Source organism: Castanea sativa, chromosome 11 (assembly GCF_040712315.1).
Source record: "Castanea sativa cultivar Marrone di Chiusa Pesio chromosome 11, ASM4071231v1".
NCBI lineage: Eukaryota > Viridiplantae > Streptophyta > Magnoliopsida > Fagales > Fagaceae > Castanea > Castanea sativa.
Window position 1 is genome coordinate 50818242 of NC_134023.1, and position 144179 is coordinate 50962420.

Sequence of the window (144179 nt, forward strand, 5' to 3'; positions counted from 1 at the left end):
CTGGACTCCTAAAAATTCTTCTCAATACTTGGAGGTGCGTTAAATTTTGGGTTGCACTGGTATCTTATTACTATTAGCTCATCAATATCTAGTTTAGTTAATAATTTATTTGAAATACCTAAACGAGGTTTTGAATTGTAGAATTTGATGATTGCAAGTCAGATATCATGTTGAGGAACACAATGATCAATGGGTACGCACAGAATAAGAAGATACCATTTTCATACTATGCCTGAGTGGAATGACATTTCAACCAAAGATCATGTCTTGCACAGATGAATAAAGCATTCTCACCTTTGCTGCAGATGCGCAGGTATCTCATTTATTCCAAAGCAATTATGGTATGAAATGAAATGCCATAATTTCATCAAAATGTGCACCAACCTTATATTAGAATATAAGAAATGATCTGGACCATTCCAGAATTTATGTTGATGTTTGCTCTTAATATTCTGTCGAATAAATATCATATGATGAATTGCTCTCCAAGTTAATGGTTATAAGGCCTTGGTGATACAAATTTGATAATTTGATGACTGCTGCTTGTTTATCTCATTTGTCACCTGGTTTTCTTTGGCTATCAACCAGACTTTTCTCTATTTTGTGAACTATGGAACTTTTAATTACAACATTTGGTTGATTTTAGATGAGACTTGCTCAGATTCTGGAAGTATAGTTCAAACTACATTAATCCGCAAACATCCGGACCAAGCTCATGAGTTGGCTGTTGAGCCTTTGAGACCTCATATCTTTCATATTTGTGGTGAAAATGGATTGGTGCAGAATGTGAGTTATGGTTCCCTATTGTTAATTTAATCATTGATTACTTAGTCCCATTTGGAGGCTTTAGAGAATAAATTCTCTGCTCCATTGAGAGGGAGGTTGGTTCCATAATTCACAAATATTCTTCTCAGTTTTCACATGCCTAGAATATGAAGTTGATTCCTGTTCAGGTCATTACTAGTGTCATTTATATTAATAACCTTCTTTACTTGATGCATTCAAGAGGAACAGATTAAACCCTCCTATTATACAACCAGAACCATAATTTTTTTTTTTTACAGCTTCATTCAGTAAGCATTTGTCAGTAGGACTGTAGGAGGGACATTGCTACAGTTATTGAATATAAAAATTTAAAATTTTTTAGAAATTTTAAAATTTTAAAAAATAAATATAAAAATAAAAAGCCTATTAATAAGGATGCACCCCCCAAAGCAATGTATGAAACAGCAAAAGCAACACTTAAGAACCTGAATTTGTATCTTGCCAAATATGCAGAATTTTTCCAAACAAACACTAATTATAAGATAGCTATGAGTTTTGGACAGAAGTGGGAAACTTTGGCCTCATATATCTACTTGTTTGATCTGGATTTAAGTTAGTTTTAGTGTTGCAAGAGGATTCGACTGATCCTGTTTCGGTGAAAACAACCTTCCATAGTGCCAAATTACTATGTCAAGCAATTCATTATTACCATTCACTTCTACAAGGTGCACAGAAAGCGCCACACTGTCGTCGTTATCTGATCCACATGATGCTTCTGGTTTCCAGAAAGCTGCCTGTGGAAAAAAAAAACACCAAGTTGGGTATCCATGCCAGTTGCTCCCAGGAGTTTTGCAGGCACATTATGAAAGCCCCAGGTCTAGACTGCCAGAGTTCAAAATGGTGAACATTTCAGTTCAAAAGGCATCACCTTTCACCGGTTTGCAACACCCCTTGAGCTCAGAATAGCTCCACGCTTATTGGCAGTTGCTTCTCTACTTCTCTGTATAGCACATCAATGGTCAAACTCAGAGCTCAACTCTTATGTGGCAGCTGCTTCTCTACTTGTCTGTATGGCACATCAATAACCACATTGAGATATTTCTATGGTCTCATAAAAGCAGCATTTGAGCCAACTGGTGTAAATAGAATATTAAACACTGATGATAATATACCCGAAAAATGATTGTTCCAATACAAGTTGCGTTTGAACCTGAAGCAGTCCAAAGGGAATGTTAAACATAAATGCAATATGCCTGAAACACTGCAAATAATTTAGTTATTCCAAATGGAATGCTAAGAATTGATCTTTTCAGTTCTACTATTTCCGATTCCTAGTCTCTTAACAGCCACTATTTCTGATTTCTTCATCTTCAGTGTATGTTTCACTCAGGCAACAGATTACCAGCCATAATACTAAAGGTACTCTAAATATAGAAATTTCAACTAATGTCAATCTCCAAACACGCAGAAATTCTGAACATTCAACTAATTTCAGCGTTTAACTATACACTAGCTAAGAATTGCAATGACAACCACGACTATAATTGATTGAGGATGCACCAGATCTAAAAAAGCAAATAGATAGCAAAATGAATGCCAAAGACAAGTACCTGGCAGCAAGCTCAGACAACAAATAAATAAATCTTCATCATTGTGTATGGCAAATTGCTACTGTAGTAAGGTAGATTCCAGTTGAAACTACAAATGAAACACCTTAAGGCACCAATACATTTCCAGTTACTGCTCTTTTGTTTAAATTATCAATGAAAATATTATTTCCATTTGCCACTGCTGATTGTAACTAAGGGACGCTGATAGAAGCAAATATATTGGGTAGGATGAGTGGTGTAAGTTACTGGTTTTACAACTGGCTGATCAAATGGCTAATATGACCTCAAGAGCATATAACCAATAATACTGTAACTCCTCAAATTCTACCCTAAAGCTAAAACAAGATGATTAATCATGTATGTGAGACTAAGAGCAAAGCCAGTAACTTCGATCAATCCATTATAATAAAATAGAGATTACAACACTCAACTTATACCCAAAACCTGAGTTCACAATAAATTGGAAAAATACAATAATATCTCTAAGAACAAATACATTCTCACCACAAAACTCTGAATACTTCAACTCGCTGTGGTTGTAGCACCAAAATAATCATCCTAGAGAATACCCCAATTTATCTTCCTTACGAGTCTTTTGACAAAAAGAAAAATCACCACTTCTTTCTTCCCTAGTTCCCTCAGTACCGCACAAAAAGAATGAACACCACTTCTTTCTTTGACATGTAAACTAGATGAGTTTTGGATGGAATTCTTCAAGTTTTAATAAGATTCTGGTATGTAAAACATTTCTCAAACTTAACCGTTGCCATTCTCTTTTTTTTTTTTTTTTTTTTGGTTGTTGAGGGAAAGCCATTCTTTATTTACATCATGAATATACGTCAAGCTTAAATTTTGTAGCGCCCGCACAATTAAAGTTTTCAAATATAATTTTCTAAAACAGAAAATACAGTGCAAACGTTTTCACTCCACCAAAAAGAATGAATTTAACAAATAAACAAGAGCATGCTATATAATGTTTAACTTGGAGAAACCAACATTGACCTATCCAATCTAGATTAGCCTGGGGATCATTTTGTCTGGCAACCAAAATTGACATTTTCCATTATCTAGATTTGCACGGAACATTTTTTTTTCTTTTTCTTTTAATATGTTAGAACTTTCAAAGGACAAGACATTAGCATTTGAAAAAGGGTGCGGCTTGTCCAGTTGCATTTGAATCCGCAAGTTGGATTGCGGACACGCGTCCATTCTTAGACACGCGTCCATAATCTAACATATCCAGTAACAACTACTACTAGACATAAGTCATTGCCTTTGAAAAATTGAATAGTCTTTCTTTTTCCCGTATAATTTGCATTTACTCTTCTACAAGTAGATAAAGGTAAAAGTTTCCTCTTTAACATATCTTCTTACCAAAAAATAATGACGTACAAGAATGGAAGAATAGTGGCAAAGAATTCTAAAACGTATTTTTATTTTATATGAATGAAGAATTAATTCTAAAAAAGTGTTATGAATAAGAAAGACACTGCAGGCTTCTTATTTTTCTTCTAATTATGATTTTTTGAAGGACGGATAATGGTGACAAACAAAGAGCATGCACAATAGAAAGCAGAAATATTTATGCAATAGTGCACCTACACCCAGCTCTAGGATTTTTTTTCTTTCTTTTTTTTTTTCTATGGGGTCAATAAGAAGATGAATCTCGAGTAGTAGATAAATTTTGTGGTCTACGTGATTTTATTACAAATTTGTCCATAGTATAAAAAGATAATAAAAGATGAACTATAAGTTCTTTTGGTATATTGTTTCTTCATATAATTAACATACTAATTATGATTGCTAAGATTAAATATTAGAAATAATCTGTTGTTTCTAAATACAATATCACTGCACACACTTAACTTAATGGTCACCTCATAAATACAAGTTCTTGTGAAGGGCAAAAGTCGGACTTCAAGTCTTTAGGAGAGAGCTTCATATACATATATACTTAAATTAAGCTAAAATGAGATTTCTATCTCAGATAAAAATAAAAAATACAATAAACATATTAATTATTGTTATTAAGTGAACTTTAATTATTATTGCTTAAAATATTTTTATCAATTATTTTATATCATTAATCTGTAAATTCTTTTATTTAACAACTAGCCGTGAACCCGCGCATTGCGCATGATAATTATTTTTATGGTGGTTTTATTAAATTTTTTATTTACAATTTAAACTAATTTAATAAAGAGTAATTTATTTCGTAATCATATTTTTATTTATTATAGGAACAATCATAAATCATAAATATAAATTTCATTGTACCAAAATGAAAACAATACAATTTTTCTCAGAAATTCAAAAGGCAAGTTAATAAAAATATTCATTTTTAATAAAATTTATTTATAACATTTTGTGAGTCATTAAAAAGAATATAAAATTTGGATATTTTTCTTTTAGTTTTAAACAACTTTCTCAAACCTTTTTTTTTTTTTTTGCCTAAAATCCATTATACCAGAAAATGTAATGAAAAAATTGATAACATTTAACAATGATTAATTGGACCAATTAGGAAAACAATTTGTTATTGATAATCTATTAAGGTTTTTTTTTTTGCAGAAATTGTAATTTCGTCCACCCAAAACATATTATCAAATAAACAATTATTAGCAACATCTAAGAATTAAATGTCTATATATGCATTGTTATAAAATAATAATAATAGTAGCTAAAATAAAATTGCAAAAGCTAAAATTTGTCATCTATCTGATTATTTTTGTTTGACTAACTGTTGCTTTTCTCTAAATAAATGGCATTATAGAGTACTTCTAATACAACTATTAAAAGTAGTTTACCCACCACAAAGGATTAAAAAATAAACAAAAATTAGTAAAGTCTCATAATTTAACATCTAAATTGAGCACTATAAAAAATCATGCTATGTAATAGAATAAATACCAAATTATCCAAATCACGCTATGTAATAGAATAATATTATATTTTTATGTGCTATATTTAATTCTTTATAACGCAATAGGATAATATTTAACAATCAAAAAGAACAAAAAAAAAAAAAACAACAACAACAATTTTAAAAACAAAACTAAATCGCATAAACCAAAGTAGAGTTTTAAAGAATATAAAAAGCTATCAACCTAAAGCAGAGATGCAAGAAAGATAAAAAAAATTTTAAAAAAATTAAAAAAAAACCACCAAAAATTGAGAGAGAGAGAGAGAGAGAGACAACATTTTATTGTGAGGGAAAATTATGCATAGAATAGAAGAGATAGTGACAAATTTATAGTAAGAGAGTGTGAATAAGAATAGACAAAAATAGAGGAAAATGAAGGGAAAGATGAAGAATGATATTAATGTAGAAGGTAGTGAGGAGATGAAAAAGTAAGAGAGGGAGAAAGATTAGAAAAGTAGTGGGGAGATGAAAAGGTAAAGGAGGGAGAAAGATTGGAGAAGTGTAAATATTAAAAAATATATATGTTAAAAAAAATATAGGAAAATTGGAAAGAAACATTATTATGATGTGGACGCTGATGTGGCTTAATTGAAACGTAACAACAATAAATGCTACACTTCAGCTTTTAAATATATATATATATATATATAATATATATAGATTTAACTCAACTTTGATAACTAATGGTCTTTGTTATTCTATTTGAGAAAATTTTTGTTGTGTTAACATTTTTTTTTTCTTCTCTCAAATCTCAATCACTCCCTTCTCAAACCCCCTTGTCTATTTTTTTTTTATTTTTTTATTTAGAATCACCCATTGTCTAATTGTTTAATTGTCTTTTAGTATTAACATTTACTAACTACAGATTAACTGATTGGCCCATTCGCTAATCCCCACTTAACAAGTAAAAAATAAAATTCACATTAAATTCAACCACACCACTCGCAGATTAGATCAAAAGTATAAATTAATCGTCATTTTATATAACAATTCAACTCAACTTTGACAATTATTGGTCTTTGTAATTCTATTAAGAAAATTTTTGTTGTGTTAATTATTATTTGTCTTCACTCAATTATCACTCCCCTATCCCACGCCCATTGTCTTTTTTTTTTTTTTAATCATCCCTTGTCTAATTGTTTAATTGTCTTTTAGAGTTAACATTTGCTAACTACTAATTGACTAATTGGCCTATGCCTTAATCCTCACTTAACATTTAACAAATTAAAAACACATTCAAATTCAGCCACTCCACTCATGGATTTGATCAAAAATATAAATGAATTGTAACTTTATTTAACAATTCAAATCAACTGTGGCAACTATTGGCCTTTATAATTCGTTTTATTTTTTTTAAATTGTTGGGTTAACATTTGTATTTTGTTTTCACTCAATCATTTCCCCGTCCCACGTCCTTTGTTTTATTTTTTTTAGAATCATCCCTTCTCTAATTGTTTAATTGTCTTTTACTGTTAACATTTACTAACTACTAATTGACTGACTGGCTCATGCCTTGATCCCCACTTAACAAATAACAAATTAAAAACACATTCAAATTCAGCCACTCCACTCGTAGATTTGATAAAAAAATTTAATTAATTGTAACTTTATTTGCAAGAATATATTGTTAAGGGGATTGTATTCAAGTTTATTTCAATTGGACTTGGACTTAAAAAAGATTTAGATTTAGTGACTCAAGATGTTCAAAATTTTATTTTAAGGGGTCAAAACAAACATATATATATATATATATTAATTACTAGCTCAGGGGTTCATTTAAATCCTAAACCAAAGTTAACACCACCCCTATATATGTACACCACAAATAGTTATGCAATAGTTTGTACCTTAAGTTTTGTAATTAAATTTAAACACAAGATTGTATTTACCAAAAAAATACAAACAATATTATCTTTTTTTAAATTTAGGTTCAATTTTTTACTTTTTAATTATAGGATTTAGTTTGTTACACCTACAACTATAGGATCTCAAATATAATTTTCCAAAAAAGAAAATACAACCTAAAGATGTTTCCACTCTTACCTTACGTTTCTTAATTTAATTCAAATACATGATTGTATTGATCAATAAAATACAAATAATGTGCTTTTTGAGGATGATTAATTTTAATGTAGTCATATGTTTAAATTTAATTAAAAAAACTAATTTTCAATTAAAAATGAAAAAAAAAAATTCATCAGTTGCACCATCTAATCAATGTACCTAAGTTTTTCTTCTTTTTAATATTTTATTAGATATTAGTGATAAAGAATTCTAAACCGTGTTTTGCAAGAAACAAGCTTCTTGTTTTTCTTTTAACTATTATTTATTGGTGGGCGGATAATGGTGACAAACAAAGAGCATGCACAATACAAAGCAGAAACATTTATGCAATAATCCATGTACTCCACAAATAGCCTATACCCCTCAAAAACCAATTTGAATTGTTGCAATAAAAACTTTTGAGACCGAGCAAGGTTTCACAGAAGAAACCAACAACTTCTGCTTTGTATTAGATATTAGTGATAAAGTATTCTAATCAATGTGCCTAAGTGTTTCTTCTTTTTAATATCTTATTAGATATTAGTGATAAAGAATTCTAAACCGTGTTTTGCAAGAAACAAGCTTCTTTGAGACCGAGCAAGGTTTCACAGAAGAAACCAACAACTTCTGCTTTGACTGCTTGGTTATCTTTGCATAATTCCCTGATTCTTTCATTCCCTTTCTACCAAAGAAAACATTGGCTATGGCAGAGGCCATTCTTTCTGCCTTCATTCAAGCAGTGCTTGAGAGATTGTCTACAGAGCTGTTGAACTATGCACATCCAAAGGAAGTTAAAAAGGAGCTGGAGAAGTGGAAAAATACGTTGCCAGAAATTAAGGCAGCGCTAGAAGATGCAGAGGAGAAGCAGCAAACTGAGAGGGCGGTGAAAAGGTGGCTGGATGATCTCAGAGACTTCGCTTATGATTTGGAAGACATGCTGGATGAGTTTGCCACAGAAGGAAAGCTACACAAGTTGAAGGGTAAAGCTAAGGCCAGCACAAGTAAGGTACAGAAGTTCGTCTCCCCTTATATTACTTCTTTGAGTCCAAGTGCTCTTATGAGCAATAGTAGGATGGGGTCAAAGATAAAGGAAATCAGTGCTAGATTTGAAGATATAATGACAAAAAAAAGTAAGCTAGATTTGAGAGAAAATGTTGATAGGAAGTCGTATGGAACAAGAGGGAGATTGCCCCCAACTTCCTTAGTGAATGAAGCTCATGTTTATGGAAGGGAAGATGATAAAGAGGGTGTACTTCAATTTTTGTTTAGTGAAAATTATAGTGCTGATGAAGTGTCTGTGATTCCCATTGTTGGTATGGGAGGTATAGGAAAGACAACTCTTGCCCAGCTTGTATACAATGATGCTAAAGTGAATAGCTATTTTGATATGAAAGCATGGGCTTGTGTTTCTGAAGAGTTTGATGGTGTTAAGGTTACAAAAACAATTCTAAAATCTTTCTCCTCTGATAACTGTGATGACAATGATTTAAATTTGTTGCAAGTGAAACTAAAGGAAAAATTGTATGCAAAGAAGTTTCTAGTCATTTTGGATGATGTTTGGAATGAAAACTACAATGATTGGACCATTCTCCGTGCTCCTTTTGAAGTAGGGGCTCCTGGAAGTAGGATTGTAATCACAACTCGCAATGAAGGCGTTTCATCAATGATGGGCACCATTCCAGCTTATGCTTTGAAAGAGTTGTCAGATGATGCTTGTTTGTCTATATTTACCCGAAATGCATTGGGGACCAAAGACTTCAATGCACATCCAGACCTTAAAGATATTGGTGAGGAAATTGTTAAGAAGTGTAAAGGCTTGCCTTTGGCAGCAAAGTCCCTTGGAGGCCTCTTACGCACTAAACTAGACCGTTCTGAGTGGGAAGATGTGCTAAATAGCAAGATATGGGAAATTCCAGAAGAGAGAAGTGGAATTGTTCCAGCTCTTATGTTGAGTTACTACCATCTCCCTTCACATTTAAAGAGGTGCTTTGCATATTGCTCAATACTCCCGAAGGACTACGAATTTGAGGAACAGCAGTTGGTACTATTATGGTTGGCAGAAGGTTTAATACAACTAAAAGATGGGAGAAAATCACCAGAAGATTTGGGTAGTGAGTATTTTCGCAATCTCTTGTCAAGGTCATTTTTTCAACAATCAAGCAAGGATAAATCATGGTTTCTAATGCATGATCTCATCAATGATTTGGCTCAATGGGTTGCAGGAGACATATGCTTTAGAATGGGAGATAAATTGGAGGTTAATAACATAGGGAAATTTTCTAAACAGGTCCGGCATTTATCTTACCTTGGTGGCCGATATGATGGCACTAAAAGGTTTGAGGCTTTTTCTGAAGTCACATGTATACGTACCTTCCTACCTCTTATGTTGCCAAATCCAGGGCACTGTTACTTGACAAGTAATGTTCCTTTCAATTTTTTTCCAAAATTAAGGGTGCTCTCTTTGAGTGGATACTGCATAACTGAGCTACCTGATTCCATTGTTGATCTGAAGCATCTACGGTACATTGATCTTTCTCACACTAGAATCAGAAGCTTGCCTGAATCAATAGCCTTTCTCTGCAACTTACAAACATTGATATTAGAGAACTGTGTTTATCTAAAGAAATTGCCTTCGAAGTTCGAGAATCTTGTCAAACTGCGCCACCTCAATATTCTAAAAGCAGATTCATTGGAAGGAATGCCTCCACAACTAGGTAAATTAACTTGTCTCCGGACATTGTCTAATCTAGTTGTGGGAAAAGGCCATTGCTCCGAGCTAAAGGAGCTTGGCCTTTTGACACATATTCGAGGGACACTTTGCATTTCAAGATTGGAGAATGTCACTGTACCCAGGGATGCAAGGGATGCTAATTTAATTGGTAAGCCCGGTCTTAATGAGTTGCTGTTGGAATGGAGTAGCAAAATTGATGAGTCACAAGACAGAACAAATGAATTAGACGTACTTAACATGCTACAGCCTCCCAAAGCTTTGAAAAAGCTCACTATCAGGTGCTATGGTGGTACAAGATTTCCAACTTGGTTAAGAGGTCCTTCATTTCCTAATATGGTGCTCCTGAGGATTGAAAATTGTAAAAAGTGCACATCCCTCCCACCAGTCGGACAACTACCATCACTCAAAGCCCTTTTTATCAAAGGAGTGGCCAGAGTGAAAAATGTTGGTCCTGAGTTTTATGGGGAAGGTTGTTCGCAACCTTTTAGATCCTTGGAAACTTTGTGTTTTGAGAATATGCAGGAATGGGAGAGCTGGACTCCTTATGGAGAATTCCCATGCCTGCGCCAGCTTTCTATTACAAGTTGTCCCAAGCTATTGGGGAAGTTACCAAACCAGCTTCCTTCACTGGAAAATTTTATGATAAATGGATGTGGACAGTTGAAGGTTTCAGTTTCAAGCTTTCCAACAGTATGCAATCTAGAAATTGAGAAATCCAAAGGGGTAGTACAGGGAGGTAAGCTTGAGTTGAGTTCACTATACTTCACATTTCTTTCAACAATGTCAGAATTCACATGTCAAACAGAAGGGCCTATACAAGGACTAGAAAAGGTAGAAGACTTGACTATTGATAATTGCGAGGAGCTGGTGTCTTTGTGGTCAAATGATGTGGGATTACAACATCTTCGTTCTCTTCGTGTTCTGAAGATTTCTACTTGTCCCAAACTAATGTCTTTGGTGGCAGAAGAAGTAGAAGAGCAGCTGCAATTGGGTTTGCCATCCACACTTGGAGAAATTGAGATCATAAATTGCAATGCCCTGGTATCTCTACCCAAGGCAATGATGTACAACATCACCTGTCTTGAGCGTATTTCTATTGATAGATGTGATTCGTTGACATCCTTTGCGATAGGCCAGCTACCTCCAACTCTAAAGAGGCTAAAGATTGATCGTTGCAAGAATATGATGATTTTACTGGACGAGGAGGATATCAACTATTTCTGCAGCAACAAGTCTCTTCTTGAGTACTTGGAAGCTATTGAATGTCCATCACTCAAGTCCTTAACATCAAGTGGAGAGTTGCCTGCAACACTTAAACAGCTCCACATTAGCTCTTGTCAAAACCTTGAGTCAATAGCAAAGAGGTTACATGACAACTCATCTCTTGAACGCATAAGTGTCTCAGATTGTGACAACTTTAAATCTTTACCCATGGGCATACACACCCTCTGTTTTCTAGATGAGATTCATATTTGGAATTGCCCAAGTCTTGTAACTTTATCCGATGGAGGGTTGCTCCCCACCAGCCTAAGAGTGCTTTGGATTTTCGGTTGTAAAGATATGCAGGCGCTGCCCAAGTGCATTCACAACCTCACCTCTCTTCAAGAATTAAATATATGGGAGTGTCCAGGCATTGTAAAATTTCCGAAACAAGGTTTTCCCACCAACATAACATCACTTTTTATCTGTGATCTCAACTTCTCTCCAATCTTATTTAAGTGGGGTTTGGACAGGTTCACCTCTCTTAGACAACTTAACATTAAAGGTGGATGTCCAAATCTAGTTTCCTTTCCAGAGATGATGCTTCCAGCCTCCCTAACCAGCCTCACCATTCAAATCTTTCCAAATCTGAAGTCCCTGTCTTCCAAAGGCTTGCAAATCCTAACCTCTCTTGAATATCTGTCAATCTATCAGTGCGAACGTCTCAAGTCCTTTCCAAAGGATGGCCTGCCTCCCTCACTCCTTGAACTTCATATCCAAAGATGTCCTCTGCTGAAAGAACGCTGTAAGAAATTTGTAGGACAAGAGTGGTCCAAGATAGCCCTCATCCCTTGTGTTCAGCTTGATGGCAGGTTCATCTATGAACCAGAAAATGAGAATTGAATTCTGTTGGACTCCATAAGATAAGAAAGAATAGTAGAAGCAGACACTACACTCTTTTCCAGGTACTTTTATGCAAATATATAATAACAGTTCATAATAAGCATATCATCTGCCTTCCTGAAATTCTATGATAACAATTCTATATTGCATTTACAGGCAGAAAGCTAGCAGAACTCAGTAAGATCCAGAAAATGTAGAATATGGTAGAATCCAGGGTCAGCTGCATTCTCTTTATCTGGTATGTTTTATTGTTGTTTTTATGTAGAGTAGATTGGATTTATTTTTTATGCTGTCGTGAAGACACTCTAGAATTTTTCAATTTCAATGGATTTATTTTGGTATTTAGTTAATTTTTGTTTGATAATTATATGCCGTTGCACTAATAAAGCTTGGCCTTGCCCCAGCCAAACAAAACCACTACAGCCATGGTGTTACCCTTAAGAGTTTTTGGAGATTCTCCTGGAGTGGACTCCACCATCACTCAATCTCATTGTATTGTAGTCATATGTACCTATGTACTTTTGTTTTACCAATATGTACCCATGTACTTGTAGGGCAAACAAAATAATTATAATTTTACTAATAGTGCAGGAACTACAACACTAGGTTAGCTACTATAAATACCTTGCATTGTATCTATTGTAACAAATCAATCAATCAATCAATATATATATAAAAGCAGAGACCTCACGTGAGAGAATATGAGGTTCTGTCATATGGCGCTCTCTTTGACAACGAATTTGTTCACATAAATTCTTTACTCAAATGCCATATAAGAGATAAAGACTAATTCAAATTCAAATAATAATTCCCATGAAAAATATATATATTCAAAAGGCAAGAAAATTATTTTCTTAGATTCATTGTATCAAGGCATTTCTCAAGTGTCACATTATAGATAAGGACTAATTAAAATTTAAAAGATAAAGACTCTTTATTTTCTTGAGTTCATTGTTTCAATACTTTCCTCTCTCTCACAAAGCACAAAACTTTTCGTGTTTTCACTCACCCATTTTCACCTCTTGCACTTCTACTACTTTATATACTCCTACCTATAGTATTTCATCTTCATGCCATAGGTTAGGTGCTTTTTTATTTTGTTTTAGACCTCACAATTTCTTGGTTTCTTTGTCATTTTTTTTACTACTATTTAGTGAGGTATTGGTATGAGCCCCAACCATAAAAGTAAAAAATGATGATTATTATGGAGTTTTCTTTGTTGTGAATCTAGATTATCTCAACTTTAGTTGCAACCCTAAATCTAGTTGTAGCTATTCAGGAATAGTGTGAAACGGTGTACAAATTATAATCATATTGTTAGTTCTCTCCATCAAAGCTACAATTAGGTAGTTCTTCCCATAATTTTTATGTTCTTTCTCATGTATCTTCCACGTATAATACTTATCCACCTATATTTTTTTTATTACGTTTGTTAGTGTTGTAAATTATAATTGTTGTGGTTTGTTAAGATTAATTTCAAATGATTTAATTTGTTGTTATGGTTTTGATTTACAATTGTAAGTTAATTAGCATGCTCTACTTCTCTATATAAAGACAAAGCTCATGTGTAAAATTAATAATACAAGATTAGTTCTCCCATTTTTATCTTATACTTTTCTTGAATTTTAGAATTCTCTTTGTTTTTTGTTTTTTTAAAAGAATATAAAAGCCATATTAGAGGTGATTAAATATTTATAAATGGAAGTGTATTTAGCCAATTTTTCTTTATTTGATTACGTTCTCTATATGTTGCTATGCAAATAATTTTGTTTCATTTAGATTACGAACAAAGTGTTTGAGATTGGGGTCTTGGGATTTGGTGGTGAGAATGAAGTGGTTCAAGAAGTGTTCAGTTTTAGAAATAAAGTTTACCTTGTATCTAGATGTTAATTTATTATTTTAAATATTAAATTTATAATATGGTGTAAACTCCTAGAAATTTCTAATAACTATGTAATTACAAAATATATATATATATTAGTAAAGAAAATCCACTCAAGAGTCGGAAACTACTTTTAGGATAAGGAAAAATTAAAATTATAAAATATGAATTAAATAAATTAAGTTTCAAAGCATTCAACAATATTATGGGAAACATCATTAACACTATATAACAAAATGATTACTATATATGGGCCTTAAAAAAATAAAAATTATTTTCAAATGAAATTACCAAGTATCCGCGCATCGTGCGAAAAATTATCTAGTAAAATTTAATAGTAAGATCTGAAAAACAACATCTGCATCAAAAGGAATTAATCATTGATTATGGAATCAAATTATACTGCGAAGCAACAACAGAATAAGAAATAAATAATTTTTTTAGTATATTCTTACAAAATTAACATCAACACTACTGTTTTTAAGCATTGTATATGCATGTATGATGATGATGGGAGGAATCTCCAACTTACTACATCTCAAACAACCCCCCCCCCCACACACAAAAAAAAAAAAAAAGAGAGAGAGACATTTTTTTTTTTTTTTGATAATCAAAAGAGAGAGACATATCCAACATAAAAGTAAAATAAACCAAGAATTCTGTAAATCTTGTTTTTAATAGCTTTTCAGTCTATTGCATGAGTTTGCGAATAGTATAATGTAAAATGAAAGACTGAAATTTTTTGTTAACTTCATCTAAGGTTAACACACAAGTTTTTGAAAGAGCTAATTTTTTCAAGTCATCAATCTTTCTAAAATGTTTTTTTATTTGAAATCTAGTGTTAGAAATAGTGTTAAACTATGTTATTTTAATTGAAACTCGCTTATGTTTTTATAAAACAGCTCAACACTAAAAAAAATCATGATTAAGATAGGTTTCATCTACTTTAAACAAATTCTGATTAAAATGAGGTATGAATTTTTCTATAAAATTTCTATTTTTAAAGTTGTATTCATTAATACTTATTAATTTTTAAAGATTAATACCTATTAATCTTTATTTATTAATACTTCTTGTTGAAGTTTCATGTATTGCATCCAGTTATTATATAATTACACAACACAAGTAAGAATGCATTTTTTTTTTTTTAAGTTTTTAGTCACAACTCTCTTTAGTGACACGTGATCTCCTAGTATTTTGTAACCACATCTTCATCTTAATCAACTTTTAGCATTGGTGCACAACATTTTGTATTTATGGTAATGATATATTGTACTTAAAACAAAATCTGGCCCACAATACTTAGTATTTTTTTCTCATTTATGGTGACAATATCATCATTGAAATATAAATTGTGCAAACTTAATAATTTATGTATTATTTAAAATTTATTTTTGAGTATTCTATTTATTTTTTTGAGGAAAAAAGTATTATAATATTTTTTTTGTGCATGCAAAAAATATGGGTCAACTAGTAAACCAATCAACCCAACACACTCGTAACGTATTTAGAATTACCTGTATCCTAATTAACTTGACCCATTTGCCACGTCTATAAGATAATTTTCTCATCTTTTGGCCGATTAGGGAACTCTAGCTATACCCTTTGAAGGTTCCTAGCTAAGATTCATGTTTGTCTACATCTCATCCATTTCAAGGATTATCTCCACTTTGTGGAAGCATATAGGTTTGTGAAAGAATCACTTCCAATTAAATTCTCCAATTTCCTCCCATTTTTAGTTGGATATGCAATATGTGACATTTATTTGATTTTTAAAAGCTACCTACATATCTTACATGTAAATAAAAATATGATGAAATTGAAAGATCTAATAGGAGGAGATCTTATCCCGATAGTTTAAAACCTTAGCCTTTTTTTCAATAAATGAGATTATTAAAAAAAAAATCATCACCTGAATACTATTTTCAACGTGAGTGAATTGATGGATTGACATTAAACATGCAACAGGTGGGAATTAACTTGGGCTCCAACTTGTGCATACCATCAATTTCGCATGCACTTGCTATATAAATTTTAATGCTAGCAAGCATGCATGCAAATCTCTCTCTCTCCTATATATTAAGCAACCAGATTGAAATAGAGAGCAAAAACAGGCACAAAGAAAACATACCAGAGTAACACAGAAGCCAGGTGAAGAAAAGGAAGAAATGGCGATCGATATTTTAGGTCTTTTTAAGGGTAAAAAGAAAGTGGAGCCCCCTACAGCAGAAGAATTAGAAAAACATGTATGTTGACAGGAGGGTGTTAGAATTTAAATTTTAATGATGTTCTTTTCTTTTCTCAATTTAATGAAGGAGAGAAGATCTTTTAGTATCACATGTATACATTTGGTTTATTTGTTAATATATGGGTCATCATGTTGGCTTCAACTTTAGTGCCCTTGTTGTTTCAGGGGATCAGAGTGGTGATACAGTACAACAAGCATTGTGGTAAATGTGCAAAAGATGTCCTGAAACACTGTAAAAGTTTTCATGGTATACTTCTAAATCTTTTATCCAAATCAACCTTTTTTCTTAATATTATTCATTCTGATCATTTATTTTTGTTGGACATAACTGAAAGATTCATCATCAAATTTCTGTATGTACTTTTTTTTTTTTATAACTGAAAACTAATTCTTGTCTGATAGAACTTACTTTTTGCAGTTAGGACCTTATGAACAATCAATTCCATTATCAGTTATAATTTATTTGAATTGTTATATTTGTTAGGAGTTTCTGAAGCAAATCATGATGCTACATGCCCGCAGGTAACTGTGATTGGTGTGTTTGATCCAAAGAAGCTCGAAAAAAGCTTCTGGACAGAGTGTAATAAAAGGGTAAAAATTGTTGAGGAAGAAAGGATAGGAGGAAAAACAAGCAAGGAAGATGGAGGAGGAGCAAGCAGTGGAGGAGGACAAAAGAGCATCGAAGCAGTGAAGGAAAACAAGCTAGCAATGGAGGAGAAGAAGGAGCAAACAACAGAGGAGAAGAAGCAAACAAAGAAAGGCAAACAAGTAATGGAGGAGGGACAAGCTAGCTATGGAGGACAACAAGGGAATTAACAATGGAGGAGGATAAGGGCGCAGTGGAAGACTAGGATTACACCCCCTTTGCACTTTAAAATAGAAGTTTTATGTATATATAATCCCCTTTCGAAAGTTTCTTTCCGAGTTATTATAAGCTTATAGCATTTGATAATTGAAATAAAAATACTTAGTAGCAAAATTGCTTCTGATTTAGTCAAATCTAAAATTCTCAAACTTTAACAAAACTGCTATGCTATACTATGAAAGAATCCCAGCATGCAAGAACCAAAAAGAGGCAGTCAAGTAATTCCAAGTACATATATAGAGCTTCACATATTTTTGCGTATAAATGTTAATTCATGAGAAACTGAATATCAATCTAAAATTGTTTTTTTTTTTTATTGGTAAAAAATATATACTAAAGAATATGTTCATACAACTCATGATGTTATTCATCCAAAAAACAAATACATAGATAACACCCATCTTATAAGTTTACCTTCTGCTGGAAAAGACCAGAGAAGAAAAATTCATTCACTGCAACAATGTCGTGAAAAATTTCACTGAAGCAACATATTGACGTTGGGTTCGGCCAACATTGGAATGAAGTGAGATAGAGAATGATATTCTTGGGCTTATAAAGGAATGGGTTTTTTGGCCCAATTTTGTGGTGGAGTGCTCAAAATAGCCTCTCTCTCTCTCTCTGTATCTCTAAACATACGCACGCGCGCGAAATTGTATACCTATATTTAATGATACCAAAATAGAGAAAATATAGGACAACAATCTTTTATACCACAATATTATTACAATTCTGAAGTGGTAAATTTTGATATGTAGAGAAAAAGTTATAGGTTCACGTGAAAATGATAGACAATCTATTACTAGCACATAAAATATAGGATAAAATGCAAAACTAACCTTCTAATTTTCTTCAGATTTCATTTCAGTTTTCTAATTTTACTTTTTTTTTTTTTTCATTTCAGTCCTCTAACTTTCAAGTTTATTCAATTAAGACTTTTCCATCAACTTTTGTTATATGTTGTGATTAATTTTTCAATTTTATAAATTTTTCTTCAAATTTTTTAAATTAAAAAAATTCAATTAATGATTGAAAAATATTTTCTAGATTTTTTTAAAAAAATTAACAAAAGTTAACGAAAATGCCTTAATTGAATAAATCTCAAATTTAAAGGATTGAAATAAATGAAAGTAAAGTTAGAAGACTAAAATGAAATCTGGAAAAAGTTAAAAAGTTAGTTTTACGTTTTAGTGTAGAATATATATAGCTCCGACAAATTGTGTGGTATAGATTGTGATATTTTATAGAAATATTTCTTTCCAATCAAAACAAACGTATTCACTTCTTTAATCTCTTCACATGCTACCTACCTCACTCAAGCTCATTAATTTCTCGTTACCTTCCAAAAGTCTTCAGCAGATGACTTTGAACTGCATAGTAGAAAAGTCGCATGCAACCAGACCACATGTTGGGGTAAGCCTAAGAAAAAATCAGAAAAACAAGAAACAATGTAGACTTTTTGAACTTTCCTAGAACAAATTAAGTAAAACTCTTCACTTCAAACTCATTTTCTGTGTCTCTTTGGTTACTTTTCTATATTTCCTTACAAGCAAAACCATGTCACTTATTGGAGAGGCTGCTCTATCCGGTTTCTTTCAGGTCCTGTTCAGCAAGTTAACCTCCCCGGAATTGTTGGAGTTCTTGAACCAAGATCAAGTGCAAGCTGACCTCAAGAAGTGGAAGACAATGTTACTGAAAATCCGTGCAGTTCTAGATGATGCAGAAGAGAAGCAGATGACAAGCCGAGCCGTGAAGATTTTGTTGGATGAACTCAGGGACTTAGCTTTTGATGAACATCTTGTACAAGTTTGCAACCGAAGCTTTGCAACATAAGTTGAATGCAGAACACAGCACAAGTAAGGAACCCATGCTCATCCCTGCATGTGTTATTTCAATCCAACTTCTGTTATGTTCAATAATAACATGCGGTCCAAGATTAAAGAGATTAATACAAGATTGCAAGAAAGTGTGACACAAAAGAATTATCTGGAATTGAGATACTATGATGGAGGAAGAACTAAAACAGCAAGACTACCCACAACTTCTCTTGTAAATGAAGGTCACGTTTATGGCAGAGATGAAGATAAAAAGGCTATAGTCAACTTGTTGCTGGGTGCTGGATCAGGTGACACTCAGCTCTCTGTGATTCCCATACTTGCTATGGGGGGAATGGGTAAGACAACTCTTGCTCAACTAGTTTACAACGACCATGATGTGAATCGTCATTTTGATATGAAAGCATGGATTTATGTTTCTGATGATTTTGACATTGTAAGGGTGACAAAAGCAATTATACTATGAATGCGTTTGGATAGCACAACACGTCCACGTCCAGGCCGTTTTTTTTTTTTTCCACGCGCATATGTCACTGTTCATTGGCCATGAACAGTAATTTTAGGCCAATGAACAGTACTTTTTGGGATGAACAGTAATTTTTACACATTAAAAAATTATTTTTGTACAGTGTTTTCAGTTTTCAGTTTTCAGTTTTCAGTTTTCAGCAATAAGTTCTATCCAAACGGACTCTATCTGTCACTTCTGAGCCCTATGATGTTAATGATTTAGATTTACTTCAAGTCAAACTGAAGAACATACTATTTGGCAAGAAGTTTTTATTCATTTTGGACAATGTTTGGAATGAAAATTACAATAATTGGACTGTCTTACAACGTCCATTTGAATTTAGGGCTTTAGGAAGTATGGTTGTTGTCACAACTCGAAATGATGGTGTTTCATCATTAATGGGCACTACTCCAAGTTACAAGTTGAAGGAGTTGTCACCAAATGCTTGTTTGCATATATTTACCCAACACGCATTGGGGGCAACAGATTTTAGTGAACATTTGGAACTTCAAGAAATTGGCCAAAAAATTATAGAGATGTGTAAGGGATTGCCTTTGGTAGCAAAAGAACTCGGAGGCCATTTACGCACTAAGCACAACCATGATCAATGGAAAAATGTGCTATATAGCAACATCCGAGATATACCAGAGGAGAAAAGTGCTCTTATTCCAACTCTTAGATTGAGTTATCAATATCCCCCTTCACAATTAAAGAGGTGTTTTGCCTATTGCTCAATATTCCCGAAGGCCTATGAATTCGAAGAGAAAGAACTAGTCTTGTTATGGATGGCAGAAGGTTTACTTCAAGAAACAAAAGGAAACAAGCAAATGGAAGATCTTGGTAGTGAGTATTTTCTTGATCTACTTGGAAGATCATTTTTCCAACAATCAAGCAATCATGCATCACGTTTTGTCATGCATGACCTAGTCAATGATCTAGCTCAATGGGCTGTAGGAGACATATGTTATAGGTTGGATGACAAATTGAATGCTAATAATCAATCCAAGATTCCCACAAAGGTACACTATTTCTCTTATATTCCTTGCTTTTGTGATGGCATCAAAAGATTTGAAGACTTCCACAAAGGCATGTCATTACGGACCTTCCTACCGCCACCAGAAAGGAAAGTTTGCTACTTAACAAATCATGTTTCTTATCATATGTTGCCACAATTGAAATGTTTAAGGGTATTATCTTTAAGTGGATATCAAATTGTTGAGCTCTCTACTTCTATTGGTGATTTGAAACATTTAAGATACCTCAATCTTTCTGGTACTTTGATTACAAGTTTACCAGAATCAATAAGTTCTTTATACAATTTGCAAACGTTGATATTGAGACGTTGTTTCAAACTTACAAGGTTACCGAAGAAAATTGGGAATCTAGTCAATCTTCAACATCTTGATACTACAGATGCTTATTTAATCAAAGAGATGCTAGTGGGACTAAAAAATTTAAAAAGCCTACAAACACTACCTGAATATGTCGTGGGAAAAGATACCGGATCTAAGGTAGGAGACTTGATGAACTTGAAGTTTCTTCGCAAAACACTTTGCATTTCAGGCTTAGAGAATGTGCTTAATGTTGAGGATGCTAGAAAGGATGATTTAAATGGTAAGAACTTAGATGTTTTGGTTATGAAATGGGGGTCCGTGCTTAATGATTTACTAGATGCAAGAGTTGCAATAGATGCTCTTGACATGTTACAACCTCCAATAACAGTAAAAGAACTTTCCATTAACAGGTATGTTGGTGCAAGATTTCCTACTTGGTTAGGAGATCCTTTATTTTCTAAATTGGTGCTCCTTAAGTTGAGTAGTTGTGAAAAATGCACATCCTTGCCTGCGATTGGACAATTACCCTCTCTAAAGGATCTTGTCATTATAGGAATGACTGGGGTGAGAAGTGTTGGTTCTGAGTTTTATGGGGATGGTTTCTTTAATCCTTTTAGATCTTTAGTTAGACTTCGCTTTGAGGATATGCAAGAATGGCAAGACTGGAGTCCTTGTGGTGTTAAGTATGAAGAATTCCATTACTTGCATGAACTTTCTATCATTAAATGCCCTAAATTGCAAGGAAAATTGCCCCACCATCTCCCATCATTGGAAAAAATTTCTATTCATAAATGTGAGCAGTTGGTTGTTTCGATTCCAAACCTTCCAATGCTTCATGAGGTAGAAATTGTCGGATGCAAAGAGGTGATAAGTAAAAGTCCCATTGAGCTAAGCTGACTGAAGTCCATGGTTCTTTCTATTTCAGATTTGACAAGTTTGACAGAGGAATTCATGCAAGGATCAACAAAGGTAGAATATGTGGCGATAGATGATTGCAAGGCACTACAACAAAATGTATTTTTAGCGAGGAAAAAATTCATCACTAAAAGTCCAGTTTTTCGTCACTAAGAACCTTTAGCGACGAAATCGGACTTTTAGTGACAAAACTCATTTCGTCGCTGAAACCTCGTCGCTAGAAGTCCTAGCGATGAAAATTTTCATCACTAAAAGTCCGATTTGTTTTAAAAAGAAAAAACTTTTAGCGACGAAAATATTTGATCGCTAAATGTTTTCCTCGCTAAAAGCACTATTCAGTGACAAAAATATTTCGTCACTAAAAACACTTCAGTTTATTAAATCATATTTAGTGACGAACAATTTCATCAGTAAAACTATTTTCGGGTACATATAGCGACGAAAAAATTCGTCACTAAAACTATTTTTAAGAAAACCTAAGCACATATAGTGACGAAAATTTTCGTCACTAAAACCATTTCTTACAAAATTTTTCTACATTTAGCGACGAAATATTTCGTCACTAAAACAATTTTTTGTTGCAATATTTGTGACGAAAAAATTTGTCACTAAAACTTATTTTCTGTTTTTATTTTTTTTCATAGCTTTGATATTAACCTATAACCTGTCATTACATTATTAAAACCTCAAATTCGAATAACACATTTATAAAAATAGATCTATACATTCCACAAGTAAAAAAATAAAAGAAGCATCCAATTCAAACAACTTCCATACAATAAAAGTTTGCAATACATACAATAACTCAAGATGTTTTATAACAATACAAAAAGTGTAGCATAATATAATTAGAACTAATGAAAGATGTCCTCATATGTCTTCAAGTAATGCCAAAAGTAAATCTCCTAAAAGCCACCAATAAGAAATCTGCACAAATATAAAAACAATACTACATTAAAATCATAAAGTAAAAATATTAATTATATTATAAGAAACATTTCTAACAATGCATTAAGAGTAGCCACACCAATGAATTAAAATCACAACTCCTAATTTATAAGTTGTAGAAAGCAAATATAGATTTTCAAATGTAATATAAATTACTAACCAATAAGTGTTTTAACTTGAAGATGAACCACCCCCATAGGTAAGAGCATCATCATAACCCTTGCTCCTCAAAAAGTTAAGAATATTCTGTTGGACCTCTTCTTGCTTAGCTCGTGCCTCTTGCTCCTTAGCTCGTGCCTCTTGCTCCCTAGCTCGCTCCCTAACTCGCTCCTCTTGGTCCCTAGCTCTTGCCTCTTTGAGCTCAATCATCTCATTTTCTAACCGTTGGATATACTCCACCGAGGAACTAGATGAAGCGGTGGTTACTAGAGAAGAAGAAGGTCTCATGCCAAGTCCTTTTACAATACCGGACTTCTTCTTAAAAACCAAATTTGAAATCTCCTCTTGTGTAAGGGGAATTGCATTAGAATCTTGACAATGATCCTCTTGCACTTTGAGAATAGTTTCCTATCATTTGAAAGAGAGAAAGAAACAAACAATTACAACATTAATACTACATATGTTATAGCTTTACAAACATGATAGAAATGGAATGATAGGGATGGAATGCTACACATACATATGTCACTTCATCCTTATGGTGTATCCACATATTTGTATTTGGATTGAAATGAACATCTTTGAAGATTTTTGCCAATTCAGGAACTTGACCGCCATTATTATTTGTTTGATTAATTAACATTCGAGGGTTAGATAGATATAGTTAATTAATCACAACATGTAATATATTGAGGTTTAAGAAAATGAAAAAACATTCACCTCCTCATCAACCCTAACAGCAAGTGCCTTTGTCCCACATCTATGTTTGCCTAAAGTTTTCTTCCTATTTTCAGAGTTCTTTCTTGATTTTTCCTAATACAGAACATTCAAGATACTTATTAAATCATGAATAAAACAGTATACATTTACTTCATCTAAGTATTAAGTTAATCATTTGACAACATAATATAGTAAACATTGGATAATAAAAATATACGCATAAATAATTTACCAGCCAATCCTTATTAGTCCATTTCCCATCAATGAGTCCAGTCCACTGCTCAAGTGTGGCATTCTTTGGCGGGTGGCTTCTTGCATATTCAGCACCATGAGATTCTACAAGCTTTTTATAAGTTTGATGCAACTTGTTGAAGTTGCAACTCAATAATCTTCCACATTTTGTATTTAATACTTTTGTTACCAAGTTGGAATCTCCGTGTAGCTCAAACTGATCCTGTAAAATGAAGTGTATATGCATTATAAAAATATTATTATATAAATTTAATATGCTTAATGAAAACAAAAACAAGTTAGATGTTATCAATGTAAATTTACCGCTATATTTTGAAGCACCACATCTCTAGTAGTAACATCAACACTTTTCCAATTTTTCACATTGTAATTAGACAAATTACTTCGCACTTGTACGCGAATTTGATTGACAAGCTTGCACGTATTCTTCCCAATAGGAGCATCGTACTCTGCAGCTATACGTACTGGCAGCTTACCACTTTTTTCAACAAGTGCCCGTACTGCTATACCTCGTATTGTTCCACTGGTATTTCTGCTATACCTCGTGTTGTTCCACGGGTATTTCTGCTAGCCGATCCTATTTAAACATTATCAATGTTAAATTAAGTGAAGTATAATCTCAATAGTAAATTAAGTGAAGTATAATCTCTATGTAATTACCAGTCGTGCTAGTTAATGCATCGGTAGCCTGTGCCTCTGCACTAGAAGAACTTTGGGCAAGAGGATTTGCCTCAGGAGGTGTTTCCGTAGATTGAACCGTAGATTGGACCACCAGAATAGATGCCTCACCTCGCGAGCGTGTAAGCCGTCCTGGTGCCATCTGTAACTAACAAACATACATTTAATGAAACAACAAAGTCATTACAAATAATGGAACAAAATTATTATCATCTATTGTACCCTGTGGAACATCTATTGTACCTTATGGATTATAGAATTAGATGACTCATCATCATTGTTATCGTCACCAATAGGTGGTACATAATCATCATCTACCATAACACTAGTTCTACTTCTTTTCCCTTTTGCACAATTGGACTGAGCAGAATCCTTTAGAGAAGTTGAGATGTGCTTCAATCCCAAAGCATCAATTCTCTCTTGGTTTTGCCTCATTCTATCTTGCCATCTCATACCTTGGTATATTATGAGCGTATTTGGCCTCTTTGGGCATTTTTTGAAACTATGTATTGACATGAAAGATAAGTACAATTGCTACTAACTTAACATCATAGTCTACACTATTATCCATATCAAGCAATTCACAAGTGCAAAATTTGAATACAATTGCTACTAACTCAACACAACAAATGACCACATCAATATCCATATCAAGTTCAAGATAAGTACAGACCACATCAATATTCATATCAAGTTCAAGATAAGTACAAAACATCTCAATAACAATTACTACTAACTTTACATATCATAGTCCATACTATTATCCATATCAAGCAATTCACAAGTGCTAAGTTTGAACATAATTGCTAAAACCTCAACACAAAAAATGGCCACATCAATATCCATATCAAGTTCAAGATAAGTACAAAACTTTAAAACAATTGCTACTTAGACAAGCATAAAATTGTAAGACAAACACACAACATTTAAGACAATTATTATGAACTCTACATATCATAATCCATATCAAGATCAACATCAAGTATGTCATGCACTTCATTTTGATTAGCATCTCCTGAAGTTCCACCTTCAAGAGCAACCTCAGTTTCAACATCACCCATACTCAATAATATTGTCCTCAACATTGATAGAGACAACATCAACAATCGTTTCTTGTTGAAATGCGTCACTATCTTTTGTATTATCATTGGATTCTCCACCCCCGACTTTTGGAACATCAAACACTCCCCTATGTTGGATGGATTGCACAATTTTCCAAAGTTCACCCAATTTGGTATCTTGAAGGTAGAAAACTTGTCTCGCTTGACTAGGAAGTATAAAAAGGTCATTTTCATACCACTAACTTGTAACATCAATGCTTATGCAGTGTGCATCAGTTCTTATCATTCTCTTTCGACCATTGGTACCGGTATTGTACCATTCACACTAGAACAAAACAACTTTATGGCGAAACACATACTCCAATTCCCAAATTTTGTACACATGACCATAGAAGTCGTGCATTTCTCCTTCATGGTCCCCTTCGGTACATACACCACTGTTTTGGGTTACACGACGATTGTCTAGGTCCCTTGTATGAAACTTTACATCATTGACCATACAAACTGTGTACTCCTTCACATGCGGCTTAGGACCATTTTCTAATGAACATAACTATTTAGTTGCTTCTGGTGACTCGCTAACTTTCAATCTATTCATCTATAATGATATACAACAAGTGATATTAATTAATAATAAGCAATGATGAAACTATTTAAATGTTTCATTTCTATTTGTGTGATTAAGTTTCAAATGTCTTACATGTTCTCTGAACCACTTGGGAAACTCTTGTCGTTGGATTTGAGTTATGGCTTCACTAGTAGGATTATGCAATGTGCTTTTGTGTTCACTATTAAAAATAAGGTGATTTATTTTCAGCTAAGCATTGCAGATAATATTCAAAACTTAATCAAACAATACATGCATATGAAATCACATACTTTAAATAAGGCTCTAACTCAGGACTATTGTACAACAAGTACCAATGAGCAGTATCAAGCAATGCATGAGACAAGTTGCCATCATTCCGCCTACCACCTGTAGGTCGGGCAGTTTGTGAAAAAACTACCAATCCTTCACTAGATTCACCAAAATCTTCATTTCTTTCTCTTCGATTATGCACAGTTTCGATCCCATCAATATACAAAGACCAATTATTAATACATTTTTTGAGAATGTAAGCCTCTGCAATCGAACCTTCTGGTCGAGCTCAGTTAGAAACGTATCTTTTCAATTTTTCAAGGTACCTACGAGAAAAAAATACACACATTATGTGATTTTATACCACATGGGAAAAATGTAATTGATAGATGTATCAAATGATCTAATTACCTTTCAATTAGGTACATCCACCGATATTGTACTGGGCCTCCTAGAATTGCTTCTCGAGGCAAGTGAACAGCAAGGTGGACCATAACATCAAAGAATGTTGGAGAAAAGAACCTCTCAAGTTTGCATAGTATAAGAATTATACGTTCTTCTAGTTTCTCCAATTCACTTCGCTTTAGGGTCCTTGAGCATAAGTCTTGGAAGAAGCTGCCTAACTCAAACAATACAAGACTAATGTCTTTATGTTCGAATCCTCGCAACCCAATTGGAAGAATTTGTTGTAGTAGCACATGACAATTGTGGCTTTTCAAACCAGATAATCTACCATTTTTTGCATTCACTGACCTTGATATGTTGATTGCATAACCATCCGGATACTTGACTGATTTCAAAAAGTCATAGAAACCATCCCTTTCATTTGGGCTTAATGAAAAGAAAGCCCGAGGCTTGTCATAGGATCCATCAGGATGTTGTTTCAAATGCAACGTGTACCTAAAGCTCATATTTTTCAAGTCTATTCGTGCCTTGTCGGTGTCCTTGTTTTTCCCCTCAATGCCCAACAAAGTACCATAAGTACTCTTACTAATGTTCTTCTCCACATGCATGACATCAATGTTGTGCTTAAGCTTCTTATCTTTCCAATATGGAAACTTGTACAAAATACTTACCTTTGACCAATTTGGCTCCCCAATGAGTTGTCTCTTCTTGTTACTTGGATGTTTTCCTAAAATTATATTTGGCATGCTATCTATCTGTTCTTGTATCTTTCCCACTTGTAACTCTAAAGATCTCTTCCATTTCTCAGATAAACCATTATGCAACCGACTATGTCTCCAATGATGTTCCATAGGCAAATAAGCTCGATGGTTAATGAATCCAATTTTACTTTCCAAAGCTTCTGAATATGGTTCATCGTTACAAGTGTAACAAGAATGATAACCCTTTGTCCTCCACCTAGACACATTACCAAATCCAAGATAGTCATGTATTGTCCACAACAAAGTTGCACGCATCTGAAAATGCTCTTTTCTATAAGCATCATAAGTTTCTACACCTTCTTCCCATAACTCCTTCAACTCATCAACCAATGGTTTCAAGTAAATATCAATCTCATTTCCCGGTTGATGAGGACCAGGAATAAGCAATGACAACATAAAATATGGCTCCTTCATAACCAACCAAGGTGATAGGTTATAGGGGATAAGTATGATAGGCCACATACTATAGTTGTTGTTCATATTCCCAAAAGGGTTAAATCCATCTGTAGCCAACCCCAACCTTACATTGCGAGGTTTGAGGGCAAAATCAGGATGTTGCAAATCAAACTCCTTCCACTCCTCACTATCAGCCGGATGCCTCATTATCCCATCGTCTACGTGTTTGTCTATATACCATCTCATGTCCTTAGCTCTTTGGCCTGACATGTACAACTTCCTCAGTCTCGGGGTCAACGGGAAGTAACGCAATACCTTATGAGGAATCTTCTTACCTTAGGCACGTGTATCCTTGTACCTAGGTGCCTCACACACCGAACATTTATCAAGGTTTTCATTTTCCTTCCAAAATAGTGCACAATCATTTTTGCATGCATCTATATGCTCGTATGACATGCCCAAGTCACGTAATATCTTCTTTGCTTCATAAGTTGACCTTGGAACCAAGTTACCTTTCGGTAAAACTTTTGTCAACAATTCTAGCATCATATCAAGTCCCTTATTACTCAAGTTGGTCATTACCTTTACATTCAACATCTCAATAACAAACTTCAAGATACTATAATCAGTGCAACCCTGATACAACTCACGCTTTGCATCTTCCTCAAGTTTGTCAAAATTACACACTTCCTTATCTTCGGTTGCATTTCTTAGTTCCCCTCTAATTCGGTCACCTACCAAGGCATCGATACCATCCATATGATCACCATCCGACATTTCATTATCATGAATGTTCTCGTTTAATACATGTGGTTCTCCATGATTATACCAATTAATGTAAGATTGCATAATCCCACGATGAAGTAAATGTATACGCACAGTTTGAAGAGATTGTCGATAGCAATTCACACAGTGAATACACGGGCACGGAATATTACCACTACAGTCCACAACCGCTCTTGCAAAATTAAGAAATGCATTGACCCCTTCAATATATGGACGACTTAATCTGCCATCCGGTGTCTTACCAATTGTCATCCAACTTTTATCCATGTTCGACTACAATTGCAAAGTGAATGCTACTTTAGTAAAATAAGGACAACCCATTCATAATGTATTCTAACATCTAACTCTATAAGCTACTTAGATAAAATTCTATCTCATTCATGAATGCATAAATCTATATTAATAATTAAACACTCCCAATATTAGTTTAAACCACCTTATAACACCATGCAAGCCACCCGCTTGCTCCAACACAACAACCTACCACAAAACCAATCACAAACATCACAAGTATAGAGTGTTTACAAGTATTGAAATCAATTAAAGTATTATTCATCACATCTAATCAACAAATTTCATTCACATTTGCAAGAAACTAAAAACACTCCCAATGTGAATTTAAACCACCTTATCACACCATGCAAGCCACCCACTTGCTCCAACACAACAACCCACCACAAATCCAATTTTCAACATCACAAGTATAGAGTGTTTACAAGTATTGAAATCTAATAAAGTAATATTCATCACATCTAATTAACAATACTCATTCACATTTGCAAGAATTGAAAAAACACTCCCAATATAAATTTAAACCACCTTATAACACCATGCAAGCCACCCACTTGCTCCAACACAAAAACCCACCACAAGTCCAATTTCCAACATCACAAGTATAGAGTTTACAAGTATTGAAATCAATTAAAGTATTTTTCATCACATCTAATCAACAAATTCCATTCACATTTGCAAGAAACTAAAAACACTCCCAATGTGAATTTAAACCACCTTGTCACACCATGCAAGCCACTCGCTTGCTCCAACACAAAAACCCATCACAAATTCAATTTCCAACATCACAAGTATAGAGTTTACAAGTATTGAAATCTAATAAAATAATATTCATCACATCTAATTAACAATACTCATTCACATTTGCAAGAATTGAAAAAACACTCCTAATATGAATTTAAACCACCTTATAACACCATGCAAGCCACCCGTTTGTTCCAACACAAAAACCCACCACAAATCCAATTTCCAACATCACAAGTATAGAGTTTACAAGTATTGAAATCTAATAAATTTCTCTTTCATCACATCTAATTAACAATGCTCATTCACATTTGCATGAATTGAAAAAACACTCCCAAGAATTCCATTTCGTCACTATATATTAGCTTTAGCGACGATTCTAAGTTCGTCACAAATTTTCGTCGCTAAATCATGTGTTTTTTTTCAGCGACGAACACTTTTCCTCGCTAATTGTCTTCTTCAGCGACAAAAATGGTTTCGTCACTAAAAGCATGACAGCATCACCTTTAGCAACAAAATTTTTTCGTCGCAAAAACTAGAACTTTTAGTGATGAAATATATTCGTCGCTGTAACTCCACTTAATTTCGCGCCTACACTTTCAATTGGCACCCCTAATTCAGCAACCTCTATAGCGACGAAATCTGTGTTTCGTCGCTATTCATCGCCTTTAGTGACGAATTTAGTTTCGTCGCTATTGCTCCACACAAATCTTGTGTTTTTCTTTTCAGCAACGAAAATAGTTCGTCGCTAATTGTCACCTTTAGTGACGAAAAATGTTTCGTCACTAAAAGCATAATTACCAGCACCTTTAGCGACGAAATTGTTTCTTCACAAAAGACTAGAACTTTTAGCGACGAACAAAGTCGTCGCTGTAGATCCGTTTTGGTTTCGCGCCGGACCTTTTGATCTACGCCACTTATTCAGCATCCCTATAGCGACGAAATCAATATTTCGGCGCTAAAGGTCACCCATTTTTTTTATAAATAGCGGCGAAATATAAATTTCGTCGCTATATGGTACTTTTTTGCGACAAAAAAATTTTTCTCACTAAAATTCGTCACTGTAGTTACATTTTGTTGTAGTGAGGAGCTAACATCTTTATGGCAAGATAGGCTCATTTCCCTTGTAACGCTAGATATCAGATCACGCCCAAGACTTGTGAACATTAGTCTACCATATACGTTAAGGACAATGAAAATAAAAAATTGCAATGCTCTGAAATCCTTGCCGATGTCCAATAGTATGTGTATTGAAATCACATATATTGATAACTGCCATTCTCTCACCTACATTTCAAGAGGCCAGCTACCTCCAACTTTGAGAAGGCTAGACATTAAAAATTGTGAGAATTTGCAAGTTGTGCTAAATGAGGAGGAAGCCTCTTCCTCTTCCTCTTCTTCTTCTTTAGCGAGGAATGAGGGAAATCTTTATGGCAATTATAGTAGTAATGAGTCACTTCTTGAACACTTGGAGATTAGGGAATGTTCATCTCTAAAATGCTTGTCATCAAAAAACCAGTTTCCTGCTGCCTTGAAAAACCTTTTTGTATACAAATGTCCAGAGCTGGAGTCAGTAACCAAAGAGTTACAAAATAATGCCTCTCTTGAACACTTCCAAATTTGTCATTGTGAAAACCTTAAGTCCTTACCTGAGGGCCTACACAGACTCTGCCACCTCTATATGATCAAGATATGGGATTGTTCTAGTCTTGTTTCCTTCCTGGATGGAGGTCTCCTCCCAACCAGCCTGAGAAAGCTTTCGATTGAAAACTGTGAGAAACTTGAGGCCTTGCCTAACTGCTTGCCCAAGCTCACCTATCTTCAAGAACTAGTTATATGCTGGTGTCCAAGCATTATATCCTTCACAGAAATGGGTTACCCCACAAATCTTACACCACTTTGGTTGTCAGGGGTTAATATTTGTAAGCAATTATTTGAGTGGGGGATCCACAGACTCACATCTCTTAGAGATCTCAACATCATGGGTGGGTTTTCGAATTTGCAGTCATTTCCTGAGGCTGAGGAAGATGGGAAGACAATGATGATGATGATGCTGCCTATCTCTCTCACTAGCCTGAGTATTATAAATTTTCCAAATTTAGTACTGCTATCCAAGGGCTTTCAACACCTCTCTACTCTTGAAATGTTGTATATCAAAGATTGTCCTAAACTTGAATACCTCCCAGAGAACGGTCTGCCTCCTTCACTTCTGAAACTTTATATTTATAGGTGTCCTCTACTGGAACAACACTGCAAGAAAGGCAAAGGTCGAGAGTGGTTCAAAATTGCCAACATCCCTCGTGTTGAGATTGATTGGAGGTCTGTCTATGAGGTGGAGGAGGAGCAAGAATAATTGGTATTTCTCTCTCTCTGAATGTATATGTATACATATGATTTTTTTAAAATTTAATAGTACAACATGATTTTAAGAATTCCAACCCTCACCCAAGTTAATTATTCTTGCAGTATCGCCTGAACACCTAAAATTTCTTCTCAATACTTGGAGGTACGTTAAATTTTGGGTTGCACTGGTATCTTATTATTATTAGCTCATCAATATCTAGTTTAGTTAATAATTTATTTGAAATACCTAAACGAGGTATTGTATTGTAGAATTTGATGATTGCAAGTTAGATATCATGTTGAGGAACACAGTGATCAATGGGTACACACAGAATATCAAGATGACATTTTCATACTATGCTTGAGTGGAATGACATTGCAACCAAAGATCTTGTCTTGCACAGATGAATAAAGCATTCTCAACTTTGCTGCAGATGAGCAGGTATCTCATTTATTCCAAAGCAATTTTGGTATGAAATGAAATGCCATAATTTCATCAAAATGTGCACCAACCTTATCTTAGAACATAAGAAATGATCTGGACCATTCCAGAATTTATGTTAATCTTGGATGAAAGGGAGACCCATGGGGAGGGGGACCCAAGAGAGGAAGCACCTAAGGGCAAAGACCCAAGTGAGAAAAAAAAAACCTATAGCAAGAGTGCAGTAAGAAACTAAGAGTAAAAAAAGAACGGAGAGAAAGAAAGAAAGTGGTAAAAAGAAGAGAGAAAACACGGCAGGAATATAGGTATGCATCAATAGACCATCTTTTCCCTCACTCTTAGCAAACCACTCTTTAAAGTCTCCAAAATGCACAACTTTGATGTTAGAAGCCTATGACAAGGTTGTTCAAGTTGGGGTTTGAGTTCTTTCTTAGTTACTTATTCTATGGGAAGATTCATTATTTGATTTTTTATCGCAAATATATTTTATTTCACTCATTAGAACTTATATCTGATGTATTTAGTTATTCTGCTGTAGCACACTTTTCATCACGTCTGCTGCATCAGTTATCCTGCTGTGGTATCTTTACTTGTTATACTAGTTATTCTGCTATAGCACCTTTTTATTGTATTTACCGTGTTAAGCTAAATCTTTTCTGCCGAAGATTTCTTCTTTATTTGTTATTACGTATTTTACTTTTGACTCATTATCTTGCCATAAGTATATATATACATATAACTTGTTTCTCATGTTCCGCAGAATATATTTTATAGAGGTATATGTGAATACGTATAGGTATATTTATGAATATGTGTATGTATATATTTGAGAATATACTAACCCATGTAAGCTAACATTTGCTTGATTGGTATTTTCTTTGGGTTTTAAATTTGTTTATGTGCAGGAAGTAAAAAAGTATTTCTGCAATAAAAAATGAAGAGTAGTCATTCACATTTCAGAAGGCTTTACTACATGGCAGACGGCTTTAATGCACAGTAGACAGCTTTATTGCATAGCAGAAGGCTTTACAGCAGACGGCCTCAATGCACAACAGACAGTTTTATTGCACAACAGATGGCTTTAATGCACAGCAGACAGCTTTATTGCATAGTTGAAGGCTTTACAGCAGATGGCTTTACAGCAGACGGCTTTAATGCACAACAGAAAGCTTTACTTCATAGCAGACGGCTTTAATGCACAACAGAAAGCTTTACTGCATAGCAGATGGTTTTATTGCAACGCAGACAGTTTTACTGCACAGCAGAAAAGTTAGACCTGCGGCAGAAATTGGAGAAAAGTTCCTTCTACGGCAGAAATAAGGAATAAGCCCACTTTGCAGTGTCTTCTCTTGGACTTGGACTCAACGTTTGTGCACAAAATTGCAGCAGCAGAATGGTACTTTGGAGCCCATTCCACAGAGTGCCAAGCCCAACTTCCTTCTTAGAAAAAGCCTAGACCAAGAATTATCCAATAACATCAAAACGCATGTCTAAGGTACAAGAAACGTAAAAAGAACCCTCGACATTTTTTGGCGACTCCACTAGGGAGTTGGGATCAAGATGGGGAGAATGAGATATTTCTCCTCCGCAAACATGTTTCCAAGTCCATACCAAAGCAAGACGCAAATGTTCTTAAACCGTCTAAGCTATATCCTCAGGAAAGTATCCAAAACATCACAGCAGTACCATAGTAGAATTCTATGGTGGAGTATCACGACAACATTATAGCAAAACGATGTTGCGGAGTTCTATGGCAGAATATTGTAGCAACGTTACGGCAGGATAGTACTGTAGCAGAATATTGCAGCAACGTTATGGCAGGATAAAATTGTAGCAGAATTCTATGGCAGAATATTACAACAACATTACAGCAAGACAGCACTGTAGCAGAAATCTGTAGTAGAACACAGCAACGTTAAAACAGAGCAGTATCGTGAGCAAAATACTTTGGTAGAATATTGCAGCAGAGTGTTCAATGGCATTGCCTCAAAACGTGGTAGCAAAATATCACTACAACACCATAGAGTTCTACAACAGAAATATCCTAAGAACTCTACAATAGAAGGCCTTCACAATATTTGTTCCTATCCTTTAAATGCCACTTGTTCTCCTTGTCATGCACGTGAGACATATGGCAAGCCACTTATTCAAACATGCAAAACCAAAACTTCCACCACTTTTTGCTCTCATTGCTTTTAAGGAAACACTAGAAGCTTTCTAAACTCTCTCCATCTCCACCTTCAAGTCCAGCATTGAGAAGAGAAAAATCTCTTCATTTCCTCACAAGGTTTTAATCATTTTTTTTTTCATGCTAGTGATTCTAGCTCTACTTCCCCTCAAAAAACCAAAAGCTAAAACAAAAAATGAAGCTATAGCAGATAAAGGAAAATTTTCATCATTACTATAATGTTGAGAATAACTATTTCCTCCATGAAGTATCCTTCAGCAGACTTTTCTAGAAGTGCAAAATGTCCCTCCACATAAATTTTGTAGCAGAAGGTACAGATCCTTCGGTAGACTATTCACAGCAGAATCTGCTAAATTCCAGAAGTGCAAAATGTCCCTTCGTAGAAATTTTGTAGCAAAAAGTACAGATCCTTCGGTAGACTGTTCACAGCAGAATCAGCTGAATTTCAAAAGTGCAGAATGTTCGTCTGCATAATATTTTATAGCAGAAAATTTCAGAAGCCAAAGTGTAGATATCTCAACAAACTGTCCACAGCAAAATGTTTTGCCGCAAAATATTCAGCAGTAGAATTTTTTATTGAATTCTAGTAGGTGTTTTCGCAGAATATCCTACCACAAAATTATTGAATTCTTGAACATTCTAAGTGCAATCACAAATCCAGCATGATTTTCTTCTACAACAAAAGTGATAATTGTCCTATAAAGAATTCATGGGAACACCAGCAGTGTGAAGATGTGTAAAAGGGTAGTGGACGATTCTGCTACAGCAAGAAATTTGAGTCCAGATCTTATTCAACAAATTTAAGACTTGTTCTCAAAGCAAGAGAGGTGCATACAAAGCCTTTCATGTTCACTTTTTCTGAATCAACATTTTGCTACTACATCAGCAAATATATAAGTATCAATGAAGGGAGGAGGGAGAAGTAAACGATTCAACGATATCGAAACATCCGCTTTCAACCAAAGAATACATTGAAGGCATGTGACAAGGTGGTGAAGTGCCCAAATTAAATCTAGACCTTGGAATGAAGCCAACCACTTAGTTATTGCATACTCTCCATAAAGAAGCCCAAATCTACAAGCTGCTTGCAAACTGCTCTTTGTCCATTATCGGGTCTAGCAAACCGATTCAACAACCTTGAAGAGTTGAGAAGTTTTCTTTGAAGCACCTCAGAGGATTTATGCCTAGAGTGGCATTAATGATCATGATCTTTATGGTATTTCTAAGAAAGAATGTATCAAATCACTTGTACTACAAACTATGCAACTCCATCAGCACTCTTCAAGTCATGAAGCTCATTGATGCCCATGTCCCATCCTAGAAGAACTTTGCAACAGTGACAAACTCAAAGCTCCTTCTTTTAGCTTATTTACAAGAGGGAAATAGTAGAAACAATTGCTTACACACGTTCTTCCGTGAATAGAGTTACTTATCTTATTGCTGCAGAAAATTATTATGTGGTTTTTATTAAAGACGTTCTGTTGTAAGGGCATTTTGCCACAGTAATAAAGAAGCATGTTGTCCCACGAAGATGTTGGTATGTCATGGGAAAATTCTACATTTAGAAGCCTCTGCTCTTGGCTATTACTAGCCAACCATGAAGCAAGAGACGTAGCAAGCTCCATCTATATATGCCCATACTCAAAGCAAGCGAAGAAGAAATCCAAGGAATATGGGTCTTAGTAGCAAAAGCCAACAAAAGGGTCGTGGTTATGAATTCTTGGCTAGAGGCCAACAAAGGAACCATGGTTGTGAGTTCTTGGCAAAAGCCCATAATAGGGGCTACACTCAATCAAACCAGCAAAGGAACCATGGTTGTGAGTTTTTGGAAAAAGTATGCAAAGGAGCTATAGCCGCAGTCATATGTAACAAAAAATACATGGGAAGCAATTGTGCTTGCTGTGGAACGAAGCCAAAGCATGCTTGGGAAGTAAATCTTTCTCAAATTCTCTAGCAATGAAGAATTTTTACAATATGACAACTTGTATATCCATGGCATCTAATTTTTGTTTTTACCAAAGAATGCCTGAACCACATGATGGAGCATCAACACCAAGAGAAGGTGATATCAAGCTCATCCAGTTGTCTTACATGCTAGGGGCTAAAGCTCATTCTGCAACAAATATGGGAAGCCTTCTACTGAAAGCTAAAGTCTTGTTCTTCTATATCGGGGGCTCTCTCATTCTGCAACAGAATTTAGGAAGCCTTCTATAGAAGGTTAAGGACTCATCCAGTTGTCTCACATGTTGGGGGCTAAGGCCCATTTTGCAGCAAATTCGGAAAGGCTTCCGCAAAGCGCTTAGAGTATCAATATGCAGCAGTAACATTACCCACTATGAAATAAGAATTGATTGTGGCATCTCAACAAGTATACATTCATCTGCCACTTGATCTATAGCAACTTCAAACTTCATGATATGACATAATGCAACACCAATTCAATTTGTTGCAAGCTACCATGGTCAAGTAACATTCTAGTCTATGATAAAGCAACAACATCATCTATCTTCTGCAGAAGCATCAACTAGCAATTGGAGAGTAAAGTTCTCACACAATGCAAAGCGTATGCAGCAGTGAATCCGTGAGAAGAAATTTTACCACCCTTGTTGCAACAATTGTCAAAGAATCAAAGAAAGGATGCAAAAAGATGAGGCCTACAAGCACTCCAACAGAAACATATGTAAAGGTGAACCAACAAGCACTACAGTAGAAAATAAATGCTCTTCATGAGACTTTAAGGCTTCAAGAGTGCCCCGTAGAAAAGTTGAGTGACAAAGGAACTCACAGCAGGAACAAAATGTCGAAATCAATGATGAAGTCCAAGCATCTCTCTAGCAACACATTTAGTGGCAGGCCATCTTCTGCAAGAATTGGAAAGACACTGCCAAGCTTAGCAAAATGAGAAAGAAGAATTGGGAGAAATAAGATCTGCCGCAGAATACAACAAAGTTAAGAGATCTAGTTCACAACAGCATCTATGCCTTTTCATCAAAAACGCAGTGATATACTCACCAACAGCAGCTGTGATAGAATGACAAGAAGAATATGTTAAAGAAGAAAAAAAAAAAAAAAAGCAAACATGAAGGAATCAATAGTTTCTATGGCAGAATGACAAAGAAAATATTTAGAAAGTGAAGATATCTCATGAAAGTATCCACATTTCCTCTTGGATATATAGTTGTAGTGGCACCACTTGTAGGCGCCTTAAAATGAGTGGCAGACTCAGTCACTTCTTGGGAAAGATTAATTGCGGTAGAATTAGAATTTATGGTAGAATCAGAAACAGCCCGCAATGCAAACAACAAAGGTACAAGAGTATTGATGATCTTGGGGGCTAAAAGATCCTCTATTATTGCAACAATACATTTGCCCATGTTAGTAGTAGCTCCGAATGAGGAGGCCCTCCATAAATACATCATCACTAAAAGAAAATTTCCTTTCTACAAGGCCCAACATCCTTCTTCGCAGAAACTTCATCCTGACAAAGAATACATTATCAACAAATGGAAGAGTACTCTACTATGATAAGGGCTTGGAATGTTAGCTCTACGCTTTGTTTTAAGCAAAAGAAATGAAAATACGTGAATGCAAAGAGAAGAAGAAGGCACATGAAAAGGGAGCGAAGCCACCCTTTGATCGACACACTTAGAGGAAGCTTTTCTCTTGTGAAAGAACTCTACTTGAAGAAAGTGATGTGGCAGAGCTATTTTGATGAAACTCTTTTCAGTTGTCAGCTTAGATGTGAAGGTAGTAAAAGACAACACTTTTTCTATTTTTAGAGAATGAATGAAGCCAAAAGTGAAGCAACCTTTGGTAGCTAAAAGAAAAGAAAAATGAAGACCGTAAGAAGGATCCTCGCTCCACAAAGCGCTATTCGCAAAGTTGGCAAGAGAAAGATGAGTCAAAGAATCCAAAAAGCCAATTTTGAGCATTCTACAGAGATGTAGAACATCATAATGAAGAAAAACCCACCAAGGAAGAATTCCACGACATCTATGTCTTCCGACCATTCTTAGAAAGCAACTACACTTATGAAAGAATGACGAGATGATACTAAGGAATATGTGGGGAAAGTAAGTTAGCTGAAGCAATCAAGCCTAATTTTTCTGCCATAGAATCTGCTACAACCTTCACTTCCTACAGCATAGATGCTGCTCTAGCAGAAGCAGAGTAAGGGGTGCATTAACATAGGGAAATAAGTGCATATATTACATATTCTACGGAATCATAAAAATGAGTATTTATCCCTACAAAAGCAAAGAAATGAGTACCATTGTAGAAGTCCAAGATCACAAGGAATTTCCAAGAAGCAAACCAAGAAACAAGCAAAGGAATGATGAAGAAGAGAAGGATGCACACATCATCATCATCGACAATCCCTTAAAATGAAGGTAGTGTTGATGCCCACTTCGGCAAGGAGGCCCAATAGCAAGAAAAAGCCCAATAATATGGAAAGAAAAGAGTTAGTAAATTGAGAAGAAAACCATTAAGCCCGAATGGCAGAAATAATGGATCACAGGCCTAGAAAATAGCAAATGGGCCTCAAAGAAAGCAAGCGAGCCTAAAGGAGCCTAGAGAAAGAAGTAGAAAATGCATGGGCCATTATAAGAAATAGAAAGCAAGCAAGAATGGGCCAAAGAGACCTGAAGTAATGAATTAAGTGAGTATGGGGTTGATGGAAAGCCCATGAACCCCAAAAGTAAAGGATGTGGTAATTTGGGTCGGGGAAGCCCAAAAGACTTAGCAAAGGTCCATGGGAGTAAAGAATTGGAATAGGCCAAGGATGCCCAAAAGAATAGAATGGGACAAAGGAGCCCGAATGGGACGAAGGAGCCCGAATGGGACGAAGGAGCCCAAAAGCGATGAAACGAGCCGAGGATGCCCAAAAGAATAAAATCAGACAAAGGAGTCCGAAAGCGATGAAATGGGTTAGGGAAGCCCAAAACAACATGAGTACAAGCCCAATGATAGTACTGGGCTACTAGAGTGTAGCAGAAGGAAAGCATGCAACAGGCCCAAAAGAGGCCCAACAGGCACAAGTCAAATAATAACATGCAGGCAATCAGCAGAAACAATTGAGTTAAAAAGAGGCAAAGTTTTCAGCAAACTTGTTTTGGGGTGATAGCAACAAAACCACTACCCTCGTGAACAAAAAATTTTTGGCTACTCTTGGAGGATTATAAATTTGTAGAAATAAAGAGAACAATTTGCCTAAGGAGAGTAAATATTGAAGCAACAAGCCCGCAAAGAAAGGAAGAGAAGCATTCGCATGTGAGTTGTGAAACAACCCACAAAAGAAAACTTCATAAGTTTTCGCATATGAATTGCAGGAGCAATTCATATGCTCAGGGGGTTGAATGTTGATGCCCATTTTTTGAATCCGTACTTAAAAAACCCATATAGAGGAAAGCCCAATGAAAAGCAAGGCCCAAAGACCTACCAAGAAGACCGAAGAGCAAGAAAGGTCCAAAAAAAGAAATGCAAAGGAAAGCGTTCTACAGCAGAATACAGATCTACCGCAGAATATAGTTCTTCAGCAAAATGGTTTCGGTAGATGAGGATAAATTGGGCCCAAGACCATTTTAATCCAATCAACATTATTTAGCCCACAAAGGCCCAAATCCTTTTGTATAAAAAAGATAGGCATGAAAGCTGATATGAAGAAGCACAATGAAAAGAAACAAGGAACAGCAAGAAGTGTCAGCAGCAGGAAACATGTGAAGGAAAGAAAAGTCAAACCAAAGGAAATGAAAAATGCAGTAGGAAATGCATGAAGAAATAAAAACAAAAAAAAAACACGCAACAGAACAAAACAAAACTAATCTGCTACTGCAAAAACTACGTGGGAACGAAAGGAGACAAAAACATAACACAATGGAACAAGCATAGAAGGGCCAGAGCCCCACCAACCTGTACCCGGCCAATACAAAGGAAGTGGGCCCAAGGTCAAGGGGATGCAGAGGGTGTGGTTTGGTGATGGGGGGAAAAAGGGGTCTATATTTGGTCCTACCATAACTTTTTTTGGAAATATGCCTTGCTGGGATGGTATCTTACCCAAAAGAAGTAATAGATGGTTGGGACCATCTGACGCATGCCATAGAGCTAGGTAGAGGTATACAGCAAGAACAAATAAAAGGAAATTTTGTTATGAAATGAGTAGTGGTACAGCAAACAAACTGAGCAATAACAGTGGTCGGGGCGACCAATGGGTTAGTGGGTAATCCTAAAGAGATGCCCACAACAAACCAAAAATAGTTGGTGAAGCCCTAGGGGTAAAAGGGAGAAATTCCATTGAATTAGCTCACTATAAAAGAAAGAGGTAGCCATGGATGAAAGGGAGACCAAGGGGAGGGGGACCCAAGAGAGGAAGCACCTAAGGGAAAAGAGCCAAGTGAGAAACACAACCTACGACAAGAGAGCAATAAGAAACTAAGAGTAAAAAAAGAATGGAGAGAAAGAAAGAAAGTGGTAAAAAGAAGAGAGAAAACACGACAGGAATAGGGGCATGCATCAATAGACCATCTTTTCCCTCCCTCTTAGCAAACCACTCTTTGAAGTCTCCAAAATGAACAACTTTGATGTTAGAAGCCTATGACAAGGTTGTTCAAGTTGGGGTTTGAGTTCTTTCTTAGTTTACTTATTCTATGGGAAGATTCATTATTTGATTTTTTATCGCAAATATATTTTATTTCACTCATTAAAACTTATATCTGTTGTATTTAGTTATTCTGCTGTAGCACGTTTTTTATCACGTCTGCCACATCAGTTGTCTTGCTGTGGTATCTTTACTTGTTGTACTAGTTATTCTGCTGTAGCACCTTTTTATTGTATTTACCATGTTAAGCTAAATCTTTTCTGCTGAAGCTTTCTTCTTTACTTGTTATTACATGTTTTACTGTTGACTCATTATGCTGCCATAAGTATATATATACATATAACTTGTTTCTCATGTTTCGCAAAATATATTTTATAGAGGTATATGTAAATACGTATAGGTATATTTATGTATATGTGTATGTATATATTTGAGAATATATTAACCCATGTAAGCTAACATTTTCTTGATTGGTATTTTCTTTGGGTTTTAAATTTGTTTATGTGCAGGAAGTAAAAAAGTATTTCTGCAATAAAAAATGAAGAGTAGTCATTCACATTTCAGAAGGCTTTACTACACGGCAGATAACTTTAATGCACAGCAGACAACTTTATTGCATAGAAAAAGATTTTACAACAGACGGCTTCAATGCACAGCAGAATGCTTTACAGAAGATCGCTTTAATGCACAGCAGACAGCTTTATTGCATATCAAAAGGCCTTACAGCAGACGGCTTTAATGCACAACAGAATGCTTTACTGCATAGCAGACGGTTTTACTGCACCGCAGACAGTTTTACTGCTCAGTAGAAAAGTTAGACCTGCGGCAAAAACTGGAGAAAAGTTCCTTCTATGACAAAAACAAGGAATAAGCCCACTTTGCAGCGTCTTCCTTTGGACTTGGACTCAACATTTTTGCACAAACTGGCAGTAGCAGAATGGTACTTTGGAGCCCATTCCGCGAAGCGCCAAGCCCAACTTCCTTCTTAGAAAAAGCCTAGACCAAGCGTTGTCCAATAACATCAAAACGCATGTCTAAGGTACAAGAAACGTAAAAAGAACCCTCGACAACCTGTGTTCACAATAAATTGGAAAAATACAATAATATCTGTAGGAATAAATACAATCTCACCACAAAACCCAATAGCAAGATCTTCCACTCTTAATATTTCAACTCTCTGTGGTTGTAGCACCCAAATAATCATCCTACAAAAAGCTCAATTTATCTTTCTTGTGTTTTTTAGGCAAAAGACATTTTTCTATTTTTCCTCTGTGCCACACAAAGCACTATTCTTTTTCTTTCAGTCAGCTTCAAAATTGTGTTTCACTCTTTAGTCTCTCTCTGAATCTCTCTCTATCATGAAACCACATGCGCTAAGATTTTTTTATAAAAGCTTCTGCCGCCTACACTATTCCTAATTACATTAAGAATAGTATTCTTGTACTTGCATACTACCTCACCTATTTCATCTTAAAATAGAATTCCACGTGGGCTGGACTCTATTAGGTGCCATGCACCCCAACAAATATGTGGAAGGGTCACTTAAGAGAGTATGGAAATGTTCAAAGAAAAACTAATGTAGCAGTTAAAAAGAGTAACCTTATTCAAGATGAGGAAAAAAAATAGAGGAAAACAAATTTAAAAAGTAATAAAAGGTGACATGTTAATTAATTAGAGTAACAAATAATATGACTTTAAATAAAGTAAAATGGAAGAGAAGAATATACATATATATATATATATATATATATATATATATATATATATATATATATATATATATATATATAAATATATAGCCAACTCTAACTAATTGGTCGAAGATTCAAACTGACCTCAAAAGAACTAAGCCTTTGATTTGTATAATTGTATTGTTGTATATATAGAGTATATATATAAATATATAAGAAATAACTGGAATCGATGCTACATGATCAAAGTAGGGATATATACCAAATTGGTTCACATGGCAATTGAAGAAGAATAATAAGGTGGAATAGGTACACGAAAACCTATATCTAATGGGATATATCTAGACCTTAAGTTTGGTAGGTCTGGCCATATTTCTCTCCAGTAGCAAAGCTGATTTACGAATTCCAGTCCGTGAGAGAACTATAGTTAGGCCCAAATCTTCCTAACTAATAAGTACCAAACACCTCTCTCAAGAAAAATCTCCAAGCCTTGGGCCAAAATCTTTTCTTTTTCTATTTTTGCGATGGCAAATGGTAATTAGACTTGTAATTGTGTTGTCTGTAAATTGTCTTCAAAGTGGACCATGACCGTTCTTTGTATCTTATCCCAGCCCAGGGACAGAGCTATTCATAACTAGATAGAGCAATTCATTGGCATTGGGTGCAATGCCCCCCCAAATTTTATAATTAAAAAAAAGTACTAATTTTAGTAATTTAGTTCAATAAAATTACGTTTGGCCCCCTCTTTAACAATATCATTAATCATTTTAAAGGCCATTAAAAAAAACAAAACAAAACAAATTAAGCTTAATCAATCCATTTTACCCAAAACAAACAATCTAACCCTTTAAAAAATTTTAAACAAAATAATTTTGCCCTTACCCAGTAGCAAATGCACACATAAAAGACACACAAAACTATTAAGCAACCTACTCGAGAGAAGAGAAAGTGAGAAACTATGAAGGGAGTATTTTTAGCTATGAATGTCATCTGTTGATGCCCATTTTTTTGAATCCGTACCCAAAAGCCCATATGGAGGAAAGCCCAATGAAAAGTAAGGCCCAAAGGCCCACCAAGAATACCAAAGAACAAGAGAGGTCCAAAGAAAGAAATGCAAGGTAAAGCGATCTGTAGCAAAATACAGCTTTACCGCAGAATACAGTTCTTTGGTAGAATGGCTTCAGCAGATAAAGACAAATTGGGCTCAAGACCCTTTTGATCCAGTAAACATTATCTGGCCCACAAAGGCCCAAATCTTTTTGTATAAAGGGATAGGAGTGAAAAACTAATATGAAGAAGCACGATGAAAAGAAACAAGGAGTAGCAGGAAATGTCAGTAGCAGGAATCACGTGAAGGAAAGAAAATCCAAACCAAAGGAAATGACAAACGCAGCAGGAAACGCATGAAGAAATAAGACAACAAACACACAGCAGAATGAAATAGAACTAATCTGCTACGGGAGAAACGGCGTGGGAATGAAAGAAAACAAAAACAAAAGATAGTGGAGCAAGCACAGAGGGTCGGAGCACCACCAACCTGTACCCAGCCAATACAAGGGAGGTAGGCCCACGACCAAAGAGATTCAGAGGGTGTGGTTTGGTGGTGGAGGGAAAAGGGGGTCTATATTTGGTTTCCTGCCATGACTTCTTTTGGGAATATACCTTGCTAGGATGGTATCTTATCCAAAAGAAGTAATAAATGGTTGGGACCATCTGATGCATGCCATAGAGCTAGGTAGTGAGGTAGCTCAATCCTTATCCATTTGAACCTAGAGATAGAGGTATACAGCAAGAACAAACAAAAGGAAATTTTTTCGTGAAATGAGTAATGGTGCAACAAACATGTACTAAGCAATGACAGTGGTCGGGGCAACCAATGGGTTGGTGGGTAGTCTTAAAGGGATGCCCACAACAAACGAAAAATAATTGGTGAAGTCCTAGGGGTAAAAGGGAGAAATCTCATTGAATTAGCTCACTATAAAAGGAGGAGGTAGCCATAGATGAGAGGGGAGAGACCGAATGGAGGAGCACTTAAGGGGGGAACCCATGGTAAGAGAGCAATGAGCACCTAAGGGAGGCACCCAGGGAGAGGGGGATCCAAAAGGGAAAAAAACAACCCATGGCAAGATAGTAGTTAGAAACTAAGAGTAAAAAAAAGAATGGAGAGAAAGAAAGAAAGTGGTAAAAAGAAGAGAGAAAACACGGTAAGAATAGGAGCATGCATCAATAGACCATTTTTTCCCTCCCTCTTAGCATACCCACTCTTTGAAGTCTCCAAAAGTAATAGCTAGTAGCTATTTAGACCTATTCTCCAAAATGCACAACTTTAATGGCAGAAGCCTATGACAAGGTTGTTCAAGTTGGGGTTCGGGTTCCTTCTTGATTTACTTATTCTATGGGAAGATTCAATACTTGATTTCTATTGTAAATATATTTAATTTCTCTCAATATAACTTATATTTGTTGTATTTAGTTATTCTGCTGTAGCATGTTTTTTTATCATGTTTGCTGCATTAGTTGTCCTGCTGTGGTATTTTTACTTGTTGTACTAGTTATTCTGCTATTGCACCTTTTTTATTATATTTACCGTGTTAGCTACTATACTAGCTAAACCTTTTCTGCTGAAGTTTTCTTCTTTATTTGTTATTACGAGTTTTACTTTTGACACAAACTAATCATTATCCTGCCATAAGTATATATACATATATCTTGTTTCTCATGTTCTGCAAAATGTATTTTATATATGGATATGTGAATACATATAAGTATATTTACGAATATGTATATGTATATATTTGAGAATATGCTAACCCATGTAAGCAAACATTTGCTTGATTGGTATTTTCTTTGGGTTTTAGATTTGTTTATGTGTAGGAAGTAGAAAAGTATTTCTGCAGTAAAAAATGAAGAGTAGTCATTCACATTGCAAAAGACTTTACTGCACAGCAGAAGGCTTTAATGCACAACAAACAACTTTACTACACAGCAGACGGTTTTACTGCATAACAAAAAGTTTTGTTGCATAGCAGAAAAGTTAGATCTGTGGCAAAAACTAGAGAAAATTTCCTTCTGCGGAAAAAATTGAGGATAAACCCACTTTGCTGCGTCTTCCCTTGAACTTTGGACTCAAAATTTGCACACAAACTGGCAGCGGCAGAATGGTACTTTGGAGCCCATTCTGCGAAGCGCTTGGCCAAACTTCCTTCTTAGAAAAAGCCTAGACTAAGCGTTATCTAATAACATCAAGATGTGTGTCTAAGGTACAAGAAACGTAAAAAGAACCCTCAACATCATCAAAACTGACATTCACAAAAAAAAAATATATATATATATATATATGGAAGATGAGTACGGATTCAATCATGGATGATTTTAAAGATCTATAAAAATTCCAAGTTTCCCTTTCAGTATTAAGAAACAACGATTTTGTATCTTTCTCTTTGTTGATGGTTTGTTGATACTAAATGAATGCTTATTTGGAGTTTTATAAAGGATTTTTTTTTTACTTCTAGTTCCTAACTCCAAGTTTTGGCTTTATCCATATCTTGTCCCCATCATCCTTGAAGAGATGGTATTGAAATATATATTTACAAATGGAAGGACTTGTAATGGTGTCGTCTTTAATGGAAAATGGCAATTAAACTCATCACATAGAGCATGGTTTTTTGTTTGTGTTTGGCTAGGTGAGAAACAATGAGAAAATGCGGTCAGCAAGAACCCATTTTTTAGTGATATATGTCTTTTTTCCCCCCAAAAAAATATGAATTGGTCCATGTCAAATTATTTGATGCTAAAATTATACCATTACAGCACTCTTTTAGACACATAGGATAAAAGTTAACAGAGGTTGATAGAAGGACAAAAACTGAAACAATTACAAAACTTTTCGGACAAAAAAACAAATTTGGTACAAATTTTAGAGATTGAAACAATATTTTAAGCCAATCTAAAAACTAGCCTATGTCAATTTTTAAGACACTTCACAGCACATTGTCATGAAATGACACAAAAGGACTACGATAAACACACACACACAAACCAAAATAAAATAAAAATAAAAATTATAAGGCTAGAATGAATAAATCAAGAGTTGCATGATTTAACTGAATTTTAAACAAAGTTAGAACATGTAATTTGTAATTTAATATGAGCCATAGAAATAGTTTTTCTTATTAAAATTATTAAAATGAACTTATGTCGTACATGCGCATAACACAGGACATTGACATTGGATAGTTATTCTTAATTAAAAGAAGAATGAATAATAGGCATTACCCAAACAAGAAACAGTGATATTATTATAAGCATTCAGTGGTAAAGCAAAACAACAAAAGACTGAACAAACTCTTCATGAAAGCTGAAACAATGTTTCTGTTAGTGTATAGCTTATACTAGTTTAGCCCATTGGGCTTAGCCCAGTATATTGTACTTGTAGTTCACTCATATTACTTGTACTGCACACATACCTAGCCTAAATAAGGCTCTCTATTGTACATTGTTATACACAAAATATACAGACTATTCAGTCTTTCTCTCTCACTTTATATTGTTAACATAGTATCAAAGCCATTTTTCTGACTTTCTGGTTCCTGTGGACATCTCCAGCGTTCTTCTACTGCCCTCGCCTTCATCTAGTAGTCACTGTCAAAAACAAGTCACCGTCGTCACGCCCACAGCCCCTAGAACACTTGGATTTTGTCAGTTTTGTTGATCAAACTGCCAAAGTCAAGGCATAGATTGACATATCTTCCAATCCTGGGCAAAACCCAGCAAAGCGTCGCCAGAAACCACCTCCCACGCACCCACACGTGTCAGCTGAAGTTTCTGCCTCACGAGCACTTGTTACATGCGCCGTCACGCGCCGTCAGCCACTCTCACGCGCCCCACACACCAGGACAGTGCCGTCACATGCCTCCACGTACCCCACGCGCCTGCTCCGTTTCACGAACTGCCACGTCAGCCCTAGGGTGATGTCACACTACAACGTCAGCATACGAGCCGTTGACTTTGACCAGATCGTTGACCGTTGACTTCGACCAAAGTAAAAAAATTTCAACAGGACCTGTCTTGCCCAATTTTTCGCGTAGATTCCGATTTTGAGCTCTATTTTTGCATTTAAGGTCTCTAAATCCCATTTTTTGGTCATTTTTCTCATTATGGCTCAACAAAATGATCGAGATATCATACATCCTATCACCATTATGTTGGATGGTCCTACTAGCTATCATGCATGGTCTCAGAATATGACTATCTTCCTCAAGGGTCATAAACTATGGAGATATGTGACTAGTTCAATTCCTAAGCTAGTACCAAACCCTAAGTCCAAAGCCATAGCTGCTGAAGATGCCTCCAAGACTGCTGTTACAACGAATGATTATGAAGAATGCCTAGAGGAATGGGAGAGTATTCAAAGTAAGATCTTGTCTTGGTTTATCAATACCACTATTCCCTCCTTTCATAATCTTCTTCCTCGTCTTGAGACTGCTGAGGCTGCTTGGAAATTTTTGGCCGATCGCTATAATTGTACTAATGATTCAAGCTTGGAGTTCCACATTGAATCAAAGCTTTATCAAATGTGCCAAGAGACAGGTCAGTCTATTTCTTATTATTATTCTCAAACTTCTACTATGTGGGAACAACTTTCACTGCAGATCCTCCACTAGTGTGTTCTAAGGACATTGAGCTCTTTGTCAAATATCGAGATCACCGTAAATTTATGCACTTCATGATGGGTTTACGTGAGAATTTTGAGTCTACTAGGGCTTCTCTGCTTAGCCAGTCTCCTACTCCTTCTCTTGATGCTGCAGTCAAGGAGCTCATTTCTGAGGAGAACCGTCGGCCTACTCATCACATGTCATCATCTGATCATGTATTGGCTACACCATCTCCACAGCCTCCCATTGCTGCATTCACTACTCCTCCACGAATAAACTCTGGGTGTCCCACCTCTCAATCTTCCCAAGGTACTCGCTACGAGTTTTGTCGTGCTAAAGGCCATGACATCGCAATTTGTCGCAAACTATAGAAATTTGTGCAAGAGCAGAATAAAGCTTCTCTTCACTGGGTAGCTGCTGTATGTCCTTTAGATCCATCAGTTGCTACAGGTCCATCTTTAGCTTCCTCACTACGGCTGATATTAAGGCAGTTGTTCAACAGGTTTTATCCCTCACTTCCACTGCTCTTTCTGTCACCTCAAGTAAACAACCTTGGTTTTTTGATACTACATGTTGTAACCATATGACTCTTGATGAATTCTGATTTTCTGATAAGGCACCCTTAGCACATCCAATCACCATTTACACTGTTGATGGAACTCCTATGCCTGTTAGTCATAAAGGAACAATCTCTTCTCCTTGCTTATCCCTTAGTGACACTTTTCATATCCCAAAGTTATCCCTCAATTTACTTTTTGTTGGTCAACTTTGTGAATTAGGCGTAGATCTTCTATTTACTAATCATGGTGTGGATGTGCAGGATCCCCGGACGGGTCAAGTGCTTGGGACAGGCCATAAGGTTGATCGCATGTTTGAGGTTCATGACTTGAAGATTCCTTCACAAGTTGTTTCTGCAGTTGCTACCACTACCACCCCTTCACCTAATCTATGGCATCGTCTTGGTCATCCATCCTTATCTCGTCTTCAGTTGTTAGCTTCTCAAGGTCATTTAAGTTCAGTTCAGTTTCAAAAATTTGATTGCACTTCTTGTCATTTTAGCAAACAAACAAAATTGTCCTTTAATAATAGTGACTACTTTTCTTCTGCACCTTTTGATCTTATGCATTCTGATATTTAGGGTCCTGCACCTATTGTCACGTCCCTGTCAGTTTTTTTTTTTTAAAAAAAAAAAAGGGGAGAAGTCAGATTTTAAGCCCCTCCCACGTGCCCCCCACCTAACCCCACTTCCCATCATTCTCCACCACTCATTTTTCTCTTATTTCTTCTCTCTTTTGGCCGGCTCTCACCTTTCTTTCTCTCTTTCATTTTTCTTTCTTTTCTCTTCACTTAAACACACCCATTTCTCAACTCACCCGCCGGCCTCTTCTCCAAAACACACCATCTCACCATCATTTTTCCAGCAAGATCACTGGAAAAATTCTTAGGAACCCATAAGCATCTTCATCATTTTATTTGAGGTAAAAATTTCTAATCTTTTGGTGGGTTTTACACTTTTGCTTGAGGATAATTTTTATCTAAGCTTTGATAGTGATACCCATGTGATTTATGAGTAATGGAAGTGATATTTATGTGTTTATGTATGGGTTTTGTATTGGTGGAATTTTTGATGAGTGGGTATATATATTTTGTGCTAAAATGGCTATTCAAGGTTTATGTATGGTGGAAAAATTTAGGGGTTTTAAGATATAATGTATGATGGTTGGTAAATTTAATTTTGCCATTGTCATTGGGTTTATTTGGAGTTAGTGAAATTCTAAATTTCTTGTCTTGGAGGATATGTTGATTTTTGCTTTTATGGGTCTCTTAATGATGTAGTGTAAATCTTATGAAAACTAGTCATAATGTTGGAGATATTATGAAATGGGTTAACTTTATAAATTGGAGTTGATACCTTGTGAATAAATTTATTGAGAAACTTTGGGAATGGTATATATTATTATTGATGAGGTTAAATAGTAGACTTGTCTAATTATGTGTTTATTTGGCAATTCCTAAATTTTGGTTAGATACAATTTCAAGTTTTAGACTTATTGTGATAGGTTTACTTGATATTGTTTAGGTTCTAGCTAATCTCCTTGGAGCTTGGAGAGTTAAGCTTTTGTGGTTGCGAGGTAAGTAGCTTCTTAATGGGATATTTTTGGAAAATTACCATATTTCACAAACGATGTTTTTGGGTCAAACACCTTTTGAAAAATTATATATGGATATATGTTTTCTTAAAATTGTCGTGTTGTGACCCTATTACATTATATATAAAAATGCATCATATTTGGTATTGCATTTGAGAAAATACATGAATTGTTGATATGGAAAAATGAGCATCTTTTATTTAATCTTTGTTAAGGAAATTTTGGATTCTATGGTATAATAGAAAATTTAAAGATGCTTATCTTGTCTTAGTACTTAAGAAATTGATAGAAAATCTTTTTGGCAAGAATGAAGTTGAAAAACCTTACAAACTTTGTGGAAGTAGATTTTTAAGTTTTTTTTTTTCTGAAACTACTTGGATATAAACTATGTGTTTCAAAGTAATGTAACTTGTGAGCATCATGTAGTTTTAACACCATGCCATGTGTGATTTCCCGATGATCACCCGATTTGGTTTTCGTAGTCTTTGTGACAACGGAATCAAATCCAGGTCAGTGCCTTTTCACTTTGGATGACGCGTTCTTCCCTAATGCCCATGGGGGGAAGAGGTTCCTTGATTGTGTGTGGATGAGGCTACTGTCCATGGGGCCAAGAGACCACATGCAAGAGAGGGCCTATTTGACGCACTCTCTCTACTGCCCATGGGGGGAGAGAAAAACCTTGAGGGTATGGGTGAGGCTGCTGTCCATGGGGCCAAAAGTCTACATACCAGAGAGGACAATATCATGCCAGTTGTGAATGGGTGGATCCCCTGACCGGTCTATGTGATAGTGTGATATATTATTGTGATAATTTATCTTATGTTAGATATTATAGTTTTGGAATTAATATTGTTAGTGCTCACAGATTATAGTATATTATTTCAAGGTAGTTACTTAGAGAAATTTGGTATTTCATTATTTAATCATTCTTGTCATATTATTATTATTGAAGATGAAACTTGCATTTCCCCCACCCCCATTAATTATGCTGCTTACTGGGCCCTGTCTCATCCCATTACTTTTATAAACTTTTTAGAGTAGGCAACAATATTTTGAGACAGCTTTTGGTGGCTAATAGTAGTTAGACTAACTACTGATGAAGGCTGAACTTTTGTAATGGAGTTATTTGATGATGTACATTTTAGAATAGGCTTGACTCATTCTTTTGTATATTATAGTGGTTGTGACTATATTTCCCACTAATGGGACAAGCTGTTGATATGTAATTATTATTCAGACCTCTATTCTTTTGTGGCCAATGGTCTTTGTAATTAATGCTTAGAGCTCTAACCTAGTTTGAGAGTATATTCAGTGGAATTATTAAGATAATTCTTGATGTTCATACTTGATAGGATTTATGTGGATTGAATTGTCAAAAAGTAAAAATTTACAGGTACTTGAGATGTCTTTCTCACGCTTTGAACCCTTTGGGGTTTGAGGCGTGACAGTTGTGGTATCAAAGCATAGGTTATGATTCTGTAGACTTTTGAAAATAGGAATTGATTTTGATCTAAGTCAGAGCATTAGGGGTTGATGAATTCTTTATTTTATACCTTTGTTTCAGCTTCCACCTGCTAGTCCTTTTCTTCTCTATCTTTTCTGTGTTAACCTTCTATGTTGCCTTGTGATTTACTTGCTTGTTTCTTGGGTATAGGTATAAGTACTTTGGTACACTATGCCTCCTAAAAAGAAAGCACGTAAAGTAAGGCATGTGGATGAGGTTACAGCTCCTAAGCATGGCCATAGGCAATGCCAAGAGCGTGAGAGACCTGTCACTCCTGATGGTGGTGAGATTGATGAGGAGGCAGTGGCAAATAGGATTTATGCTAGGATTGCTAGAGCAGTCCAGGGTGGTGAACGGAGGAGGGATGGTTGCCTTTTTCCGGATTTCAATAAGCAAAACCCTCCAACTTATGATGGGGGACCTGATCCTATAGCAGCAGAGAACTGGCTGCTAAAGATGGAAAAATTACTGAGAGCTCTTAGATGCATTGATGTTGAGAAGGTGGAGTATGCCACTTATACTCTTCAGGGTCCTGCTGAGAGATGGTGGAGAGGCGCTAAGTGTTTGTTGAGCACTCCCATTACTTGGGAGAACTTTAAGGAAGTTTTTGATGGGACATACTTCCCAGATGTAGTGAGGGATCGTAAGGCAAGAGAATATTCTGATTTGGTTCAGAGGGCTATAACAATGGAGGAGTATGCCGCTAAGTTTGTTGAGCTCTCTCGCTTTGCTCCTTACTTAATTCCAAATGAATCTAAGAAAGTGAAAAAGTTTCGGGAAGGCCTTGATGGTAGGATTCGCCCTCTCATTATAGCCTCTGGAGTGGATACTTATACTGAGGCTGTGAAACGGGCAATGAGTCTTAAAGGAGATTATAAGCACAACCCCAATGCCAAGGAGAGTGAAAAGAAGCAAGTGCCCTTTCCTTCTCAACATGGTAAGGGTCAAGGGCATAAGAAAGGATTCTTTAAAAACTCGGGTAATAAAGGACAATCTTCTAGGCATAGCAAGAGTGCCTTTCCTCAGTCTGGTGATAAGAAGTCTTGCTCTCGTTGTGGTAAACTTCATGATGGACAAAATTGTGATGGGGTCAAGATTTGTTTTGTTTGTATGCAACCCGGACACTTTGCTAGGGATTGCCCAAGTTCTAAGGGCTCGGGTTCCTCTTCCTCATCTCAAGTTACAAAGGGTAATGACAATGGGAAGAAGGTGCAAGGTAGAGTGTATGCCTTGACTACTTAGGATGCTCAGGCCACGGATACGGTGGTGGCAGGTATACTTCCTTTGTTCTCTACACATGCTAAAGTTCTTTTTGATCCTGTTTCTACGCATTCTTTGGTTCTTGTGCATTTCCTAAGAATCATGATAAGAGCCCCGAACTACTTGACTTTGAGTTATCGGTTTCTACCCCTGTTGGTGATACTTTAATGACTAATCTTGTGCTTAAGTCTTGTATTATTTGTATTGAGGGTAGAGAGATTTTGGCTGATTTGGTGTTGTTGGATATGCATGATTTTGATGTTATTTTGGGCATGGATTGGTTGGCTTCTTACCATGCTAGTGTGCATTGTTTTGAGAAAGAAGTGGTGTTTAGGCCTCCAAGTGAATCAGAATTTTTATTTAAGGCTTCGTGTTTGCCTTTTATGCCTCGTGTGATATCATGCATACAAGCAAATCGCTTGCTTAGAAAGGGATGTCAAGGATTCCTTGCTAGTGTAGTGGATTCACAAAGTAGGGAATTGGAGATAGGAGACATTCCCATTGTGAGGGAATTTTCGGATGTTTTTCCTGATGATTTACCTGGGTTGCCCCCGGATTGTGAGATTGAGTTCTCTATTGATCTTCTTCTAGGTACTGCACCTATTTCTAAGGCACCTTATAGAATGGCACCCACAGAGTTGAAAGAGCTTAAGGAGCAATTGGTAGAATTGTTGGACAAGGGGTTTATTCGCCCTAGTGCCTCACCTTGGGGAGCTCCAGTTTTATTTGTCAAGAAAAAGGATGGGTCTATGAGGTTATGTATTGATTATCATGAGCTTAATAGAGTCACCATTAAGAATAAATATCCTTTGCCTCGTATTGATGACCTATTTGATCAGTTGCAAGGAGCACAAGTCTTTTCTAAGATTGATCTTCGTTCTGGTTACCACCAGTTGAAGATTAAGGGTGAGGATATACCAAAGACGGCCTTTCGGACTAGATATGGTCATTATGAGTTTTTGGTGATGCCGTTTGGATTAACTAATGCCCCTGCTGCTTTTATGGATTTGATGAATAGGGTATTTCATGAGTATTTGGATCAATTTGTCATTGTGTTCATTGATGATATTTTGATTTATTCTGAGAGTCAAGAAGAGCATGAAGAACATTTGAGGATTGTTTTACAGATTCTAAGAGAAAGGAAGTTGTATGCTAAGCTGAAGAAGTGTGAATTTTGGTTGAATCAAGTGGTGTCCTTGGGTCATGTGATATCTAAGGATGGAATTACAGTGGATCCTAATAAGATAGAAGCTATGGTTAATTGGGATAGGCCTACAAATGTGAGTGAGGTTAGAAGTTTCTTGGGCCTTGCTGGTTACTATAGAAGATTTGTAGAGGGGTTTTCCCGCATTGCAGCTCCTTTGACACAACTAACTCGGAAGAATGTTAAATTCGAGTGGAAGGAAGATTGTGAGAAAAGCTTCCAAGAGCTAAAGCGGAGGTTGGTCACAGCTCTAGTGTTAATTATCCCTTCAGGTACAGGGGGTTTTGTCATTTATAGTGATGCTTCTCATAAGGGACTTGGTTATGTGTTGATGCAAAATGGGAAGGTTGTGGCTTATGCCTCCCGTCAGTTGAAAAATTATGAGAAAAATTACCCCACTCATGACTTGGAGTTGGCTGCAGTTGTTTTTGCTTTGAAAATTTGGAGACATTATTTGTATGGGGAAAGATGCGAGATTTTCACTGATCATAAAAGTTTGAAGTATTTCTTTACCCAAAAGGAGTTAAGTATGAGGCAACGAAGATGGTTGGAACTGGTTAAGGATTATGATTGTTCTATTAACTATTATCCTAGTAAGGCTAATGTTGTAGCTGATGCTCTTAGTAGAAAGCCTTCAAGTTTTTCAGTTGCTTTGCTAACCTCTCGAAAGGAAATTATTCAGGATCTTGAAATGATGAAGATTGAGGTTGTTATGGGCCATTCTGAGGCCTACCTAGCTAGTTTGAGTGTTCAACCAACTTTGGTGGAAAGAATTAAATTGTCATAGGTCGATGACCCACATCTAAAGAAAATTTTGGATGAGGTGCGTAGTGGAAAGAAATTTGAATTTTCTATCTCTAAGGATGGTGTTTTGAGATTTGGGAGTAGACTTTGTGTGCCAAATGATTCATTGATTAAAAAGGAGATTCTATAGGAGGCTCACTATTCCCCATATACAATACATCCGGGTAGTACAAAGATGTACCATGATCTTCGTGAAAACTTTTGGTGGAATAATATGAAAAGGGAGATTGCTCACTTCATAGAGCAATGTTTGACTTGTCAGCAGGTTAAGGTGTTGCACCAACAACCCTTGGGTTTGTTGCAACCACTTCCTATTCCCCAATGGAAGTGGGAGAAAATTACTCTGGATTTTGTTTCTGGATTGCCGAGATCTCCTAAGGGGCATGATGCTATTTGGGTGATTGTTGATAGAATGACAAAATCAGCTCATTTTCTCCCTATTCGGATGAACTACTCCCTTGATCAATTAGCTCAGCTCTATGTTGATGAGATTGTGAGACTTCATGGAGTACCTACTTCTATTGTTTCAGATAGAGGCCCAAGGTTTACTTCTCGTTTTTGGGGTGGTGTGCAAAAGGCCTTGGGTACTAGATTGGATTTTAGCACGGCTTTCCACCCTCAGACAGATGGACAATCTGAACAGACTATTCAAACTCTAAAAGATATGTTGAGAGCATGTGCTTTGGATTTTAAGGGGAATTGGGCTAGTCACTTACCTTTGGTGGAGTTTGCTTACAATAATAGTTATCATTCAAGTATTAAAGCAGCACCTTATGAGGCTTTGTATGGGAGAAAGTGTAGATCCCCAATTTGTTGGGATGAGGTGGGAGAACGAAAAATATTGGGGCCAGAGATTATTCAGAGGACTTGTGAAAAGGTAAATATGATTCGTGTTCGACTACGAGCCGCCCAAAGTAGACAAAAGAGCTATTATGACATTAAAAGGAAGGCTTTGCAACTTGAAATTGGAGATAAAGTTTTCCTAAGGGTTGCACCTATGAAAGGAGTATGAGATTTGGTAAAAAGGGTAAGTTAAGCCTTAGGTATGTAGGGCCTTTTGAGGTCTTGGAGAGAATGGGCGAAGTTAAATATAGAATTGCTCTACCACCGGCCTTGTCAGGAATTCATAATGTTTTCCATGAGTCTATGTTGAGGAAATACATTCCTGACTCTTCACATGTTTTGAGCTATGAGCCCCTTCAGATTAGAGATGATTTATCATATGAAGAAGTTTCTATAGAGATTTTGGACCGTAAAGAGCAAGTGCTCAAAAGGACAATAGCTTGGGTAAAGGTGCTTTGGAAGAATCACTCAGAGAAAGAGGCATCTTGGGAGCGTGAAGATGATATGTTGTCAAGATACCCAAGCCTTTTTCAAAATTAAGGTACATAGAATTTCGAAGACGAAATTTTTATAAGAGGGGAAGAATGTCACGTCCCTATCAGCTTTTTTTTTTTTTTAAAAAAAAAAAAGGGGGAGAACTTAGATTTTAAGCCCCTCCCACGTGCCCCCCACCTAACCCTACTACCCATCATTCTCCACCACTCATTTTTCTCTTATTTCTTCTCTCTTTTGGCCGGCTCTCACCTTTCTTTCTCTTTTTCATTTTTCTTTCTTTTCTCTTCACTTAAACACACCCATTTCTCAACTCACCCGCCGGCCTCCTCTCCAAAACACACCATCTCACCATCATTTTTCCGGCAAGATCACCGGAAAAATTCTTAGAAACCCATAAGCATCTTCATCATTTTATTTGAGGTAAAAATTTCTAATCTTTTAGTGGGTTTTACACTTTTGCTTGAGGATAATTTTTATCTAAGCTTTGATAACGATACCCATGTGATTTATGAGCATTGGAAGTGATATTTATGTGTTTATGTATGGGTTTTGTATTGGTGGAATTTTTGACGAGTGGGTATATATATTTTGTGCTAAAATGGCTATTCAAGGTTTATGTATGGTGGAAAAATTCAGGGGTTTTAAGATATAATGTATGATGGTTGGTAAATTTAATTTTGCCATTGTCATTGGGTTTATTTGGTGTTAGTGAAATTCTAAATTTCTTGTCTTGGAGGATATGTTGATTTTTGCTTTCATGGGTCTCTTAATGATGTAGTGTAAATATTATGAAAACTAGTCATAATGTTGGAGATATTATGAAATTGGTTAACTTTATAAATTGGAGTTGATACCTTGTGAATAAATTTGTTGAGAAACTTTGGGAATGGTATATATTATTATTGATGAGGTTAAATAGTAGACTTGCCTAATTAAGTGTTTATTTGGCAAATCCTAAATTTTGGTTAGATACAATTTCAAGTTTTAGACTTATTGTGATAGGTTTACTTGATATTGTTTAGGTTCTAGCTAATCTCCTTGGAGCTTGGAGAGTTAGGCTTTTGTGGTTGCGAGGTAAGTAGCTTCTTAATGGGATATTTTTGGAAAATTACCATATTTCACAAATGATGTTTTTGGGTCAAACACATTTTGAAAAATTGTATATGGATATATGTTTTCTTAAAATTGTCGTGTTGTGACCCTATTACATTATATATAAAAATGCATCATATTTGGTATTGCATTTGGGAAAATGCATGAATTGTTGATATGGAAAAATGAGCATCTTTTATTTAATCTTTGATAAGGAAATTTTGGATTCTATGGTATAATAGAAAATTTAAAGATGCTTATCTTGTCTTAGTACTTGAGAAATTGATAGAAAATCTTTTTGGCAAGAATGAAGTTGAAAAACCTTACAAACTTTGTGGAAGTAGATTTTTAAGTTTTTTTTTTTCTGAAACTACTTGGATATAAACTGTGTTTCAAAGTAATGTAACTTGTGAGCATCATGTAGTTTTAACACCATGCCATGTGTGATTTCCCGGTGATCACCCGATTTGGTTTTCGTAGTCTTTGTGACAACGAAATGAAATCTAGGTCAGTGCCTTTTCACTTTGGATGACGCGTTCTTCCCTGCTGCCCATAGGGGGAAAAGGTTCCTTGATTGTGTGTGGGTGAGGCTGCTGTCCATGGGGCCAAGAGACCACATGCAAGAGAGGGCCTATTTGACGCGCTCTCTCTGCTGCCCATGGGGAGAGAGAAAAACCTTGAGGGTATAGGTGAGGCTACTGTCCATGGGGGCAAGAGTCTGCATACCAGAGAGAACAATATCATGCTAGTTGTGAATGGGTGGATCCCCTGACCGGTCTATGTGGTAGCGTGGTATATTATTGTGATAATTTATCTTATGTTAGATATTATGGTTTTGGAATTAATATTGTTAGTACTCACAGATTATAGTATATTGTTTCAAGGTAGTTACTTAGAGAAATTTGGTATTTCATTATTTAATCATTTTTGTCGTATTATTATTATTGAAGATGAAACTTGCGTTTCCCCCACCCCCATTAATTATGCTGCTTACTGGGCCCTGTCTCATCCCATTACTTTTATTAACTTTTCAGAGTAGGCAACAATATTTTGAGACAGCTTTTGGTGGCTAATAGTAGTTAGACTAACTACTAATGGAGGCTAAACTTTTGTAATGGAGTTATTTGATGATGTACATTTTAGAATAGGCTTGACTCATTCTTTTGTATATTATAGTGGTTGTGACTATATTTCCCACTGATGGGATAAGCTGTTGATATGTAATTATTATCCAGACCTCTATTCTTTTATGGCCAATGGTCTTTGTAATTAATGCTTAGAGCTCTGACCTATTTTGAGAGTATATTCAGTGGAATTATTAAGATAATTCTTGATGTTGATATAGGATTTATGTGGGTTGAATTGTCAAAAAGTAAAAATTTACAGGTACTTGAGATGTCTTTCTCACGCTTTGAACCCTTTGGGGTTGGGGCGTGACACCTATTCCCACTGAAGGGAGATCAAAATATTTTGTCATATTTGTGGATGATTTTTGTCGATATACTTGGATTTATCAGCTTCACCATAGGTCTGAACTTGTGTCTATTTACCAAACATTTCATAAAATGATTGAAATACAATTCAATCGCACCGTCAAAGTCTTTTGATCAGATAATGCTCAAGAATATAATGATAAATATTTCTTATCATTTTTAAACAGTCATGGTACCCTTCCTCTGCGATCTTGTCCTTACACATCTCAACAAAATGGTCATGCAGAATGAAAACATTGTCACATTCTTGATGTTGTCCGCACCCTTCTCATTTCTGCCTTTCTTCCTTAGTGCTTTTAAGGTGAGGCCGCACTCACTGCTGTGTACACCATTAATCGTATTCCTTCACCAACTACACATAACCAATCACCATTCGAGCTTCTCTATGGTCAAACTCCTGACTACACCTCTCTTCGGGTTTTTGGTTATGCTTGCTTTGTCTCTCTTCCTCTTCATGAACGAACAAAGATCTAGCCTCGTGCTCGTCTCTGTTGTTTCCTTGGTTATGGTGTATCTCAAAAGGGATTTTGCTGCTATGATCCTATTTCTCATCGCCTTCATGTCTCTCGTCATGTTGAGTTTTGGGAACATCGTCCTTTCACGAGTCTTCAGCAGTTTCCTGTGTCCTCTTCCTCAGAGTCTCCTGTTGTTGCTGATCTTTTCCTTCCTCTCTATCTTGAACCTATGGAGGATTCTTCAACATCGGCTACCTCTCCAAATGACTCATCTCCGGTTCTGTCCCCGGCATATGACCCGCCTGTCTTGGATCCTGTGGCACCACCCTCTCCAAAGTCTCCTGTTGGTCCTGAACTTCGTTGTTCCACTCGGGTAAGCATTCCTCCCCCTTATCTCACTGATTATCACTGCTCTTTTGCTCTTTCCACCCTCTATGAACCTCACACCTATCATGAGGCCTATACTGACCTTCTTTGGCAGCAAGCTATGAACGAAGAACTAGATGCCCTTCATAAGAATCACACTTGGGATATGGTTGATTTGCCTCCTAGTCAGTTTGTAGTGGGTTGTAGGTGGGTTTACAAGATCAAGACTAAGGTCGATGGATCTGTTGAATGGTACAAGGTTTGCCTCATTGCCAAGGGCTTTACTCAGGAGTATGGCATTGACTATGAGGAAACATTTGCTCATATTTCTTGCCTTACATCTGTCCGATGTCTCATTGTTGTGGCTGCTGTTCGTCGCTGGCCTCTTTATCAAATGGATGTGAAGAATGCTTTCCTTAATGGAGACCTCAAAGAAGAAGTGTACATGCAACCACCCCCTGGCTATCCACACTCAAGCCGTCAAGTTTGCCGCCTTCGTCTTGCTCTTTATGGCCTCAAGCAGGCTCCTCGAGCTTGGTTTGAAAATTTTAGCTCAGTTGTTGCTCAGCAGGGTTTCACTTCGAGTCCTCATGACACTGCTCTCTTTGTCCGAAGATCCTCTACTGGTATCACTCTTATTCTTCTTTATGTTGATGATATGATTATTACTGGAGATGATTCTGCAGGTATCCGCTCTCTTTTGTACTTCCTTAGTCAGCATTTTGAGATGAAAGACTTGGGCACTCTCAGCTATTTTCTTGGGCTTGAGGTTACCTCCTCCTTTGATGGATACTATATTTCCCAAGCTAAATATGCTTCTGATCTTCTCTCCAAAACCAGTATCACCGACAACAAGACTGTTTCCACTCCCTTGGAATACAATGCAAAGCTCACACCCTTGGATGGTGAACCTATATCAGATGCTACTCGCTATCGTCAGTTGGTTGGTAGCCTGATCTATCACTGTTACTCGTTCGGATATTTCACATGTCGTGGGTATAGTTAGTAAGTTCATGGATGCCCATCGTTCTGTCCATTATGCTGCCGTTCTTCGGATTCTCCAATATGTCAAGGGCACACTTTATCATGGTCTCCATTACTCCTCTCGATCTTCTCTTGAGCTTCATGCTTATTTAGATGTAGATTGGGCAGGTGATCCGACTGATCGATGCTCAATCACAGGTTTCTGTTTCTTGTTGGGTACTTCTCTTGTCTCGTGGCGTAGCAAGAAGACAGATGTGGTTTCCCATTCCAGTACTAAGGCTGAGTACCGTGCCCTTACTGACACCACCTGCAAGCTTGTCTGGCTTCGCTGGCTCTTGGCTGATATAGATGCTCCACAGCCCATTGCCACTCCTCTTTATTGTGACAATTGCAGTGCTATCTACATTGCTCATAATGATATCTTCCATAAATGCACCAAGCACATTGAAATTGACTATCACATCACTTGCCAGCATCTCAAGAAAAGAAATCTCAAGTTGTTCTCCATCTCCTCTACTGACCAGCCTGCTGATATCTTCACCAAGACTCACCCGCCAGGTCGTCTTCGAGATCTTATATCCAAACTCCAGTTAGGTTCCTCCTTGCCACCTCGAGTTTGAGGGGGATGTTAGTGTATAGCTTATACTAGTTTAGCCCATTGGGCTTAGCCCAGTATACTGTACTTGTAATTCACTCATATTACTTGTACTGCACACATACCTAGCCTATATAAGGCTCTCTATTGTACATTGTTATACACAAAATATACAGACTATTCAGTTTTTCTCTCTCACTTTATATGGTTAACAGTTTCAAACAGCCAGTGCCCAAATATAAAATAGACAACCCTATTAGGAACAAGAGGAAATCACAAGCTGATCAGACGTAGTGGAATTAATCTATTTGATGAGTTACGAAAGGTTTAATCGTACTCCAGATAGAATGTCCAAAGACTACAAGACCAACAACAGTTAGAATGCCTCTCCAAAGATTGGAGAAATAGGTACTTGTCAAAGTTCCCATATTATGGTTGTAATAATTCTCATAGTGCTCATTAAGCCTTTTAGCCATTTCTCCGTAATAGGAATGATTTTCCACAATTTCAAGGCCTAGGTCGTTAACCATAGTAGCAACTAATTCATTGCTGCCTAACTTATTAATTATAATCTTATTTTCAACAAACAACTCCACATCTTCTCTAGTGTTGATGACATAATCCAATAGCATAATATAGTTGCATATATAGGATTCAGATGGATAATGGCATTGCTCCAATGCCATGAGGTTTTGGAAACAGATCTCAGTTGCATCATCTACAATTAACGTTGGGACCTTCAACAAAGTTTGCATACTTTCCAAGCATGGAAAGCATTTTAAGCACGGTAAGCAATTTAAGAACCATGAGATATTGAAGCAAGGAGATATTTCCAAGAGCGGCAACTTCTTGAATTGAATGTCAAGTAACCTACTGACTCTCTTTATAATTTCTGAACATTACTCCTGCCCTGTGCAGCTTTGTTGCACTATATAGATGAGTAATAGTGCTTCCTTTGTTGTATTGAATAGATGGACAGTAGAAATATCTTACCAAATCAGTCAAATGTTTTACTTCCTTCCCATCTGGTATGTTTGACTTAGGAAAGGAAAAATACCCACAAGCTATTGAATCAATGACCAATACGTGCACATGTAGAACAATATATCACATATATTTATCAATGCACACAAGATTTATGGAACAATATCTTTATGCAGAAATTTGAAACACAAAGATAACAGTTTTGTATTTTAAATTCTAAAATTCAATCACACGCTATACAATCATGAAATGAAAACCTGGCTCTAATACCAATTAAAGGAAAAAATTCTGGCTTTCTATCTCATACAAGACACACAACGGAAGCAACAAACAATAATCTATTTCATTCATGATTGATAACGTGCACTATGTAAATTTTAGAATTTAAGAACAAGATGGCATACCTTGGTGTGGAGAAATTCAAAACAAAAATTAGAAGCATTTGGGAACACTTTTAATCTTTACTCCAATTCCACTTTACACCCAAGATGTGTGGTCTCTCAATCATTTTTTCAAAGGGAGAATGAAAGTGTCTCTCACTCTCTCACACACCATTTTTTATTTCACTAATCTTCTTTAAAAAAAATTATGTATGTTTCTCCCTTTATAACTAACAGATTATATAATTGGGCTGGCCTATTGGGCTTTTCCAATTGGGCTTTAGTGTGTGACTTGGAGTGGGACCAAAAGTGACCAATAAGACACTAGCTCCAATGAGTCTTGGACTTTTCCGTCAACTCTTGACAAGTCCAAAGTTACTATTAATTATATTTAATACCACTATATAAATATAATTGCACTCTAGGTCTTATTAATAAATTATATCTCAAGACTTTATTATACATGTAACCCCTTCATAAAATATTCGTAGTAACACAAAGTCATAAATATAGACTGCCACTTTGTAAATTACTACATCTTATCCTTGAGTACCCGGTTTAATCCTCTAAAGTTATTCATTATATATTTATGAAATCCAATTTCATAAATATATACTTTAGTAATTTCTTACTAAAGTGGTTAGGCCTAACTCTCTGAATAACTGAACCCATTAAACTTATCTCAAGGGAATATCTTATATCTCCATCAAGAGACTATGAATTCCATCTTGAGAATATATGTTCCATCAACACTAAATGTGGCTGCCCAACATACTGAGGTTTTAACCGTCACTTCAGATATCACTCCTGATATATCAAAGCAACCTACACCTCATGATCAAGTCCATTATTCTCTCAGGATTAAGAGTTCATGCAAATAGAAGTCGTGAGATTTATTATTCATTTGACAGTCGTTAGGAGAATAATAAATCTCACAGCGGTCCTGTTCAATATGTTTTAACTCTTAAAACATATCAACTAGAAGTCTCCACTTCCATGATCAAGACAAATCATCTTAGTTGATACATTATAGTCTTCGCAGATGAAATGCCCAATTTCATCATCGACTACGAACTATAAATTCTGAGTTTACAAGGAACTTGTGATTTACATCTTCTGTGACTTTTCACATAAATCACATATAATGCATCTCATGGACTATATGATAATGTCTCATATTCATGTTACCATTATTTTAGATAATAATAAAATAACTTTATCAATCATAATATTAAGTCATACATCATGTCATACATAATGTCATACATAATATCATACATAGCATCATACAATAGGATTTAAGGGCACTAATCCTAACAATCTCCCACTTGCCCTAAAGACTATTGTGCACTAATCTAACTCCCATTGCTTCCAAATGTGACTCAAAAATCCTTTGAGGCAAGGCTTTGGTAAAGGGATCTGCTAGATTATTTGCACTTTCAATCTTTGCTACCACAACATCTCCACGAGAAACAATGTCTCGAATGATGTGGTACTTCCTCTCAATGTGCTTTCCTTTCTTGTGATTCCTTAAATCTTTGGATTGTGCAACCGCTCCACTATTGTCACAAAATAATGTGATGGGAACTTGCTCCATTCTCACAACACCAAGATCAAAAAGGAATTTCTTGAGCCAAACAGCCTCCTTTATTGCTTCACAAGCAGCAACGTACTTGGCTTCCATGGTGGAGTCCGCAATACAAGATTGCTTAACGTTCGTCCAACTTATGGCTCCACCTCCCAAGATGAAAACACATCCTGAAGTGGATTTTCTGAAATCTAGATCCGATTGAAAATCTGAATCTATATAGCCAATGGGAATCAAATCCTCACTATGGTAAACAAGCATATAATCTCTCGTTCTCCTAAGATACTTGAGAATATGTTTTACAGCATGCCAATGTTTTGGTCCTGGATTTGATTGATATCAGCTGACCATGCCAACTGAATAACAAATATCTGGTCTAGTATAAAGCATGGCATATATGAGACTTCCCACTGCAGAAGCATAAGGAACTTGTCTCATCATATTTTCTTCCTCTTGAGTCTTAGGCCTTTGGTCATCAGACAGAGGAACTCCATGTCTAAAAGGAAGCAATCCTTTCTTGGAGTTTTGCATGCTAAACCGTTCTAGGACCTTATCTATATATCCAGCTTGTGATAAGCCTAACATCTTATTTTTGCGATCTCGCCAAAGCTTGATCCCTAGAATAAAGTTAGCCTCACCCAAGTCCTTCATATCAAATTGGCTTGACAATCAAACTTTAACCAATCCATTACCCCTACATCATTCCCAATAAGTAAAATATCATCAACATAAAGCACTAGGAACATTACTACTTTGTCTCGATATCTTTTGTACACACATGGTTCATCAAGATTTTGTTCAAAACCAAATGACTTGATTGCTTGATCAAATCTGATGTTTCATAACCTAGATGCTTGTTTAAGTCCATAAATGGACCTATTCAACTTGCATACCATATGCTCTTGGTTCTTTGCTATGAAACCTTCTGGTTGCCACATGTATATTTCTTCTTCAAGATTGCCATTAAGAAATGAAGTCTTGACATCCATTTGCCAAATTTCATAATCATAATGAGTAGCAATGGATAAGAGAATTCTGATAGATTTAAGCATGGCTACTAGCGAAAAAGTTTCATCATAATCAATACCTTCTTTTTCTGTATACCCTTTTGCCACTAGTCTTGCTTTAAAGGTTTCAACCTTTCCATCTATCCCTCTCTTCCTCTTGTAAACCCATTTGCAACCAACAGGTTTAATTCCGTTAGGCGCCTTTACAACATCCCATACATGATTGGAATCCATAGAATCCAATTCAGATTTCATAGGTTGGACACAATGATGTGCATCTATATCATTTATTGCTTCATTATAAGTGTAAGGATCCGATTCAGCCTCTTCTGAGATAGCCTCATAAGTTTCTCCTAAACCTATGAATCTTATAGGAGGCCGAACAACTCTCCCACTATGACGAGGCACCTGTGTACTAGACATCTCATGAGTAGTATCTTATGGTGTATCTAATACAGTCACATCATCCCTAGTTTCATCCAATGGTTGTTCAACTACAGGTTCATTCATTTCAATCAAGACAACTCTACTTCTAGGAGTAAAGTTATTCATATAGTCATTTTTCAAGAATTTGGCATTTGTGCTAACAAACACTTTATTATCCTTATGACCATAGAATAAACCCCCAACTGTTCATTTTGGATACCCTACAAAAAATACCACTTCTGTTTTAGATTATAAATTGTCAGGCTTTCCTTTCAACACATGTGTTGGACAACCCCAAATGTGGAGATGTCTCATACTAGGCTTACGCCCATTCCACAACTCTACAGGTGTTTTAGGAATAGACTTCGAAGGTACTAAATTCAGAAGATACATTGCAGTATTTAAGGCATATCCCCAAAAAGAAATTGGTAGAGTCGAATAACTCAACATAGACCTAACCATATCTAAAAGAGTCATATTCCTTCTTTCTGCTACTTCATTTTGTTGTGGAGTTCCAGGTGCAGTCAATTGGGATATAATCCCATTTTCAGTCAAGTAATCCTTGAAATCACCAAGAAGGTATTCGCCACCTCGATCAGATCGAATGACCTTTATGTGTTTACCCAATTGATTCTCAACTTCAGCCCTAAACTCTTTGAACTTTTCAAAGGCTTCGGACTTCCGTTTCATTTGGTACACATAACCAAATCTAGAGTAATCATCCGTGAAAGTAATGAAATACTCATAGCCACCTCTTGCTTGGATTGACATAGGACCACGTACATCTGAATGTACTAGTTCTAGCAAATCTTGGGCTCTTCTACCCTTTGCATTAAAATGTCGTTTTGTCATCTTACTTTCCAAACAAGATTCGCAAACTGGAAAACCATCAAAGTCCATAGGCTGTAAAAGTCCATCTTTGATTAGTCTTTGAATCCTACTTGAATTGATATGACCTAAACGCAAGTGCCATAGATATGCATCACTAGTAGAAGGAAACTTTCTCTTTAATGATTTCACATGAGAGCTACTATCTAATTCAGAATTGTATAATTCAAGCTTATCAGGAGTTAAAATATAAAGACCATCTACAATATTGCCAGAACAGATAAACATTTTATCCTTCTTTATTACAACATTGTCTTTCAGGATAATACAATATCCATGTTTACCTAAGTAAGTTGTAGAAATTAAATTCCTACGAACATTAGGTACATATAAACAGTCTTCCAATATTAAAACTCTAGACTTAAAACACAAATTAAACACTCCAACAGCTTCAACCGGAATCTTGCTCGCATCAGCCAAAGTAAGAAATAGTTCTCCCTCATTCAGCTTTCTGGTCTCTTGGAACCCCTGCAAAGAATTGCAGATATGATTAGTACAACCTGAATCCACACACCAGGAATCTGTTGGATTCTATACCAAACATATTTCAAGAAGAAATGAACTTTTCATACTCTTATTCTTGGCAGCCTTGAATGTTGGACAATTCCTCTTCCAATGTCCTTTCACACCACAATGGAAACACTTTCCTTTGGTTTTCTTTCCTTTGTTGGCAACCCCTAAGGCAATTTGTTTACCATCTTTCTTAGTGAAGTCCTTCTTCTTCTTCTTCTTACCATTGCCTTTCGACTTAGGTTGAGAAGTAGAAGCTTCACCAACATTGGCTTTAACACTAGTAGTACCAAGAATGCCTTCCGCCGCCACTAACTCATTCATTAATTCAGACAAAGAATAAATCTTTTTGTTCATATTATAATTGAGTCTGAATTCATTGAATGATTCTGATAGTGACTGGAGTATCATATCCACTTGGGATTCTCCATCAATGTCGGCACCTAAAACTTCTAATGTGTTCAGATTGGCAATCATCCTAAGACAATGCTCCCTCACTGAACTTCCTGCAGCCATTTTGGTATTATAAATTTGCCTCATGGTTTCTTGCCTTGCAGAACGGCCTTGCTCACCAAACATCTCCTTCAGACTATGCATTATGTTCGAAGCAAGTTCTACATCCTGCATTTGATGTTGTAGAACATTTGAGATAGATGCTAGGATATAGCACTTAGCCATCTCATTAGATTTTGGCCAACGATCATATCGCTATTTTTCCTCAAGAGGAGCATCTAATGAAGAAAATGTAGGACATGGTTGAGTAAGCACATATTTGTGCTCTTCAACAGTAAGAACAATATCCAAATTTCTTTTCCAATCAACATAGTTGGATCCAGTCAGTTTGTTTTGGTTAAGAATAGAAACAAGTGGGCTAAATGATGCCATGACAAAATCTGAAAATAATAAACATGAATATAATAAGTAAACTGGACATTATCAATTTAGCATATAAACATATAATATGGAACCTTAATAAAACCATAAAATAATATATGCAACGACAACCCAATCTCATATTCAATATCTCTCAGCATAGAGTGAACATAAAATACTATGATTGATTGAGAACTATTCTCATTATTAATGCTATCATGATAACTCTTATCAAACACTAATAATATGCCGTTTTATATTTAGCCTCTAAGTAATAATAGTAAGAACTCAGCATAGAGGATACTATAATACTTAGTCTAGTGTATACCATTGTCTACAATCATGTGTAACCACATTTCATCCCTTTAACAGGCTTATTTTGTAGTACCATGATAAAACACCCTCCGCATGGAATGCAAAACTCGAACCTAAGACAAGGTGTTTATCAAACCACAATAAACCAGGAAATTCAATCTTGTAGGACCATGAAATAATTACTCTCCGCATGGAATGCTAAGTTCGAGGCAAAAACAAAGTATATATTTCACACTATTTTGAACCAACAATGGAGGCCATGAGATCCAACCCTTGTATCTCTCTCCCACTAGATATTTTAAAATAAAGGTTTTGAAGGTTAAGAACCATAATAATGCTAGACACTTTGAAAATATAATCATAATCTCATTAGGAATAAATTTCATTAAACTAGCATTAACATATATAAATATATAACGTAATAAAAACCCTTATTACATATAAAAATTCATATTATATTATATTATATATAATATACAAATTAATATATGTAATATATAATTATTACTTTATATATATATATATATATATATATATATATATATATATATATGTACGTAACCTTCAAAGGCTTAGATTGCTTTATACAGATTCAATCTCTTAAAAACACAAGATAGCCAAGCATTAAAGTCAAGCCATGGAAGCCATGCAATTACATTCACCAAGCCAAGCATTAAAGTCAAGCCATATTGAAACCATGCAATCCAAAATCCAAGAACCCATCCATATAACACATGTAAGATTTTTATTCCATGCAAGTCATGAACCAATTCCATGAAACTACGTCTAAGCCATGCAAACAATGCATGAAGTCCAATTCGTGCATTGATGATTCACAAACATGGTAGTTACAAAACAGTTATTTGAACAATCAATAACCACCATAAAACAATGCAATCCGTATAGAATCATGGCAATCTATCAATGGCCATCACGAAGACACAGTAATCTCACTTGCAATATATATTACAAACTAAGTTTTCATTAATGGTTATTGAATCAATGACCAATCCGTGCACATGTAGAACAATATATCACATATATTTATCAATGCACACAAGATTTATGGAACAATATCTTTATGTAGAAATTTGAAACACAAAGATAACGGTTTTGTATTTTAAATTCTAAAATTCAATCACACACTATACAATCATGAAATGAAAACCTGGCTCTGATACCAATTGAATGAAAAAATTCTGGTTTTGTATCTCATACAAAACACACAGTGGAAGCAACAAACAATGATCTATTTCATTCATGATTGATAACGTGCACTATGTAAATTTCAGAATTTAAGAACAAGATGGCATACCTTGGTGTGGAGAAATTCAAAACAAAGATTAGAAGCACTTGGGAACACTTTTAATCTTCACTCCAATTCCACTTCACGCCCAAGATGTGTGGGCTCTCAATCAGTTTTTCAAAGGGAAAATGAAAGTGTGTCTCTCACTCTCTCACACACCGTTTTTTATTTCACTAATCTTCTTTAAAAAAAACTATGTATGTTTCTCCCTTTATAACTAACTGATTATCTAATTGGGCTGGCCTATTGGGCCTTTCCAATTGGGCTTTAGTGTATGGCTTGGAGTGGGACCAAAAGAGACCAATAAGACACTAGCTCCAATGGGTCTTGGACTTTTCCGTCAACTCTTGACAAGTCCAAAGTTACTATTAATTATATTTAATACCACTATATAAATATAATTGCACTCTAGGTCTTATTAATAAATTATATCCCAAGACTTTATTATACATGCAACCCATTCATAAAATATTCATAGTAATACAAAATCATAAATGTAGACTGTCACTTTGTAAATTACTACATCTTATCCTTGAGTACCCGGTTTAATCCTTTAAAGTTATTCATTATATATTTATGAAATCCAATTTCATAAATATATACTTTAGTAATTTCTTACTAAAGTGGTTAGGTCTAACTCTCTGAATAACTGAACCCATTAAACTTATCTCAATGGAATATTTTATATCTCCATCAAGAGACTATGAATTCCATCTTGAGAATATATGTTCCATCAACACTAAATGTGGTTGCCCAACATATTGAGGTTTTGACCGTCACTTCAAATCTCACTCCTGATATATCAAAGCAACCTACACCTCATGATCAGTTCCATTATTCTCTCAGGATTAAGAGTTCATGCAAATAGAAGTCGTGAGATTTATTATTCATTTGACAGTCGTTAGGAGAATAATAAATCTCACAGCGGTCCTGTCCAATATGTTTTAACTTTTAAAACATATCAACATATCAACTAGAAGTCTCCACTTACATGATCAAGATAAATCATCTTAGTTAATACATTATAGTCTTCGTAGATGAAATGCCCAATTTCATCACCGACTACGAATTATAAATTCTAAGTTTACAAGGAACTTGTGATTTACATCTTCTATGACTTTTTACATAAATCACATACAATGCATCTCATGGATTATATGATAATGTCTCATATTCATGTTACCATTATTTTAGATAATAATAAAATAACTTTATCAATCATAATATTAAGTCATACATCATGTCATACATAATATCATACATAGTATCATACAATAGGATTTAAGGGCACTAATCCTAACACAAGCAAGATCAAGAAAAAGAAAGGAAATTTTATTGTTTTTCCCAGAATAGGAAATTTGATCATATAACTCCTTTAGAATAAAAAATGGAAGTTGGTTCTCAAGTAACATCAAATCTTGCTTGATGCCATACTCTAGCCATGGTTTACTTAATATATAATCCTTTTCATCTTCCTTCCTCGCATCATTCTTCAAGAAGGGCCCATTTTCTTGACTCCTCTTCTCATTTTCTTGACTACTCCTCAAGAAGAGCTCAATGATAAAGGTTGAATCCACCAAAACCATTTTCACGAAGTCTTCGCTGTTTAGTTTAGAGATCTCTGCATAACAATGGCGAATCTTTACTTCATTTTCTTCAATGATCCTAGCTATTTCCTTTTGGCATTTTCCAGTCCTATAACAGAAATCCTTGAAGTATCTCACTTTCAGCATTTCCATATCCATCGGTACGTTTTCATTTTCCTCGTCCCTTAATTCTTTTTCACCCCTCAAATCTTTTCCACCATGGTGAAAAGGGCCTATTGAGATTAGCTTTGGAGTATAGGCCTCTTTGTTTACCTGGCGAAGTTTCTTGGGGACCTTGTAGATGCAACACTCACGCCACTGGACTGGCTCAATGACTAGTGGAATATCAATGATCAACTCTTCACACATAAGATTATTTTCCATGACTATTGGAATGTCAACAGCACTAGTGAGCACCATCTTAGAAACTTCATTAATCTCCAAGTTCATTTTTCCTAGTGAAACGAAAACATTAATCAGTACTAGAACTTAAATGGATTTTTTTTTTTTTTCTTCTTTTCAGAAAGCTCAATTATTGTTATAACAAATGAGGGAAGAAAGATTACTCTCTTAGTTCTCTTATAAAAGAAATTTGTCAATGCCACTGAATTATGCGACTCTTGGTCACTATATAATGACATCATTAATTTCCCATGTTAATCCGGAATTACACTTTATCATCATAAAATGTACCTCAAAATTATACTTTATACTCTAAATTATAAGTTATGTTACACTTTGCACCCGACATCAATTATGTCATTATCTTGAATAGTATCACGTGAAAAAACTCAATTATCCCTCTTTTCAATCCCCTAAAAACAAATGAGAAATTATATTTTACCACTCTAAACCAGATTCTCAATTATATTTTATACCTTAAAAATTGGTTTTTATTCAAGATAACAATAGAATCAATGACGGTGTGCAAAATGTAACACAGGTTATAGTTTAAGGTGTTAATCGTGCATTCTAAAAGTTTAGGGTACAATATGTAATTTGGGGTATAGTTTACATTGATAAAGTGTAATTACCTATGTTATTCCAAGAGGAACCATTTGCAACCTCATGGGATGATATGCTTATCTTCTAACACTATTTCAAATTAGGTATTTTCATCTTTGCCAAAAAAAAAAAAAAAAAAAGAATTAGTAACAACTAGAGCGATCCTCACTTGAAGATATTCGATTGTACATGAGAAAAACACATAATATTATTAAGGAAAATGAATTTTAAAACTTATCTGAAAATTAATTAAAAAAAATTTATTGTCTTAAAAAAAAAAAAAGGTGTATTTGTGCTTATAGGAAAATTTTCCTATTGCGCCATTGTATATTATACGATTAAAAAGAAAACATTCAAGGTAATTAATAATAAGATTTTGTTACAGTAGAATGGTTTTAGTTTTTAATGTAGCCATCGAGATTGTCAAAACTCAAAAGAGTACTTCATGTGAAATTTGACACATTAAAATTACAAAAATTATGATTGATAATATGTACAGTATCTTGTGCCGAGGAACGTAAAAAAATCAAGCTCATTACAAAAGTCTTCAGTAATCAAGTAACTTGATATTAGGAAATAGGAAGGTGCAATATCAAATTAGGGCAAGAACATAATTCACCTCTTAAAGCTTTTAATTTTGGAGTAAATCAAGAATATAATATGTATTTTCTTGAAAACATAGACTTTTATCATGTCTTTTCTTTGAAGTTTGACAAAAATTATTCATAATGAAACACATTTAAACAATAACTATTAATAAATAAAAATTCTAATCAATAAATGTTAATAAATAAAAAATTAAATTAGACGGCTTTTAGAAAATAACTTATCTAATTCAATTAGAACTTATTTAGAGAGGCTAAAACTTTAATTTAATCATATTTTTTTAGTATTATTTTACTCTATCCAAAAATTTGATGAATTCTAAACAGTTTAAAAATACGTAGTTCATTACAATTTTTTAATCTCTAAAAACAAATTTAAATAATATATTTAAGGGATGACATGGAAAAACTGTATTTTCAAAAGCTTATGATGCAATATAAATAGAATAAGTTGACCAAAAGTCAACAATTTTCATTTTATATTATTATATAGATATATAATATGGTATTCAAAAAAATATAACGTAAACAAAGTCAGACAAAAAAAATTAATATTGGACAAACAAATCCTAAACAAGCTAAGCAGGACAAATTAGACCAACATTTTGAGCCAAGATATGACGAAGGGAACAAAATTGATAACTATGCTATGCACACCAAAAAATACTTTCCCACACAAAAAATACTCTCCCACGCGTGTAGTGCTTTAACCATTTACATAAATTTATATATTTTTAGAAATATATATACTGAATTTACGTTGGTTAATGAGTTTCGTATGATATAAGAATAATAGGAAGGATGAATCATACATTATCTATTAACATAAATGTAGTACAGTTTTTATAAAATCTAAGTCAAGGCCAACTTCACCATATAAGTAGAGGTGTCAATGTTTGACACAATTCGCAAATACAACATGAATATTATATGGGTTTTTGTGGGTTAGAATTGGGTCTTAATGGGTTTGAGTCATAAACGGGTTGACTCAAAAGCAATACGACATGAAACATGTCATAAGCAGGTCAATTACCTGCATGACTTGTAATAGACACGTTTGACACGCCAATTTATTTATGTCAATCCGAAATGACCCATTTTACAAAACCCGTTTAACTTATATAACAAATAAATGTTCATTTTATTTTAGATTTTTCAAACACCTTTTAAATCCAACCTATATTTTAAACTTAAAAAGAAAAGTGAGTAATTACAAAACTTATAAGTGACATAACTATAAATTGAAATTTTACAAATCCTAGATTTCTAAATGCTACAAACCCTAAATCTCTAAACCTTCTTATAAAGCACCTATTTCTATATGGATATTATATTATATTAAGCGAGTTAAAATAGGTTGTGTCATATTCATATCAACCTAACATGACTCATTTATTAAGCATGTCAAGTGCGTCAGATCCTGTCAGGTTAAGATTAAAGGATCATGACACAATTATTAAATGTGTCTGGTTCAAGTTGAGGCATTTAGTAAAATATTCTACCTCAACACGACACGAACACGACACGCTAACCCAAATTGACATCCCAACCTATAAGCTATTTATGTATTTCCTTAAGCTCTAGAGTGTAAAAAGTTTTCCCATAATTTTGGGTGAAATATTATCTTTTTATATCAACTTAAAACAAAATGTATGTACTATCTATTGATTTTATTTTATTTTTGTGTGGAAAAAGTTGTCAATTTCTAGTTTAAAAATGAAGAAACATTTTTTTTTATCCCTCTCAGTAGAAGTATCTCCTGAAAATTAGTCACAATCAAACCCATTATTTTTACCGTTTTACCAATAAGCTTATTCTCAAAAGTCATACTCAAGGTAATAACTGAGAATCAATCTCTTTTCTAATCTCTTTCAAGAATTGGTAAAAATTGTGAACCATTCGCTTTTTCGGTTCTTTGACCATTTCAATTTTTAAAACTATGGCTTTTATAGAAATAAGTTTTCTATAATTTAAATAATTAATCCTATCCAAGATTGATTATTTCACAATATATATTAAATAGTCATATTATCAAATGAAAATGAGTTGTTAAGCAAAAGTTGAAAACAAGCACTTTGTTATTAATTTTGCATCTCAAAAATTAGAAAAATATATTTTGAATTAAATAATTATTAGATAGAAAGTTAAATATATATTCCTTAATTATTTGATACAGGAGAAAAATTATTTAAAATTATGGCCTTAACCCTCAAATTTTCGATTATGATATACAGGGATCTTACATTTTATATGTAAGCTCTTTTAAAATATTTGGACTTTCCAAAGGCCCCTTCCTTCTCAACAAAGCTATGTAAACAAACATTTAGGATCCTGTAATGTATATTAAATTTTGAAAATTGCTTAAATCACTACAAAATTATTATAAAAGGCATGGTTTTAAAAGTCATATCGGACTACCTGGTTCAATCGGTCTGATAAAAACTGTAAAAATGGTTGTTCAACCTTAAAAACCTTGATTCAATCAATAAAAACCCGGAACTAGCTTCTTTTTGGGTTCTTTGATTGTTCCAATTTTTAAAACCATGATAAAAAGTTTACAAATTGACATGGAAATTAATGTAATTGATACAACTACTACAACTAAGAAATAAATATGTTGATTACCTTTTTGTAATTAGTGACACATCAAATTATAAGGTTTATTTAGTAAAACTTGTTTGTAAGGTTTTATGTAATAAAACTTGTTGTATCCATATCATCACTCTTAATTTTTACAATAATCCAACAAGTTACCAAATAAGAATTTAGTCGATTAAATTATTAGAAGATCCATCATCACTCTTAATTAACAAAAATCCAACTGGTTACCAAATAAGAGCTCAATTAATTAAATTATTAGAAGATCAATATTTTGTCAAACTTTGTCTTGAAGTACAAAGATAGAGCGAAACGATGGGACAAAAAACTTGCAAATTTACTTTTTTTTTAAAAAAAATTACCAAAATTATATATAGGTGCTTGGTTAAATAATATTATGGGTGGGAGTTTGATATCACATGACATGACCTTAATTTCCACAATTTATAAGATTCTAAAGTTTCAAATCTCGTGCCATGCACTAAATTAAAATGGTAAAAAATAAAACCCTGAAACTAACTAACCTTTTTTTTTTCAAGTCTCACGTTCTCTAATGGCCATGTGATTTGTTTTCTTCTTGCCAAAATTATATTAACCTCTCAAAATTTAAAAAACTAATTTCTTAAGGTCTAATTTTATCAAGAATTGAAACACACATACATAAGTTCGAATTAAACTAATGAAAATTAAGTTTTGCAATAATAGAAAATCTTACCAATCAAACAGGAGGCCCGAAGACAAAAATGCTAGCTTTTACCCTTGAGAACACCTCTTAAACACACACTAATACATATAATTGAGTCTCTCGATTGTGAATTTGACACCATACTCTCTTCTTACAATCCTATTTATAGCACGTGTGATCCTCTCTCTCTGACTGTCTGACATAGAAGCACAAAACAAGTTATTGTACGGACAACGTCATTCTCACAAGTTTACTGGCATCTCAATTTCACTTTTTTTCTGCTTTAAATTTAAGATTAGCATATTTTCACTCTTCTCACAAACATAGTAGCAGTATTACTATTTTGTTCCATAAAGCAAAAACCAATGACTATCGCAGGACATTCTTTACTTGTTAACACAGCCACAGCCTATATATACTGTGGCAGCTTCTTGTTTCAAAAAGCGACAATAGCATTATGCAAAATGTGGCCCCTCGTTGCTGTCCCACTCCGACACGTAAATCATCAACATATAAATGGAGTATATATGTATGTGATCCACCAAGGATCTGTTTAAATACCGCTTATTTTGCTTAAAACTGAAAATTAAAAATAATAATAAAAAAGTTATTGTTCACAAATTTTTTACTGTGCACATGCCTAAATACACTGTTCATGGACAATGAACGGTGCAAGAGGCACTCAGCTAAAAAAAAAAAAAAAAAAAAAAAAAAATGGCCGCAGACGCACCACCCAAACAAACACTTAGACTTAGTGAGTGTTTGGATTCAAAGTTTTCAGCCTGTGTTTGCGTTTTCAGCCTTTTTTTTTTCAATGCAGCGTCTCTTGCAATGAACAGTGCATTTAGGCTTATGACCAGTAACTTTTTTATTATTTCTTTATTGTTTTCAGTTTTCAGCAAAATAAGCAAAATCCAAATGGACCCTTAACAAAGGGTGCAATATTAGCTAAAAACTGTTTGAAGGCTGAAGACTACAAGGACTTATTAGAAAGAAAACGTTGGTATAAAAAATGTTATAACGCAAATTATACTCTCTAAGTCTGGATGAAATTTATTTCAATTTTCTAACTTTATTTTTGTTTAATGAAGTTTTCTAAATTTCAAATTTATTTAATTTAGGTATTTTTTCCAATTTTGTTAAAAATTTTCCCTTAAAAAAATATTATTTTCACATAAAAAAAACAATAAAATTAATAAAAATATTTTATAGATTTTTTATGTAAGAATTTTTTTTCAAATAATCTTTTTCACTAGTTAATTGCATACTTAATAACAATTTTTTAACAAAATTAGATAAAAGACCTAAATTGATAGCTTTAAAATTTAGAGAATCGAATTTCAGTCAAATTTAGTGAGTGCACTTAATTTAACCAAAAAAGAAAAAGATTTGTGTGTGTTTTATTTAGCTTAATTACTTAAGCTGTCACAATTAAATGAAATGGACGGTACACATAAAAGGTAGGAATGTTTACCAAATTCGTTATTTTCCCATAAAACATTACACTTTTTTTTTTTTTAGAAAGCATAACGCATTACACTTGGACAAGAATAATCAGGTACCCCAATTGAACAAAGAAAGCTGTGTTATGCGTCTAGTCGATCACCCAGGAAAGATGTACAAAACCCAAAGCTAAGAGCCCTAACATCAGGTGTGCCATATACTTGGCATTTAATACACCAAAAAACCTCTCATATCAAATGTTTAAATGCTAAAGAATTTAGCATAAATAAACAGTACCAATTTGGAACGGTACAGACACCTATATGCTAAAAAAATGTTAGTCTTTAGACTCTAAACACATAGTGTTTAACCTAATTTATTGCCATGTTTATACTTAAGTCAATTATGAAGGTCTAGGTGAAACATTCATCATACATATCATGTAGCAGAAAAGTAAATAAGTCATAGATATGATGACCCAGAAAAACCAATTAAATAATCTAGTTTCAAGGTAAAAAAACCTAGAAGAGAACTATCATAAGAGAACAATCCACTATATCAAATAGAAGTTTACAGACAATAATATTTAATTCGTAGTAAACTTAACTATGATTACTGTTGGAGACATATTTTTATGTAATTGGCATATCCTTTGACAAAACGCACTTTACTTGTATTTGGGTAAATTTAAGTAGGTTCAAGATGATCATTACAAGTAGTTAAATTGAAGACATGAAGATTACTCAAGAAAAGTGCAAACTGTAGGTCTCGATACCTCCTCAACAAAAGCTCGATCTGTCGAGATTCATTAAAACTCGATAGATGTCTCGATCGATCGAGCTTATGGGTTTCAGATTATAGCCAGCAACATTTTTACTCTAAAAGGCTATTTGTTTATGGATTTGTATAATTCTTATTGGACTAGGAAAGCCCAAGGTTTGTGTAAAAAGAAAAACCTAACCCTAGAGAGCTTCATAAGGTTTTCTTTTTGAAACCCTAGCCTCCTTCTAAAAAAGAAAGAGTTCTTGCTGCGTTTCTTGTACGCCTTTGGGTTTTGTGACCAAGTAAAGTCTCTTGCACCAACATTGAAGATCTTATTGGTGTTTCTATGTGAAGCTGCTGCAAATCAAATACAACAATCAAAGGGTTGTTGTGGAGTTAGTCACGTATTGGGATTCGTGCAAAGGAGTAAACCGCGTACTGGGATCCACGCATCAAATTGGTTAGTCACGTACTGGGAGCCATGCATCAAAAGAAGAGATTGTCACTACAGAACAAGTCCAATTGGCTATTGGGGTAAGGGTTCAACTGTAGGTTGGTATAAGGTATGGGATTCCTTTCCTATGTGAAGCTGCTGCAAATCAACTACAACAATCAAAGGGTTGTTATGGAGTTAGTCACGTATTGGGATTCATGCAAAGAAGTAAGTCGCGTACTAAGACCTACGCATCAAATTGGTTAGTCACGTACTGGGAGCCGTGCATCAAAATGAGAGATTGTCACTACAGAATAAGTCCAATTGGGAATTGGGGTAAGGGTTCAACTGTAGATTGGTATAAGGTACTGGGTTTCCTTTCCTTGTAACCGCTTGTTGTGATAATAATAGATTCTCGGGAGTGGTAACCTTAAAATCACTCGATGGGATTTTTGCCATGTAGGTTTTTCCCATTCGTAAACAAATCACCACGTCGTTTAATTTCCGCTGCATACTTAGTTTAATTGGTGATTTGTTTGTGCTACCACACGCTTTGCATGTTAACTTGATTAATTAATAACTTAGCTAATTAATCAACTTAATTCATCACAAGGGGTCAATACATTTTTGGCCTATCAATTACCAAACCTAGTTTTGAAACCCTCAGGCTTCTTTGATGTGGATCTACTCCAACATGAACCTCCAGTTCACACTTTAGATCTCCAACATAGACCTCTAATCTATGACTCCAAGACCACCCTTGAAGGTTTAAATCCAACACCTTTGATGGCTGGTGAGGAGGAGAACAATCACTCTCATCCATCATCTAGCAAAAGAAGAGAAAAACGGCATCGTCCATCAAGCTCGCATCGTCCATGTGATGAACGACTACAACATACATTAAATGAGTTCCCCATAAATGACATAAGTAACAAACGGGCATCAATGAACGAGTAGCCGTTGACAAATAATAAAAGCCAATCATTAATACCAATGGCTCCATATCCCATAAATGCATATATTCATTCAGACAATGAATACAAGGGCTATAAAACCCATACAAACCAAAGGGAGAGAGGTAGATAATTCTCATCCCAAAAACTATTCTCAAGTTGAATTCTTTTGCAATATACTTCAATTGAATTTTATTCTAACTTAATCATCGGAGGCCCTTTGGCACACACCACACCGATATAGTTCTTTTTCTCTATTTCATATCTTATTGCAAGTTCGTCTCTTGACGAATCCAATGCCTTCTTCCATCTATATTAACGAGGAGTTCAACTAACGATTTTTTACAACATCAACTGGTATCTCGAATTTTGGGATCATCAACAAAGGTTGCGTACGTTCCAAGCACCCAAAGCATTTCAAACACAGTAAGCAATTTAAGAGCCACGAGAAAGTGAAACATGGACATATTTCCATGGGATGCTACTTATCGAATTGTATGTGAAGTAAGCCATCCACTTCATCCAATTTGAATATCACCCCTGTCTCGTATAGTTGTGTTGCAGTAGATATATCACGAATACTATCTCCAAAATCTTTGTGTTTAGTTGGACGATGGAAATATATGATTAAATCAGTGAAATGTTTTACTTCCTTCTTCTTCCCCTTCTCCTTCTCCTTCTCCGTCTCATGTGGTATGCTCTTGAGACATGAATAAAAATAGTTGTGGGGCAAGTCAATAAAAAAGGAATTTTCACTGTGCCCTTTGGAAAAATTTTCATGTAACTCCTTGAAAATAAAGAATGGAAGTTGATTCTAACGTAATATCAAGTCTTCAAGTATATGACAGTTCAACAATCGATTACTTAATATATAATCGTTTTTATATATATATATATATATTTTTTTTTTATCAGCCCTCAAGAAAAGCTCAATGATAAAGGTGGAATCCTTTAGAACCATTTTCACAAAATGGGTAATTACAATAAACTCACCTATGGTTTGGTCTGAAATCACGGATTTTTTTTCAAAATAGAAACCAATTTCAAACAATTTTTTGAGTTAGCACAATTTCCAAACTATTTAGGAAACTAACATCTCGAGTCTTTTAGACTCAAGTTCACTATAGCAAATCGAGTCTCAGAGACTTGATTTCCATGAGGTGCGTAGCTAAGGTGGATTAAAAAATCCACATGGAACTCGAGTCTCTATCCTCCAGAAAAAACTCAACACAAACCAACACAAAAACCTAGAACAGCCAGAAATCACAGCATGCAGCAACCAGAAAATGCAGCAACCCATAAAACTCAACACAAACCAACGCAGAAACCCAAAACAGCATAGAACAGCAACCCATAAAACACAAACAGGCAAACCAGAAAAGAAAAAAACCCAGAACATCAACCTAAAAAACACTAACAGACCAACCCAGAAAACACAAACTCACAACAGAAAATATTCGATTGGAGACAAACCAACCCAGAAAAAGCATAAAACGAATCAAGAGACAAACTAACCAAAAAACATAGAAAACGGACCTTTGGTGCCGAGATCAACAAACCCAAGTTGCTCCGGTGCCGAGATCATCAAACCCATGGCGTTTCAATGCCAAGATCATGAATTTTGGGTTTAGGTTTTTGCTCCGATTTCGAGATCGTGATTTTTGGGTTTGCAGTTTTGAGAAAAGGATTTGGATGTTTAAGGAAGGAGAAGAAGAAGAAGGAAGAACTGTCTCGGGACGGCAGATGGAGGAAAAAAAAAAAGGAGAAAAAGAATGAAGGAAGAAGATGGTCTACAGGAACTCGAGTCTTAGAGACTCGAGTTCCATTTGGATTTTTGCTCCACCTCAACTTTGCCAGCACACAGAAATCAAGTCTCTTAGACTTGAGTTGCTATAGGAACTCCTAGTTTCCTAAATAGTTTGAAAAAGTTGCTAACTAACAAAATGGTGTTATTTTGAAAAAAAAATCATGAAATCACTTTGCCTACTCGTGGTTTGAAAAGTGTCACTTTACCCACCTAAGGTAAGTTTCGTTTGTTTTCTGTAACCCACATCTGTTAAAAAATATGGTAAATATGTATTTTTGCTATCATTTTATGTCTTTCTCCTCTCAAAACAAAAATAAAAATAAAAACACAAGAGAAACAAGATCAGCAAGTAGTGTTGACCTCTCTCTCAGTTCACACAAATCTTGAACATAAAGAACATAGACCCAGAAAAATCAAATTCAAATCAACCTCCATAAATATATATTTGCCTTGTTGTCTCTCTTTCAACACAAGGGTTACTAATTTGTTCAAAGAAAAATAAATCAATGGCCAACCACTCACACCTATTCTTCTTCAACAATCTCTCTCTAAACCCCAAACCCAGCCATGGCCGACCACTCACATCACATCTCCGCCACTCTAACACCACCTCAGATGGTGGTTCTCAAGCTTGAACCTCCCTTTCACTAGAATCTTTATCTTAACCCGATCTCAACCTAAACACCTCCCTTTCTCTTCGATCTTTCAGAATCTAAAAGAATTGAAGCTTCCAAGCTCCTTCATAGCAAACCCCATCCACCTCCATCTCTCCACTTCTCTACCCGATCTTTCCAAACTCTCAAACTCACTCTTCAATCTACCACCTAGGAGGGACATAAGCGGCGCGTGGAGCTCCAAACGGTGGCGTGGAGGCCCTACCGATCACATATCAACTGTAAACAAGGGCCAAGGTAGCAAGTGGGTCTAGTTTTAGTTGGTTGATTTGGTGGTTGAATTGTGGATTCTAGTTTGAGTTTGAAAATTGGGGTTTCTAATTACTATGGGTGACCCAGATGAGTTTGTTATGTTGTCTAATGCACAACTACCAATGAATCCAGTAAGCTTGGAAAGCAGGAGCATTGAAGAGTGCAAAACAGCTTGCTTGAATGACTGTTCCTGCTTTTGTTATGCTCGCATTGGTAAAAATTGTTCAACATGGAGTGCAGATCTTATGAATCTGCAACAACTCTGTTCATGAACCTAATGCAAGAGATTTTTATGTCAAAATTGCAGGATCTAAGTGAGTGCTTTTAATTCAAAACCATATTTTCTGTTGGAGATGTTTGTGTTTTGGTTTGGAATTTGGGGTGGAAGATGTACTGGAATGAATGTAATCTGAGAAGTTTTGTATTTTGATAAGAATTTGGGATGAACCATATGATATTGTTCCTCCTCAATTTTTTACGCACTCTTTGATCTTATTTTCTCTTGTCCTTTTTCTTGTTTTTTTGTTTTGGGGAAGAGAGACATAAAATAATAGCAAAAATAAATATTTACCCCTTAATTTAACAGAAGTGGGTTACGAAAAACAAACAGAGTTCACCTCAAGTGAGTAAAGTAATACTTTTCAAACCACAGATAGCTAGGCAAGTGATTTCAGGTCAAACTACTGGTGGGTTTACTGTAATTACCTCTTCACAAAATCTTCTCTGCTAATATCAAAGTTCTCTTACTAACAATTGCGAATCTTTGTTCATTTTCTTCAATGATCCTTGCTATTTCCTTTTGGCATTTCACAGTCGGATTACAGAATTCCTTTAAGTATCCCAATTTCAGCTTTTCCATATCCCTCAAATCTTTTTCATTTTCCTCATCCCTTGGTTGTTTTCCATGGTGGTGAAAAGGACCTATTGAGATTAGCTTTGGAGTGTAGGCTTCTTTATTATCTTGCGAAGTCTCTTTGGAGCCCGGTAGATGCAACACTCGGGCCTCCGGATTGGCTCCATAAAATCATTTTCCATAAATATTGGAATGTCAATGCTTAGCTCTTTGCACATACGATCATTTTGAAGTGAACCAGCAACAGTAGTAGGGACCATCTTTTAATAGCCAAGTTCTTTTTTTTTTTTTTTCCCTAATCACTAGAAATAAAAAACTTCTTAGGGGCCAAGTCATATATATTATTTATATATAAAGTATGCAATATGATTTAATAAATATTATTTTTTCATGTAAAATAAAAATATTTTCGTTAAGTTTGTCTTTACTTAACTCAAAATAATTTCTTCTTCATCTAGTTAGTTTACAAACTATGAATTATCTTTTAAATCATATTGTGCACAATTCATTTTTTGAAAACATCTTAGATCATATTTGTTTGTTAAATGTTAGTGCATTTTAAATTAAATTACGTTTACAATTAAATTAACTGAAGATGAATAAAGAGAAGAGTTATAGTGGAATTTGTGAAAGAAACAGTTAACTTGTATGTAAGTTAAATTAAATAAATTAAGAGGAGTTATCTAAACTAATAAATAACATGTAGGTTATGAGAAGGATTGGAAGACTATATATATGGCTATGCTACGGACTATTTTGATATCAAGAGTGAATGAAGAGAAATAGTTAAAGTAAAGAGTATTGTGCGAGAAAGTAAATTCAATAATAATCTTAAATACTTGAGAGATTTCGGGCCAAAGAAAGGTGCTTCTTTTGGTGGAGCTTTGAGCTCAACCACTTATGCAAAGTTGGTCTGAGCTACACAATGAACTATTGGGCTGTTGTATCCTGGAGGAGACAAGTCAAAAGTGAATTTCTGCTACATCAGTTTCTAGGCTTTTCCAACTACAGAGGGCTTGAATCTCCTTAAAGAGAGCGAGATTTCCGTGCCTCAGTCCAACATTGTTAGTTTATATTTATATTTTTATTGTAATCAAAATATCATTTTATTGGTAATTTCTCCAACAATTTTAAGGAGATTCAAAAATGGAGCCAACAATTGAGAAGTCAAATGACAATGTCGGAGATCTCAACAAACCCTTCCGTTTTAAGGGAGCCCATTTCAAAAGATGGAAAGCTAAGGCCCTTTTTCTATCTAAGCCTTTTTAAGGTAGCCTACGTCCTCATTGAGAAGAATCCAAACAAGGTCTCTACAAACGATATGACCAAAGATGAACTTTATGATCATCAAGAAAAAACAGATAAGTATGAACAAGATGAGTATAAACGTCTTCATTATCTTTTTAATTGTCTTACGGATTCTATGATTATTATAATACTACACACACTTCTGCAAAGAAAATTAGGAAGGTTTTATAAAGTAAATATGACACCGAAGAGGCTGGTGCAAAGATATATGTAGCTAGTCGTTTCTTTCACTATCAAATGGTAGATATCAAATCTGTTGTGGAATAGGTTCAAGACTTTCAAATTGTCATGGAAAAATTTAGATCCAAAGGCATAAAGATTAAAGACAACCTTATTGTGGCTGGTATTATTGACAAGCTACCACCATCATCGAAAGAGTTCCAAAAATCAATGCGCCATAAGCAAAAGGAGACATCCCTAGAATCCTTGATCACTCACATCCGCGTAGAGGAAGAAGCTAGAGGACAAGATGCACTTATAACACAAGAGGGTAATGGACATTCTACCACCAAGGTAAATTTAATTTCTGCAAGCAATAACCAGCCCAAAGATCATTTTCCTAAAAATGCACAATTGAGGCCAAGAAAGAAAAATATGAAAAATTATGGTAGACCTCACAATAGGGGTAACCCTAGTCAAAAGAGTAAGAACCAAGGACCCCCTTCAAATAACCAACAAGTTAGTGCATGTTTTTTCTGTGGCAAAAGTGGGCATATTGCTCAATTTTGTAAATTTCGAAAACATGGGTCTGTCCCACGAGCTAATGTTACCGAATAGCCTTTAGTGGCTATGATTACAAACATTTACATGATCCAAAATGTTGAAGGGTGGTGGGCAGACTCAGGTGCCAATAGGCATGTCTGCTATGATAAAAATTAGTTCAAAATATACACACCTTTTGAAGAAGAAAAAACAATTATGCTTGGTGACTCTAGTAAAACCAAGGTACTTGGGAGTGGTGAGGTTGAGCTGAAATTTACCTCTGGATGTGTGCTCACTTTGAAAGACATGTTATACACTCCGTCCATGAGGAAAAATCTAATGTCAAGCTATTTGCTGAATAAGGCTAGCTTCAAGCAAACAATGGAATCTAATCAATATGTAATCTCTAAGAAAGGATTATTTTTGGGCAAAGGGTATGCTTGTGATGTAATGTTCAAACTAAATATTAAAAATAATATATCATCTACTAGTTCTGTTTATATGCTGTCTTCTGTGAATTTTTGGCATGCTCGCTTATGTCATATAAAGAGTAGATATGTGGGAATTATGAGCAACATAGGATTAATCCCAAGACTAACAAAAGACTTTGAAAAATGTGAAGCATGCAGTCAAGCTAAAATTACTAAACGGCCTCATAAAAATGTTGAAAGAAATACCGAATTGTTAGAACTAATTCACACAGATCTTTGAGAATTTGAAGGAAAATTAACTCGTGGAGGAAACGGTATTTCATCACCTTTAAATCATCAATAAAGAATTTCTTATAGAAGTTAAGAACCGATTCGGTAGAAAAATAAAAAGATTTAGAAATGATAAAGGTCGGGAGTATGAATCTATTGAGTTCAACTCATTTGTTCAGCCTTGGGAATAATCCATGAAACTACTCCTCCATACTCATCTGCATCTAATGGTGTGGTTGAAAGAAAAAATAAAACTTTGATTAATTTAACAAATGCCATGCTTATTGAGTCAAGTGCTCCTCTAACTCTATGGGGGGAAGCAATTTTAACAGCCTGTCATGTTTTGAATAGAGTGCCACATACAAAAACTAAACCCACACCTTTTGAGTTGTGGAAGGGGCCTAAGTCAAATTTGAGATATTTTAAAGTTTAGGGTTGCTTAGCCTTTGTAAGGTTAACTGATCCCAAAATACCTAAATTGGGTGTTAGAGCTACCACCTGTGCTTTTCTTGGATATGTAATAAACAGTACAGCCTATAGATTTTTTAATATTGAAAATAATGTGATTTTGGAATCAGGTGATGCTATCTTTCATGAGGAAAAATTCCTTTTAAATCTAAAAATAATGAGGGCAAAGAAGTTGGAGAAAATGTGTTATCTCAGCCTAGCAGTTCTTCTACTCCTCATTCACAAATCTTGAAATTGAACTTAGAAGAAGTAATAAAGCTAAAGTTGAAAAAGATTTTGGCCCTGACTATTATGTTTTTAATGTTAATGAAAATCCTCTTACTTTGAAAGAAGTTTTGTTATCACCTGATTGTGTATTTTGGAAAGAGGTTGTGAATGATGAAATGGATTCACTAATTTCTAATAAAACATGGAAGTTAGTAGATTTACCACCTGGTTGTAAAACAATAGGTTGTAAATGGGTCCTTAGGAAAAAGCTTAAAACTGATGGCACAATAGACAAATTTAAAGCTAGACTTGTTGCAAAAGGTTTTAAGCAAAAAGCTGATGTTGATTTTTTGACACTTTTCTCCTGTTACTAGAATTACATCCATTAGATTGCTAATTGTTGTTGCAGCTATATATGATTTGAAAATTCAACAAATGGATGTAAAAACAGCTTTTTTTTTAATGGGGACCTAGATGAGGAAATTTATATGGACCAACCTGAAGGCTTTGTAGAGTCTGGTCAAGAAAGTAAGGTATGTAAGCTAACTAAATCTTTATATGGCTTAAAGCAAGTTCCTAAATAGTGGCATGAAAAATTTGATTCCTGCATGATTGGAAATGACTATAAGTCAAATGAATGTGACAAGTGCATCTATTATAAAACTTGGGAAAACTCACGTCATTATTAGTCTCTATGTGGATGACTTACTGATATTTGGTTCTAATTTGCATGTTATAAATGAAACAAAAAATATGCTTAGAAGCCATTTTGATATGAAAGATCTTGGTAAGACTAATTTTATTTTGGGCATGAAAATTACAAAAATATGTGACAGAATTTATCTTGAGCAGTCTCATTATATTAAGAAACTTTTGAAAAAATATAACTATCATGATTGCAAACATGTTGTTACTCCTTTTTTGATTCTAGTGTTCATTTGTTTTCTATTAATAATGACAATGATATTGTTAATCAAAAGGAATATGCTAGCATAATCAGTTGTTTGCGATATGCGACTAATTGTACTAGACCTGACATTGCCTATGCAGTAGGAGTACTTAGCAGATTTACTAGCACACCTAGTAGAGATCATTGGCAAGCCATTGAGCGAGTCAAAAAATATCTATCTGGTACCAAATTACATGGTTTGTTCTATAAAAAATATCCTGCTATAGTTGAAGGTTTTAGTGATGCCAACTGGAATACTTTGTCAAGTGATTTCTTGTTACATATTTACTTTGGGTGGTGGTGCAATATGTTGGAAATCTAAAAAACAAACCATTATTGCTAACTCTACTATGGAGGATGAGCTTTATAGCTTTAGCTTCAGCAAGTGAGGAAGCAAGCTAGTTGAGAGATTTTTTGCATGAAATTCCTCTTTGGGAAAAACCAATAACACCTATTTTAATTCATTGTGATAGCACTGCTACAATTGGTAGAGTACGTAGCCATTTTTATAACAGTAAATCCAGAACCATAAGAAGAAAACACAATACTATAAGATTTTATTTGAGTAATGGTATCATTAATATAGAATATGTTAAATCTTGTGATAATCTTTCAAATCCATTAACTAAAGCCTTAACAAGAGAAAGGGCCTGGAATACATTGAGGGAGATGGGATTGAAGCTCATACAATCATGAACCATATATAAGGATACCCAACTCGAGGACTAGAGGTCTTGAGAACTAAGCCAATGGGAAAAACGAATCATATGATGATCGTAAGAAAATGCATTATTAATTTTAATTGAAAAAAAAAATCCATCCCTATGGTGTAAATGCATTTATCTCGTAACGTGTAAGAGGTTGAGTTTTTTAAAACTCTTAATGAACAATTTGTAGCTCTTATGAGTGAGGTGTCAATGTTACAGGAGCACCTTAGACAGATTTCATCTATATGAGCATGGGAGTGGGGCCGCTTCCTATGAGAATTAGGCTTATTCTCAAAAACACTCATGAAAACTAGGATCAGCACAGGGCCGTAGCATGCTAGCCAATAAAGCTCATGTCAACACCTGGATCGTTATGTGTGAGTAGTAATACTTTATTTCCCTTAAGAAGTCATAGTTCAAGTCGGAGACCACTACTGACTTTGGAATAGAGATTGTTGTTTCACTAAGTGAAGGTTCAATGCAAAGCACACCTTCATGATGCATAATAATCCTTAGCCCGGTAATCTCTCATTTTCCTAATTTTTTGTTTTAATGAATAGGGGAATGTTAGTGCATTTTAAATTAAATTACGTTAACACTTAAATTAACTAAAGATTAATAAAGAGATGAATTATAGTGGAATTTGTTAAAGAAAGAGTTAATTTGTATGTAAGTAATATTAAATAAATTAAAAGGAGTTATCTAAACTAATAAATAACATGTAGGTTATGAGAAGGATTGGAAGACTATATATATAGCTATGTTACGGACTAATTTGATATCAAGAGTGAACGAAGAGAAATAGGTCAAAGTAAAGAGTATTGTGTGAGAGAGTGAATTCAATAATACTCCTAAATACCTGAGAGATTTCGGGCCAAAGAAAGGTGCTTCTTTTGGTGGAGCTTTGAACTCAACCACTTATGTAGAGTTGGTCTAAGCTACACAACAAACTATTGGGTTGTTGTATCCTGGAGGGGACAAGTCAAAAGTGAATTTATGCTGCATCTTTTCCTAGGCTTTGCCAACCGCAAAGGGCTTGAATCTCCTTGAAGAGAGTGAGATTTGCGTGCCTCAGTTTGACATTGTTTGTTTATATTTATATTTTATTGTAATCAAAATATCATTTTTATTGGTAATTTCTCCAACATTAAATAATTTAGATATCAAAACCAGAGTATAATAATTAAAATTTTTAAAATTTATGAAATATGTTAGGTTTTAAGACCTTAGGGACTAATGTATTAGAACTTCAATATGTAATGTGTTAACCATGATCAAAACATTTAGTCTAGGTTAAAACTTGCTCAAAGTTTGGTTTAAATTAAATTTGGAATCGAGTAATTGTAGAAAATTACTATTCAATATCTGCAAGGCTCGATCGATCGATCGAAAATTAGATTTGATCGATCGAAAGTCGCATATCAGCAAAAATCAGCAAACGTAAAAAGGCCATAACTTGATCATTTGAAACCTAAATCGCGAGCCTTTTTTTTCAGTATTTAAAGGACATTACAAGCTAACCCTAGATAGGGTTTTCAGAGTTTTTTAGAGAGATTAGAGTGCATCTTGTGCCTCTTTTGTAGATCTAGGGTTTTGTACCCAAAAGCCCTCTAAGGTTGCTCTTTATGCTGTGTGTGTAAATCTCTTATGAGATCTAGAGGTATTTGCCTTCACATACACTTAGGGTTATCAAGATCTAGATTAATGTCAAGAGCTTGGTGATCAATTCAGTTGCAAATTCAAAAGCTTAAAGATATACAAGCGGGATTGTTTGTGCTTGTTGGGAATTCAAGAAAGAAGTAGACCGTGAACTTGGAGTTGTCACGTGGTTATGGTGGCAAGTTTCCTACTCGAGGTAGCAATAGGATGTTTGTGGTCTAAGTCGCTATTGTGTAAACTTCAACTCTTTCATAGTGGATTCAATTTTACCTTGAGGATAACTAGGTTAAATCCTCCCCAAGTTTTTTACCGGTTTGATTTTCATGGGTCAACAGATTTTTGTGTTTTTTCTTTTTCGCTGCTTTACTATTTCTGCTTGTAGGAGGCAAAATTTTAAACCAATTATAAAATTCCACATCAAACTTTAATGCAAATTCTGAATTAATGCGATTAAATTAATTAAATCAAATGATGACATGTGTCACCCAAATTGATATTACGTTGACATATTGAAATTTGCCACGTGTCATTTGGCCCACAAGATAAAGATTAATTTCCTATTCACATATATGGATAATTATCTTTATTAAAATAGATAAATAAAATAAAGATAAATTTTCTATTCAAAATTGATAGATAATTATCTTTATTAAAATAAATTAAATAGAGATAATTATTTATCTTTGCTGATTATTATCTTTATCAATATATGATATTAGATAAATAGAGATAATTATCTCTAAGAAGAATTTGAGTCAATCAAAAGTCTACTACATATTTTCAAGCATATCAATTCAAAGCAGAGCTTATCCTCTAAAATCACTATAAATAGAGGACATCCCCTCTCATTTTGAAAAACCAAGTTTTCAAGAGGCCTAAACTCTGGAGAAATTCTGTCTCAAGAATCTTTGAAGAACATTTGAAAAACTTGAAGAACATTCGAAGGGTTTAAAGAACTTGAAGGACAACAAATCTCTAACAAGGTCAAAGCCAGAGATTCATCGTGAAGACTATTTGATCCATCTTTCAACCAAATTGAAGAAAATTTCGCGTTTGAGTCAAGACCATAAAGAAGATAGAATCAGAGGAGCACTTTTTGTAAAAGAGTCAAAATAGAGATTGTACTCATTACTTGATTAATACAAAAATATATTTGTAGAACACATTTTTCAATTTGTTTGATTTTCTTCAATTGAGAAATTTTGTGTTTACACTGCTTGTTTTGTTATAACCTAGATTTACATAATTTATTTAAGTAATCACTTGGCTAAATAACTAGGTTAAACAACTTACTGTTTTAAAGGGTCTAAAAACTTAACAAAATATATAAAATATAATCAATTTTATATAATCTATATAATAAACACCAATGTAACATGCCTAAACATATACAAGTAATAAACAATAAAAAGATGTTTATTTTTCATTAATTGATGGCAATTGACAATACAATAATAAATATATAATTCCTAACTACAAAATTTGCAATTTCATGTTCTTCTAAATACAAGACAGAACCCTTTGTGTTAGAACCCCTTTCCCTTCCCCTTGTGTGTGTGTTTGTTTCTCAAAAAAATAATAATAAATATAAGACAGAAATAAATAAATAAAAATAGGTGTCTATATATCTCTAACTTTTAAGTGAAAAATAAATAAATAAATAAAAAGATTTTTTTTTTTTTTTTGAGAAATACACACACACATACACACACATATATAGGGGAAAGGGGATAAGACAAGGGAATACACTCACACGCCAACACCAAAACTGCATGTAGCAATTAGTGTCGCGAAGCAAGTGATAAACTCATTCTCAATATCACACCTTACCGATATGGGACGATTCAACAACACTGAGTATCTTTTTCTTGAGAAATACACACACACACACACACACACATATATATATATATAGGGAAAGGGGGATGTATAAAGAGATTTGTTTATGGAAATAAAGAAGTCTTTAATTAGAGAAATTTACTTATTTCTAGGAACAGATATTTAAATATGCTTTGGTTTAATGAGTTAACATAAATATAGAACTACTTAAAAAAAGGGGTAAACTCATATTTAATCCATATTCTTTCCATAATATTTTAATTTAGTCCATATTATTTCAATTATGTCAATTTAGTTTCTAACATTTTACTATCGTCTCAATTTAGTCAATACCGTTATTTCTTGGATGAAAATTGTTGATGTGGCAAATAGCCAAAATAAAAAATTAATTTCCATTGATGTGGCCATAAACTAAAAAAAAAAAAAAAAAAAATTCTATGCCACGTCATCAATTTTCATCTTAAAGGTAACAATAGAGATTAAATTAACAAATGCACTAAAAGGTTAGAAACTAAAAACGTAGTTTACCGCAAAAAAAAACAAACAAACGACCCCTCAATGTAAAAATAGTTCTTGTAATTCTAGTCAAAATAAAATATTTGTTATGCTTTGGTTTTTTTTTTATGAAAAGTACAGTTACTTTATTTCATGAAGAAGAGAAATACAAAGCATCTATATTTAGCTTCATTGTGTAAAGTTGTCTCAAGTAATTGAAATCAAGTTTGTAGCGTGAATTTATGTTAAAACCTATCTCCTTTCCATTATTTCTTTATGTTTGTATTTAAAATGAGAATATTAAAAATAATAAGTGAAAATACACGAAAAAATAGGATTTAAAATGAGAAAATTCACTTACATATAGAGATAAATCTTATTGATAAAAATATGAGAAAAGGCCACTTAAGAGAGTATAGACATGTTCAGAGAAAAATGACTAATGTAGCTGTTAAAAAGAGTAATCTTATTCAAGCTGAGGAAACCCAAAAAAAAAAATGTAGAGGAAAACAAATTTAAAAGTAATAAAAAACGACATGTCAATTAATTAGAGTAACAAAATTGAAGAAAATTATATATATATAGTCAACTCTTATTAATTTGTCGAGAATTTGTGATTTGTATAATTGTATTGTCGTATATATAGAGTATATAAATATATAAGAAGTAACAAACTAGAATCGATGCTTCATGATCAAAGTAGGGATATATACCAAATTGGTTCACATGGCACTTGAACAAGAATAATAAGGTGGAATAGATACACGAAAACCTAAAGCTAATGGGATCTAGACCTCAAGTTTGGTATGTCTAGCCATATTGTGTTAGGCATCTGAATATGGTACTTGTATGTGGGCTGTAGATTAATATTGTGATATAACAATTACTGTATTGTTAGTTACTGCCCTGTTAGTGGGAAACAGTTAGTTAGTTAGATAGATATTAACCAGGGGGTTAGTGAAGGTAGTTAAGGTCTGATTGATATAAGAGGAATAACTGAATTGTATTGAACATTGATGAATAATACTGTGACTAAACACATTCTCTCTCTCTGCTCTTCTCCTCTGCTTTTCCCTTTTTCCCCTTTACGTTTCTGCTATGGAGGCCCGGGGCCCCTTGAAGTGACCTACTCTAAATTTCCTACCCTGACACAGTTCTTAACATATTGCTCTCCATTAGCAAACCCGATTTACGAAGTCCAGTTCGTGAGAGAACTACACGCAGTTGGGCCCAAATCTTCCAAACTAATAAGAACCAAACACCTGGCTCTCTCAAGAAAATTCTCAAAATATTGGGCCAAAATTAAATCTTTCAAATTAAAAACCTGTCTTGTAACTGGATTGCTTTAAAGGAAGGCTGACCCAAGTACCAACCATGTTGTCTAAACGAATTTAAGCCCAAATATTCATAATTTGGAGAAACAAGAATTTGGACCTCGTCACAACTGAGGCCCACATCTTTTTGACTCCATCTAAACAAGATGGTTTTGATTGTTAGCAAATTTCTAGACATTTATTAAGTTCCGAGGCATCACAACCTTACAAATTTAGATGTTTGGGGACATATCAAACCCAATTCGACTCCAATAGTAAAGATTTGAGATTTTTTTTTTAATAGGTTAAGGTAGGTTGTGGTTTAGATTTTTAAACTTGCCAAAATTTGGCTTTACGTGTTAGATAATTGAATCCAACGAGATTATGTATTTAAATAACTATTATTAATTTTATATACATAAGAAATTAGACTTTTATGATAAAAGTAAGTTTGTTTTTCTTTCTCTTTCAAAATATTGTTTAATTTTATTTAAAAGTCACAAATGCTAAAATTTAGATAAACAGTATTTTAAATGTTCAATTTTAGGTTGATTTGACCTTAGAGGTGTTCATCGGCTGGTGCAATTGGTTTTGCGAGAGGACTTTAGGCCACGCTGTGGTCGTCAATCTCTTAAGTCGCAAATCTATACCACGCCTTAGGAATGATTTTCCACCTGACTTAATATCACCCATTCATCTCTACTTATGGTTAGATAAATGGGTGGGTTTAAGTTTTTCAAATATAAATGGGATTTGTTTATATTGAGATGAATTTTCTTTAATTTAATACGAGTTAACATGTAAAAAATTAGATGGTTTGTGTTGTATGTCCCAAAACCAGATCCGTTGTCACCTTTAATTTATGTCATGAGTATAGCCATGGTTGTCAAAATCGCGATCCAGATCGTAGAATCGCACGATTTTACGATCCCACCTCACCAAAAAGTTTTAAATCGTAGCAGGATCGCAAAAATGTTAGGATCGCAGGTAGGATCGTGTAGAATCGTATAGGATCGTAGGATCGTATGGGATTCTACCGATCCTACCGATCCTACCATTTTGCTTGAATTTTTTTTTTTTTTTTTTTAAGTGGGATTCATTTGGGTAAACCTAAACCCACAAGCCCAACAAGTTTTAGAAGCCCAATAATGAATTGAAGTCCCAAATTTATCCCTATGTCAACATAAAATCTCAAAAAAACCTATGGTATAAATTTAATGTTTTCAAAAACAAAACATTTTCTTTCTTTAACCATTCCTATTTTTTAAACTATTGTAGAAGCCAATTCACTTTTAATATTAACATACTTATGCTAAATTAATCATCTATTTGTATCGCCTTCACAAATGTTGTTACATAAAATCTAATGATGTACTTGTGTTTCACTATCTGTAGGCAACCATGTTTTATATAATTTTGAAGTGATTATTTTTATTGAGTTAAGAAGAACTATTTTTTTTCATAGAATAATAAGACCTAAAAAAGTAAATATCAATTTTAGAACCAAAAATAAAAAATAAAACCACACAATTGAAACCAATGTCATTAAACCATTAGATTTAGGAATTTTACCTTAGAAATAACAGTTTTAGTACTCACAACAGTGGTGTTTCTAACTTCATAGAAAAGAAAATGCATTTTGTAGAGTCCATATTTTTGTAGTTGGCAAATACGATAAATGTAATCAATTCATAGTGTTTTTGGTGTGTCTTAAGTGGGTTAAAGATGTATTTTATAGTCCAAGACAAAGACCCAAGTTCAGATCAAGAAAGAATCAAGTTTAGAGCAAGAAAACTAAAGTTTCTATCAGTTTGACTGCTAGCTTGATTCCTGGCTAGACCGTATAAGATTTTCGATTTCAAACTTGACATCTAGTTCGATCAATCGAGATTGCGATATTATCAAAAATATAAAACGTGAAAAATGCCATAACTAGCCCTTTGTCAAAAACACAACATCTTTCAGCCCTGTTAATGGTGAGCCATCACTGCTTTTAAGCTTTCTTAACTTAAGTTTAACGTTTTTAAAATAATAATAAAAAAAAAAACTCAGTCAAAAACCCAGCACCTCTCAACCCTCTCAATAATGTTGCCATGAGCCATTGCTGCCTTTAAGGTTTCTGGTAATTTGTTTTGGTAGTTAATACTTAGTAGTTTATCATTTATTTGTACTTTGTTAGCTTAATTCCATATTGTTGTGTTGCGTATATGATTTTGACAAAGCTTTTAAGGTTTTTATTTTTCTATTTTGTTAACTAAATTAAGTAAAATTTGAAAAATTATGAAACAGGATCTTCATTATTTAATTAGCTAGTTTACCTTAGATTGATAATTTTCTTTTAGATTACATATTGTAAAATTGTAGTTAGCTAGTTTTTATATGCTAACTAGCCTAACTTATTTTGGATTTGGAACTTAGAATTTGGAAAACATTTTTCATATGTGTAGATAATATTTTGGTACTTAGTTGCTAATTAAACATGTACTAAACTTTTTAAATACATTATGTCAAAAGTTAAATATATTTTGCTTCATTAGAATGACATAAGAACGATGTAGTGCGTGCAAATTACATTTTATGATGCAATTTTTTTTTAATAGATGGATTTATATTTTAAGTAATTATATAACATACAAAGTCACTATCAATAGGTTTTTTGCTTAAAATCTGAAAATAGGTAGGATCTTACGATTCACGATCCGATCCTACGATCTCCGATCCTACGATCTCCGATCCTACCTACCTCCCACGATCCTACGTAGAATCCCGATTTTGACAACCTTGGATATGGCCTTATAGAGAGTTGAATTGAAAGGGGGAAAAAAACAAAAGACTAATATATCAAATTTGAAATCATTCAAAGTCTAATTTTAGCATAACCTAAGTGAATATATTTCCCCTTTGATTAAATGCAACATTGCTTTGAATGATGGAGTTATCCCATAAAACCATGTATAGAAAAAACATAAGCCCTCTTTAGTATTTCCTTCTCCATATGAACACATTGCCACATTATCAAAATTCACCAGTATAACTTAGAACCATGTTTAGTAACAAACAACACCAAATCAACCATTAGAAAGAAACGCAATTGAGGTATCCTCTAACATGGTCCTTCAACTTTAATGAAGTCTTATTCATGGGAAAAAAAAAAGTACATTTTCCCCAAATACACATGCCATGAAATGAAAGATTAGCAATAACCCATTAACCTCAAGATTGTGAATTGACTATCAAGCAGCAATAACAAAAAATAAATTGCTCAAAAAACAAACATTAATCAGTCCCATAATAAGAGTCATGACTATATATTTGCTTTGTTGGTAGCTCCTTTTCCCAGATTTTCAACCGAGAATTGATGGTAATTACTAATTAGGTTGTCCCCCCACTTCTCTCTCTTTCAATCCCAACGCAGAAAGAGATGAAGAGGGCCATCTTGTTCTTCACTCATTTTAAAATAATTACCTCTAGTATTTTCAAAGTCCACCTTGTTCCCTTCATTTTTTGCAGAAATCCCATTTTAAGTCTTTAATTCCTACCCTCCATATAAAATTCTTAATTTACAATATAGATTTAAGAATGTAAAGTGACACTGCGGATAATAAAAAAAATAAAAATAAAACACTAACCTGGTTCACTTAGAAGACACTGAGTTACCTGTTGGATCAAGGAACATAAAAGGATTAAAAAAAGAGAGAAGGAAATCACAAATATGCAAGGAACAAACAAACTCTATAGATTACCGTTGGCCATTTCAAAATCAATTACAGAGCACGCTGATATACAATTAAAGGTTTTTATTTTAAAGATACAAAATTTTCATAAAATGAAATGGAAGGATTTGAGAGAGATTTCAGCAATGAAAATAATTTTGAGTAAAGAACCAAACCCCCCCCCCCCCCTTCTCTCTCTCTCTCTCTCTCTCTCTCTCTCTCTCTCTCCTTTAACGGCTAAATATACAAAATGAAACAAATCCCCCTTTTGAAAAGTTTCTTTCATTACCTTTCTTCTCTTGACCTAACTGTACATCGTGTAGGTATTGTGAACTTTCCCTCTCCACCTCCTAACCACTCTTTATAGTCTGTCCTCTCTCTCTCTTCAAGTTTTGTTTTGATTTTTCACTTGAGACGGTTTTGCTTTTCCTCACCAAAGACGCACCGTTTTGACTACTCAAATAACACAATACTTGACTAAACCAAAGTATTGTAGATAAACTATTCACATATGAAGGAAATCACAAATATACAAGGAACAAACAAACTTTATAGATTACTGTTGGTCATTTCAAGTCAATTACAAAGCACGCTAATACAATTAAAGGTTTTTATTTTAAAGATACAAAATTTTCATAATATGAAATGGAAGGATTTGAGAGAGATTTCGGCAATGAAAAGAATTTTGAGTAAAGAGGCAACCTCCCCCCCCCCCCCCTCTCTCTCTCTCTCTCCTTTAATGGTTGAATATACAAAATGAAACAAATCCCCCTTTTGAAAGGTTTCTTTCATTGCCTTTCTTCTCTTAATCTGATCGTACATCATGTAGGTATTGTGAACTTTCCCTCTCCACCTCTCAACCACTCTCTGTAATTTGTCCTCTCTCTCTCTCTCTCTCTCTCTTCAAGTTTTGTTTTGATTTTTCACTTGAATGGTGTGTTTGGATACCGCTTATTTGCTGAAAACTGAAAATACTGTAACAAAATAATTTTTAAATGTGTGAATAATACTGTGGAATCTAAATTTATATTGAAATTTGTGTTTAGATGACTTTTGTGGGTCTGTGAACAGTGTCATGGAACCCACATTATTTCAGCAAAATGCACAAACGCTGGTGATAAATGCTATCCAAAATCCCTCGAAATGGTTTTGCTTTTCCTCACCAAAATCGCACCATTTTGACTACTCGATAAGACAATACTTGACTAAACCAAAGTATTGTAGATAAACTATTCACACACAAAGGAAATCACAAATATACAATGAACAAACAAACTCTATAGATTACTGTTGGTCATTTCAAGTCGATTACAAAGCACGCTGATATACAATTAAAGGTTTTTTATTTTAAAGATTCAAAAATTTCATAATATGAAATGGAAGGATTTGAGAGAGATTTCAGCAATGAAATGAATTTTGAGTAAAAAAGCAAACCTCTCTCTCTCTCTCCTTTAATGGCTGAATATACAAAATGAAACAAATCCAGAAATCCCCATTTTGAAAGGTTTCTTTCATTGCCTTTCTTCTCTTGACCTGACCGTACATCGTGTAGGTATTGTGAACTTTCCCTCTCCACCTCCTCACCACTCTCTGTAGTCTCTCTCTCTCTCTCTCTCTCTCTCTCTCTCTCTCTCTCTCTCTCTCTCTCTCTCTCTCTCTCTTAAAGTTTTGTTTTGATTTTTAACTTGAAAAGGTTTTGCTTTTCCTCGCCAAAAACGCACCTTTTTGGCTACTCAAATAAGACAATACTTGGCTAAACCAAAGTACTGTTGATAAACTGTTCACACACACATTTGTTTTTTTTATATGTAAACTAGTAAAGGTTGCACGTGCAAGGCACATGTTGCCCCTTGAGTGAGAAAATTTAAGATAATTTTTTTTTTTTGAAACAGCATCAAACCATGTATTTGAATTTAAAATAGTTATTTAACATATAACTATCTATTTAGTATGGTAATTTCTTAAGAGAAGGTATTTGGTATCAAATGATACCATGTCAGAGGTATCAAAATCCAATAAGTGTGAAACATGTTAGCAAAAAATAACTAACCCACTAACAATTGAAAGACATGTGTTAGTGGGTAGTTATTTTTGCACATATATCTCTCGTTTATTGGATTTTGATATGGATGATACAAAATACTTTTTCATTTCTTAGAATCTATTTACTAAAAACAATATCCACTCATAAAAATACACACACACACACACACACACACACACTAAGAATGATAACAAATGTTGTCATCTTCCAACAATTAACAATCAAGTTTTGATTAAACATTGTCACAATATTTAAATTTTCTCAATAAATGATAACAAATGCTACAAGTGAAACTCTTCATCAAATTAAATACCTACAACCATTTGCAATGAATATTTTGTTATTCATACTTTCTTCTTTATCATTTTATTTTATGAGCCTAACTATGTGTTTAGCTTACTTAATTCTTAATGAACACCTTTTTAAGAAAGAAAACAAATAAAAAAAATAACAAAAGACATATGTCATTGAAGTTTCTATTAGATAAAATTATAAATCTAGAAGATTTAAACTACTAATAAATTAGTGTTCTTTAGGTAACAAATAAAATACCATACATCACCATTTTTACTTTCTAAGTATGACTAACACATAAAATTCAAAATACACGTAGAAAATTTTTGGGACATTAAAATTTAATGAGGCATTTTAGATATTGCACAATGAAATATTCTAGGAATCATAAGATTTTGTTAGGGCTTAACTAAAAGAGTAACAGAATTTACTATATACTTGTGTACAAAACATAAAGGAGGAAATTATTTAACTTTAAAGTTTGGGGGGATGAAACTATCCCAAACATAAAGGGGAAAAGTAATTTTTTCCATAAGTCTTTTTTGTTGGTAAAACTATGTGTTTTTTACCAATGTGTTTCAAAAAAAAAAGTCAACCGAAGAAAATTATCCGTAAAACTATGAATTTTGGCTCAACAAATTGGCTAAACAAAAAAGAAAAAATCAGAACACAATAAATGTCATAATATTCTCTCAATACCTTTATTTTAGATATAGTGGTCCCTGGTATGATATTTTATAATTTATTTTAGAATAATACTGCATCCACAACATTTTCACAACAAATTCTAGGTGGTAAATTGTTATTAGTTTTAATTAGGACAACCACTTTAAACTATGCATTAAAAAGAAACAACAAAAAACCAACAAAAGAAAATTGTGTATGAAACAGTGAATATATACTCACCAAATTTGACTAAACCAAAAAAGAAGTCTAAGAACACTAGAAAATATCACAATATTTTTACAAGACCTTTATTTTCAGCCGTGGTGAATTTCGGTTTGATATATTATTATTTATTTTATAGAAATGCTATCTTCATAGTATTTTCATTACAAATTCTGGTTGGCAAGTTGTTACTGATTTTAAAATGGACTCATGACTAATATCATTTTTTTATCTATCCATAGTAGCTTACCTATTATTTGTTGTGAAATTAATGTGAAAAAATTGTGGACTCAGCATTTTTTTTCTTTGATCTATAAGAAACTAGGATCTCAACAATTATGAAAATATTGTGATAATAACAAGTGTTACAACATTTTCACAAATATTTATTTTCAGTAGTGGTTGGTCACAGTTTCATATTTTATTATTTTATTTCAACCTATAAGAAATTGACACCTCAATAATTGTGAAATTTGTTGTGTCAGTATAACAATATATATGTCAGCTCATATAAATATTTTTTTTAAAAGAAGTACAAACCGATGACTGAAAGAAAAGAAAAAAAAAAAAAAAAGCACGGTAGCTAATGTAGCTACAATGCCAATTGAACAAACTAAAGAAGCATTGTTTGCGAATTCACACTTTTTATATATAGAGAACCATTGACTCATTTAACTCAACTCAAGGTTAGATAAACATGATTTTTTATTCTTCTTTTTTTAATAATTCAATTGTAATACCCAAAGAAAAAAAAAAAGACTTAACAAGAGGGGTATTTAAGTAAACCTTTTTGTGGGGCTAATATTTATAATTTATATTACTAAGGAAGTTTTGAGAAAATAAGGTTGAAACTCTAGCTATACATAAGCTAATTAAGCTAGCGTATAACTATAGATATTTTTGAAGGAGGACTTCTCAGTATATTCAAGTAAAGAAAAACTGATGACACACTTAAAGTAAGAGCCTAAGAAATCTCATCTTTCATTGAATCTATATGCTTTATAAGAAATTAAAAGAAAATTTTATGTGGGTATTTTGGCCAATAGTGAGACTACCTAAATATCTTATGAGTTTTATGATGTAAACTAAAGAAAAGTTTAGGATTAAATATATGGAATTGGTTGTTAAAGCTTCACAATCTCCTTTGTGACAGTGTTTAATTATTTTTTTTTGTGCAAGATTCTTTTAGGCGCTGGTTTTTCTTTAATGGTATCACAGCTTAGGTTATGATCTTGTAGACTCTATGCTAAGTTTTGATTTAGAATGAAATTTGTGCACTAGGCATTATGGTTGTAGCTATTGTTTATGGAGGTTATTAGGCCATAGATACTGTTCTTTTGGTGACTTGATGAGAACGGTAGATGAGATTTCATCATATAATGATTTATTTCTCGAACTTAACCGTTGACATTCTTTATTATTATTATTATTATTATTATTATTATTATTATTATTATTTTTTGAGGGAAAGCCATTCTTTATTTACATCATGAATATACGTCAAGCTTAAATTTTTTAGCGCCCGCACAATTTAAAGTTTTCAAATATAATTTTCTAAAACAGAAAATACAATGTAAATGTTTTCACTCCTACCAAAAAGAATGAATTTAACAAATAAACAAGAGCATGCTATATAATGTTTCACTTGGAGAAACCAACATTGACCTATCCAATCTAGATTAGCCTGGGGATCATTTTGTCGGGCAACGAAAATTGACATTTTCCATTATCTAGATTTGCACGGAACATTTTTTTTCTTTTTCTTTTAATATCTTAGAACTTTCAAAGGACAACCATTAGCATTTGAAAATTTGATTGGTCTTTCTTTGACTCTTCTACAGATAGATAAAGGTACAAGTTTCCTCTTTGACTTATCTTCTTGCCAACAAATAATGACGTACAGGAATGAAAAAATTAGTGACAAAGAATTCTAAAAACGTTTTTTTTATTTTTTTATTTTTTATGAATGAAGAATCTATCTCTATTATATCTAAAAGTTGAGATGTAGAATTTAATGGTGTTGTGCTCCTGTCGAGTCACCTCATCAGCCATATCATACTTTTTTTTTAATTCCTTTATGATTTTTCTATTTTATTTTATATAAAATAATTAAATATAGTTAATGAACAAGCCTATTAATGCACTCCATTACTATTGGTCAACATGTTACTATTTATTTGTTTTAAATGCATATATTTGACTATTGGAAAATTATTGTATACTTCCGGAGTACCATAAATGCGTATTCCCTCTTCTCACATGAATGGTGGGTCTCACTAATTAAATTCATGGTGGGACGCACCATTCATGTGAGAAGAGGGAGTACACATTTATAGTACTCCGAGAGTACCTAATAATTTTCCTTGACTATTCAGCTATCTAAATTAATTTCAACTTTTCATTTTCTTCTTTCTAATTTCAAGTAATTGTTAAAATTGAATAATTCATTATCATTTTAATGGATATATGCACATGTTTACTATTCATTACAAATGTTACTATTTATTAGATGCAAATGTTTGACTATATTCAACTATCCAAATTGATTTCAACTTTTCGTTTTCTTCTTTCTAATTTCAAATGATCAAAAGTATAAATTAATTGTCATTTTATTTAACAATTCAACTCAACTTTGACAATTATTGGTCTTTGTAATTTTATTAAGAAAATTTTTGTTTAGTTAATATTTGTTTTTTTGCCTTCACTCAATCACTCCCCTATCCCTCGCCCATTATATATATATATATATTTTTAAATCATCCCTTGTCTAGATATTTAATTGTCTTTTAGTGTTAACATTTACTAACTACTGATTAACTAACTAGCCCATGCATTAATCCTCACTTAACATATAACAAATTAAAAACACATTCAAATTTAGCCACTCTACTCATGGATTTGATCAAAAATATAAATGAATTGTAACTTTATTTAACAATTCAAATCAACTTTGGCAACTATTGGTCTTTGTAATTCTTTTAAGAAAAATTTTGTTGTATTAACATTTGTTTTTGTTTTCACTCAATCATTTCCTTGTACCACGTCCTTTGTTTAATTTTTAATTTTTTTAGAATCATCCCTTCTCTAATTGTTTAATTGTCTTTTATGTTAACATTTACTAACTACTAATTGACTGACTAGCTCATGTCTTAATCCCCACTTAATTAACAAATAACAAATTAAAAACATATTCAAATTCAGCCACTCCACTCATAGATTTGATCAAAAATTTTAATTAATTGTAACTTTATTTGCAAGAATATATTGTTAAGAGAATCGTATTCAAGTTTATTTCAATTGGACTTGGACTTAAGATTTAGATTTAGGGACTCAAGATGTTCAAATTTTTATTTTAAGAGGTCAAAACAAACATATATATTAATTACTAGCTCAGGGGTTCATTTAAATCCTAAACCAAAGCTAACACCGCCCCTATATCTGAGAGGGACAAGACATTTAATTGTGTTTGAGAATTTGATTGGTTTTTTTGTTTTCTCAAATAGATAGAAGTTTCCTCTTAGACTTTTCTTCTTGCCAAAGTAGTAGTAATAATAATAATAATAATAATAATAATAATGATGATGATGATGATGATGATAATGATAACCATAACTGAGAAATTATCACGAATTAATGAGCATAGAATAATTAGTGATAAAGAATTCTAAACCGTGTTATGCAAGAAACAAGCTTCTTGTTTTTCTTCTAATTATTATTTAATATTTATTGGTGGGTGGATAAATGGTGACAAACAAAGAGCATGCACAATACAAAGCAGAAACATTTATGCAATAATCCATGTACTCCACAAATAGCCTATGCTCCTCAAAAACCAATTTGAATTGTTGCAATAAAAACTTTTGAGACCGAGCAAGGTTTCACAGAAGAAACCAACAACTTCTGCTTTGACTGCTTGGTTATCTTTGCATAATTCTCTCATTCTTTCATTCCCTTTCTATCAAAGAAAACATTGGCTATGGCAGAGGCCATTCTTTCTGCCTTCATTCAAGTAGTGCTTGAGAGATTGTCTACAGAGCTGTTGAACTATGCACATCCAAAGGAAGTCAAAAAGGAGCTGGAGAAGTGGAAAAATGCATTGCCAGAAATTAAGGCAGCGCTAGAAGATGCAGAGGAGAAGCAGCAAACTGAGAGGGCGGTGAAAAGGTGGCTGGATAATCTCAGAGACTTCGCTTACGATTTGGAAGACATGCTGGATGAGTTTGCCACAGAAGGAAAGCTACACAAGTTGAAGGGTAAAGCTAAGGCCAGCACAAGTAAGGTACGGAAGCTCATCTCCCCTTATTTTACTGCTTTGAGTCCAAGTGCTCTTATGAGCAATAGTAGGATGGGGTCAAAAATAAAGGAAATCAGTGCTAGATTTGAAGATATAATGACAAAAAAAAGTAAGCTGGATTTGAGAGAAAATGTTGATAGGAAGTCGTATGGAAAAAGAGGAAGATTGCCCCCAACTTCCTTAGTGAATGAAGCTTATGTTTATGGTAGGCAAGATGATAAAGAGGGTGTACTTCAATTTTTGTTTAGTGAAAATTATAGTGCTGATGAAGTGTCTGTGATTCCCATTGTTGGTATGGGAGGTATAGGAAAAACAACTCTTGCACAGCTTGTATACAATGATGCTAAAGTGAATAGCTATTTTGATATGAAAGCATGGGCTTGTGTTTCTGAAGAGTTTGATGGTGTTAAGGTTACAAAAACAATTCTAAAATCTTTCACTTCTGATAACTGTGATGACAATGACTTAAATTTGTTGCAAGTGAAACTAAAGGAAAAATTGTATGCAAAGAAGTTTCTAGTCATTTTGGATGATGTTTGGAATGAAAACTACAACGATTGGACCATTCTCCGTGCTCCTTTTGAAGTAGGGGCTCCGGGAAGTAGGATTGTAATCACAACTCGCAATGAAGGTGTTTCATCAATGATGGGCACCATTCCAACTTATGCTTTGAAAGAGTTGTCAGATGATGCTTGTTTGTCTATATTTACCCGAAATGCATTGGGGACCAAAGACTTCAAAGCACATCCAGACCTGAAAGATATTGGTGAGGAAATTGTTAAAAAGTGTAAAGGCTTGCCTTTGGCAGCAAAGACCCTTGGAGGCCTCTTACGCACTAAACTAGACCGTTCTGAGTGGGAAGATGTGCTAAATAGCAAGATATGGGAAATTCCAGAAGAGAGAAGTGGAATTGTTCCAGCTCTTATGTTGAGTTACTACCATCTCCCTTCACATTTAAAGAGGTGCTTTGCATATTGCTCAATACTCCCGAAGGACTACGAATTTGAGGAACAGCAGTTGGTACTATTGTGGATGGCAGAAGGTTTAATACAACTAAAAGATGGGAGAAAATCACCAGAAGATTTGGGTAGTGAGTATTTTCGCAATCTCTTGTCAAGGTCATTTTTTCAACAATCAAGCAAGGATAAATCACGGTTTCTAATGCATGATCTCATCAATGATTTGGCTCAATGGGTTGCAGGAGACATATGCTTTAGAATGGGAGATAAATTGGAGGTTAATAACATAGGGAAATTTTCTAAACAGGTCCGGCATTTATCTTACCTTGGTGGCCGATATGATGGCACTAAAAGGTTTGAGGCTTTTTCTGAAGTCACATGTATACGTACCTTCCTACCTCTTATGTTGCCAAATCCAGGGCACTGTTACTTGACAAGTAATGTTCCTTTTAATTTTTTTCCAAAATTAAGGGTGCTCTCTTTGAGTGGATACTGCATAACTGAGCTACCTGATTCCATTGTTGATCTGAAGCATCTACGGTACATTGATCTTTCTCACACTAGAATCAGAAGCTTGCCTGAATCAATAGCCTTTCTCTGCAACTTACAAACATTGATATTAGAGAACTGTGTTTATCTAAAGAAATTGCCTTCAAAGTTGGAGAACCTTGTCAAACTGCGCCACCTCAATATTCTAAAAGCAGATTCATTGGAAGGAATGCCTCCACAACTAGGTAAATTAACTTGTCTCCGGACATTGTCTAATCTAGTTGTGGGAAAAGGCCATTGCTCCAAGCTAAAGGAGCTTGGGTTTTTGACACATATTCGAGGGACACTTTGCATTTCAAGATTGGAGAATGTCACTGTACCCAGGGATGCAAGGGATGCTAATTTAATTGGTAAGCCTGGTCTTAATGAGTTGCTGTTGGAATGGAGTAGCAAAATTGATGAGTCACAAGACAGAACAAATGAATTAGAGGTACTTAACATGCTACAGCCTCCCAAAGCTTTGAAAAAGCTCACTATCAGGTGCTATGGTGGTACAAGATTTCCAACTTGGTTAAGAGGTCCTTCATTTCCTAATATGGTGCTCCTGAGGATTGAAAATTGTAAAAAGTGCACATCCCTCCCACCAGTCGGACAACTACCATCACTCAAAGCCCTTTTTATCAAAGGAGTGGCCAGAGTGAAAAATGTTGGTCCTGAGTTTTATGGGGAAGGTTGTTCACAACCTTTTAGATCCTTGGAAACTTTGTGTTTCGAGAATATGCAGGAATGGGAGAGCTGGACTCCTTATGGAGAATTCCCATGCCTGCGCCAGCTTTCTATTACAAGTTGTCCCAAGCTATTGGGGAAGTTACCAAACCAGCTTCCTTCACTGGAAAATTTTGTGATAAATGGATGTGGACAGTTGGTGGTTTCAGTTTCAAGCTTTCCAATGCTATGCAATCTAGAAATTGAGAAATCCAAAGGGGTCGTACAGGGAGGTAAGGTTGAGTTGAGCTCACTAAACTTCACATGTCTTTCAACAATGTCAGAATTTACATGTCAAACGGAAGGGCCTATACAAGGACTAGAAAAGGTAGAAGACTTGACTATTGATAATTGCGAGGAGCTGGTGTCTTTGTGGTCAAATGATGTGGGATTACAACATCTTCGTTCTCTTCGTGTTCTGAAGATTTCTACTTGTCCCAAACTAATGTCTTTGGTGGCAGAAGAAGTAGAAGAGCAGCTGCAATTGGGTTTGCCATCCACACTTAGAGAAATTGAGATCATAAATTGCAGTGCCCTGGTATCTCTACCCAAGGCAATGATGTACAACATCACCTGTCTTGAGCGTATTTCTATTGATAGATGTGATTCATTGACATCCTTTGCAATAGGCCAGCTACCTCCAACTCTGAAGTGGCTAAAGATTGATCGTTGCAAGAATATGCTGATTTTGCTGGAAAAGGAGGATATCAATTATTTCTGCAGCAACAAGTTACTTCTTGAGTACTTGGAAGCTATTGAATGTCCTTCACTCAAGTCCTTAACATCAAGTGGAGAGTTGCCCGCAACACTTAAACAGCTGCACATTAGCTCTTGTCAAAACCTTGAGTCAATAGCAAAGAGGCTACATGACAACTCATCTCTTGAACGCATAAGTGTCTCAGATTGTGACAACTTTAAATCTTTACCCATGGGCATACACACCCTCAGTTTTCTAGATGAGATTCATATTTGGAATTGCCCAAGTCTTGTAACTTTATCCGATGGAGGGTTGCTCCCCACCAGCCTAAGAGTGCTTTGGATTTTCGGTTGTAAAGATATGCAGGCCCTGCCCAAGTGCATTCACAACCTCAACTCTCTTCAAGAATTGAATATATGGGAGTGTCCAGGCATTGTAAATTTTCCGAAACAAGGTTTTCCCACCAACATAACATCACTTTTTATCTGTGATCTCAACTTCTCTCCAATCTTATTTAAGTGGGGTTTGGACAGGTTCACCTCTCTTAGACAACTTAACATTAAAGGTGGATGTCCAAATCTAGTTTCCTTTCCAGAGATGATGCTTCCAGCCTCCCTAACCAGCCTCACCATTCAAATCTTTCCAAATCTGAAGTCCCTGTCTTCCAAAGGCTTGCAAATCCTAACCTCTCTTGAATATCTGTCAATCTATCAGTGCGAACGTCTCAAGTCCTTTCCAAAGGATGGCCTGCCTCCCTCACTCCTTGAACTTCATATCCAAAGATGTCCTCTGCTGAAAGAACGCTGTAAGAAATTTGTAGGACAAGAGTGGTCCAAGATAGCCCTCATCCCTTGTGTTCAGCTTGATGGCAGGTTCATCTATGAACCAGAAAATGAGAATTGAATTCTGTTGGACTCCATAAGATAAGAAAGAATAGTAGAAGCAGACACTACACTCTTTTCCAGGTACTTTTATACAAATATATAATAACAGTTCATAATAAGCATATCATCTGCCTTCCTGAAATTTTATGATAACAATTCTATATTGCATTTACAGGCAGAAAGCTAGCAGAACTCAGTAAGATCCAGAAAATGTAGAATATGGTAGAATCCAGGGTCAGCTGCATTCTCTTTATCTGGTATGTTTTATTGTTGTTTTTATGTAGAGTAGATTGGATTTATTTTTTATGCTGTCGTGAAAACACTCTAGAATTTTTCAATTTCAATGGATTTATTTTGGTATTTAGTTAATTTTTGTTTGATAATTATATGCCGTTGCACTAATAAAGCTTGGCCTTGCCCCAGCCAAACAAAACCACTACAGCCATGGTGTTACCCTTAAGAGTTTTTGGAGATTCTCCTGGAGTGGACTCCACCATCACTCAATCTCATTGTATTGTAGTCATATGTACCTATGTACTTTTGTTTTACCAATATGTAACCATGTACTTGTAGGGCAAACAAAATAATTATAATTTTCCTAAAAGTGCAGGAACTACAACACTAGGTTAGCTACTATAAATACCTTGCATTGTATCTATTGTAACAAATCAATCAATCAATCAATATATATATAAAAGCAGAGACCTCACGTGAGAGAATATGAGGTTCTGTCATATGGCGCTCTCTTTGACAACGAATTTGTTCACATAAATTCTTTACTCAAATGCCATATAAGAGATAAAGACTAATTCAAATTCAAATAATAATTCCCATGAAAAATATATATATTCAAAAGGCAAGAAAATTATTTTCTTAGATTCATTGTATCAAGGCATTTCTCAAGTGTCACATTATAGATAAGGACTAATTAAAATTTAAAAGATAAAGACTCTTTATTTTCTTGAGTTCATTGTTTCAATACTTTCCTCTCTCTCACAAAGCACAAAACTTTTCGTGTTTTCACTCACCCATTTTCACCTCTTGCACTTCTACTACTTTATATACTCCTACCTATAGTATTTCATCTTCATGCCATAGGTTAGGTGCTTTTTTATTTTGTTTTAGACCTCACAATTTCTTGGTTTCTTTGTCATTTTTTTTACTACTATTTAGTGAGGTATTGGTATGAGCCCCAACCATAAAAGTAAAAAATGATGATTATTATGGAGTTTTCTTTGTTGTGAATCTAGATTATCTCAACTTTAGTTGCAACCCTAAATCTAGTTGTAGCTATTCAGGAATAGTGTGAAACGGTGTACAAATTATAATCATATTGTTAGTTCTCTCCATCAAAGCTACAATTAGGTAGTTCTTCCCATAATTTTTATGTTCTTTCTCATGTATCTTCCACGTATAATACTTATCCACCTATATTTTTTTTATTACGTTTGTTAGTGTTGTAAATTATAATTGTTGTGGTTTGTTAAGATTAATTTCAAATGATTTAATTTGTTGTTATGGTTTTGATTTACAATTGTAAGTTAATTAGCATGCTCTACTTCTCTATATAAAGACAAAGCTCATGTGTAAAATTAATAATACAAGATTAGTTCTCCCATTTTTATCTTATACTTTTCTTGAATTTTAGAATTCTCTTTGTTTTTTGTTTTTTTAAAAGAATATAAAAGCCATATTAGAGGTGATTAAATATTTATAAATGGAAGTGTATTTAGCCAATTTTTCTTTATTTGATTACGTTCTCTATATGTTGCTATGCAAATAATTTTGTTTCATTTAGATTACGAACAAAGTGTTTGAGATTGGGGTCTTGGGATTTGGTGGTGAGAATGAAGTGGTTCAAGAAGTGTTCAGTTTTAGAAATAAAGTTTACCTTGTATCTAGATGTTAATTTATTATTTTAAATATTAAATTTATAATATGGTGTAAACTCCTAGAAATTTCTAATAACTATGTAATTACAAAATATATATATATATTAGTAAAGAAAATCCACTCAAGAGTCGGAAACTACTTTTAGGATAAGGAAAAATTAAAATTATAAAATATGAATTAAATAAATTAAGTTTCAAAGCATTCAACAATATTATGGGAAACATCATTAACACTATATAACAAAATGATTACTATATATGGGCCTTAAAAAAATAAAAATTATTTTCAAATGAAATTACCAAGTATCCGCGCATCGTGCGAAAAATTATCTAGAATTTAATAGTAAGATCTGAAAAACAACAACTGCATCAAAAGGAATTAATCATTGATTATGGAATCAAATTATACTGCGAAGCAACAAAAGAATAAGAAATAAATAATTTTTTTAGTATTCTTACAAAATTAACATCAACACTACTGTTTCTAAGCATTGTATATCATGTATGATGATGATGGGAGGAATCTCCAACTTACTACATCTCAAGCTACCTCCCCCCCCCCCCCCCCAAAAAAAAAAAAAGAGACATATCCAACATAAAAGTAAAATAAACCAAGAATTCTGTAGATCTTGTTTTTAATAGCTTTTCAGTGTATTGCATGAGTTTGCTAATAGTATAATGTAAAATGAAAGACTGAATTTTTTGTTAACTTCCTCTAAGGTTAACACACAAGTTTTTGAAAGAGAGCTAATTTTTTCAAGTCATCAATCTTTCTAAAATATTTTTTTATTTGAAATCTAGTGTTAGAAATAGTGTTACACTGTTATTTTAAACTAATTGAAACTCACTTATGTTTTTATAAAACAGCTCAACACTAAAAAAATCGTGATTAAGATAGGTTTCATCTACTTTAAACAAATTCTAATTAAAATGAGGTATGAATTTTTCTATAAAAATTCTATTTTTAAAGTTTTATTCATTAATACTTATTAATTTTATATATATATATATATAGATATATATATATATATATATACATACATACATACATATAGATATTAATACCTATTAATCTTTATTTATTAATAATTCTTGTTGAAGTTTCATGTATTGCATCCCGTTATTATATAATTTCACAATACAAGTAAGAATGCATTGTTTATTTTTTTTTAAGTTTTTAGTCACAACTCTCTTTAATGACACGTGATCTCCTAAGTATTTTGTAACCACATCTTCATCTAAATCAACTTTTAGCATTGGTGCACAACATTTTGTATTTATGGTAATGATATATTGTACTTAAAACAAAATATGGCCCACAATATTTAGTATTTTTTTCTCGTTTATGGTGACGATATCATCACTGAAATATAAATTGTCTAAACTTAATAATTTGTGTATTATTTAAAATTTATTTTTGAGTATTCTATTTATTTTTTTGAGGAAAAAATATTATAATATTTTTTTGTGCATGCGAAAAATATGAGTCAACCAATAACTCAATCAACCCAACACACTCGTAACCCGTTTAGAATTACTTGTATCCTAATTAACTTGACCCATTGGCCAAAGATAATTTTCTCATCTTTTGGCCGACTAAAGAACTCTAGCTATACTCTTTGAAGGTTCCTAAGATTCATGCTTGTCTACATCTCATCCATTTTAAGGATTATCTCCACTTTGGTGGAAGCATATAGATTTGTGAAAGAATCACTTCCAATTAAATTCTCCAATTTCCTCCCATTTTTAGTTGGATATGCAATATGTGACATTTATTTGATTTTTAAAAGCTACCTACATATCTTACATGTAAATAAAAATATGATGAAATTGAAAGATCTAATAGGAGGAGATCTTATCCCGATAGTTCAAAACCTTAGCCTTTTTTTTCAATAAATGAGATTATTAAAAAAAAAATCATCACCTGAATACTATTTTCAACGTGAGTGAATTGATGGATTGACATTAAACATGTAACAGGTGGGAATTAACTTTGGCTCCAACTTGTGCATACCATCAATTTCGCATGCACTTGCTATATAAATTTTAATGCTAGCAAGCATGCATGCATGCAAATCTCTCTCTCTATCTCTCTCTCTCTCTCTCTCTCTCTCCTATATATTAAGCAACCAGATTGAAATAGAGAGAAAAAACAGGCACAAAGAAAACATACCAGAGTAACACAGAAGCCAGGTGAAGAAAAGGAAGAAATGACGATCGATATTTTAGGTATTTTTAAGGGTAAAAAGAAAGTGGAGCCCCCTACAGCAGAAGAATTAGAAAAACATGTATGTTGACAGGAGAGTGTTAGAATTTAAATTTTAATGATGTTCTTTTCTTTTCTCAATTTAATGAAGGAGAGAAGATCTTTTAGTATCACATGTATACATTTGGTTTATTTGTTAATATATGGGTCATCATGTTGGCTTCAACTTTAGTGCCCTTGTTGTTCCAGGGTATCAGAGTGGTGATACAGTACAACAAGCATTGTGGTAAATGTGCAAAAGATGTCCTGAAACACTGTAAAAGTTTTCATGGTATACTTCTAAATCTTTTATCCAAATCAACCTTTTTTCTTAATATTATTCATTCTGATTATTTATTTTTGTTGGACATAACTGAAAGATTCATCATCAAATTTCTGTATATACTTTTTTTTTTATAAATGAAATCTAATTCTTGTCTGATAGAACTTACTTTTTGCAGTTAGACCTTATGAACAATCAATTCCATTATCAGTTATAATTTATTTGAATTGTTATATTTGTTAGGAGTTTCTGAAGCAAATCTTGATGCTAAATGCCCGCTGGTAACTGTGATTGGTGTGTTTGATCCAAAGGAGCTCGAAAATAACCTCTGGACAAAGTGTAATAAAAGGGTAGAAATTGTTAAGGAAGAAAGGATAGGAGGAAAAACAAGCAAGGGAGATGGAGGAGGAGCAAGCAGTGGAGGAGGACAAGAGAGCATCGAAGCAGTGAAGGAAAACAAGCTAGCAATGGAGGAGAAGAAGGAGCAAACAACAGAGGAGAAGAAGCAAACAAAGAAAGGCAAACAAGTAATGGAGGAGGGACAAGCTAGCAATGGAGGACAAGAAGGAAATTAACAATGGAGGAGGATAAGGGCGCAGTGGAAGACTAGGATTACACCCCCTTTGCACTTTAAAATAGAAGTTTTATACATATATAATCCCCTTTCGAAAGTTTCTTTCTGAGTTATTATAAGCTTATAGCATTTGATAATTGAAATAAAAATGCTTAGTAGCAAAATTGCTTCTGATTTAGTCAAATCTAAAATTCTCAAACTTTAACAAAACTGCTATGCTATACTATGAAAGAATCCCAGCATGCAAGAACCAAAAAGAGGCAGTCAAGTAATTCCAAGTACACAGAGCTTCACATATTTTTGCGTATAAATGTTAATTCATGAGAAACTGAATATCAATCTAAAATTGTTTTTTTTATTTATTGGTAAAAAATATGTACTAAAGAATATGTTCATACAACTCATGATGTTATTCATCCAAAAAATAAATACATAAAAAACACTCATCTTATAAGTTTACCTTCTGCTGGAAAAGACCAGAGAAGAAAAATTCATTCACTGCAACAATGTCGTGAAAAGAAAAAAAAAATCGCGGAAGCAACATATTGACGTTGGGTTCGGCCAACATTGGGATGAAGTGAGATAGAGAATGATATTCTTGGACTTATTAAGGAATGGGTTGGCCCAATTTTGTGGTGGAGTGCTCAAAATAGCCTCTCTCTCTCTCTCTCTCTCTCTCTCTCTCTCTATATATATATATATATATATATATATATATATATAGACACACACCAAATTGTATACCTATATTTAATGATACCAAAATAGAGAAAATATAGGACAACAATCTTTTATACCACAATTTTACTACAATTCTGACATGATAAATTTTGAATAATAGAGAAAAAGTTATGAGTTCACGTGAAAATGATAAACAATCTGTTACTAGCACATAAAATATAGGGTAAAATGCAAAACTAACCTTCTAATTTTTTTCAGATTTCATTTCAGTTCTTTAATTTTGTTTTTTTTCATTTCAATCCTCTAATTTTTAAGTTTATTCAATTAAGATTTTTACATCAACTTTTATTATATATTGTGATTAATTTTTCAATTTTATAAATTTTTCTTCAAATTTTTTAAATTAAAAAAATTCAATTAATTATTGAAAAATATTTTCTAGATTAAAAAAAACAAAAGTTATCGAAAATGCCTTAATTGAATAAATCTCAAATTTAAAGGATTGAAATGAACGAAAGTTAAATTAGGGGACTGAAATGAAATCTGAAGAAAGTTAAAGAGTTAGTTTTACATTTTAGCCTAGAATATATATAGCTGTGACAAATTGTGTGGTATAAATTGTGGTATTTTATAGAAATATTTCTTTCCAATCAAAACAAATGTATTCACTTCTTTAATCTCTTCACATGCTACCTACCTCACTCAAGCTCAGTAATTTCTCGTTACCTGCCAAAAGTCTTCAGCAGATGACTTTGAACTGCATAGGAGAAAAGTCGCATGCAACCAGACCACACGTTGGGGTAACTGGGTAAGCCTAAGAAAAAATCAGAAAAACAAGAAACATTGTAGACTTTTTGAACTTTCCTAGAACAAATTAAGCAAAACTCTTCACTTCAAACTCATTTTCTGTGTCTCTTTGGTTACTTTTCTATATTTCCTTACAAGCAAAACCATGTCAGTTATTGGAGAGGCTGCTCTATCCGGTTTCTTTCAGGTGCTGTTTAGCAAGTTAACCTCCCCGGAATTGTTGGAGTTCTTGAACCAAGATCAAGTGCAAGCTGACCTCAAGAAGTGGAAGACAATGTTACTGAAAATCCGTGCAGTTCTAGATGATGCCGAAGAGAAGCAGATGACAAGCCGAGCCGTGAAGATCTGGTTGGATGAACTCAGGGACTTAGCTTTTGATGTGGAGGACGTCTTGGACAAGTTTGCAACCGAAGCTTTGCAACATAAGTTGAATGCAGAACACAGCACAAGTAAGGAACCCATGCTCATCCCTGCAGGTATTAGTTTTAATCCAACTTCTGTTATGTTCAATACTAACATGCGGTCCAAGATTAAAGAGATTAATACAAGATTGCAAGAAAGTGTGACACAAAAGAATTATCTGGAATTGAGATACTATGATGGAGGAAGAACTAAAACAGCAAGACTACCCACAACTTCTCTTGTGAATGAAGGTCACGTTTATGGCAGAGATGAAGATAAAAAGGCTATTGTCAACTTGTTGCTGGGTGCTGGATCAAGTGACTCTCAACTCTCTGTGATTCCCATAATTGCTATGGGGGGAATGGGTAAGACAACTCTTGCTCAACTAGTTTACAACGACCATGATGTGAATCGGCATTTTAATATGAAAGCATGGATTTATGTTTCTGATGATTTTGACATTGTAAGGGTGACAAAAGCAATTATACAATCTGTCACTTCTGAGCCCTATGATGTTAATGATTTAGATTTACTTCAAGTCAAACTGAAGAACATATTATTTGGCAAGAAGTTTTTATTCATTTTGGATGATGTTTGGAATGAAAATTACAATTATTGGACTGTCTTACAACGTCCATTTGAATTTGGGGCTTTAGGAAGTAAGGTTGTTGTCACAACTCGAAATGATGGTGTTTCATCATTAGTGGGCACTACTCCAAGTTACAAGTTGAAGGAGTTGTCACCAAATGCCTGTTTGCATGTATTTACCCAACACGCATTGGGGGCAACAGATTTTAGTGAACATTTGGAACTTCAAGAAATTGGACAAAAAATTATAGAGATGTGTAAGGGATTGCCTTTGGTAGCAAAAGAACTCGGAGGCCATTTACGCACTAAGCACAACCATGATCAGTGGAAAAATGTGCTATATAGCAACATCCGAGATATACCAGAGGAGAAAAGTGCTATTATTCCAACTCTTAGATTGAGTTACCAATATCTCCCTTCACAACTAAAGAGGTGTTTTGCCTATTGTTCAATATTCCCAAAGGCCTATGAATTCGAAGAGAAAGAACTAGTCTTGTTATGGATGGCAGAAGGTTTACTTCAAGAAACAGAAGGAAACAAGCAAATGGAAGATCTTGGTAGTGAGTATTTTCTTGATCTACTTGGAAGATCATTTTTCCAACAATCAAGCAATCATGCATCACGTTTTGTCATGCATGACCTGGTCAATGATCTAGCTCAATGGGCTGCAGGAGACATATGTTATAGGTTGGATGACAAATTGAATGCTAATAATCAATCCAAGATTCCCACAAAGGTACGCTATTTCTCTTATATTCCTTGCTTTTGTGATGGCATCAAAAGATTTGAAGACTTTCACGAAGGCATGTCATTACGGACCTTCCTACCGCTACCAGAAAGGAAAGTTTGCTACTTAACAAATCATGTTTCTTATCATATGTTGCCACAATTGAAATGTTTAAGGGTGTTATCTTTAAGTGGATATCAAATTGTTGAGCTATCAAGTTCTATTGGTGATTTGAAACATTTAAGATACCTCAATCTTTCTGGTACTTTGATTACAAGTTTACCAGAATCAATAAGTTCTTTATACAATTTGCAAACGTTGATATTGAGACGTTGTTTCAAACTTACAAAGTTACCGAAGAAAATTGGGAATCTAGTCAATCTTCGACATCTTGATACTACAGATGCTTATTTAATCAAAGAGATGCCAGTGGGACTAAAAAATTTAAAAAGCCTACAAACACTACCTGAATTTGTTGTGGGAAAAGATACCGGATCTAAGGTAGGAGACTTGATGAACTTGAAGTTTCTTCGCAAAACACTTTGCATTTCAGGCTTAGAGAATGTGCTTAATGCTGAGGATGCTAGAAAGGCTGATTTAAATGGTAAGAACTTAGATGTTTTGGTTATGAAATGGGGGTCTGTGCTTATTGATTTACTAGATGCAAGAGTTGCAATAGATGTTCTTGACATGTTACAACCTCCAATAACGGTAAAAGAACTTTCCATTAAGGGGTATGTTGGTGCAAGATTTCCAACTTGGTTAGGAGATCCTTTATTTTCTAAACTGGTGCTCCTTAAGATGAGTAGTTGTGAAAAATGCACATCCTTGCCTGCGATTGGACAATTACCCTCTCTAAAGGATCTTGTCATTATAGGAATGGCTGGGGTGAGAAGTGTTGGTTCTGAGTTTTATGGGGATGGTTTCTTTAATCCTTTTAGATCTTTAGTTAGACTTCGTTTTGAGGATATGCAAGAATGGCAAGACTGGATTCCTTGTGGAGTTAAGTATGAAGAATTCCCTTGCTTGCATGAACTTTCTATCATTAAATGCCCTAAATTGCAAGGAAAATTGCCCCACCATCTCCCATCATTGGAAAAAATTTCTATTCGTAAATGTGAGCAGTTGGTTGTTTCGATTCCAAACCTTCCAATGCTTCATGAGGTAGAAATTGTCGGATGCAAAGAGGTGATAAGCAAAAGTCCCATTGAGTTAAGCTCACTGAAGTCCATGGTTCTTTCTATTTCAGATTTGACAAGTTTGACAGAGGAATTCATGCAAGGATCAACAAAGGTAGAATATGTGGCGATAGATGATTGCAAGGAGCTAACATCTTTATGGCAAGATAGGCTCATTTCCCTTGTAACCCTAGATATCAGATCATGCCCAAGACTTGTGAACATCAGTCTACCATATACGTTAAGGACAATGAAAATAAAAAATTGCAATGCTCTGAAATCCTTGCCGATGTCCAATAGTATGTGTATTGAAACCGCATATATTGACAACTGCCATTCTCTCACCTGCATTTCAAGAGGCCAGCTACCTCCAACTTTGAGAAGGCTAGACATTAAAAATTGTGAGAATTTGCAAGTTGTGCTTGATGAGGAGGAGGCCTCTTCCTCTTCCTCTTCTTCTTCTTTAGCGAGGAATGAGGGAAATCTTTATGTCAATTGTAGTAGTAATGAGTCACTTCTTGAACACTTGGAGATTAGGGAATGTTCATCTCTAAAATGCTTGTCATCAAAAAACCAGTTTCCTGCTGCCTTGAAAATCCTTTTTGTATACAAATGTCCAGAGCTGGAGTCAGTAACCAAAGAGTTAAAAAATAATGCCTCTCTTGAACACTTCCAAATTTGTCATTGTGAAAAGCTTAAGTCCTTACCTGAGGGCCTACACAGACTCTGCCACCTCTATGTGATCAAGATATGGGATTGTTCTAGTCTTGTTTCCTTCCCGGATGGAGGTCTCCTCCCAACCAGCCTGAGAAAGCTTTCGATTGAAAACTGTGAGAAACTTGAGGCGTTGCCTAACTGCTTGCCCAACCTCACCTATCTTCAAGAACTAGTTATATGCCGGTGTCCAAGCATCATATCCTTCACGGAAGTGGGTTACCCCACAAATCTTACATCACTTTGGTTGTCAGGGGTTAATATCTGTAAGCAACTATTTGAGTGGGGGATCCACAGACTCACATCTCTTAGAGATCTCAACATTATGGGCGGGTTTCCAAATTTGCAGTCATTTCCTGAGGCTGAGGAAGATGGGAAGACAATGATGATGTTGCTGCTGCCTATCTCTCTCACTAGCCTGAGTATTATAAATTTTCCAAATTTAGTACTGCTGTCCAAGGGCTTTCAACACCTCTCTGCTCTTGAAATGTTGTATATCAAAGATTGTCCTAAACTTGAATACCTCCCAGAGAACGGTCTGCCTCCTTCACTTCTGAAACTTTATATTTATAGGTGTCCTCTACTGGAACAGCACTGCAAGAAAGGCAAAGGTCGAGAGTGGTTCAAAATTGCCAACATCCCTCGTGTTGAGATTGATTGGAGGTCTGTCTATGAGGTGGAGGAGGAGCAAGAATAATTGGTATTTCTTTCTCTCTGAATGTATATGTATACATATGATTTTTTTAAAATTTAATAGTACAACGTGATTTTAAGAATTCCAACCCTCACCCAAGTTAATTATTCTTGCAGTATCGCCTGGACTCCTAAAAATTCTTCTCAATACTTGGAGGTACGTTAAATTTTGGGTTGCACTGGTATCTTATTACTATTAGCTCATCGATATCTAGTTCAGTTAATAATTTATTTGAAATAACTAAACGAGGTATTGTATTGTAGAATTTGATGATTGCAAGTTAGATATCATGTTGAGGAACACAATGATCAATGGGTACGCACAGAATATCAAGATGCCATTTTCATACTATGCCTGAGTGGGATGACATTTCAACCAAAGATCATGTCTTGCACAGATGAATAAAGCATTCTCACCTTTGCTGCAGATGGGCAGGCATCTCATTTATTCCAAAGCAATTATGGTATGAAATGAAATGCCATAGTTTCATCAAAATGTGCACCAACCTTATAGTAGAATATAAGAAATGATCTGGACCATTCCAGAATTTATGTTGATGTTTGCTCTTAATATTCTGTCGAATAATTATCATATGATGAATTGTTCTCCAAGTTAATGGATTATAAGACCTTGGTGATACAAATTTGATAATTTGATGACTGCTGCTTGTTTATCTCATTTGTCACCTGGTTTTCTTTGGCTATCAACCAGACATTTCTCTATTTTGTGAACTATATAGTTCACAAAGTAGAGAAAAGTCTGGAACTTTGAATTACAACATTTGGTTGATTTTAGATGAGACTTGCTCAAATTCTGGAAGTATAGTTCAAATTACATTAATCGGCAAACATCCGGACCAAGCTCATGAGTTGGCTGTTTAGCCTTTGAGACCTCATATCTTTCATCCCTGTGGTGAAGATTGATTGGTGCAGAATGTGAGTTATGGTTCCCTATTGCTTAGTCTCATTTGGAGGCTTTAGAGAATGAATTCTCTGCTCCATTGAGAGGGAGGTTGGTTCCATAATTCACAAATATTCTTCTCAGTTTTCACATGCCTAGAATATGAAGCTGATTCCTGTTCAGGTCATCACTAGTGTCATTTATATTAATAATCCTTCTTAACTTGATGCATTCATGAGGAACAGATTAAGCCCTACTATTATACTACCAGAACCATAACAAAAAAATAAAAATAAAAAAAAAACCTACTAATAAGGATGCACCCCCCAAAACAATGTATGAAACAGCAAAAGCAACACTCAAGCACCTGAATTTGTATCTTGCCAAATATGTAGAATTTTTCCAAACAAACAATAATTATAAGATAGCTACAAGTTTTGGACAGAAGTGGGAAACTTTGGCTTCATATATCTACTTGTTTGATCTGGATTTAAGTTAGTTTTAGTGTTGCAAGAGGATTCGACTGATCCTCTTTCAGTGAAAACAACCTTCCATAGTATTATGTGAAATTTGGAAATAAAAATTCATTGCTGATGATAGATCTGGTAGAATTTTTAAGGAGATACCTTAAATGCTGACCCCCCCCCCCCCCCCACTTTCTTTTCCATTTTATTTTTCCATGTTCCTCTCCCCTGCCCATTTTCTGGTCTACTTGGCATTGTGGCACAATCTCCAGTGGACTAAAAAACAAAGGAAAGCAGGCATTCTGGTCTGAGAGGGTAAACAACTACTTGACTTTTTCATGTGTGTTAATGTAAATAACAATGTTAGTGCCCCTTTATTTGATCTCATTCCTCTTCCAAAACATCAGCAAGTTAGAGATGACTACTAGAAGTTAATTAGTGATGAATTCTTTTCTTTTTATATTATCTTCAAAGTTTTATCTCTTTAGTATAGTTTTTGCAATAGTAATTTCTTTTCCATAAATGTCAGATGGCATTTCTCCTCTTTAAAAAAATGTCACATGGCAGTACAGCACAAAAAACTTAAGGAAAAAAAAAAAAAAGACACTAAATGCAAGATGAATATTGTCAATGTAAATTTACATAGTTACCATAGCAAACTTGTAAATTTACACAATTATACACCCATTGATGTAGATCATTTTTTTTAAAAAATGTATAAATTTTACACAAAAATTTATAAATTTTACACATTTTTTCCATTATACATCCACTGATGCGAGTGCTCTAAGACCCCATTGATTTAGCGACAATGTGAGCACATAGGGCATGACATCCTTCACAACAGTTATTTTTGGCAGAGTAACTGCAGCAGATAGTGCAGAAAACTGTCTAAGCCATTCTTTTTCTTTTTTCCTTTTTTGATAGGAATCTAAGCCATTCTTGTTTCTCAAACACCAGAGCCCCTCCAAAAATTGTACTTCTGTATCTCTTTCCCTCTAATCCAAGCAGTGGGCAAACTTGACAGAAGACTTGAGCATCAAATGCCAGAATCTGCTATTTTAGTATCTTGACTGTCGGTTACGGAATAAATATGTTTCCTTAAACTGTAATGGGGCATAAACAATTAAAAAGTAAGAATTTTAATTTGGGCAGTTGTACTACTAAAGAAATAGGCTCATTGTCAATGCAGTTCGAGGGCATAATCAAGTAAGGTAGAATAAGAGAGAAGAAATAAAATTGCCGCACTGTTGTTTACTTTTCTGCTTGTGCATCGCTCTCCAAAGGTTGGTCCATCAAACAAGCCATAATTACCAAGCATTCCTTTTCCAAGAGACTATTTCATTCAATTCTTACTAGATTTTGTATTACCATCAAAGGGAGAGAAAATAAATCAATTTCTATAATATTTATCATGATATAAACAGTTCTATAAAATAAATACAAATATCATCATGGTTATAGGTAGACCATATGGTCCACATCTGTAAATTTGCAACTAGCAACTAAGGACCATTTAATCCAACAACACAACCTAGTTCCACACTACCAAATATGTCAAGTAATTTCCTTTATTTGATAAGTCCAAATTTAACCAATTATATGTCAAGTAATTTCTTATTTTGGGTCATGAAGAAATTATTATATGTCAAGTAATTTCTGCTTAACCCAAAATGCCAAATTACTATGTCAAGCAATTCATTATTACCATTCACTTCTAAAAGGTGCACAGCAAGCGCCACACTGTCGTCGTTATCTGATCCACATGATGCTTCTGGTTTCCAGAAAGCTGCCTGTGGAAAAAAAAAAACACCAAGTTGGGTATCCATGCCCGTTGCTCCCAAGAGTTTTGCAGGCACATTATCAAAGCCCCTGGTCTAGACTGCCAGAGTTCAATATGGCGAACATTTCAGTTCAAAAGGCATCACCTTTCACCAGTTTGCAACACCCCTTGAGCTCAGAATAGATCCACGCTTATTGGCCGTTGCTTCTCTTCTTCTCTGTATAGCACATCAATGGTCAAACTCAGAGCTCCACTCTTATGTGGCAGCTGCTTCTCTACTTGTCTGTATGGCACATCAATAACCACATTGAGATATTTCTATGGTCTCATAAAAGCTGCATTTGTGCCATCTGGTGTAAATAAAATATTAAACACTGATAATAATATACCCAAAAAATGATTGTTCCAATGCAAGTTGCATTTGAACCTGAAGCAGTCCAAAGGGAATGTTAAACATAAATGCAATATGCCTGAAACACTGCAAATAATTTAGTTATTCCAAATGGAATGCTAAGAATTAATCTTTTCAGTTCTACTATTTCCGATTCTCAGTCTCTTAACAACCACTATTTCTGAAATCTTCATCTTCAGTGTATGTTTCATTCAGGCAACAGATTACCAGCCATAATAATAAAGGTACTCTAAATATAGAAATTTCAACTAATGTCAATCTCCAAACACACAGAAATTCTGAACATTCAACTAATTTCAGCGTTTAACTATACACTAGCTAAGAATTGCAATGACAACCATGACTATAATCGATTGAGGATGCAACAGATCTAACTAGCAGTGCATCCTGTACACGATTGGATACACTGTCAGGAAACCAAATAGATAGCAAAATGAATGCCAAAGACATGTATCCTGGCAGCAAGCTCAGACAACAAATAAATAAATCTTCATCATTGTGTATGGCAAATTGCTACTGTAGTAAGGTAGATTCCAGCTGAAACTACAAATGCAACATCTTAAGGCACCAATACATTTCCAGTTACTGCTTTTTTGTTTAAATTATCAATGAAAATATTATTTCCATTTGCCACTGCTGATTGTAACAAAGGGACGCCAATAGAAGCAAATATATTGGGTAGGAGGAGTGGTGTAAGTTACTGGTTTTACAACTGGCTGATCAAATGGCTAATATGACCTCAAGAGCATATAACCAATAATACCGTAACTCCTCAAATTCTAACCTAAAGCTAAAACAAGATGATTAATTATGTATGTGAGACTAAGAGCAAAGCCACCATCCTAGTTTAATGATTAACCAAGAAAAAATTACTACTAAAAACAATACTGAATAACTCCTCTTTTTTCCCAGGGAAAAGATTCATTAACAACAAAAACAAAGCATGAACAAAAGTATCGAAAAAAAAAAAATAACTTCATAAACAAGATTGGAGCTTCTGCAACCACAAGCACATCAACTACGGCGGACATGAAGCTAGAAGAAAGGAAACATTGAAAAATGCATTGAGAGCCCAACAAGCAAGCTGAGCATTCATTAGAAAATACAGGTGAGAAATTCGCCATGAACTGACTAAAAAGGGCAAGTATGCTAAAAGGATTTTGTTATATACATATTCTTATATGTTCCGGAAACTCTGGAACTCCTAATTTGCAAAGTGCGTGTGCACACACATGCTGTTTTTAGTTTTGCGCACGTGCAGCACACATTCTTCATTTGAAATCATAAATGGAAAAACGGTTTAATCTGAAACTCTGGAACTCCTAATTTGCCAGGTCCGCGCGTGCACCCACACGACATCTTACTTTACCGCGCGTGCAACACACGTTCTTCAATTGAAATCATAAGTGGAAAAACAGCTTAATCTGAAAGCACTTACTTTAATAATTACATAAACACAATAACTAGCAAAAAAATTTTAATTGTTCTATTAACTCCCAAGCAGTGAAATGATATATTTAGAAATAAGTAGTCATTCTCCAAGACTAGTAGACTACCAATATATATCTTCATTATCCAATCATGGCAAACCAAACCAGTTCTCCGATAACCACATAACCCTAGTTTAATTAACTATATTGTAAAAAACAAAACAAAACAAAAATGAAGACAACAAAATTGAAACTGCAGTTGAATGATTAATTACAAATGGTATTTCCCCCCTAACAACTTTTCTCAAGTTGACTTTGCATGTATCTGTCATTATTCGCTCAGCATTTCTTTCTCCAATTTCATGCATGAATTCATATAGTAGGAAATAAAGCATGAAAAAACTACGTAATTCATTGGTAATGCATGAAAAGTGATCATTAGCCACCAAACAAATCTGGTCTTCTCAAACAAGGGCAAATTCAGAAAGAAATAAAGAATGTTGAGATGCTATGCATATAATTATGAGTACATATCTCAAACATCTTACAATTTTTTAGCTTTAGCTCTTAAGCTTTTTGTATTTGTCTCATGTTCAAAGTGTTCATCATCATATACACAATGTTCATTTCATTCAATAAGAGTCTTATTACCTATAAAATATAAAACATATCTCAAACATCTGAGTTCCAGAAAACGAATTCTGCATTGCTCAAACTGACAAACAACAAGCTCTAGTAATCTACCATGCAAAGAAGCTCTCTAAAAGCACCCTCATTCCAACGGAATAATAAACAAAATGTAAACATTCATATTATTAATAAAGTCTTATAACCGATAATCTTATAATCTCAACTTGATATGTACATCTGTGTTTTGCTAAAGACATCTGTGTCTACTTTTCTTTTGCTAAGACATCTGTGTCCTACTAAACTGTGTTTCTTCACAAGGGCGCAAAAAAGCTTTAAAAAAACACTGTAGTCATCCATTCATCTTCAAAGGTTTGTTGGTGTATATGTTTTGTTATACCTTCCAATGTCAAAAAGGGTCAGCATTCACAAAACCTTCAAAATTCCAATAACCATTCAAAGAAACACCAATTCCCCATCTAACCCTGCAACAAAACAAAACCCATCTTCACATATCAAAAAATCTTCGAGTTACCATTTTTATTATCAGTTGCTTGTAACCTAAGAAAACACCCATTTGAGCCAAACAAACAGTATTGAAAAAAAGCTTCAAAATTTTCAAATTTTTGACCTTAGAATCAGTGACCCGGTATGACTCTGGAGTAACCGAAGATAACCACAATCCCGGAAAAACACTCTGCAAAAACAAAGCTTCAAAATATTAGCTTAATTAGCTCCATGATTATGATTATAGCTATAATTATTAGGTAATTATACTGATATAATTGTATTTTTGTGGTTGTGATTGAATTTGAATTTGAATTTAAGAAAATTTTCAGTTACGTCGAGCTGTTTCTGAACGATCTTCGATCGCTTCTTGGGCCTCCGGGCTGGCTTGGACCCAGTGAAGAGCAAGAAGTCTTTCTCGATGTCTTCTTTCGAAAGCGCGATCGAAAAGTTCGGTTTTTTCTCCTTCTTCTCCGAAGGTTTCTTTTCCGCCGCGGTTTGGGACCGAGTCGACTCAACGCGACTCGGAGGCTGGGTTTTTCTCGTCGCATGCAGCGCCGGCGCCGGCACCGGAGGTGGATTCTTAGTCGCCAGTTTTCTCGGCCGGAGATTCCACGTCTTTTGTGGCGGCGCTTCGACTTCTACTTCGACGCCACTGACGCCGGTGGAAGCCCCGGCTCCGGCGGCTGAGGTTTGATCCTGTGGCTCTTCGGTATCGGCAGCGCGATCAGGAGCGTCGTGACGATCGTGATCTTCGTTGTCAGCTTCGGCATTGGACTTGCTCTTGGTTTTGATACGAATCAGAAGCTTAGATTTCGCTTTCGTATCGGAATCCGCCGATTTCTCGATCGCGCGGCCGGGATTTTCCGATTTCCTCTCCGAATTTCGCTTCGGAGGAGACTCAGAGAGATCGATAACCGGGCCAGAAATCGCTGCCTTCGACTCAGAGACAGCGCCAACCGGTTTCTTCTTCGCCGCCGCGTCAACCACGACATTCCGGTTCCGATTCTCCGATTCGCCGAGTTTACCAACCCGGTTCTGAGTCGACTCAGCGAGTTTGAGTTGACGACCGTAATCGACCAGGGGCGAATAATTCGCCCCGAGGTGCGAGGACGACTCGGACACTGACTCGTGAGTCGACTCAGTAGCGAGTCCTCGGTGGTGCTGATCGCGATTTTTGTTGACTAAAGGAGAGTAATTCGGCGGGAGATACGAAGAAGCGCCGCCGCCGAAACGAGTCGACGAGTCGTGACTCGGGTCGGCGATTTTGAAGCCGAAACTGTTGTAGTGGCTCTGAAGGTTTTGGTAACTATTGATGGCGGTGTTGGAGGGATTCAAAAGCCAATTCAAGCTCGGCTGAGGCTTCGGAGCAGCACCGAAACCCGAAAAGGCCGCGTGCGGCTGTCACGGCTGCGGCTGCGGCGTCTGTGGAGCTCGAACCGGTGGCGTTTCGGTTTCGGACACCGAGTTTCGGAGCACCATGTTTCGGGTTTTCTTATTCCTTTTTTTCTTTTTTTTTTTTGGTTCGGTGAGCTTTAAAAAAACACACACACAGAGTTTGAAAATGAAAGCGAAAACGAAAACGAAAACGACAGCGTATTGGAGTCAGAAAGGAATTGCAGAGTTAGTGAGAATGGTGATTGGAGATTTCTGTGAGTGTGTTTGTGTGTGTGAGAAGAAAGAGCAGAGAGCGGTTACGATTTATGAAAGTCTGGGATATTCTGATTATGGAAGGAATGATACACAGGGTTCTTGTTTTTCACTTTTACCTAATTTACCCCTTTTTTTTAATGTTTGGATTTTGTATTTCTAAATTCATTTTGTTTTAGGATTTTGTTTTTTTTTTTTTAATTATTGAGAAGAAAGCATCTAGGTTAAACTTCTTCTTCTTTTTTTTCTCTCTCTCTCTTTTCTTATACTTCATTATGACTAATTTTGGCAAGCTTATAAATATGGCTCATTAATTTCACACCAAAATAAATATATCTCATCTAGTTGTTTTAATTTCTTTTTTTTTTTTCATTTCTTGTGATTTTTGGATTGAAAAATATTAACAGAATTTCGTGTGTACTTTCCGGTCGGCTTTATTCTTAAACCCCATACACATTAAGAGTCTGTTTGGATTAAAAGTTGGCTATAAATTAGGCTAATTTTTTATCAACTCTACTTTACTCCTCTCTCCCTCCTCCTTCTCTTCAAACTAAACAAACCATAATTGAATTGATATCCTTTGGGGAGGTGTTAATTAAGCTATAAAGGTCATTGACAAAAGCTCTTTAGTATAAACAAGTCTTTGTTCAATTTTAACAAACCCCACATTTCCTCTACATTGATAAAACCTAAACTTACACAATTTGTTTTTTTCTCAATAATAATAAACAAGGTTTAACTCATTGATAAGTTGTCGTGTGATAATATTAATATTCTTCTTATGTCATTTGATAGAATTAATCTCTTTTGGTTATTTTATAACTTCATTAGATATATAACAAATTTAATTTGAGAAACTATTCATTACTTTAAGAATAATGCTTCTTACTCTCGCATAATAATGAATCTTGTTAGTTAATGTGAAAGGAGGAAATGTTGCTCAGAATATTCTTGTTATTATACTGGTATTGTTATTAACTTATTATTATTCACCAATTAAGTAACTTTTGTGTGCTTCAAAAAAAACATTAATAATACTAAGTTTTGCAAGTAGAACCTACAATGCGTTATCCAACAGGGAATATGGATGGCCAACTGTATGTATGTACTCTACTTGCACGTGATAATTTCATATTTGCTAAGAGCATCCTAGTGAGGTTGCTAAATTGACGACGACGATGACAACAACAACAACAAAAAAAGGGTTAATTTAGCAACCAACTCTCCAAAACTGTAGCTGCAGCAAAGCAGCTAAAGTTAAAAAATTTAACTTTGAGCTATAGATAGCAGCTCACTATATCTCAAAACTTAAAACAAAAAAATAATATGTTAATTTAGAGTGTTAAAAAATGGTATTTTAATGTATTGATAGTTGTTGTTGTTGGTTATTGTGTTAGATATATTATTTTATTCTGTTGTTTATATTTTTTAATGTGTTGAATGTTAATATAAAATCTTTGTTGTAAAATACATTATAAAGTGAGTTGTTAAAATAGATAAAGAAATGTTTTGAGTTGTTAAAAGCTAAATTTTTTAGATACTTTACTGTGAATGCTCTAAGGAACTAATAGCTGAGGGGTTTTAACTTTTAACCGCTTCTGTTAAATATCGTTAAATTATTGTTTTGAAAACTTTTATATTGCTTGTTAAGGTATGATGCAATCATAAATCAATACCATATAGTGTAAGGAAAATTACAGAAAAAGGCTCAGAATTTATACCTTATTTTTCCATCTCCACTTTTCATTTTTATCATTGTCGGCACCTAGGAATCAAATAGATGTGAAACTTTTGATAAAACTTTGTACACTGAGGTAACCGGTTCTCGATTTTATTACAAAGAAGGTTCATTCTCAATTTCTCACTCTAGGCAATTTTTTCTCTCTATGTTCAATGGCTATCAAATTAATTTATGAACAAGTTTTAGATGAAGCGCAAAGTTTTATAAACAGTTTCCAGCTTCCTTTTCTTTTTACCCTTTTTTTTTTCAAAATATGCTATCTAATTTGGTAACCCTTGTTTTAGAAGGTTATGATTAATATGGAAGATAATGATTAATGACACATGCACTATTTTAGTACACATTATTTTTAACCCAAAAAAAAAACTTTATTTGGAAAAGTTTTGGGGTTTGACTTCTCAGCTAATTTAAAGATCTAAAATGTGCCACGTAGACAACATGCAGACTTTTAGATGTAAATGTGGCAAGGCTCCACATAGGAATTTTATGTGGTTCGCATGTAACAGATTTGGTAAATACCAAAATTTTGTGGGCGCACATATTTTTCTTTTTCTTTTCTTTTCTCTTTTTTTTTTTTGGGTAATCTGCGCACATGTTATTCACTACCTAATTTTTCTATTCTCCTGTCAAAATCATATTCGTTTTCAGATATTGCCTATATATTTTCATTCAAATTAGTTTGAATTAAAACCAAATAAGGAAGGTAAATATAGATTTGGACCGTAAAGTGAGAAAACTATGAAAACATTTACCAATCTAAAGTTTTTTTTGTTCGTTGAACAAAAGATCTAGAGTTCAAACTTGTTTAAATAAAAATTTAATTGATTTTTTGGCCCAACAATAAAAAATTATTATTATAAATCGAACGTCATAAGTTGAAAATTTTATTGCATAATAATAATAATAATGCTGGTAAAGTTTTTTGTAATTCAATTAGTTGATAATTTTTAGTGCTTTCATTAAAAACATTCCGATTCAAAATTCCTCACTCTCCTAATTATGGAATCATTTTTATAATATATATATATATATATATATATATATATATATATATATATATATATATATATATATATATCTCTCTGTACTTGGCCACCTTTTTTCACAATACAGCAGTGCAAAAAGGAGATGCAGTTGGAGGTTTTCAGGAGGACCAATGTCAATGAGTGTCCATTGGTTTGTGTTGGGGAGTTTACCTTGGTCAAACTAGTAAACCTTTGCATTCAGATTAGTACATGTTCAAGGGTTGCAGCTTATTTAGTATTCTGGCAGTATATGGTAATACACAATTTTTTTTTTTTTCCAATAGAGTTATTCTTTCCTAAATTAGCTTACCTTCCCCAACACACATGGATCCACTAAAATTTGTAATTAAATTTGTTTAGTGACTATTGTCTGAGATGATAAAATCTTTTGTCATTGAATAAGAAATCTGGTTTTTAAACTCTACTTACACCGAAAACTAATAAACGTCTTAGCTGGATAATAAAAACAATCATTATAAAGTAAACGTCATAGGTTTAAATTTTACCATATCTACATTTAAAAAAAAAAAAAAAATGTATGAGGTGGTGCCGTTGTAGGCTAATTTTGAAATTATTGTAAATTTTTTGTTTCCCCTTTCCTTTTGGTCAGTTTGATTGGGTGGGAAACGGGAAAAAATGAAAATTATTTGCTCATATTAAATTTTCTCAACTATAATTAATATATGCCAAAACACATAATTATTAAATTTTATAGTTATTCCAAAAATGCACTGCACTGGAACATTATATAAGTTGGCTCATACTCTGTACAACCCAACATATTTTAATGTTCTTTTATTATTATTAATTATTTTATAGATATGTTTTAATGCTCTTAAGTATCATATATACCATGCTCTCCCCCTCTTTCCTGTCTATATTTAGAACTTTAAAGGTCCCCTTCACTCCAATCCCATTCATGAATTTTGGCAACATTTTATTCCAAGGTATTGCCCGAAAAATTTTGCCAACTAAATTAGCTAACATATTCAAATTAAGTAATCTTTAAGTGACATTAGATTATTATTATTATTATTATTATTATTATTATTATTATTATTATAAACCCTCGTTTCTTAAAAAAAAAAAAAAAAAACTTGAACCATTTCCTCTTAATGGAACAAGCAAAATAATAATCAATGATAGTCTAGCTCAACTAGTAAAGTCTCTAATAGTTGTATAAGAAATATGGGGTTCAATCTCCGCCTACACTAAATATTTATTGGTATCTTGGTCTGATGAAAAAGAGCTATCATCAGGAGCGGACGCCATAAGTTGAAACTCTCCCAAAAAAAAAAAAAAGATTGTCTAGCCATGCACAACAGTGTTTCTTCACGATTCAAAGAGATTAGATAAAGTAAAATAAATTTATCTTCACAAATTGCTAACGCAAGTCAATTGTAATTTGTATCATATATGCTTCTCGGATTGTTTACTGTGAAGTATGAGGTTCTTAATCTAGATTTAAGTCAACAATGTTGATTTTTTCTCAACAAAAAAAAGCCAACAATGTTGACAATTGCTACCCACCTACTGTAAATAAATTGGTCTTTGATGTTAAAACCTTTTAAATTAGGGTATTTTTTATTAGACAGAGTTTATTTCTAACCCAATTTGAATGAATAATCCTTCGACTTATTACATGAGGATTCAAAAGATCATTTATATATATTTTTAATTATCTGGTTTATTTAATATATCATATAACTTACTAAAATGATTTAATAAATCATATGATTTAATAAATATAAATGGTTTTATAAATTATCACACTGCTTTAAATTTTTATTAATCCTAGACCGTGAGAGGAAGACTTGTTCGTTTTGCATTTCAAATAAAATATTTGAGTTTGTTTTTAATATTATCATTATGTTCATGCCTGTTAATAAAGTGGTTCTCAAATGACCAACTAAGCTTGCAATTTCTTTAATTCGTGCCAACTAGTCCAAATTAAACACTCTACATCAATTAAAATATATCAAGTCAACTATATAGTCAGGAAAAATTATAAAAGTTAAAATTGCTCATATCACACCCTATCAAGAAGACTCATATGCTTGAATAGAAAGCTAATGTCATACTGGCATGGATGTTGTTAGACATATTATAGAAAGCTAATGTCATACCGGCATGGATGTTGTTAGACATATTATGACCTAAATTGCCCAAACTAATTATAGGTCCATGTATTTATAAAAGAGAAATGATATGTCCACAACATTTTTACAACAAATCCTAAGTGGCAGGTTGTTACTGGTTGTTATTGTTGGGGCAAAAAAGTAATCTTAGTGTTAGGTTCAAATTTGAACCAATAACAACTAACCACCTATGATTTGTTGTAAAAATGTTGTGAACGTAGCACCTCTCTTTATAAAATAAGTAAATTAATCTTACGTTACTCTAGGGTCAGTCAAGTATTCTTAACGCTCTGTTTGTTTCACTGGAAAACCTTCTGTAAAGATAGTTTTCTACATTTTTCAGTGTTTGGTAGCACAAAAAAAAACTTGGTCAATGGAAAACTATTTTTGGTCAACGGAAAACCCTAATAAAAATAAGGCTTATTTTCTATAAGTTGTTTTCCAAAAAAATTTTTGGAAAACAATCTCTCTCTCACACGTTGCATCTTCTATAAATATTATATTCGTCTATAGCTGTGGGAAACATAATTTTTTGGCGTCTTCTCTCTCTCATAGTAAGTTTTCTCACTTTTTCTCTCTTCCCTTTGCTTTTTCTCTCCTCACACCCTCATTATCACTAACTCTGGTCTCTCCTCTTCCCATAGATCTCTCTCTCTAACTATTTCTCCAGGCAGAAGTTACTTCTTTTTCATACATAAAGTGCAAAAAAATAAAGAAGAAGAAGAAAGAATGAATGAAGTAAAAGATAAAAATTTTAAACATAGTACCTATATTGCTCTAAATTGCTTTTACAAGGGACAATATTTACTGTGGACAAATAATATTGTTATATAATGAATGATAATTGTTTAGGAGAATTGCATTTGTTAGTAAATACTTTTTTTGTTGGCTGATACTATGCACTGATGATATATTATGCAATACATTACATAAATACATAATTTAGAGTAATATTGAAGACTTGTGGTTGATCATAATAAACAATTAGTATACCAACAAAAAGAGTAGATAATTAAAAGTTATTGTTATTTATACTTATTGAAAATATATTCCCTTGTCAAATTTATATATATATATAGGCAAATGGTTGATATGTGTGTGTACGTACGTACGTTACTATCTATATATATGAACAAGATGAGTGATAGAGATCATGAAAATTTGATAACTAATTAATTTTGATTGTATATTTTCAAAATTTTAGTATAAAAACCAAATTCATTCTTGGTTTTTTATTTATAATGATTACATTAGTTAGTTTACATAATATACATGTTTTAAATTATACAAGAAATATTTAAAAAAAATTGCATACCAAACACCATAATACATTCTCAAGCTCATTTTCAAGGTCGTTATCAAACACTGGAAAATGAGATAGTTTTCTAGAAAATGCTCTTTGGAAAATGAACCATTTTCCAAAAAAACGTTAATGCTAAAACAAACAGAGCGTAAGTATCTTCTTAAAAAAAAGTATTCTTTAATATATAAAGTCTACCTTGACTTCATTGTAAAACACTAGCTTAATAGACCTACTATGTAGGTCATTAAGCCAAACTACACAAACCTTTGTGTGGGCTTTTTTTTTTTTCATACTTTTGCTCATTATTCAACTATCGTATACAATTACTAGCCTCAAGCACATGTGATGAGACTTTTTTTTTTTTTTTTTTTGGTTCAGTATTATAATTTTCCTTTAAAAAAAAATTGGATAAGTTTATTTTGAAAACAAAGATTAGTAGGAGAGTGTCCTATTTTGTAGGCATTTTAAGTGAAGTTAGATATATATTTTTACCAAATTGTCCTCAAGTATTCTTCCTGTTAAAGGAAAGGTTTAATGTGGCGTTTGGTACGAGGGAATCCAAAGAAGAGAATTCTCTTATAAATAGTCCAATCCAAACGCCACATAAAAGCTCAGTCCAAATAACAGAATTCTCTAATAAATAGTATAGATAGATACAACAACTTTAACAAATGTGTCATACATGGCTTGAGAAGAAAAGAAAAAATGGGAAAGGAAATAAAGAGAGGAGGGGAGAGAGAGAGAGAGAAAAGAAAGGGTAAAAAACAATGGCACATTAAGTGCCCAGCTAGAGAGTTTGCATCAACAATCTATTCATCGTGCCCTTAGCCACCTATGCAGAACATTGATAGAAAATTAACAAATATACCATATGGTCTGTTATCAAAGAAGAAAAAAAAGAATATACTATATGGTCTGGGCCAAAATTAAATTTTTTAAATTTGAAGGATCAAAATAGAACATCAAATTTCAAAGGAGCAAAAGTATAAGTTACACTTAAGAAAGAGTAACCATATCATGAACTTAATATGAAGCTCATTACTTCAAATTTCTTAAGGAACTAGAAATCCTTAAACGCTGTTTGCAGTGGTGCCTGCTAATACCATAAAGTACCACTTCTTCCACTCCTTTTAAGTTGTTAACTTACACTGGCAATCAGATTGGACTACAACTAGGGATGAAAATTTTTCCCTACTCTGCTTAACTCGCCCCTTCCCGTTTCGCCCCGCGCGGGTTTTTCCCGCCCCGCAAAAGTGGTGGGGCGGGGATGGGGCAAGATTTTAGCCCTGTACCACGGAGCGGAGTGGGGTGGGGGATGGGTTTAGACTTTTTAGAACCACCCCACCCCGCCCCGCCCCTCCCCGTCCCCGCCCCGCTAAATGTTATAATTATAAATTTTTTATACCCTAAAACCCTACTATATTAAACAAACATATCAATATTAGCTTATTTTATTCTACCTAGTGTGGTTCTCTGCTTTTATTTTGTTATGTGTTATACTATGAGATTTTTTTATTTTTGATTGTCTTGTTATACAATTGGATATATTATTCAATTTTTTCTAAAAAATGATTTGATTTGATGGGATAAATGTAGTTGTAATTTCAACTATATTTTTATTAATGAAATAAGTTTCATTAAAAAAATTATACTAGTTGTAGGGAAAATTAATAAAAAGTAGAGTTTTACGAGGTGGGACGGGACTTCACGGGGCCCCAAGGGGCGGGGATGGGGTGAGAAAGTTTCCCCGTCATGCGGAGCGGGGCGGGGATGGGGCAAGACAAAACCTTGCGAGGCGGGGACGAAGACCCCATCCTTCGGCCCCGTCCCACCCCGCCCCATTGCCATCCCTAACTACAACATAAGTCCATAAAGTACCACTTCTGCCACTCCTTTTAAGTTGTTAACTTACACCGGCCATCAAATTGGACTACAACATAAGTTAAACTAGTCGTAGTTGCTAGGGTTTTGAGATAAGAAGAGAGGAGCCCTAAACATTCAGCCTCTCTTAACTCTGTTTATCAGTCTCATTATGTATTGTGTGGCAGTAAAAGAAATTATAAAATAAATTAAATTATAATGCGGTATAAATTTATAAAACTTGTGAAGCTTTTTTTTTTTTTTAAGATAGAATTCTACTCTAACATAATCTAAGTGTATATGTATGTAAAACTCCCTCTTGGAGACTTGAACTTCGGCACTTGTCCCCCACACTCCACAACCATTTATACTTGTGGAGTAATCATTGCACCAAGAGTGTGCAGTGGTAACTTACGAAGCTGATATGTCAAAATTTTAAAGGTCAATAAATAATCAAAGGCGGTGTGTGTGTATATATATATAGAGTCGGGTTCAAGTTACACCTTGTGTAACTCTAAATAATGTTACACCACCCCATAAATTATTATTAAATGTGAATTTTGACATATCTACCGTTAGATTACATTATATTCATATATTCTCTATGCTTGCAAAATTTCATAGTGATCAAAAATTAATAATCATATTATCAATCAATTGTTTAAATTTAAGTTTTTGTAGTTTAAAATAATTCATAAGAAATGAGTTTATGAATTACATGGTAAATAATATCTGATTGGCATGAAAATTAACATGCATGTTAAGCACATATAAAACATATAATTTAACGGTGAGATTCTTAAAATATGAATTTAATAACAAATTATTGAGTGGTGTAATATTGCTTAGAGTTACACTAAGTGTAACTTAAACCTAACTAATATATATATAAAAAGCTAAAATATTACACAACCCCTTTTTTTCCCTTGCACAAACAAGCTAAAATTGTGAAGTTGTCCTTCAATAATACCAATGGTTGTTCATCCTAATAACTGGAAATGTAAGGGAATCAGGGACGCACCTCAACTACTTCACCCTTCTGTTGGGACAAAATTCCTTAACCCTACCTCTACCATCCCATTCTTGGTCCCTGATTTTAGTCAAAGCACTCTAATAGTCTGCTGTCATAATCTTTTGCACCAGTTACTACTTTATATATTTGCCCTCACTTACTTTTAACTTCTTAAGCATGCAGTGTCTCTGAAGGAGATTGTTATGCTAATAAGCTAACAACATAGTTTATATTGCTCTACAAAGAGATGTGAGATTCCAAAATTAATAATAAACAACAAATAAGTCACGAGAATGTTTTCTGCCACTGACCCCTACAGGGCAATCTATAAGGAGCTGTAGACTTGCTTCACCACAATTGTTTCATCTGTAAGGTCAATGAACTCCATAATTTTATCATGCTCCCAAAAGTTCAGTATGATTTTCAGAGATCCATTATGAACAGACTTGCTTCTTCTGTGTAAGCATTCAACTACCAAATAAATGGTAAAACCTCAAATGCATCGAATCGCTTGGAAGTGAAAGCATCCAGTAGTTCAATGACCCATCAGGCAATCTCGCTAGTATTTGGCCTCAAAGCTGCAGACACCACTACAAATATTGCCACAGTGTGCATTGAAATCAACCATTAATATTCTTGGGTTAGCATTCTATCAAAAGTATTGATTAGTCATTTGAGAAGAAAGGAAGAGAAAAAGAGACCTCATAATGGGTGAGTTCAAGGAAATTATTGTCATCTATCCTGGAATTGATAAAAGATCTTGAAACTGGGAAGTGAAATAAGAAGCTCTGGTAGTGTCAACTCCACTAGGATCCTGAATTTCACACTGAGAATCCAAAACCACGTGAAATAGCAACATCCAACAGAGCATATATATCTCTATTATCGTACTGATAAAATTTTATTTGCTTTGTAGTCATAAAATTTGAAACCTTTTTTTTTTGGGTGGGGCAGGGGGGGGGGGGGGGGGGGGGGGGGGGGTTAAATTGCATATTTGGTCCTCAAACTTTGTCATTTATTTCAAGAACATCCTCATACTTTAAAATGTTACAAAAGGGTCCTTATTGTCATCTGATTGATGGAAAATGTTGACATAGCAGTGAAAATCATGAAACCAATGACGCTTTGATGATATGGAGCCTATGACATGGCATGAATTTTGTCTGTTACATCAACATTTTCCATTCATCAAACGATGAAAAGGACCATTTTGAAGGCATACAGACTGAAGTGAAACATTTTTAAGTATAATGATGATTTTGAAACAAAAGTCAGAAGTTGATGACCAAATATGCAATTTAACCCTTATTTTTTAAAAAAGAAAATTCTTCATGGTGATGCCTCCAAATTCACTAACAATTCCATTTTTACTTTCTAGTCACTCTTTATCTAAAAATAAGATATGTAGATCAACTGACAATTAAGATTAAACGATGATCAAACTTTGCTTTGAATGTAAAAATGCCGCTAATAGGTCAGCAAATATATAAGCAAATAAACTAACAGTCAAATGAAAAATTAAACCACTTCATCTGTAAATGATGGCACTAGATCTCATTCCAAATTTTTCGTAATTTACAAATATGAAATAGCTGGAGGGAGTAATCATTCAATACAATGGCATGGGTATGTACAAATGCTTAGAAACGGTCACAAGAACTTACTTCTGATGATGGAGTATCCTTGCCAATTCCAAATGCTGGAGTACAATAGTGAGCCATTTGGGGGCCTCTCTAAGAGCAATATCAATAGGATCACAGTGGTTGATCACTGTGATACTGAGAAAATTACTAATGTTGTTGTAACCAAGGGATTAGATACTAATTTACAAATCTTTCCTGAATGATCAATCCAAGAATGTTATGTCATTAGTCTTCCACTGATATTCTAAAATCTCATTTTCAAATCACTAAACCAATGAAAGTAGCAACCTATAAGAAGCTGTACAAACTCAACTATGACCCCTGTGATTTTTTGCATGAAATATACTCAGACCACTTTTTTGGAGCATCCGGATGAATTCCGGAAAGGCGAGCTACAAAATTCTTTTCACTAGTTGCTATTATGCTTGCAATGGAGTAGGGTTTTTTACACAAACCCTTTTCTGTAAGCCTCATGTGGAAACTGTACCTAGGTTTAATCCGGTTCTCTAAGTCAAAACACAAAAAGGCAGGGAAAATGTCTAGGTACTCTAAAGAGGATCCCATTTCATGGCAGAGGAAATTCACTTTCTGCTCAATAGTTTCTGGTCTTTGATTTATGACCTTTGGTGTCGACTTTACCATCATACAGAGATTTGAGAATTTAACCCCTAAACGAAGGAGGCAATCAAATCGCTCCTGCAACTCACTACTAGTGCCATGCAAGTGAGCTAGGACCTTCATTGTCAAGGCATTTTCCCCAAAGCCAATTCCATGCAAGAAATTTAATTTATTCATATTATGAATAGGGGTTCTTGAATATTGTATCTTATCCAAGCCATCTCTAAATTCTCTATCCAAGCCTTCATCCGGATCACTAAGGACATAATTAGCCAACAATTGATGACTTCCATTCTTGATCTTATTGAAGAACCATTCATGTAGATTCAAAGCCCTCAACACATTAGGCAAATTAGCCATTTTATTTCTTCCAAACACATATGGATACTTTTGACTAACCAACATTAATTCTTCTGTGTCCAATCCAAAATGTTTCAAGAACCCCAACACTGAAACCACTGGCGTTTCTAGATCAAGACTCAAAATCTCTGGGCTCTGGAGAAGCAACAAACCAACATCCTCCTTCCCAACACCAAATCTACAAAAGTACTCCGCTTTTTGGACCAAAACCTCTTCTGGGTATTCAATAAAAACATGTTTGCTCCTACCCATCAGCTCCCCCATCGTTCCCTTCACACAACCCAAGTCATAAAACACCCGAATTTTCCTACAAACCTCATACCAAGCATCCACATTTCCCTCAATAGAACTTACCAAATCAAAATCTAAAAAAACCCTTTTCAAATCGTCAAACAATGCATCAATCTCACCACCCAATTCACCCTCCCCGCACAATACATGAGGAAAAGCTAAACAAATACCTATAACTGAAATATTACTGAACCCATATTCCTTAAACCCACAAAGCCTAGCCTTTAACTCGTCCGAACTCCTACTAAAAATCGAAACCTCCTCCTTATACAACTTCCCTAGCATATTCCAAGGAAACCCAAAACCCGAAAGCGCACAAGCCGCATTCAAAACAGTCCCATCTTCAGAGAAAAAGAACTTATTTGCAGGCAAAAAGTCATTAACTTCACTATAATCAAGACCAATGCTTTCAAAGAAAAACTCAAATTCATTGATGGGATGGTACCTGAGGAACCTCTGGAAGCTCTTTGAGAAATCAGTGGGCGAAAACTCAAGCTTGACAATAAGATTGGAGACTGAAAACAATGAGTTCTTGGCAATGTGCTCAGCATAAGTGAAGGGCAAGGTCCTAGTAGCGTGGAGATAGTCTGTGAGGGCCTTCTGGGCTTCATGGATAGCTTGGGGCCTGTACTTGCCAGGGATTTTGGAGAGGTTTGGGAGTTTTGAGAGGTTTCTGGTGGTGGAGAAGCGGTGGGTGAGGATTGTGAAGAGCGAATTTGAGATGGGCATGGCTTGGTTTTTGGTGGGGTTTTGTTGGGGTTTAAGGATTTTGAGGGTTTTCAAAGTTTCATGAGCTTTTTCTTTGGCGCAGTTTTAGGGGTTTTGGTTTTGGGCAGTGCTGTAATAATATTTAGTTATGTGAAGCACTGAAGAAGCCAATGTCGCCGAAGATGGAGGAGGCTATGGTAGGCAATATATTATAGGCTTATAGCCAAACTCTATATCGTGAACCCAAAATAAGAGAGAGGGAAATGACCATTAAACCACATCTCTAATTGTTTCTTCAAAATTTAAATAATAAAAAAACACTAATTATATAATAATTGTAAAATTATAAGTGAAAATATATCGGTTGTTAAGAATCTTGTAATTAAATTGACATATTTTAATGCTTCTAATGAAGATGTCCGCATTTCAATTCATCCTTCCTCTCAATAATTGAATTATCAAAAAATAAAAAATAGAGGAGGAAGTATAACATATTTCAAACTAGAATAAAAAAATGAAAAAAAGAATCTAAAAAAATAATAAGAGTAAGAGATGAATATTCATACTCGGAAAGTCAGAATGTAACATACTTTCTTAAGTATGGCTTTTCCAAATAATCTCGTTTTCAAAAAGCTAAAAAATAAGTTGTACCAAAAAAGATTTTCTTCAAATAAAAACAAAGGGATTTTCTTTATTTTGTTATGTGACAATGAATATAATTATTCACATGTATTTTTTTATTATCGTGTATTTGTATGATTATTAAGTTTTTTTTTTTTTTTTACACAACAAAATCTTCAACTTGAGTATGAGCCAGCCAGCCAAAGAAAAGCAATTAATTTCAACCAATCCTCACGAAAGGAGGCAAATGAATTCATACATTCCTCTTCCAAAAAGTTATGGATTTCGTTCAACTCCTCAATCAACTAAATAACTGGTGAATTGTTTCTACACCTATGCTAGAGGTATGATCCTTGGTGCTATACACCACTTTCCAAACCCAATTTCTATTGAACTCGAAAACGACTAATTTAGCCCAAAAAGTGACCATAGAGTAAGCTTCTTTAAAGCTAAAATCTATATATCCCATACCCTCTCATCAGTTCTGTTCACAAATACTTGGACAAGGATCACTTTCATATCCTAGACTAGATCATTTAGGAGACAAAAAGAAATATTCTCATGGGAAACAATCCATTCCTAGCCCACTCAGAACCTTTTAGAAAGAGAGGACAACCATTTTCCATGACAGGTCAAACTTAGGTCCAGTGTCTAGTAGTAGTAGACCCATTAAGATGATGATATGTGTCTATTTTTGAATACGTGTCAGCATCTGACCGGGTCTAGTGCACTAAATGCACTGGACCTAAACTTAGTCCTTCCATGATATACCCACATGCAAAATCCCTTTTATCTCAAAATCATATTCATGTCAAAGTCATGTCGTAGGTACCTGTTGTACAAAACCTTTACCCAAAGATCATACCAGTCATATTTATTGGTTTGGCCCTGCCAAACCAAGTTAGCCATAAAAGCCAAGTTATGGGGCTTGGAAGCATGAAACCCCAACCCTCCAATAAAGCTTGGGTTTTGGTAACCTTGTGCCAATTAACTAGGTGTATTCAATGTCAATGAACCCCCAAAAGAAATTAAAATTAGTTTCATCAAGTAGGTTAAAACCTGAATCGATTGAGAGTGCAACGCATTGGACCAATAAGGTAGGGATTGCTTTAACTATAGATTGGATCAAAGTAACTCAATATGATAGTGATTAAAGATTGGGCATTAATTTTCTCACATTTGTTAGTATACATTATCCATACACATTGTAGGGCCTTTTTTGTCAAAATACACGAGTCAAGATATTTGTGGACACTTCTTTGACAAAGGCTAGTGGGGTTGGGAATGGGGCCTGGCTCGTTCGGCAAAATAGGCACAGTTGGAATTAGGCTCGATATGTCCTACAAAATGGGTTCCATTGAACCAGTTTGTAGCAAAACAAACATTCCAAACAAATAATAAAATACAACCCAGTAATTTGTTAGCTCACAACAAAATCAGCATATTCGTAAGTGTCTAATGACCTTATTTTGTACAGTATATATATAGAGAGAGAGAGAGAGAGAGAGAGAATTGTTCTTTACAGAATAGAATTTAGCCAAGAACGATCTTAGGTCCAATTCGCATGGTCTTAATGTCTTATTGCTTAATGTCAGCACAAAACTACGAAGTTTTGAACTTAAGTCAACCTTGGCCGAGGAGAAGAAGCCCAAAGAGCGGTGCATTTTTTGGGAGAAAGGGAGTACTTTAAAGTGCATGCCAAGGTACTCTACGAAGGGTTTTCTCTACTACTCTCTTAAAAAACTATTTTGCCACTATTCTCTCTAATATGTTTACTGCTCTACTAATACTTTTTTCCCTTCGTGTTGATGTCCACTATGGCTGAATTCTATTCCTATTTTTACACAAATTTTGGGACTATTTGCCCTTTTTCCCGCTGACTCTCTTCCTCCCTCTTAGGCAATTCTTATCACAAAAGAGGTTTTGATTTCTTACTCTACTTGGTAAATAGACTAATTTCTCTAATCACGACAGCCCTTCTTTTCTGGCGAAAATTCCTAGCGAGTAATTGATTGAAAATGATTATCTTATTTAACCAAGGTTCAATCTTAAGATTTCCAAAGAATGCACCTTATGATCTACCGTATTCTCCACCCATTCGGTCAAAACACTTCCCAGAAGGAACCACGACAGAATCCCAAAAACCAAAGATTCCCTCCCCTCCACCAAGCTATAATTCTCGAGCTTCAATCAGCGGTAAGTCCACCTCTCTTTCCGGGTCTAGGATGTGGAGGAGCAGTACCAATCCCTTTCTTCACTCTGCTCGATGTCTAAAATTATGGAATGGTTTTACTTACCTCCGTCCGTGTTCTCCAGCTCTTTCTATTTTCCCTTCCCCTTTTCACGGAGTGCTCAGAGCCTCCAATTCTCTTATATTAGAAGTCTAGGGCTTCATGAGCTCATTTCAATTCTTTGGATCGCTGCAGAAGCCACTTTTATGGGCCTTCTATTCTCTTCAGCGTGTTTTGGCTATTTCTTGGGCCTATTTTTGCTTTTCTCGCGGCCTTTTTAATGAGAGCTGCTCTCTCTCTCTCTCTCAATTGCATTTTATTTCTCAGCTGTGGGTAACTAGGCCTTTACTTATTAACTCATCCTAAGGTATTCTGCAGCAAACCATTTTCTTTGGTTACTTAGACTTATTTAAGATGTGGGTCGACCACCGTATACTTTTGGTGCAATGGTCACTCCACAAGTATAAGTGTTTGTGGGGTGTGAGAGAGGTAAGGACCGGAGTTCAAGTCTCTAAGAAGGAGCAAAAAAAAAAAAGATGTGGGTCTAGTAACAAGTTCTTCAAGTTCTTTCTTCCTTGCTTTTCTTGGGCTTTTCTCTAGTGGGCTTCGGACTTTATTTTTTGGGTCATTATATAAAAAAATGGGCATGAACACACATCTCTCATTTTCACATTTTAAATGTGACCATCAATAAAAGAATACGTATATCATGCGTGAAATTATGAATGTTGTGCACATGAAATATACAACAAGTGCAAAATGATATTTCTGTAAAAGATTAGCTT

At 34.5% G+C, this 144179-nt stretch overlaps 6 protein-coding genes, 2 long non-coding RNA genes and 1 pseudogene across 14 annotated transcripts; 5 read left to right on the forward strand and 4 right to left on the reverse strand.

Annotated features, from left to right (window-relative positions):
* Window positions 1–8044: 8044 nt before the first annotated feature.
* LOC142617440 (putative disease resistance RPP13-like protein 1) lies at window positions 8045–17242 on the forward strand. The gene is made up of 4 exons (XM_075790312.1): window positions 8045–12237; window positions 12332–12413; window positions 16471–16552; window positions 16790–17242. The coding sequence occupies exon 1, from the start codon at window positions 8045–8047 to the stop codon at window positions 12173–12175; it is 4131 nt and encodes a 1376-aa protein (XP_075646427.1). The 3' UTR covers window positions 12176–12237; window positions 12332–12413; window positions 16471–16552; window positions 16790–17242.
* A 1482-nt stretch (window positions 17243–18724) lies between these two features.
* Window positions 18725–32172, forward strand: LOC142614501 (putative disease resistance RPP13-like protein 1; annotated as a pseudogene).
* Window positions 22516–23044, reverse strand: LOC142614504 (uncharacterized). The gene is made up of 2 exons (XR_012840464.1): window positions 22868–23044; window positions 22516–22686 (listed from the first exon to the last, which is right to left on the reverse strand). It is a non-coding gene; the product is annotated as an uncharacterized LOC142614504 (long non-coding RNA).
* Window positions 32173–50007: 17835 nt separating the features above from the next.
* On the forward strand, window positions 50008–52191 carry LOC142615066 (uncharacterized). The gene is made up of 3 exons (XR_012840650.1): window positions 50008–50210; window positions 50813–50864; window positions 51919–52191. It is a non-coding gene; the product is annotated as an uncharacterized LOC142615066 (long non-coding RNA).
* Window positions 52192–62276: 10085 nt separating this feature from the next.
* Window positions 62277–72290, reverse strand: LOC142616679 (UPF0481 protein At3g47200). The gene is given in 3 exon segments (XM_075789474.1): window positions 62277–62864; window positions 62866–63041; window positions 71558–72290. Coding segments are annotated over 3 exon segments (1497 nt in total).
* A 32702-nt stretch (window positions 72291–104992) lies between these two features.
* LOC142615252 (putative disease resistance RPP13-like protein 1) lies at window positions 104993–114533 on the forward strand. Of its 4 annotated transcripts, XR_012840705.1 has the most exons (5): window positions 104993–109366; window positions 109461–109542; window positions 113158–113465; window positions 113633–113714; window positions 113949–114533. XR_012840705.1 is itself a non-coding variant. In XM_075787981.1 (2 exons), exons 1-2 carry the CDS (start codon window positions 105174–105176, stop codon window positions 108982–108984), a joined length of 3732 nt encoding a protein of 1243 aa, XP_075644096.1. In that variant the 5' UTR covers window positions 104993–105173; the 3' UTR covers window positions 108985–109127. The 4 variants fall into 4 exon arrangements, 1 of the variants encoding a protein (XP_075644096.1); XR_012840704.1 differs by lacking the exon at window positions 113158–113465; XR_012840706.1 differs by lacking the exons at window positions 113158–113465; window positions 113633–113714; window positions 113949–114533 and adding an exon at window positions 109709–109948.
* Window positions 114534–115772: 1239 nt separating this feature from the next.
* LOC142617943 (putative disease resistance RPP13-like protein 1) lies at window positions 115773–124995 on the forward strand. Of its 3 annotated transcripts, none has more exons than XR_012841114.1 (4): window positions 115773–120076; window positions 120187–120226; window positions 120334–120533; window positions 124542–124995. XR_012841114.1 is itself a non-coding variant. In XM_075790917.1 (4 exons), the coding sequence occupies exons 1-2, from the start codon at window positions 115913–115915 to the stop codon at window positions 120071–120073; spliced, it is 3984 nt and encodes a 1327-aa protein (XP_075647032.1). In that variant the 5' UTR covers window positions 115773–115912; the 3' UTR covers window positions 120074–120076; window positions 120187–120226; window positions 120334–120685. The 3 variants fall into 3 exon arrangements, 2 of the variants coding, with proteins under 2 accessions (XP_075647032.1, XP_075647031.1); XM_075790917.1 differs by lacking the exon at window positions 124542–124995 and having other exon boundaries at window positions 115773–116243; window positions 116421–120076; window positions 120334–120685; XM_075790916.1 differs by lacking the exon at window positions 124542–124995 and having other exon boundaries at window positions 120334–120685.
* Window positions 124996–125871: 876 nt separating this feature from the next.
* On the reverse strand, window positions 125872–138643 carry LOC142616680 (uncharacterized). The gene is made up of 4 exons (XM_075789475.1): window positions 138587–138643; window positions 126530–127594; window positions 126318–126383; window positions 125872–126171 (listed from the first exon to the last, which is right to left on the reverse strand). Exons 1-4 carry the CDS (start codon window positions 138641–138643, stop codon window positions 126166–126168), a joined length of 1194 nt encoding a protein of 397 aa, XP_075645590.1. The 3' UTR covers window positions 125872–126165.
* Window positions 136860–140732, reverse strand: LOC142615004 (transcription termination factor MTEF18, mitochondrial). Of its 2 annotated transcripts, none has more exons than XM_075787657.1 (3): window positions 138587–140732; window positions 137624–137748; window positions 136860–137500 (listed from the first exon to the last, which is right to left on the reverse strand). In XM_075787657.1, exon 1 carries the CDS (start codon window positions 140561–140563, stop codon window positions 138878–138880), a length of 1686 nt encoding a protein of 561 aa, XP_075643772.1. In that variant the 5' UTR covers window positions 140564–140732; the 3' UTR covers window positions 136860–137500; window positions 137624–137748; window positions 138587–138877. The 2 variants fall into 2 exon arrangements, with proteins under 2 accessions (XP_075643772.1, XP_075643771.1); XM_075787656.1 differs by having other exon boundaries at window positions 136860–137512.
* Window positions 140733–144179: the final 3447 nt, after the last annotated feature.

Coding starts and splice junctions, on each gene's coding strand:
- LOC142615004 (XM_075787657.1), bottom strand. CDS start 140,563: ATGCCCATCTCAAATTCGCTCTTCACAATCCTCACCCACCGCTTCTCC.
- LOC142617440 (XM_075790312.1), top strand. CDS start 8,045: ATGGCAGAGGCCATTCTTTCTGCCTTCATTCAAGCAGTGCTTGAGAGA.
- LOC142615252 (XM_075787981.1), top strand. CDS start 105,174: ATGGCAGAGGCCATTCTTTCTGCCTTCATTCAAGTAGTGCTTGAGAGA. Junction 108,856..108,934: donor TGTAAATTTTCCGAAACAAG/GTTTTCCCACCA, acceptor GGGTTTGGACAG/GTTCACCTCTCTTAGACAAC.
- LOC142616680 (XM_075789475.1), bottom strand. CDS start 138,643: ATGGCTCACTATTGTACTCCAGCATTTGGAATTGGCAAGGATACTCCA. Junction 127,595..138,586: donor AGGATACTCCATCATCAGAA/GTAAGTTCTTGT, acceptor CAGCCGTGACAG/CCGCACGCGGCCTTTTCGGG. Junction 126,384..126,529: donor TCGTTCAGAAACAGCTCGAC/GTAACTGAAAAT, acceptor TTGTTTTTGCAG/AGTGTTTTTCCGGGATTGTG.
- LOC142617943 (XM_075790916.1), top strand. CDS start 115,913: ATGTCAGTTATTGGAGAGGCTGCTCTATCCGGTTTCTTTCAGGTGCTG.